At 30.3% G+C, this 132,122-nt stretch overlaps 1 protein-coding gene across 1 annotated transcript; it reads right to left on the bottom strand.

Moving 5' to 3' along the window:
* Nucleotides 1-13,335: 13,335 nt before the first annotated feature.
* LOC148273328 (uncharacterized) lies at nucleotides 13,336-79,119 on the bottom strand. The gene is made up of 4 exons (XM_088238883.1): nucleotides 78,749-79,119; nucleotides 40,099-40,423; nucleotides 14,512-14,625; nucleotides 13,336-13,966 (listed from the first exon to the last, which is right to left on the bottom strand). Exons 1-4 carry the CDS (start codon nucleotides 79,117-79,119, stop codon nucleotides 13,823-13,825), a joined length of 954 nt encoding a protein of 317 aa, XP_088095009.1. The 3' UTR covers nucleotides 13,336-13,822.
* Between the last annotated feature and the right edge of the window lie 53,003 nt (nucleotides 79,120-132,122).

Below are 132,122 nucleotides of genomic sequence, written 5' to 3'. Positions count from 1 at the left end.
TTTTTAACAATAAGTCCGCCAAAGTACTTATTCTTTGTATTTGAAGTTTTTAATAAATAAGGAGCTGAAACCTTTATCATGTGGATGATATTCATCCGGCTGAACCAATATTCTCTTTTCAAAAATGATTTCCCTCTCTGTTGCAACAAATTTAAATCTAAATAACTTCCTAGAGAAAAAATCTAGCACTAACAATACCAGTCTGCAAACATTTTGACGTGCTCAAACCATTTTTGAACTTTAAATTAAGTTAAACTGTACAATTATGACTCATTAAATTCAAATAATTCATTATTTTTTTATGTCCAAATGTTTGCAAATTTGAGTTTTTAAGATCTAAATTTATTGCAACAGAGAGGAAAAATATTTTTAGGAGGCAATATTAAAGTCTAGGCATTGATAGTCCTATGATCTGTCATTGACTGGTTCAAGTGGCCACTGCATTATGTGTAACATTCAATATTCTCCCTATGTTTAAACATTTTCAATTCCTCAACTCTTTCACCTGTTAACTTTTGTTAAGTAAAAGAGCTGAATTATTTATATAGATAAGATTCTTCTGGCTGAATTATTTGACCTACCAAACCAACAGGTATAAAAATCGCTTTCAAGGGTTGACTAATAGGTAAAATAATTAAGCCAGATCTCACCCACATCAATAAAGATTTGGAAACAGGTTAAATAGTTAAGAGAATGTGGATTTTTAAATACACGCAGAATGGTGATGATAAAATTAGAACAGATCATAAGCCCTGTAAATGCCTAGACTTCCATTTTCCCTTTTTTAAGGTATTCCTCATTCCTGTTGTAATTTGTTAATCTTAATAACTCCCAAGGGGGTGAAATCCGGTCTTTTGTCTGCATAATTTCAAAATTTGTGATAAAATTGGGTAAAATGGCCACTTAAACCGGCCAATGAAAGGTCACTAGCTTTGTAAATGTCGAGACTTCCATATTCCCTTCTCAAAAACAATTTTCAAGATTTAAATTTAAATCTTTGTATTTATAACATCGAAAATATTATAATTTAACAAGTGTCACTTTTTGCAATTCTGCATTTTCTCAAGTATTTTATTACGGTCAAGATGCATGACGTAATTCAACTCTTCAATTGATCAAACAAAATAATGAACAAAAAATACGTATTCTTTTCTTCAAAAACACTAAAGGGTAGCTTAAGATTCGAGAAAGAGAAAGACAGAGGCAAAAATGCAATTCATACTTTTAAGGGGTGAAGACGTGTTCTTAATTAAATAAAACATAATAAGTAAAAATACTCGATGAGACGAAGATTCTGAATAATAATTATTTTAGGGTACTTGTAATGGCTGGAGCCGTTATCTCAAAAGGAAGATGAACTTTTTAATTTGCCAAATTAATAAAGACAATTTAAACAGGGTGCATTTTGCTATTTTCATTTTAAAAGAGGGTGAAATGATATTAAAACAGACGTGCAATGTAAACATAATTAGAGAAATTTCGTTTAGCAACAAAAAAAAGAATGTCAGCCATAAAAATCAAGCAGGAATTTACTGTAAATAATATACCTACGTATTTAAAAATAAAAAAAACTTTCCTGTCAAATAAAGTAATGTGCGTGAAATAAAACCAGAATCCTGGACGAGTGTTTCCGACTCGATGGCTACTCTCAGGTAAAAATTCTAATAAAAAAATGGATTAGAGATAAACACACTTCATTCCTGGCAGGGTGGACGTAAAATATTGGTTCGAAAGGTGGTTCCAAACTAAAATACTTAATTGTTCCTGGACTGGCACCTGAAGCTGGAAGACTTATAGAATGCCATATCACTGTCTTTGCGTAGAGACCTCGCTTCCTCTTCAATCACACACCTTACCTTGTAGGATTTGGTTCCGCCATATCCTTCCCGTTTTCAACATATATCAACATTCGCAATGTATTTTTTTTAGTCTTTCTTTGGCTGTCCATTCGCTCCACGTGTCTAAAACAACACTGAACTTATTTCTGGATTTGCTCAATGCTCATGGCTTAAAATTTATTTATTTTATTTTGTATTTATTTATTCATATTTTTTGCTTACAAACTGTAATTAATAATGAAAATAATGTGACCTCACTGGGGTTTCCCGTGCCGAGGACACTTAACAATATACCTTTTTAAAATTATATTTGAGAATAAACAAAGAAGACTAACTTAAAAAAACGAAGATAATTAACAAATATTTAGACAGTTTTAAAAACAAGGTATTGTTGTACATCTAAATTATTTATATTACAAAACACACAATGAAAATAACAAAAACCTAACAGCAGTTGATTCAATATTGGTATGGGCGAATGAGACAATCCATTTTACTTCTACCTAGCTCCACTATCCATTTTTTATAGCCTTTTTAAACATTTTCTCGTTACTAATTGTCTTAATAGATAGTGGAAGTAGGTTATAGATTTTAATTGAATAATACTCAAAATCCCTTTGTCCGAAAGTGGTTTTAGTTTGTATTTGTTAAGTTGTCTATGTGTTCAGGATCTAGTGATTATATTATTTGTATGTGATGTATTGTGGAGGTTATGTCTTTCATTAGAGTAAGAGCAGTTTTTGAATCTATAAGTGAGTATTGTTTATTAAAAAGTTAGTTTTGATTAGAATATCTGTTAGACTAGTATCATGTTTATCATACTTACTGCACTAATTAAAAAAATATTTTAATGAAAATGGAAACGCTTTTCACAAATAGGAAATTGAAATGGAGAAATAATTAAAAATGATTAAAAATCTAAATATGTGATAGATTAGCTATGAGAATTTTAATTTTTCTTATTTACCTTCTAACTAGGTGAGACATAAAATAACTTGACCTTATAATATGTTTATTTAGCTCTAACTGGTTTTAAAAATATTATTTAAACATTAAAAAAATAAAGAGGTTCCTTATCCGTAGAGCAGTTTTATGCAAACCGCTTTTAAAATCGCGAAAGTCTTGAAAAATATTAAATCAAAAACCATATCAAATCGCATTATGAGGAAAAACTTTTATGAATATAAAATTAAGTCCATTCGGAGCGGACGGTAAAGTTTTGATAGAGTAAACTTTATCTAAGTGTCAGTTGGCGTCTGCATCTCGCAGGGTATGCTTGCGTACCCACCCTTCCCCGCAGCAGTATGCAAGGAATTGGGATTCAGCTGCATCAGAGTGCAATGATTTATTCAGCGCATCAAGTGTAGGATTGCCATTGCCATTTCCACCTTCTACCCCGTCTTGTTTTTTATTCTCTTGTTTGGAATTCGGCCTGCCGTCGGCCTTGTCGTTCGGTCTGCCGTCGGCAATTGTCGGCCTTGCGCTGTAATGGTCAGCGCGTTTGCCTACCATGCGAGAGGTCTCGGGTTCGATTCCCGACTTGGTTGATATAAAATATTTATTTAAAAGGGTGTTTCACACAATAATATTTCATAGTACCTGAGCTTGAAGCGTAAGACTGATCAGCTTACCTTTATGTAGCATAAAAAAATATCAAGATACGCTGCGATTGGTGTATGCACCATGAGGTGCGGAAAGGGAATGATGATGATGATTTATTTTTTTTATGTCATATGTTGGCAGTTAATAAAATATCGTATATTGTATCAATTAATAAAATATCGTATGTTAAAAATGTGTTTTTCATAGAACTTTTTCAGTGTACAATACAAAATTAAAAGACACAGACTACACAATCATCACTCTGTCAGATTTAAAATTGACACTAAAAATACATTATGTAACTTAGTAGACATTATAATAATAAATATGTACATCTCCCTTCCTCTTCTTATCCTCTCTTCATACATCCTTGTCATAATCCCGCCAAATTTACAATAAATTACCGTTCTTGAAAATAGAAAAAGAATTTTCTTTGATTATTAAAAAAAAATATGTGAAAATAACATTTTTATGTGTATAAACTTAAATGTATTTATATAATATGTATCATATTTTCTTTACTAACTTTGTACACTTTGTGGAAATCTGTTATAGGTTTTAAATTTATACAATAAATATATGTTTGTTTACTATAAATATGAATGTAGAACTGTTAGTTTCCCAAAGAAAAAATAAAATAAAATAATCCACTGGGAAATATAAGAGACGTGGCGAATAATTACCAAATGACCCTTTTATTTTATGAGAAAACATTTAAGTCTGTTATAGTTCTGCATGTTTTATCGATAATTAAACTTTAAAAATATACATGTTTCTTGGAAGAAATAAATATAAGGTGAATGAGATTGAACAGAATCGAATGAGGGTTAGTTGTTTAAACGTAAACTGTTTAATACCTTCGTTATTTTTTCTTTTTTCTCTGCTGCATTGGCATGTTTTTATACTTTTAAACTACTTTTTATTAATTATATTATATATGTAAATAAAATCAATATATTGCTGCTCTTACTATAATGTGTCATTAATTTTGAAGATGTTTTTTAAATTGACTTAAATTTATTGTCTTATATTTCACTTAAAGAATCTTCTTATCGTTTTTTTGAATCCCTTAAAATAAATATGTGTACATTTATGTTTTTCCTTTTTAAAAAAAAAATATTACTATTTTATTTTATTTTTACATCTGAACATGTTTTTCATTCTTTATTTCAATTCTTAATTTTTTATTACTCTTACAAATTTTCTTCATTTTAAATATTATTTTCATTTGTAAATACTCACTACAAACTACTAACTTTAAAATATCTTTTTTTCACTTAAATTTTAATTTTTAAACAAATTTCATTTATGTTTTTTTTTTCCTTCTCTTTTTTATACTTTCATAATTAACCTTACATATAATTGCTTTATAATATGGAAACTTCACTGGTCCATTAAAATTAAATCTAATTGTGTAAAATATTAAACTTTGTAACTGTACTGTATGTTTCCTAAATAAAAGAAAATAAAAAATAAAAAAAAATACCTATTATGAATGTTTATTTATATTAAAACACGAGAAATAATTTGTTACATTTTATACAAAATATGAACCTTAAGCTTTTATAGTACGGTTTATTTATGTATGTCTCTTCCTACTTACAAAATATCTCGTATATATATAAATAGTACGTACGCATTACTTTGCATAGTTAGTAATCTACTGATATTCTTGAAAAACATATTCCCTCTTCAATTATATCAACATGTCATTGACTTATAAATCACGCAGACATGGCTGTTTAGGGTTAACTCGAGTTAAATAGTTCTCTGCAAGACAACAGACCCATTCTCCGGATATAAGATAATATTTCTAAAGTTGAGATTTTCATAATAATCCAACCTTTATCCAAATCCTTATTGCATTGATAAACTATATTTCAATTCTCTGTTACATGCAGATAAGGTGATCTGACTTACGCTTCGGGTGCTAGTCCAAAGACATTAACATAAATAAAATCAAATGTCTAATTTGCCAGAAATCGAAACCTAACATGGTAACAAACGCACCAACTACTGCTCTACGGGACAGAATTATTTTCACTCGTTTTCCATTTTTAAGATTTTTATTTGAGAGTAGTCATCGATCCGAAAACGCTCGTACAGGATTCAAAACTGCTTTTTTTGTCCACGCAGACTCAGATATATTATTTGAATTTCATTAACTAACGTTTTATGACAAATTAACACAATGGCTTAATACACGTAAAGGAAAAAACCATGAACCTTATTTCTGTTTAAAATAAAATTTATTCAGAAATAATAGATTTTTGATCTAATCTATTAATGCCGTTAAAATTGAAAGCATTCGTTTCTACAGAAAGGCTTTAAATCTTAACTCAAACTGCAAGTGTTGTCACCTAAGGGATGTTGAAATTCTCCAATGGTACTGAGATTAATATATCACGGGGTGGGGGTAGCTGACAGGGTGACAGGTGTAGGGAGGGTGGGATCGAGGAGCTACTCCTAGGGGATAAAATATTGTCGTACGGACTAGACGGAAGGAATTTTTCTTTGAGGAATTTTTGCTTCTATGCCAGCAAAGTTATAAAAGGCATAGCTTTTTAATATAAAAATATAACTGTAATTATATTATATTAAATTCTTCGTAAAATACAAAGCTATTAAAAAAATAAGCCTTTTTCGTAGTGGTAACTTTGTTATTTTATTTATATATTTATGCTTTATAAAGTTTAATTTACATCCCCTTTAATATCAATATTTAAAAAAATGGGTTTGAAATATTTCAAGGCTTTTGATTTCATTTAATTATTTATTTTTTTACCATATACATACGGTTATTACCAATAATTTATCAAATAGCATATTACAACAGAGACAAAGAACATTATAGAGAAGGTTATATGGAAGTCTAGGCATCTACAGGGCTTAAGACCTGTTATTGACTGGTTTAAGTGGCCACTTTACACACTGTGTAACATTCACCATTCTGCTCATATTCGAACATCCATATTCCTTCAATTCTTTCATCTGTTAATGTTTGTGAAGATAAAGAGCTGAAACCTTTAATTATGCGAGTGAGATTTATCTAATTGAATTATTTCACCTACATACAAGGCAACGCCAAAAATTTTTTTTTTTTAATTTCTATACTTCTTCGTGGACCAGGTGGATTTATCAAAAATATTTCGAGTTTTCCAAATTTTTGTAGACAAGAACTGAATTCAACTCTACAAAAATTTGGACAAACTCAAAATATTGTTGAACTCAAATAGCATTGTTAGTAACTTCACGATGTATGTAGTGGTATTCTTTGTATTGACATTCTACACTATTTTAATACAACATTTTTACAAAAGTTTATTGGAAAATACCATAATTACATTCAGTAGGTACTATTTTCATTATAATTGAAATGGCAACATGAAGCGCCGCACCGAGTCCTTCTACTAATAAATAATGCCAAAAAGGATACGTCGAGCGCCATATGTCCCATGTCATATATCAACTAAATAATAATAAAGAAAAGTAAGCCTTAGGAAATCGCGTTCGAAAAAATATTTTTCAAATAGTCAATCTTAGAATAATATATGTAATTTGCAAGCTTACTCGAGAAGAAAAAACACCAAATGGGTTTTAAGAATTTAAATACTGTAAACAGATTTGTATGCAGAAAAAAGCTGATGTAATCTGCTAGTTTTTTCATTCCCCGGAGCAGGCTGGGCGCTGGATGCCGATATTTATATTTATTTTTGGAGATATATAGGTGGTAATTTATAATAAATAACATTAATTTAATTTACTTTCCCATAAACATAACCAACATAAAATATTAATACGGATGGTCAAATATAATAGTAAGCTGTGTATAATCGCTTATACGGACGATTGGCACCTGCTGCACGGATCTTTTTTGCCTAAGATGTAGCATTTTGACAGCTTAAACCCTACGTTTATCCTTATGTTTCCATTTAACATATTATGTGACGTCGATACATAAGCATTGATATCGGATTCCTTTGTGAAACGATTATTTCACCTCCACCGACAAAAAAAATATTTAAACGTAAGTAGAAAAGAATAAATAATGTGATATTTTTCATATTTATGATATTTTTGTTGGGCAGTTTCAACAAATAAAAAAATTGTATATTCTACGCAAGTGTAAGTAGTTTTACAGCTTTCTAAATGGTTGTACGTTGTTCATATCACGTGCGACGTGGGTGACATCTGTATGCAGCCCATAAAGTATACAGGATCGCGACAGGAATAAAATATTCTTAGGACGCTGAATGACGGTGGCGGAGAATCTATAGTTCGTGGATTACTGTCATATAAAAGCTCTTTAGAAGCTACATACGATTTTCCTCACCTGTGCACATGAAATATTTTATTTATTTTTATATTTTTTTATTTATTTATTTATTCATTAAAAATTAAACATTTTTGAACTTATTAAGGCTTTTTAGGCTATGCCCGTGTCAAACCACAATAAATAACAATAAAAATACATGGTAAAATCAATTCGATCAAATTATAATGACATAGAATCACAATTTAGAAAAAAGGTAAATGTAATAAATAATCAAATTCTAAAAAATACAATGCAAAAAAGATATTCAGAAATAATTTTTAAAATATAAATTATACAAATTAAGAATCACACATAATCAAATATACAAAATAGTGGTATCATTAAAATCAACAAAATAATAGTAAAATATAGTAGTATTAAAAAAATATATATAACACAAAATAAGAGCAAGATTTAAATCAACAGAAAAAGAATATATATATATATATATAAAAGCATAATTGAAATGATAATTGAGTTATGTTTTCTAGAAATTCACTCAATTATAGTAAGAAATATAAGGAATAGGAGCAATAAGTCATATGCCAAATAACAGTACGTACTTAATTAAATTATACATAATAAGAAAAACATAAAAATTATCAATATATATAAAAAGCAAATAAAAGTAAAAGAGTATGGAAGGAAAGCAGATTTGTACATTTTTGCTAATTTCGTACTTTAAAAAAAATTGACAACCTCATCCCAATATAAGTTGACGTAACACGTAATAAACGTATGTTGTGTGCAGTAAGCTAGGAACGAAAACCATTAATAAACGCGCATTAAAATTTAATTAATACATACATTCGCGTTAAGTCAGCTCGAAAAAATGTACGTAATGTTAAATTACGATTAATGTTATAATCATCATGTGTAAAACACTATAATTTTTACCACATAAAAGTTAAATATATTATAACACTAATGGTTTCTGGTATTTTGAATTACCCATCTACAGGTGTAAATATAAACTAAACTTATTTGAGTACCTGGGAAGTATGTTTACAAGGGATGGAATGACTGAGAAAGATATAGAAAGGCGAGTGAGTGCCGGGAGCAGAGTGAATAGTGCACTTAAATAACCCTTGGCAAATAAATGTTCGTCGCAAGAAGCAAAATTACCAGTTCACAATGGAGTCCTGGTCTCGACCTTGAAGTAAAGGAGCGAAGTATGGACTTGGAAAAACAGGGATTAAAGTAGGCTGAATGCTATCGAGATAAGCATTATCGTCAAAATCAAGAGAGGAGCTCTGCGTTGGTTTGGACATGTAGAGCGAATGGACAGCAAAAGAACGGCTAAAAATATTTGCAATGCAAATGTTGATGGATGTAGAAATAGAAAAATACCGAGAAAGACGTGGTATGACCAAATCCAACAAACACTTGAAGATGGACATGTTAAAAGTCAGAATAATTGCGCGTGCATGAGAAGATGTATGAATGTAGAGGGAGCGAGATTTGTATGGAAAGATAGGGTGATGTGGTAGTATATCCTCTCTGCCTGCCCTTACGTGAAAACAGCGTGATGGTTTGATTGTTTTTGTTTTTTGTTTATGTGGTAAAAATTACAAAGTGATTTATTTCAAATAAATTTCAATGTCTTTCCACAAAGTAAATGCTGAAACAATTAATATTACTATTTGTTATACTGATTCAAATATGGTGAATTGAACAGGAAAGTTATTAAAGAAAAAAAAGTAATTTTTAAAAATAAAAAAAAGCATTTTGAATGACACAATTTTTTGGCGCGTTTCTTAAATTTAAGGTTAAATTCTGCCTACAATTATCCTAAAAAAATGGTTAAAATATGTTGAAATCATTTTTAATAAAATCTTGATTTCTTTTATATTTTTTGAGAATAATATCTTACTTGTAAATATTAAATTACTAGAATATATTTTTAGCTAATTATAATGCCGTCGAATAGCTGATATGGACGAACAGTTAAGTAATTTGGAGTAGATTTTCTTTTACTATACGTAAACAAACATAAGCTGAAGATGTTAAATTTATTATAACGAAATCGTTTAAAAGGCCTCCCCGCCAAGATCCATGACTCTCTCAGCCCTAATCTCAGCTTGAGGCGATATAAAAGTTTACCAGATGCGAGCGGAATAGGGTGAATATTGGGGGTAGCGCTTAAAGTGGAGTTCACACAAATCAACAAAAAAAAAGAGTAGAGTTTATTAACATAATTGCTGAAAACAAGTACAGATGATCAAATTTCAACCCTCTTCAACCCTCACTCAATACCTCCAAGAAAAAATAATACTTGTCATAAATACTTAATTAAGTACCTCCATATCTATTAATGTTGTAGACATGATTAAAATTATTTGAAAAATGATTATATTTATTTCTAAATAATACGTTGGTAAAGGAGCATATAGTAGCTCCAAAACCCGTCGATAGTTAAATAAATAATTAATGTTTAAAAACAAAGTATTCTTTAAAATTGTAACCATATAAAACAGTAAAATTTTGTATACATCCCTAACTATTATAAAAAACTATTTAAGAAGGAATATTATATAAATGTAGTTGTTTAGATGGCTTGTGAGCAGGTTTTATTTAGTTTTATTTAATTTATTATTACATACAATTTTGCTGTCGTAATACATGTTTAATTTTACGTCCTGACTAGCTAAAAGTTTTCTGTGTTGAGACTTTTTTTATTGTGATACATTCTAATGTTGCATTAAGTTAATGTGATAAAAATAATTATAGGAATTAAAAATCAAATAAAAGAAGAGAAGAAAAATACATTGAAAAAATAAAACATACTCCACTAATCCTTTCAATGAATCACTTAACATTCTGTGAATCATTCTCCAATCTATATATTATGTTAAAACATCTACATCTTTTAAAATACCTCGTGGGTGATTTTTAAGAAATGAAAGCTTTTACATTTCTTTCTCACATAGGTTGTTTCAAGACCGTAGATTTTTCAGATTTTTTGACAAAAGTATTATTTAAATAAATTTATTAAAATATTTAGAGCGGAAGTGTTAATTCGATAAAATTAACTGAATTTCTTATCTAAATTCACTGTTTATCATAAGATATCTTACAATAAGTCAACAAATATGCACAAATCTTTGTAGATAAGTGTTGGATTCGATCCTTTTATGAGTAAAGCTAGGGTTTCCTAGGACAGCGGTGCCCGTATTTTAACGGCCGTAGTGAACGGTGATGCAGTGGACAGCCGTCGTAACGGTGACTAGAGTGTGGTTTCCTAGGAAAACGGTGTTATCAACACCATTTAACACCGTTTCCCTAGGGAACCACTCTCTAGTCGACGTTACGACGGCTGTCCACTGTATCACCGTTCACTACGGCCGTTAAAATACGGGCACCGCTCTCCTAGGAAACCCTAGCTTAAGGCGTTTAACAAAGATTTAGTCCGACTCAAAATACCGTTGACCGAAAAAAATGGGTCCTTATTTTTATTGATTAACATATATAAATATGTACGTGAAAGGAAAGGACATGAGTATTTTTTTTTTTTAATTAAAAATTTTAATACAGTAATTATTAGATTACAATAGTCATCATCATTCCCTTTCCGCACCTAATGATGCATAGGGCACTGTATTGGCACACCAATTGTAGCGTATCTTGATTATTTTTGTTACGTGAAGGTAAGATGAGCAGTCTAACGCTTCCAATACCAGTCAAGAGACTGAGACTGAAATATTCTAGTGTAAAAACAATATTTTAAATTGATATTTCATATTAACCATGTCGGGAATCGAACCCGAGACCTTTTGCATGGTAGGCAAACGCGCTGGCTACTACATCACGAGATTGACACAAAAGTACATTATGAAAAAAAAGTATTAATACGAGTATGTTACATTAATATTTATATACGTAGTAACATTTGAGGACAAGTCGTGCGTATTGAGTTTAATTTTTATTTGGTTTACATATTTTTATACATAGGATATACACACATATATGTATATATATATTGGATAATTTGTATTGATAGACACGTACATAGCAATTTGTAAAATAATGAAAATGTACATAAGGGTATTTGTGCTATTGTATAAACTCAAATTTTAGATCGTTGAATCCTAAAGATTCCCCTAGTCAGAACTAGTGTTGATACTTGGGGGTAGAATGTAATGAGACAGCGAAATGATGCTCCATGATCTTCTGTGATATTCTATGGGGGGACATGGGACTATTGCTGGTGGTGGATTGTGTCGATATTTGAACGCAAAGTGCACCATTTAAAGGATTTGGCCGGAAGTAATGGTGTTAAGGGTAAACAAAGGAAAGTATATAAAAATGACATTATTCGTCATGTTAAATATTTTATGGTTTTTTTTTTCAGTTCAACATTTTTTTTTTGTAAAAAATAATTTGTTTGTATTCAAGTTTTTTTTACCATGCACTTTTGTATGTAATAAAAATCAATGAAAAATGCTTTTTTTTTTAGATTTAAACGTATTTTTTAACTATAAGGCATACACAAATGACTAATAGATATTTAAAGAATATACAGCAAAAAATCATTGGATGTCGCTTATGAGGAAGTGCCAAATACTGTGAAAGTTGTGTGTTCAAAAGATATGTACAACTTCTGAAAATTATGAAGACGTAATCACAAACATAAGGCAGAATGGTGACTGTGTGTAAAGTAATAACTCAAACAAGACAATGATTTATCATAAGTCCTGCGAATGCCTATATTTCAACATTCTCCAATAATTCCTTCGTCTCGGTTTAGATATATATCCAATAGGATGGAAATAATAAAAAAGCTTGAAGAAATTAAATAATTAAATGCTATTCCTGTTATTGTCCTCTCGTGCGAACGTCGTGGTTTATGTAAATCTATATATTTTTAATCGTTAGTTTGCAAATTTTTATAATGAGAAAATTCAATGGTTTTTTAAAAAAAATATTGTTTACAGACTCAAACTAAGCCGTGTGCGTCTGCATCGTGTTATCAGCGCTATGTTTTTAAAGTTTCGTAATTTTGAAAGTACTCCGCCCGTGACGTCAAAAGTTATCTTCGGTGAGTTTTGCTGACTGCTGAGTTGGCTTTTCGGAAACCGAAAATGTATCTCAATATTCCGTCATTAGTTGATTTAAAAAAAACTTGTGATGTAGTTCAGAGTAACTGTTTTTATTAAAAGCATTTTTACTCATTTTTTCATGCATTTTCGAGAAACTTCGTCCTACAATGAAATGTTCCATTTCTTACCGAGTTTACGAAATCATTTTTTATATGATTTGTTGTAGCATTTAACTTTTTTATTCAAGTAATTTGTAAAAAAAACAAAAATAAAAATGTTTATGAACGTGATGTAGGCATTTAAAAATATGTACTAGTAGTCGATAATAATTACCATTTCGTCGATTAAAAAAACTATTAAATTTATTATAAAACTGACAATGTGTTTATTAAATTAATTTTATTACAACATAGATTAAAGCAGTGTATATTTCATTTTCTCCTTCAATATCCCCTATTTCCTACCTGCTGACAAGCTAAGGCTTAGCAGGCTATTCCTTTAAAAAATAAAAATAAAGAGGTTGGAAATAGAATATTGATTGTTTTTTGATTGATTAGTATTGTAAAAAGTACCAATCGAAGACTAGCCATATTGTCAAACATAGACATTTAATAATATGGCTAACCACGTTTTGGCGCTTTGTAAATTGGCGTTGATTTTAGATCCCGTTTTCATACCACACAAAAAATCCAGCGGGCCGATTGAAATAACATAGTGTTAAATTAATTTCATCTTATCATAATTTATTGAATGGCAGGTGAACGCATTAACCAGTACACCACGAGGCTGACAAATCTTTACTTGATTTTCTTATACATTTTTTTTACCTGCGAGTAGAAACTGAATAAATTAAACGAAAAAAGAAAACAACTATTCACCCACCCTAATTTCACTGGGCCAGGAAGATTGGGACGATATATGGGAAATGGGTATTAGGGTGCCCAAAATAATAATATTATTTCGTTTGTTTTATTAAAATGAATTGTTTTATTGAACCCAGTTGTATTTGCGTACGAATGGTATATATTTTAACTAGGACTGACCTCATAGCAGGCAAGTTGTGACGTGAGCTGCCTAACCGCTCCTCGTCCAAGAGCTTCTCTCTTCCGCTGTGCACTAAACAACCGGAGTTCCTTCCTTTCTTCATCTGTCAAAGCGTGGCAATATCGGACCTGAAACAAAATCGACATGGTAAATTTAATCATAATTATTTATTATTTTTTGTCAAACTGATGGCTCAAAAACCAAACATGGGGCCCGTATTATTGGAAAGTTAACAAAGTTATCTTCAATTGTCTATTAAGCAAAATCAAATCTTCTGTACAAAAATGTGTACATTTGTATGTTTTTTTTTCAATACATGTTCAATTACAGGTAAATGAAGAAAATATTTCAAATTTGTAAAAAATAATAATAAAAAAAAAACATTTTCATGCACAAAATTTTACTTTATAGATAATGGAAGATAACCCTGTTAACTTCAGAATGAAAGAATTGAAGGAATATGGATGTTCGAACATGGGCAGAATGGTGAATATTACACAGTGTGTAAAGTGGCCACTTAAACCAGCCAATGACAGGTCATAAGCCCTGTAAATGCCTAGACTTCCATATTCCCTTCTCAAAAATGTTTTCCCTCTCTGTTGAAATAAATTAAACTATTTAATCGTTTAGCATAAGTATTCAATTGTATTGTATTAAAATAATTTTAGCTTACCTCGTTGTCGTGGGGTGGAAGTTGTCTTAAGAGTTGTCGAACCCGATGTCTTTCTCCAGCAGAGTTCACGTAGGGTATCTTGTCTTCTGGTAGGGCTGAGAAATAAAGGTGAACCTGAAAATGATAAAAAACAAATTATTAAAAAAATAAACCAATTAGATTATAGTCGTAAAAGAAAATACAATATATAATGGAAATTTGTTTAAAAGTAATCTAGCTTTTAAGAATATAACATTTATTAATTCACTCTCAACCAAATAATGGAACTAGAGATTTGAATTTTAGCAAATAAGAATAAGCTTCATTGAAAAGAAAGAGTCTAGGTATTTTAGGAGGCTGATACCCATATGCTGAGACAAACCTTAAGGTGAGGAAAGTACATTCTATTGTCTTCACCTTCGGGTTATTCTCTGCATTTGAAATTAGAATGTAAAGTACATTCTATTGTCTTCACCTTCGGGTTATTCGCTGCATTTGAAATTAGAATGTTCTTTCCTCACCTTAAATTTTGCCTCTGCATACGAGTATGAATCTACGAATCTTGTCTATTTTGTAAACTAATAAAAAAGAGTATGTGACAAGTTAATTTTTAAAATTATTATTGAAAATATATTCCTGTTTTGTTTGACCGTTCATTTGATAAACATTGTTGCAGATAAATTAAAATATATCATGACATAAATATTGTGTACCTTCGTACGTTTAATGAAAAAGTACTAGACGGGCAGACATGTATGGAGGTCTGCCGTTGTCCCTTATTAAATTAGATAATAAAAAGTGGAGCCGTCTACCTCTTCAGACTCATTGATATCCTGGGCTCGTATTACAATGAAAAATCAACATGTATCTTCAATTTTATCCACAAAGCAGAAATAAATTTTCTGTCTGTAAAACCGAATAAGTATACATTTTTTTCTAAACATGTTCACTTATAGGTTATCGATAAAGGTACTTTAAATTTTTATTGAAATATACTTGTACGTAAATGTAGACTTATCTTTATACCGTCTCGATATGAAGATAGCATTTTAAATCACGGCTCAAATTATTCATGATGTCAAAATTAAAAATGTTATTAAAAAGGAGTTTGAAATTGCAAATACACATTGATTTGATTGAAAAATTAAACATCTTTTTTTTCTTGAATTTTAAGTTTGTTGAGTTATTTTGAATTATATCAACGAATTAAAAAGCAAAAAATGATATTATGTTACATAATGTTAATTAAATTAACCTAATGTGTAGAATGAAAACATTTCTCAAATCATAAATATATAGTTAACAGCTTACCCACCACATACCGCACACCGCATCTGAGGACATAAGTCTCCTTGGCGGTGCCCACATACACGGAAAATTTGCTCAAACGAGAAAAGCTGCCCGAAGGAGCTCTCTGAAATCTGGTAGCCTTAGCATCTTTGTGCTTAAAGAAAGTAATCCAGAAATACATAATATGTACTTCATTGGATTGAGAAGAGAAGGAAGTGAATTCTTCACTGACTGGGATTAAATTGATTGAACATGATCAATTCGCCGAAATGATTACAAAACTTTTTAAAAGCCTTGAAATTCTTTTTAGAAGCCACCAGATCTGTATATCCGACAGGACCTATAACAGGGCCATAGATAGTAGCGAGAAGCTCCATTCGGTAATCATAGAGAAGGGGAAAGAGACAAGACCACAGAAGATTGGTTAGGATATCCGCAGTAGCACGAAGGGGAGTCAACAGTATTAAAAATAAATATTTTTTTATTAAATTTACCATGACCTGATAAAAACTGCGTAGTCCAGTGATTGGGGATAACCCAAGAAGATTCTAAGCGCTGACGGATTGAAGGAAAAAAAAGAAAGGTAACCCTGCCTGAAGAGGAAGATTTCCATCGCGATTGCTAAGCATTAAGAAAAGCATTTAAAGTCTTTTTTAAATATTTGATTGAGACATTCGTTCAGTTGGAAGTAGACGGACGCCACCAATAACAGAGGAACGTCTTCTTTTTAGGTGGAAATTTGCAGATCGTCGCTGAACCTCCAGATCTAAAGGAAACAAGCCCGTTAGAACCGGGAGTGCATCCGTTGAGCATGTCCAATATGCTGTAGAAAGAGCCAGAGATAATAATATATAGTTACAATAATACTTCTTCGTAACGAGTGTTCGTTTTGGGTACTGTGTTGTCTAGGTACTACCCATGATATTTTTAACACTATTCTATAACACCACATTTTGAATGCTTTGATAACATATGTTAATAAACCACTATGATATTATGACGAAGAGAACTAAAGTCACGTCAGATTGAAAATTCAAATGTTAGGATTTAAAGGCATCAAAATAAAAGTTTGCATACGTGCTGTTGATATGAAATTGCATGAATGCATTAAGTAATAAATAACTCCCCGCTCAGCATTGCAATTGTTTTTTTAAAATCTGAACATTTTGTACTAAAACACCATTCGTGCAGTTATTTTAACACGAACTTCACTTGACTTATAAGTGCTTGGTAGGAATATTTGAAAATCACATTATCTGAACACAACGTATTAAAACTTTTGGGAAAACTTGTGCTTATTCTTATTTACTGGAAGGGTGTATTATTCATAAATTGTGGATTTGTGAATTAAAGAACTATTTGCATTTTATAAAATACGATGAATTTCCATAAATATTTATCACAAACAAATTAGAATTTGTTTTAATATTTACTTACGTAAGAAAGTTTTTTTTACAAAAAAAAAACGGACGAGCTTATTTTCGAGAAAACAAAATTTTATCCAAATAGTTAATTTTATATATCTCAACATTTAATACGGAAATTCCATAAAAATTATTTAAAAATTCATACAGTAGACACTATTTATGAAATAAATTCCATAATACAAATTTAAAAAGAAGAAAAAAAAATATTGACTGTGACACAACTTATGTCAACGTCAATGGTTTTTTAATGTTTGTTTTAAATTAAAAACGTCAGTCTTACGGGAAATTAGGTACAAAAAATGTTTTTTACGGGCGTTTCTTACGGTAAAGTTTCTTAAAAATGTCTGCAAAAAATAATAAAAAATATTTTAATAAAAACGAACTACTTTGAATGCACTAGTTCGTATAAATCAACCAATGATAAAAGAAATGTAAAAGGTTTCTGGTTTAAGGTAAGTCAACGGACAAATCGGTTGAACTGACCGGGAAGAAGCGGAAGAGAACTTAAGACGTAACACGCGGAGTTATTTCAGAAATACAAAACTTTAAAAAATCATAGCGCTCGTAACACAATACATAAAAAAAATAATTTTTTTTTGTCTTAGTTTAATACTCTTAGTTTATTGACAAATAAAAAATAAAATAATAATAATAAAAACCAAGTATTTCTGTTTGTTTTTTGTTAATAATATTAGAATATCTGACGTTTATTTTAGTAGAATAGGTTCCTTCGTGAGTTGGCGTTGGGTAAAGCCAGCGTATAAATCATGAAATATGTTAAGTAAATAACACGGGTTATAGAACGGGATTACTCCGCCCCTGGACGAAAACTGGGCACGCTATTATTCGCTTCATAACATACCGACACGCGATTTTTTCAGCATCCGTTGGCATTCGAACCCTGAATAGCGTGGAGTTTTCTCAAATATTAACACATTTATATATTACTTTATTTTATTTTTATTTATTATTAATTATCTATCTAGCCTTAAAGGCTTCTACATGACAATAACTAATAAACAACAATTTTAAATAAAAAGCATCAAATAACACCCCTTGTAAATAAAATAAATATTAAATACTTCGTATAAGTAGGTAGATTTATGGTGAATATTACACACTGCGTAAAGTGGTCACTGAAACCAGCCGTTCACAAATGCCAGTCTAGGGAGAGTGAAATATTGCAGTGCAAAACCACCTGACAAATAAATATTTTCTGGTGACACTTCCAGAAAATTGAACGCGCTAACCACTACACAACAAGGGGGACTTTTTTCCAGTAGATTTCTCTTTTCACGATTTTTACCGGAGAGAAGCCATCGTTTTTATATTTTATAACTAACATTGAAGTCCGAGAACGGATACAGCAGCCTCCTATAACGAGCATCTTGAGGATGCGGCGGTGGACCTGGCTTGGACACGTGCTGCACATGCCTCGGAAGAACCTAAGCCCAAGTTGCCTCTTCTTTAAACCTGCGGGCTCACGCCGTCCTGGAAAGCCGTCGATGACGATCTTTCGACTTGATTCGGCGGAATCAAGGGGCGCTGGACTGACGTGGGAAGATGCAAAAATGCTGGCTGGCGAAAGGGTCTCCTGGAGGCAACTGGTGATATCCACATACTCCACTTGTAGAGCGGATGTGGAAAAGAAGAAAAGAAGAAGAAGCCATCGTGTCGAGAACGCTTGTCCAGGATTAAGGTTTCAATTCATAAAAAAAAAACATTTCATCCGCCCGGACAAACACAGTATTATTTCTTCTCAAATGGTTTCTCTGTCACAGTTGAAATATATGAAATCGTTTTTTTTTGTCTAAAATAAGTACTCATTTTACGATGGTTTTTTTTTCAAATATGTCATATCTCGTGGTAGGTAATAATTATTAGATCTATAAAGATAATTAATGTAATGTAATGTAGTCGAAACATAAACGCAACGTAGTAAGTAAGCCATATATAAGGCTGTAATGTGCATGCATTTTCTAGCAAATGCGTGTAATGGCAGTAATTAGTTCTTAACACGTATTTTACATTTGATTTAATACCACATTAAACAAAAATATTACAAGATGAAGCTATGTGATATTACGACGCTAAATAATTCAAAATGCTATTCGGACAACCAACATTGTATGACATATTTTAAAACTTGTTGACTTTAACAAGGATATTAATTGTTAATTTTCTATTTAATAATGATAATACTAACGGCAGGTTTTATTAACTATACCTGCATATTCAATTTTTGTGGGTGCTACAAACAGTTGACTGTTCATAACGATTACTAACGGTTGTGTGATTTATAAACCACTTTTGTATACCGACGTCACTGGTTGTTAGCATTTTCATCAAATGTCGAATTCTAGTTGTTTTTTTGCGAAACCATGTTAAAAAGACAAGGGCTGCAAACTACAGTCAAGAAATATCGCATAATACGAGAATCGATAAATACGAAATGGATTTACAGAAAAATTAGTTATATTTTCAGAATCAATACGGATATTGTGTAAAAATGTTTTCATTCATAATAAAAATAAATGAATAAATAAAATACACCTTCACGAAAACGCGTCATGATTTATCGTAACACTCGTGACGTCAAGATTCATGTTCGTCTACAATATTTGCCATTTTTTCTTTCTTTTTGTACGGGTCGTTATTGTTCGTGGTTTTTGCGAAGGATTTTGACGTTGTGAATTATGTTTTCTTTGTACAACTGGGTACTTTACAGTATTTATAACCCTTTCTTCCAGACATAATACACAAAAAAATAGTTGTAAAATCACCAATATACGTAAAAAAACTTGGATGGAATAATATACGAAGGTTTCTCAAACAAGGTATGTACTAAAATGAAAAAAACGTCAAAATTTAACGCAAACCGTGACGTATAAGAAACGAGGCCAATGAATTTATTTTCCTCGAAAGTACTTCATAGACCCTTATATATTTATAATTGTTAAAAAAAGTGATATTTCCCTATTATGGAAAAAATGGCTGTATTATTTTTTAGTTTTCCTGGTTGTCAAATGATCAGATTTCGGGTTTGATTCCTGTCACGGTTGTCATAAAATATACATATATTTTTAAAAAGTATTTTTACTCTGAACTATTTCATAATCCCTGGACTGGCACCTGAACTGAAAACTGCTTATTTTACCTTCATGTTACAAAAATGATCAAGATACGTTGCAGTTAATATACTAATGCATGGCCTTATGCTGTGTATGAGAGCTCCTTCGGACAACTGTTCCGTGTATGTGGGCACCGCCAAGGAGACTTATGTCCTCAGATGCGGTGTGCGGCTTGTGGTGGGCAAGTTGTTGGAATAACGGAAACAAGAAGTGCCCTATGTACCATTCTCATTCCATAGTATCATTCATATGATGATGTTCATTATTTTGAAAGTGTTTTTGACCAATTACGTAGGTCTCATAAATATTAAAAATATTCAAACCGCAAGCACCTATTGTCACAATCCTTTTGCCAGAATGTTATTGGTTAAGAACACATAAAAAATAATAAAACAACTTTGGCCGAAATTGTGGTTGGAAGCCTTTGTCACACAGTCGCAATAATATGGGCCATACAAATTATGAATTATTAAGCCTTTATCGAGAACAAGTGGTACTCAGCGTTACCTTTTCTTTACATTATTAAAAAAAAATATATTTTTTATTTTTTATTATTATTATCATATTTTTTTTAAATGATTATTCTTTATTAAATATTGTCCTAGAAAGTAATCAGGTTAAATGCAAGTATAGCGACGGAGCTGGAAATAAAACATTATAATGCACCTAGCACTTGAGTAGTCCGAAATCGGGTAGTAACAATGAGGAACTTCAGCTTTACGGGAAATTAGGTACAATAAATGTTTTCTTGCACGCGGTTAATATTGAAGCATTAAATTGTAAAACAAAGTTTCTTGAAAATGTAAGAATTAAAAAAAAAAAAAAACGAACTACTTTGAACGACGTCACTGGTTCATATGAATCAACCAATGACAAGAGAATTATGAAAGATTTCCGTGTTACTTACCGTCAATGGACCAATGGGCAGAACTGGTCGAGAATAAGCGGAAGAGAACCTCTGACGTCACACGCGGAGTTATTTCAGAAATATAAAACTTAAAAGAATCAAAGCGCTGATAAAACGATGTATAAAAATTAAAAAAAATATTTTTTGGCTTAGTTTCAATACTCGTATAGTTATAAATAAATTTAAAAGAAACCACTAAACTTCATTGTTCGACCACCATTTAACTGATTGGTAATACTACGAACATTTTTAAAAAGCTAAAATTGATTAGTATACTAAATATTAATTAAAAATGGTACCGAACTTATTACGAATTTTTATAAATACAAGATTTTTTTCCAGATCATTGATGTTGACTCTTATCAAAATGTCAGCAATAAAACCAGACATTGGCCTTTTAGATTCAAGCGACATAATTAATCATAATGGCATTCTTGCGCTAAGATTGGATTTTACTTGAATATTTTTTAATATTTCATAATAAAGTACTATTTTTAAGCGAGTTCTTTTCAAAGGGAAATCTCAAATTTTAATCTCAACGCAAATATGCAACTTCTCGAAAGAAATTCGGAATTTTTAAGTTCATTGCTTGCCTTTGGGAGAGCCTAGATTAAGAATCCACTTAATTAAGAATATCACTGCCATTAAGTTTATTCTCACCGGTAAGAACTTATTATTTTATGAACCAAAACGTTTAATGTAGCAGTGGGCCCCAGATAAAGTATAATATAAACTTAACATTTACTTGGGGTCGCTTCCCTTCCATTAAGAAAAGATAATTATTGTAATTGTTACGAGACAAACTTTTCCGCTGCCAAATCGGAAAACCCAAAAAGAATTTCTTTAATAGAAGTGAAGTTCGTTAGTAAAAATAACTTAATTTTTAATTTTTGATGTAGCGATGCTGTAGAATAATTTAGAAACATCTTTCAATCGATTTATTTTTTTATTGTTACTTACTTCAAGAACTGAAATATTTCGGTAAATAATAAAAAGGCAAAAAAAATAATTTATTTACTAACAAATTTTCGGACAATGTCCAATTTAAACAAATCATACAACGAAAAACAATTATTTTTTTTATTTTTTTTATTATATTGAAAACATATTATACATAATTATATACAATATTCCCAAGGAGTTTTTAAAAAAAAAACTCATTTAGGGACATACAGATAATAATTTTTTTAGAGACGTTTTTAAATTTTAAACTATAATATTATTTACAAAAGCAAAAAAAATAAAATTATGATATACTACAAATTAAAAAGGGTATGAAAAATACTTGAAAATAACAAAATAAACAGAATACTAGGCATGGAAATAAATTCAAAATAATGTTTACATTATGCAATCTGGGAAAGAAAATTGAAAAAGTTTAAAAATTACATGTATGTATATATACATACTGAACTAGTACAAAATAAAATCATTTTTTTTAATTAACAAAATATGCGCACACCCAATACAGGTTAATTAGTAGTACAGTAACAAATAATAGAAGCAATTCAACAAAGAAAAGCAAAGACAAGTTAATACATTACACAGGCATTATGGAATCCAGGTTAATTCTACAAATATACAGTCAATTTATTGGGAATTTTTCTTCAGTCTATTTGTAAAAAAACTCAATTTACAATCAAAATAATTTAGATCTTGATTTTCATTTACAAATCTAATCATTCTCGGTAGAGGCGCATGGAAACCATAATTAGTCTTATGATGACCGAGGAACAGAATTTCATTATATCTGAGTCTACGTGAAGGAACATTAGGAGATATTTGTTGGAGAATAGTCGGGACATCAAATAAACTATTAAGTATTTTAAACACGCAAATTAAATCTGCATTAAATCGAAGTTGTGAAAGACTAGATATATTCAGGAAAAATTCCATGTCGGTATAGTTGTAGTGATCTCTTGTGATTCTTAGTTTGTACGGAATTTTTCTTATAAATTTATGCTGAACTGATTTGATGCTATTTATATGAGTAACATACGTAAATATTACGGAGGCGTATTCAAGAATGGGACGAACCAATGCGCAGTAGAGTGTTTTTAGAGTTTATATATTTTCAAAATTGGATGTAGCTAAAATAATAATATAATCCAAATCCTAACATAAAAATAGTTTTGAGCTATATTCGTCAAACATTAAAAGGATTTTCTTTTTACCAGGTACTGATATTGAATATATCATAAAATTTTATCGAAAATATTTCTTTCACTTTGTAAATTTACTGTCTGTTAAAAATTATACTAGAATTTACAAAAAAAAAACTACCCGCGTTATCTGACAGAACAGCCTGTTTCACACGTATCGTCCAAATCCACATGGAATAGTAAATAAGTGTGGATTGACATTTATTGTATTCTTTTGTATTTATTTAAAATTTATTCAGCGACTACTCTCGGGTAAAAATCCTACAGAAGGAATTCGAGTGAAGATTGGCCTCATGATTTACCTAATAGTAATTGCGTTTACATGGCATTAAATAAATACATATTGTGGACTTAATTTAAAAAAAATATATATGTAAATAATAAAAATAAATCCACCTTATGTTATTTTATCACGCTGTGTAGATTTTCGCTATGGTGTAAATGGGCCAATCACATGATATATCGCAGCAGGCTATTCAGCAGTCCAGTCTCCATGAATATTAGGACAGTTTAGAGTATTGTGGGCAAAAATATCTGGCGATTATAATATATGAGCGTCCTGTGGAGGGGAGCGACATATATTTTAAGATGATGACCCCACTCACGAGCAAAAGATCTTAAAAGATCCGTCAAAACTGTTATTTTAGAAACAGTTTAACGAAACAGATTAATTTGTAAAATAGCTATTATTTTTGTGAAACTGTTTCTGCGCTTTTAGGAGAATAAATTTAAAAAATATTTTTTTTAACATCTCTTTAATGTGTGCAAGTATTTTAAAATATTTAGGAGAAAATGAATTTTCAGTAGGGTTCATTTTGAATCAACATTTCCTTTCCGCACCTAATGGTGCATAATGATATTTCATATCAACCATGTCGGAACCCGAGACCTCTTGCATAGTAGGCAAACGCGCTGACCATTACATCACGAAGTTGATGAATTTAGAATAGTAAAATTAAAAATATAAAAAGCCAACTTTCTTAAAGTTCACGTTAGTTATTGCCAATGACTATTCTCCCTAATTCAAAGTTATTCAAGTTTGCAACAAGAAAAACGGTTTTAAAAAACTTAGTTTTTCTTTTGGCCAATTAATCTTCCCTATAATATGCTTTTTTCTTGAGCAATTTTCCCTCACGTTTTGTGCCTTAGTATCCGCCCGAGGGAGCCATTTAATTTTTTGCCTCGGTAACCGCGACGCTTAACGCACTTGGGCGCCCTAGCGATGGTTTTTAAAACTATTTGGACGTTTGCCGGATTCGTTATAGGATAGGTTTTACGCAGTCAGCTTACACTGCGGAATTATTAGCAATTAAAGAGCGGACGTAAAGGCTCGGGAAGCAACTCTCAAAAATACAGTTCCTGATTTTGATGACTTTCCCCTAAGTTTTGCCAAGAGAAAAATGAGAAGCAGAACTTTACAGCTCTAGAATGATCGCTATTTAACAGAACCGTTTTTTCTATCTATTTATCATGCTTTTGATTTCAAGAAACTGCAGCGTGCAAGATGCGAACTTGCACAAATCCTGACACATGGCGGATTCATGAGACGGGACATGGCAGATTCAAGATATTAAAAATTAAAACCCGCTCATGCGATAATTTTACTCTCCAAGATGTCTCCCATATGTTGATGGATTGCCCCTTTTTTATTTTACATAAAAATGCAACTGGAAGCACGACACAGAAGCTAAAATGAGGATTTACACGATGTTCATGTAGTAATTCGTCATTAAGACTTGTAAAGAGAGGTAACATTATATATCATAGATAAAGTAAAAGCAATAAAAGGTATCAATGATAGCAGAACATCAAATGCTGAAATATCTTTAAGTAACGAATGACAACAGTCCGCCTTTTTCTGACGAGTTTTCTGTGGTTTCTTTTTCACTAGAGCAAATGCGGAGCAGCTAAAATAGGCCACAGCCGAAATATCCCACCCGATCCTTCATCATCATAAGCTCGACAGCCCTGAGTGGGCCTTGGCTTAATCCGGTAGTCTCCTTAACTCTTGCCAGTCTGCTGTCCTTTATCTCCAGTTCCTCACTTCCAACGTTGTCGTATCCACACTGATGCCGTCCATCCATTACATTTCGGGTACAGAGATAGTTAGGTATTTTTTGGGGTAATCGTCGTCCATTCTTTGGTCAAAGGAGTCAAATGTACCTTGGACCAAGTATATATAACAATATACCATTTGCAACCAAAGCAGATAAAACTCTTAAGCAATTCAAACTATTTGTAAAAAAATGGCTACTTGATTTGGGTCCCGAGAACTGTCTTGAGATGATCACCCCACCAAAACAGTAAACTTGTTAATATATAATTCTTTTTGCTTTTCGTGTTTTGTATTTGTATCCACACAGTGTCTGTATGAATATATGTCATATACTCGTATATTTGGCATTTGTGCGGATGTTGGGCCACCGGGAGCTGACAGTAGCTTGTTACTTGACCTAATGTCTGCACAGTAATTAAGTGTGTGAGCCGTACTAATAATATAATGTTGTATTCTTTTTCTTTCTTTTTTAAATTTAACAAAAAATAAAAAATTCTCTCTTACTATTATATATGTATATTATGTATGTGTGGATTTAAATGTGAATATGTAATATTTTATATGTGTTTTAAATATATTTTTTAGACGCTATAAGTATAATATACTAAATCATGTAAATGAATGCCTCGACACGGGTTGTGCCCAGTGAGATATACTTATAAAAAAAAAGTTTTAGTAAAACGTGAAATAAAAAATAAATAAATTCTAATTATACGGCCAGCCCACATATTTTATAAACTAAGTAAAGTTTTTCATTAAAGTAAATTTAATAGAATATTGTTTTTTGAAGTAAACAAATAAATAACCATAACTTTGAAGTAAATATAAACCATGTTCATTTTTAACAAGATAAAAAATAATGCAACTAAAAAAACGCAGTAAAACTTGTTTTTTTTAAATTGATTTTATTGATCAATAATCATGTTCAAATGTACGGTATCGATGAAAAAAATATATATTGAAAATTCCCTCTCAATTTGTTAGATTTCGACATCAGAAATTAACCAAAAAGTTTTAAGTTCTTTGAAATTTACGCTAGATATCGTATTTACCTCCAGAAAAAATGGCTAGCGGAATGGGTTTTTAGTTTTTCTACAAATATTTAAACGATTTTTCATTTTAATTCACATGGTTCATACGTAAAAAAATCTGTAGAATTTTACACGACTTCCGTAGGTTGAAAAAATTTCCTAAAAATTGGCAGATCTATAAAAAAATTTAAGTAGGCGACGCGGCTGGTGAAAAGATGGGTTGAAACCGGATATTATTATTTATTTAATTTTTTCTTTTATAATTTTTGTATTTTAAAAATTTATACTAAAGATAATATTACTTGATTGGGGTATTTCATTGCCTATTACAGTGAGATAGCACATAGTAAAATTTTGTTGTAGGCAGTCTTAGTTAATTAATTAGTTGATTTACCACTATTTATTAATCGAATCAAAATATTTTTGATTTTTCTAGATAAAGTCATCAGTATTTTGCGATCTTTTTGCATCTCGCGGTGCGATAAATATATCTTCTCTTTGTCAAAAGTTAAAATAAAGTTTAAAAAAAAAACCGTTTCTTTAAAAAAAAACAGTTTTTAGAGAAACGTGGTTAAACTGTGCCCACTCACCAAGAAAACAAAAAAATCACGCCGTCAATGTTAAACTGATTCTTAAATAATAGTTTTTGCAGCGTCACAAGTAACTGCTTTCTTTGTGTGAAACTGTTCTAGCTGATAACAAATCTACCGATTTTATTTTTGAGGAAGTTGGCAACGCTGATCATGACTTCGACCTCGTGGTGTAATGGTCAGCACGTTTGCCTGCCATGTAAGTGGTCTCGAGTTCGATTCCGTACATGGCTGATATACATTTTTTATTAAAAGGGTGTTTTCACACATGAATATTTCATAGTCTCTGGACTGGTAGCTAAAGCATAAGACTGATTTTACTTTCATCTAACAAAAATACGCTGCAATTGGTGTACCAATGCAGTTCCCTGTGCATGAAGCAAGACATTTATTTTGCATTATTTTCATATTTCTACATACATTAAAATACGCTGGTGAAACAGCTGACAGATTCGGCAAAAAAAACAATCATTAGTCATGGTTCCCAATTTCAACGCGAGAGTAAAATTAATACTGATTTTTTACGGAAGCCTTTATTTATACTGAAAGTATTCAAAATGGTACTGTCACGAGCTTTGGGGGTGTTTTCGTCTGTAATGGACGCGGAATGAAAAATGTAATGTAAATATTTGAGCAGTTCACCTGGGATATGGAGGAGCAGACAGAATAAATTATGGCGGCTGTGGTTGGAATGACAACTACCCGCCCTCGTCCACGAAGGGGAAGCAGATATAACAGAATTGATAAAAGAAAGGAAATAAAATAAAAATTGCGTTGTACTAAAAGTCTGATAAAAATTAAGCGAATCGTTCATTTTGTTAATTTAATTTGGATTTCACAAATGGCTAAGACGCTTTTTTTTCTTTTAGTTCTGCAGAACAGTATTTATTCCTTTGAGTAATAATACGCCATCGGCTTATAGAGTCACCTACACGGACAAAGCCATTTTATCAACAACGAAATTAGCTACAGTTTACAGCAATGCAACGAGCCGTAGGAAGTCAGGGGCGAACTGTGTATATAAGCGATTATGCGCAGCTTACCATTATATTTGACTACGCAGAATAATGTTTTAGAGTAAGTTTTTTACAGAAAAACAAACAATTTTTTTTTATTTCTTATAAATCATTCTACAATATTTTGAGTTTGTCCAAATTTTTGTAGACAAGGACTGGATGTGGGTAAAATAATTCAATTAGATGAATCTCACCCACATAAATAAAGGTTTCAGCTCTTTAACTTCACAAACATCAACAGATAAAAGAATTGAAGGAATATAGATGTTCAAATATAGGCAGAATGGTGAATGTTACACAGTGTGTAAAGTGGCCACTTAAACCAGCCATTGACAGGTCATAAGCCCTGTAGATGCCTAGACTTCTATATTACCTTCTCTTAAATGTTCTTCATCTCAGTTGTAATTTGTTATTGTAAATCATTCAAGAAACCGGAAAGAACGAGAGATTAAGGAAGGGAAAGGAGATGTTTTTTCAGACGTGATTTAAACAGAGACACTGTAAAAACATCTTTGATGGCGGATGGGAGATGATTCCACAGTCGAGCCGCATGGACACTACATAAGTTGAAGAAGAAAGAAGAATTGTGGATGGGTACTAAAAGAGTACTTTGAGAATTAGAACAAAGAGGTAAACCATAAACTGACAAGCGTTTAAATTTTACGCGGAGGTATATAGGAGCGTTAGGATTATGAAGTACATTCAACAGAAGTGAGAGGGAGTGATAGTCTCTCTGCCGTCTAATTTTGAGCCATTTAAGTTGCTTACGATAATCAGAAATGTGGTCATATTTCCTATGACCATAAACACACCTTACGTACGTATTCTAAAGCCGTTCAAGTTTATCCAGTTGCTCAGAGCTTAAATCAAGAAACGGGTGTAGAAATTTTGCATGTCAATAAAAATGGTTTTCGTTTAGATAATTTAGAACGATTAGAAATTAGTAAAGCCATTAATCAAAAAAATTTAATAATAAATGATCAATTAAATTTAACTTCGAGTCCTCTTTTAAAACTATTCCCATTATGATTTATTTTACCTTCTTTCTCTCTCTTTCTTTCAACATTCTGTCTCTTATATAAATAGCAACGCGTGTAATTATAAGTTAGTTAAATTCCTGATGATGAGGTAGTAACCTCGAAACCGGTCGAAGTGTAAATAAAAAAAAAGTGGTTTATACAAATTTATAAACAAATAAGTGTAAAAAATATTTTGCCACTTAATTCATTAGTATGAGCTCGCCAGCATAGATATTCATCCATTAGTACTCCTAGATTTTTTATAGATTTCTTGTTTTGGATATGGTACCTCTGCAGGACTCTGAAGGCTTTCCATTTTTGAGGAGAAGGTTTCGATTTAAGTGTTGACTTTGTTTTGTCACGTTTCGCCATTAGTTGAATGATGTCACTGGAAACCAAGGAGTAGGTGGATATTTAAGTTTTACAGATCTTATGGGAGCATGAATGTCAACAGACCAGTGATCATTCTGTTAAGAGTTTCAACTTTTTGATCAATGGTCTCTAGATTATTCACTTTATAAATTATATTATTAATGCACAAGTCTATAGATTATTATTATAATTAGATTATTAATGATCTAGGTGCGCCGGATTTGGAGTTTTAATGTAGTGCCCTATTCACTGTTTCGAGTGCGGATGAAGGTATGATGATGAAATACTGTTATATTTTCGATGTTGTTGGCAATAAAAGTTCCAAATGGCCAAAATAAAGAACACCCATGGATCAATGCACTCACCTGTGCAAATGACAGAAGGGAGAAATTATTTATGACGTATTCATTTAACAGTGTAGGCAAATAATTTATATGAAAATTTTCCATTTCAAGAACATAAATGTTGTTTCTCGTTTTGCTTTATAAATTTGTGTGCAGTCAGTTTCCGATCGTAAATCTCCTATTGTGGCGCACAGCGGTAATGGACCCGTGACTGCACCTCGTTATGCAGTTGTTAAAATTGAAAAAATCTGCGTGCATTTCAATGCAGTTTTTTTTAATATCGTTTTAATTTTATGCGGTTGTATATACTTTGTAACGATTCTGTTAGGGTAGTTGACGCGGCCTGCTGTGGTGCAAAAGTTATCAAATAATGTTGTTATTTTCATTTATTTCAATTTTATTTAAGGTGTTAAATTTTTTTAATAAAATTTTATTAATATTTCAAACAGTTCAAGCCATAATTTTATTGAATAGGCTGCCGCACCAGCACACATTTTTTCAAGTATATAGTATTATTTTTTTGTAAATATGGCCGCATTGAATGTGCTTATTCCTGACGATTTTAAGAAAAGTGCTTCCAAAACATCCCTCCTTCACTAAATTGCTCTTGCAAAGGGAGGACACGCTGAAAAATCCCTCCACGTACTCCGTTCGCCAGGCGTTAACATACGGACAAAAGGCGGTGCGCTTTTCTTTCAATCCATTGTTCCCCTTTGCAGTCACTGCTGCACAATGCTTCTGTGATTCATGTACTCCTGTCAGTACTTTTGTTCTAGAGCTATTGTGTATGGAAGGATGGAGGATATGGAGCATAGTGCACCCTTCTGACGTGCGTACGGCACAACTTATCTGCTGGCTTTTGTGATTAAAAGGAAATACAGCAACTAACACTCAATCAAAGTCGTCGTCAAAATTGCTATCATTTACTATGATGTTCGCAAATAGCTTCGATAAACTTCGTATTTGCGTAACATTTAAAAAGAATTTCAACAATCCAGATTTTTTGATAAACAATAAATATTTGCGTTCTTATGGTTGACGCAAATATTTAATTTTGAGGGCCATTTTACACGAGTTGTAAATAACTCACTATTAGAAAACGGGAATCAAGTTGGGGTAGAGTAGGATTCGAACCACGGACCTTTGAGCCGTAAGTCCGAGACACTAGCCACGGGACCACAACCCAATTAATTGATTTAACACTCTAGAAACTTGATCAGAATAACAGACAACAAACATTTTTTTGCGTTATTTATTTCTCGTCATCATTATTTTTACAATTGGGAAATACTACGTTTTTTTACATTTTTAAAGTAATAAAGGCCTATGAAATACTGTGTAGGTAAAAAATATTTTGTGACTAATTAATAGTATGAAAAATATTTTTAAATGTGTAAATTAAAATTCCCGCAAAAATGGTCATTCCATTGGCCACGCTCCTAAAACGTCGTTTTATTAAATTTATTTTTTCCATTTAATTATGAAAACACTTTTTGAAAATATCCATATTGATTTTGAAAATACAATTAATTATTCGTAATCGTAATATTTCCCTATTTTCGTAAGTAAAATACAATTCTATACTCTCAAATTCCTTCATTTATCCTCTACCACTTCTTGACACTTTCCTTATTTTCTCTTCTCATTACTCCTTTGTTTTTATAGTATTTTTGGTCATTTTATTTAGTGACTAGAATAATATTTTTTTTTAATTAAAAAAATTGAAAATATTGCCGTTTTTATAATTTACCCAAATATTTCAATTTTGGTGGCCATTTTCAACGAGTTGTAAATAACTCACTATTAGAAAATGGAAATAAAGTTGGGGTAGAGTGGAGTTCGACCCTCGGTCCTCTGATCCGTGAGTCCGCAACACTAGCCACGTCCCGTGGTATGGTCCCCATAACCCGATTCTTACCCAATAATTGTTTAAATTTTTATTTTTTTTATACCGTTCAATGCTTTGAGTAGTTTGGTTTAGGTAAATACTTTCATTGGATGGATAGTTGTATGATGCATTTTCATTTTTTGTCTATGCATAAATACAATTAGAATATTAAAAACAAGAGGCACTGAATTATTCAAAGCGGTAATAAAGGTTTGTTTGAGAATGCATTAGTATACTAAATATCTAAATCGGGGGGTTAGTACTAGAAGTGCTTTTATCAAATAAGTTAATTGTTCAGGAGAGAAGATTGTTTGTTCCTGTGGCGTTTTTTTGTATAAATAACCTAAATCATCATTATCATCTTTCCGCGTTCGCTTCCTAGTTGAAGTATATATTGCCCACAAAGCATTCAGCTATTTCTGTCACCAACAGCTTCTGTGCATCCTCTCAAGTCAGGTTCACGTCCCGTAGTTCTGACATGGAATGTCGACGAACAATCAACAGTGAACGTCGAGGATATCGAGAACTTAATGCCTTGTAAAGTAGACAAACATTGTTAAGCATTTTATTTATTTATTTATTTATTAACGGACACTGTCCATGTATACAATTTATAAGGTTTAAATATAACAATAAAAGAATAGTTTAAAACATTTAAAAAAAAGAAAAAAGCATTGACAAACATAAGGGACATCGAGACAAGATCTGGACTATTTATTTAGTGCTCGTTTAAATCGTTGTAAACTTAAACCAAAAAAGTCCAGATCCTGTCTTGAGTTAACAATACGACAAAGGCGGGTCATTGGAGAATTTAGGCCATAGTTTGTTCTATGCTGATCGATGAACAGTACTTCATTGTTTCTCAATCTACGAGTCGGAATATTGAATTTTACTTGTCCCAGTAATGATGGAACATCGATTATACCATTTAGTATGCCGAACATATATATGGAGTCAATATTAGTTCTACGTTTTTGTAGACTAGAAATATTTAACATTGACTCTATTTCAGCAGAAGAATAATTATCTCAACATTTTATATCAACATACCTAATCAACATATACATTTTTTTTACTAGTAAGATTTTTGTGTTACAATAGCTAGGCCTAAGAGCCAGTTACAGTTTTCCCTTGGTGGTGCCCACATACACGGAAAAATTGCTCGTTGTCGAAATAGAAAAGCTGCCCGAAAGATCCCTCTGTAATTTGGTAGTCTTAGTCTTCCATCTTTCAGCGCATAGGCGCTGAAAGATGGAAAGAGGGTAATCCAGAGGTACAAAATATGCACTTCATTAGATTGAAATAAAGAGGTAAGTAAACTCATCACTGACTGGGATTAAATTGCTTGGACATGAACAATTCATCGAAATGATTAAAGCCTTGAAATTCTTTCTGGAAGCCACTAGATCCGTATATCCGACAGAACCTATAACCGGGCCACGGATAGTAACGAGAATCTCGATTCGGTAATCGTAGAGAAGGGAAAAGGGAAAAAGACCATAGGATGTGTTCAAAAGAGCCAGTTAGAACAAAAAATATTAATATGAAATCTATATTACGTTTCCGTCAAAATTAGTTGCTTTACATGACTTTTTTCACGCAATTCATTTCGTTTACTTTGACGCAAACGTATCAAATACATATTTAACTTAAACTTTATTTACTTAGATTTTTTATGCATTTGAATCTGAATAGGTTCCACCCAGCAGATTATATAATAAATTTATATAAAAATAAGATAAATTGGAAAAACATAACTTTAAATAAACACTACTTATTTTCTGGATATGAATATAAATGTTTATTTAAATCTGGTGTTGTTTGCATTCTGACATGAATGTACAACAAGAATAAACGAGTTAACCGATGCGTTAAATATTGTCTATGGTACATGTAAACCCGTGTCGTGCATTCCCAGTGCGATGTGTGTATGATCATGTAATACTTTGCTTTATTGTCTATGATATGAAAATCTACACGATAAAGGCGTCCGCGTGCTTCAGGTTGAAATAAACAATATTGAACACCTTATATAAACACTTAAATCAATTCGCACATAAATGTATGATTGTTTTGAAACAAAGGGTTGACCTATTTGATTTGCATTTATTTTGAACCAAAACTATCAAATGAACGTAGTTATGCAGAAAGCAGCCAGTCCACAATTTCGAAAAAAATAGATATAGAAATAATAAGTAGATGTAAAAATAAAGATATAAAAAATATATATAAAAATAGATAAGTTTTCGGGTACAGTAAGGTCAATTCTATGTTCTGCTAAAACAGCCAGACCATTTTCATACAGTTAAACTGTAATAATCACCTATTGAAAAAAGTTTCGATCACAAAAACGGCATTTCTCAATTTGCAAAAAACACCCACAGCACTAGAAAAAAAATGACGATACTTCAAAAATCATTGAAACTGGTTAAATACATACTAATATTCTTGTTTGTAATGTACAAAATAATGTATTCATTGTTTATCATTTGTCAAAATATAATAGCACGTTTATGAATTGAATAAATAATCAAATCTACACAACAGTTGGAATGTTTTTGACTTTTAAAATGATAAACAATTAATACATTACTTTTTTTATATTTCAAACAAATATATAGTTACGTATTTGAACAGTTTAAGAGGTAGTTTTATAGTACCGTAAGATTTTTCTAGAGCTAGGGGGTATTTTCTGCAAATTGAGAAATGCCGTTTTTGAGATCGACACTATTTTTAGAAGGTGATTATTACAGTTTTTTCTACGAAAGTGGCCCGGCTGTTTTTAGCAAAACCTAGAATTGACCTTACTGCACCCGATAACATCAATATTGCATTTTTTCAAAATTGTGAACTAGCTGCTTTCTGCATAACAACGTTCATTTGGTCTATGGGTTAGTAATAATTGCCTTACTTGGAAATCTCGATTTATTGTATTCAGCGCAGGCGAACCACTGATCGCGGATTGTGGTCGTAAAGTCGAACAGTCGTAAGTCAAAGAATATCTGTATTTTCGGAAAATCCCGTCCCAACCCTGATCACCACCCTGTCTATAATAATAAAAAAGAGGATCGTGAAAGTTGACTTAAATACTTGGGAGTTTACGCAACCGAGGATGGTGGAACGCACAAAGAGCTCGTAACTCGTAAAAAATGTCACACAGTAGATGCTCAAATAAATAATGAACGACTAACTGAAATTGAACATGTTAAATACTTAGGACTAACAATAGACAGACAATTGACATGGACTATTCATTTCATTAATTTAATTAGCAAAGGGGTGACTTTATCGAGTCTATTTTTTTAAATCAAAAACTTTGTTCCAATAAAGGAAAAAAAAATAATGTATGAAGCCTATGTAAAAACTAAAATATGTTATATGCAACTACTATGGGGAACAGGAAATCAAAATGACATAAACAGACTACAAAGACAGCAAAATAAAATATTAAAGTTAGTATATGACCTTCCCTATCTAACAGCAACTAAAGAACTTTTTGAACAAACTAAACAATAAAATGTAACTGAACTCTTTAAACTAGAATCTTTAAAATTTATTCATAAATTAGCCACTGGTGTTATTGTAGACGAAGAATTAAAACTTGAAAAAAACTGTAGTAAACATGAACACAATACGAGAATATCAGAAAAATATCATATACAATATTTTAAAACGAGAAAAGGACAATCGAGACTTATTTGGACTGAAATTATACAATAAACTACCAGACAAAACTAAACAAAAGACTCAGACAACCTTTACAAAAGATGTAAAAAATATCATTATTAACAGTAGAATGTGAATTTTAAAAGTGAAAATATTTTATTAAATGTATGTAACCCGTAAGGGTTTATCAATGAAATTTAAATAAATAAAAATAAAAAAAAAACCCCGCTGGGAATTGCTTGAGCAACTTTCAACATTACACGTGCTGTCTGGAACTCTAGTCTATACTCGGTAACAAAATGTTGATTTAACTCTTGGATAATGTTAGTACTCTCATATGGGTGCAAATCCTGGCATCTTACCAAAACATCAAACATTTGAGTTTTGAGAGTAAATGCTTGAGGAGAATATTAGTTATACGGTGGTTTGTTTTTATCAGTAATAATTATGTCTGAGAACGAACGCAGAAGCCTCTTATAACGAGCGTCTTGAGGGTGGGGCGGTAAAACTGGCTTGAACACGAGTGCGAATACTTTAGTAGAACTTTAACTCAAGTTGCTTTTTTTTAACGCCTTCAGCATCAACCCTGATGATGAAGTATAATCGACACACGGAAAAATAACCCAGAAAAACTCATTATGCGTCACTGTATTGATTAGCAAGCCGTTGCATTGGTACAGATAGGTAACATCAATAAACTATAAGTGTGTTAACTACTGTGAAACAAAAAATCTGGTTGGTCACGATCATTATTTATGAAACCTAAAATATATTTTATTTTATAAACATAAACGTCAAATCTGCCCTTTACAAAAATTTTTAATACTAACATATTTGGCTTAATCTATTATTTTTTTTAGATTTATAAAAAACATAAACCTAAAAATTACATATCATATTCATTAGAAAGTTTAAACAATTCAAGAAAAAATGAATAAAAAAAAAATATTTTAAAGTAATATAACGAGAAAATCATAAGTACTGTTTCATAAAGCTGGGCAAAGTGAACAAAAAATTGTATATATTCTGAAATGCATAAATAAATAAATATAATTACCATTCACCATCTTTAAAAAAGTTCAAAAGGTTTGTTATATAGGAACAATACCCTACACTAAATATATCAGATACGTGGGAATAACTATTGCCGAGTTCATGAAGTCGGTTTCATACGGCATTACAAGTATAAACTGTCCGTGAATTAATGCTACAAAACGGTGGCACCTGTCTAGTCATTCTTCCAGGCACCCTGAAATTGATGAGAGATAATAGTTCAGGGTAATCCCATATTGAATTTACTATTTTGAATAAATTTAAAAGGTCTGTAATTTTTCTTCTATCGTTAAGTTTTAACAAATTTAATGTTATTGGTAAAAAAAAAGTTTCAAGTTTAAAATTTATATCCCTTAAGGATTTTATTCGACTCTTTCAAGAGAATATATGCTTCAAATTTTGCATGTACCATGTTAAAATAAACGAATAAGCACCATGAATGGTATTTTGATTTGAAATTATACAGCATTATGCATAATTACTTAAAAACATAGGTACGTAAACATGATAAAATTATCCAGCAAACAACTAGTTAAATATATAAAACGATGAACGATAATTTTGTTAAAATACGTTATAAATTGCATAAACGTGTCTGCGTTGCGTCGCAGCTAAATTCAAGATAACTTGGAACTTTTCCATAAAAATATACTCGAACTTACAACTATTGGCAGTCGTAAAAGCTTTTAAGGTCCCCAGGGGCACGAATGTGGGTAATTTTTCACCGGAAACGACAGAATTTTCATGAAGTCTACATAATGTTTGAAAAATTGTAGAAATTGTTCTTGAAGCGAGCTTTAATGTTACATAAACTATACTTTGAAGCAGTAAATATTCGATGCATGATAGTATCTGCACATAAAACTATTACTAAATAAATAAAAGATGGTTCATCTTCAATTCGCTTTTAATATTTTTTTTACAGGGCAAAGAACAATTATTAACTCATAAAAAGGGAGGTTTAACCTTTAGCTCATTTACTGAACTCCTTCGATTCAATGTGTGTTAACCGAAGGTTATCAAAGGTTATCTTTAGATAACCTTAAGGTGTATATTTTTGTTTCAATGTATTCCATGTATTGCTATTTTCGAAGATTCCAATGGACAATTTCAATTCAATTAAAAATAATCTTTTGGAAAATAAGTTTTTTTTCTCATATTTTAAGGTTTACTTGAAAATTACATATAAATCGTGTTAATATTCAAAGTAGATGCCAAGATATCAATTAGTTAAGTGCAATTTGCGTTTCCTTACCGGAACGTGCAAAAAAAAAGTTTTTTTCCAATTCAATGTAAAAAAAAAAACAGAAAATTCCAATAAAAACACTAAAAGGTGCGACAAAAAAAATAAATAAATGAAAACAGCCATAAAAATAGTTACAAAAAAGATATGAAACCCGAATAAAATCAATTAGTTTTTTCGTGTAAAAAATTTCCCTGTCTAATTTTGCATGCAAACTTGCATCGGTTAATCAATTATATTGTCCATTTGATCATTTATATTGTTTGCCAATGTGTGCAAACAAAAAAGTTTTCACATAATTCATTAAAATGTGGGTGCTTACACGAGCAAACATTGTATGTTTACTTGGTTCCCGGACAGGTACTTACACACTCACATAGGTTTCATTTAAACGCACTGACATACCTTTATACGCATATCGATAAATTTGTTTTACTAAAGAGACAAAAACAATCTTTCGCTGAAAAAATCAACTAAATTCACTGAAAAACGCTCTCCCTGGAACCCTATTTCTGCTATCGTTTTGCACACATTCCCTATTGCCAGGAAAATTATTTTGTAAAAGAGCTGAAACCAGTGGAGGCTGAAGGGGTCATTTCAATATTTTCAAATTTCAATGGGGAGGTCATTTCTTGAACAAAATAGGTACATGTGTATTTCACAAAAATTTTCACACAATTTTTTTCGTAAAAATAGATTAATATACATATGTCTCCGTAGATTTTTCCAATTTGATACACAAACTAACAAAATATCTCACATAGCAAGTGCTCTTTATCTTGCGTGCATAATATCCACTAATTGCATTATATTATATACTTTCTTTAAAATGTATTTTAAGTAAATTATTTTAATTAGTGGCAAATTTTGGGGGGTCATTGACCCAATGGGCATTAGGAAAAGCTGGCACTGGCTGAAACTTTACTTGTTTGATTAAATTATGTATTTCACATACTAGGCAACGCCTGAAAATATATTGGAATTTTTAAACCTATTCCTGAAGTTTAAACACTTAGTTAAATTAGTTTTTTTTTGTAATTTTATGATTTTGGTACCAAATAGGTCTTAGTAAAAGGTCGGCTCTGGTATAAGGAATGAATGTTGCCTATCTATAGTAATTTTATGAGCGTGTAAAGGTACTTTTTCCCGTAAAAGACATTAATCAATATATGGGTAATGGCCATGTAAACGTGTTCAGATCCCCGGATGAGTAGTTTTAATGCTATTCATGAAGTATTGAGTATATTAGAATAAATGTTCGGATTATTATACCTGAGAATGATTGATTCATATAATCCGAACCAGCGGCTTCTCGTGAGGAATGCTGTAGTATCTAAATCTATCTCTAGTGATGGGAATAGCCAGGTTTAATGTAGAACTGATTATTTACATAAGTCAATTATTTGGATTTTATGGGACAATAAAAAAAAGGCGAACGGTGATTTTTAATTTTGTGTCATTACGCACCAACCAAAGAAAAATTTGACAAAAACGTAAGATATTTATTATTAGACAAATGTTTTAATAAAACAAAACACTTTATTGTATAAATTCAATTAATTCACAAATCGTAGCATTATTTTTATTTTTTTAAATAATAATCCTCTAAGCCTTTATTCTAGAGGTTTGTCAGCAGTAGGAAAATTGAGTATATAGAAGAAAGTTGTAAAAAATTCACCACAAAATACAGAGAAATGAAAAAAAAACATTTTTTTTGCCACGGCGCGCCTGTCCGCTATCCATTTGTTGAAACTATTTTATTTAGCGCTTTAAAAACTCCCATAAAATTGGCTTAGTGGATAAAAGAAAAAATGTATAAATATCTTTATTCATTCATTTTAATTATTCCCTTTCCGCTCCTGATGGTGCATAGGGATACATTTATAGCATTGGTACATTAAACTCAGCGTATCTTGATCATTTTTGTTACATGAAGGTAAGATAATCAGTCTTACGCTTCAGGTACCAGTCCAGGGGCTATGAAATATTCCAGTGTGAAAACACCCTTTTCAATAAATATTTCATATCAGCCATGTCGGGAATCGAACCCGAGACCTGTTGAATGGTAGGCTAACGCGCTGACCATTACACCTCGAGGCCGACGACTCATGATCAGCGATGCCAACTTCCTTAAAACTAAAACATACATCAATTAAGCCATTCAGTAAATTAAACATAAATATGGAGTCAATGTTATTTCTACGTTTTTTGTAGACTTGAGATTTTTAACATTGACTCCATTTCTCTGTAAGTGTAGTCTCCCCTCTCGAGGTCGATCATCCATGCTACTTTTCTTAGCAAACGACATATCATATTATGTTTGTACTTACCTGTGTTATTTTTGTAAATGTGTCCTGGAAGTATTTTGTACCAAATTAAGTAAATATAAAAAACACTGTTAAAATTTATTTACCTGTTCGGGTCTGAGGCCAGGCGGCACCCACGTGTACTCCTCCAGCGCGCACCCCGAGTCGTCGTCGGACTGCGAGTGCCGGTGCGGGTCCGGCGGCGGCCCGCCCTTGGCCAGTAGGAGCCGTTCGGCGTGCTCCAGCAGGCCGCGCAGCGCGCCCGCGGGCGGGGACGGTGCGGGGGCGGAGCTGTGCGGGGCGGGGCCGTGCGGGGCGACGCCGTGCGCGGTGACGGCGACGTGCGCGGGGGCGGAGGCGTGCGCGGGCGCCGGGGAGGCCGGCGCGGGCAAGTCCATCGCCGGGGAGCCCGTGCAATTCCGGCACACAGGCCTGCAAAAAAAAGAGAATATTTAAAATATATTTTAACGATTGCAATCATTTTGTTGGATTAATTTCTAGCAAAGGAATAAACCATCCTTTTTATTTTTTTTATTTTAAAATTTATTTATAAACCCTTACGGATTATTACATTCATTTTACAAAAAAATATATAAACATTTTTCATTCATACTCTGTTGTTCAAAATAATATTTTTTACATATTTTGAAAAGTTTATTGTATAATTTCAGTCCCTGGTTCATTAGTCTTGATTGTCCTTGTCTTGTTTTAGAAATTTGTATATGGTATTTGTCTGATATTCTCGTATTATGTCCATGTTGACTACAATTTTTTACAAGTTTTAGTTCTTCGTCTACAATTACGTTAGTGGCTAATTTATGGATGAATTTTAATGATTCTAGTTAAAAGAGTTCAGTTATATTTCAATTGCTTAGTTTGTTTAAAAAGTTCTCTAGTTGTGGTTAGATAGGGAAGGTCATATACTAACTTTAGTATTTTATTTTGTTGTCTTTGTAGTCTGTTTGTGTCATTTTGATATCCTGCTCCCCAATGTAGTTGCGTATAACATATTTTAGTTTTTACATAGGCTTCATACATTAGAATTTTTTCCGTTTTTGGAACAAAATTTTTGATTTTTAAAAAAAAACTCGATAATTTTGCCACTTTGCTAATTAAATTGTTGATATGAATTGTCCATGTCAATTGTATGTCTATTGTTAGTCCTAAGTATTTAACATGTTCAATTTCTAAAACAACCTTTTTAAAATATATATTTTTGTTACTAATTATAGTAACGTAGTTATACTGGTTCGCCTCTAGATGTCAGTACTATGCTACTCATGTGTCATGGGAGGGGGCGGAGCCAAGTGAAACTTGGCGACATAAAAAATCCTGAAGGCAAATCACTCAGATTCAGTATGCCCTAACGATAAGACGTGTTTTTTTATAATAAATTCTATCACTACAATCACATATTTTCTTTGGCTACTAGAAAAATTACAGTATTTTTTTGGCCATACTTTTTAGTCTGAAAATTCGACCAAAAATTTAGGCACGTCTCATGGTCCGATGCGTCTTATCGTCCAATTTTTTTTTTTAAAAATTGATAGATATATTTTGGGGACGCCGACGTGTCTTATTTTTTCGCTGGATTATTAGAAAAAAAGCGTTTTAAATTTTTGGTTGGGTTATTAGTTTAACAAAAAACGTGTAACGGACGGTATCGGTTTGCGCTTGTAATTCTCGACCCGATTACATGGGTACTATTTTATTGCTTCGTGAACAATAATCAAATATTGATTTTTCTTCCTGTGGGCGACACTATTAGCCAGTGGCGTATTATTACTCGGCCATTTTTAAATGTTTTAGATTTATTTATTTGTGACAAAATACATAGTTCTTAACTTTATATATTACATTTCATTACATGTTTTATTTGTACGAAATATTCCCAATTAGCAAAAGAGCGCTGGTATGATAGTATATTATGACACAATTGTTTTAATAAATAGTCGATAAAATAACATGACATATCACTCGTCACACGGGCTGTAAGAACTGTTTTATTTAGGTGTTTTTTAAGTACGTTTATGTTTTGTATATTTTTTAGTCATTAGAAAGTTAATTGTAGAAATTAATTGCTCTATACACAAAACTGTATATATTTATGTTAGCCCTAGGTTGTTCGCAAGTTAAATTATTTGACGCTCTTGTATTTATTTCATGTATATTGTGGTCAAAATTAATATTTGTCTTTTTTTTTCTTTTTTATAATAAATATCATCTTTACCTTTTCTGTGTAAATTAATTAATCTAAATTGAGCATTTTGTTAGTCTATATAAATCTGTGGTTCTAGTATATTTATCAAAATTAAATGTTACTTTAAGTGCTTTATTCATTGTTATTTTAATTGATTCTTGCAAATGTTAACTACAATGCGATCATATTATTAATCCATATACAAAGTGTAGAAGTATGAAAGTATTTTTTTTTTTTTTAATTTTATTTTCTTTTATTCAGGAAACATACAGTACAGTTACAAAGTTTAATATTTTACACAATTAGACTTAATTCTAATGGACCAGTGAAGTTTCTATACTATAAAGCAATTATATGTTAGGTTAATTATGAAAGTATAAAAAAGCGAAGGAAAAAGAAAAACATAAATGAAAGTTGTTTAAAAATTAAAATTTAAGTGAAAAAAAGATATTTTCAAGTTTGTAGTTTGTAGTGAGTATTTACAAATGGAAATTTAAAGAATTAAATTTAAGAATCAATTATTTAAAATGAATAAAATTTGTAAGAGTAATTAAAAATTAAGAATTAAAATAAAGAATGAAAAACATGCTCAGATGTAAAAATAAAATAAAATAGTAATAAGATTTTTTTTAAAAAAGGAACAACATAAATATACACATATTTATTTTAAGGGATTCAAAGAAACAATGAGAAGAATTTAAAAAACATCTTCAAAATTAATGACATATTATAGTAAGAGCAGCAATGTATTGATTTTATTTACATACATAATATAAGTAATTAAAATCATTAATTGTATATCATTAATTTTGTAGTATTAATTTCCAAAATTATTTTTTTTGTAATTCCTGGAAGTACAAAAAAAACTGTATGATTTAATAAAAATATATTTTTTTAAAAGGCTCAAACTTATTAGGAGGTTTCGTATGGTATATGTATATATTTAATATTATTATTAGGACCAACTTTTTCATTGTCTTCACTATAACAAGTCACAGTATACCAAAACTTGGGATAAAAACTCACATTATTTATTTTTAAAACTCCTCCCATTTCTTTGTAAACATTATTATTGCATGTTTAAATATGGAAAAAAAATGCATTTTTTGGTTACAATCGAATGCCAGAAAATAATTTTTAAAACCAATAATAGGGATTTTGCTACTATTGCTATTGAGTTGTAATTTTACGCAACGAGATTAATTGACTTTTCTGAGATTTACATATTTGATACAACGAAAAAACGGTAACAAAATAACATTTAAATTTTCTTAACTTTAATTGAATACTGATGATAACAAAATTAATTGATGTAATAAAATTTAATCGAACATAACTTATTAATCCAGAGTTTACGTAATGACGTAATATATGAATCTCAGTAAAGGAAAAACGAGTTTAAATACCCAGGGGAAGATTTCCTAAACCGTTAGCTATGGCACATTTCTCTTTATTAATCGTATGAAATTAACTCAGAGGAACTGGTTACTAGAAGCTCTCATTAATATTTTATTCATTTCATACCATAAGGTCTTAAATATATTAAGATAACATTACATAGCGAAATATTTTGATCATTTAAAATATTATTATTAATTTATTTCGTTTTAATATTAATTATTGTAATTGGTTGCGCGAGTGGTTGGTTGGATTGAGTGATTTGTGGATGAAGGTCCACTTATCCTACCCATCCTGTGATTTACCAACTTCCAATGTTTATTTATTCTCCTCGTCGCTATGACCATGAGGAGCTACGGTTGCTATGAAAACAATTTTCCATATTCATAGCAACCAACATCAACAATCTCGTTTTTTTCTCTACATAATATGTTCTGTCAACAACCGCATTAGTAATAGTTCTACACTATCTCCGAACCGCATGCGCGTTGTCGCGTTTGTCTAACATTCTTGAGGTTCTGGGTTCGATTCTTGGCAGGACGGACATTTAATATTAATTGTAAAGGTTTTTTAACATCAATATTTAATTTTTCCTGCAGTGGCCCTGAAGCGTAAGACCATAGAATTAAGAAAAGTCTAGAAACCGCATACGCACATCAAACAGACGTAGACTAAACTACTCATTAATGAGTAGGTTTACGTTATGACCCATTAGTCTCTTTGTAGACGTATCTCAGCACGCAACTCTTGATTTGAATTCAACTATGCCGTGCTGTATCCTTTTAAATTGTAGAAATACAGCTAGGATCTTAACAGGGTGGTATCACATTTCATGTGTAATTAGCAAACGAATGTTTAAGTAGCAATGAATTATTTTTCCATCTGTCAGATTGTCGAAGAAACAAAATGAAAATTTCATTGGTGTTGCCAGGGTAGTAATTTTTTTTACCCTACTTTGCTCATCTAATGCAAGAACTAATGAAAATTAGACCCCAGATTTAACAACGCCGGGGGAGACATTTGAACGACATTATCTTCAAAACATCAAATATTATTTAACATGATATAAAAATATCTTTTTCATGTAAAATAAAATTTGTTTTGTTTTTAAGTTCAAAGTTCATAAATTCAATAACTCTTATTAAATGACCCTTAACTTATCTACTCTGTGGTGTCAATTAATGTTTCCGAGTGCACAATAAAATTTTAGAGAAATTAGCAGGTTGCTTTTTTTTACCTTACATTTGTGGTATGATTATTTTTTTCCCATCAAGCAACATTACGCGGCGACATCACGAATGCGCGCGGCGAAGTAGGCCATAGTGGGGGGATTATTGAACACAGTCCGATGTATTGAAATATGATTTTACGCTCCTTCTGGACTATTCTTAATTCTATCTGTAAGACTTATATCTTACCTTCATGTAACAGATGATCGAGCTGTGCTGAATTTGGCTAACCCGCGCAGAGCCCGATGTACTACTGGGCCCGAAAAGGGAGATGATTTTTAACTTAAAAATTTAAATCAACTCCTTCATGTAGACTTTTTCTATTCGGATTGGCTTAAAATTTTAATTCTATGGCTTAAACAGTAATATAATTCATGCATTGATGAACACAGATTGTACAAAATAAACAGATTCAAATAAAATTTCAGACATGAAAACTTATAATTCGAATTTGCCGTAAAAATAAAAGCATTTACATTAAAAACAAGACCAATAATAACAAATATAATTGAGAACTAATAAATCAACTAAAAAAAGTAACGATAACAACTTAAGATCTCGTTTCGTTTTTAATTTAAGATTTCCGGTATATTTTAATATTGTGGTCTATACACTAAAAATATATATAAGATTTTATTTCATTCAAATACACCAGCACCAGAAACACCCTTTCCTGATTTTTTTTGGTTTGTGATATTTTAGGTTTATAAAACAAGGTCTTCAATTAGTATTACAATATCGAAACAACTAATTGAGGTGAGTATAGCGCTGGCAATAAAACTAAAATTGCTCCTACAAAAACAATTTCGATTGTGAAATAATGAAGTTATCAAATGTAGAAATCTATTTACCGACATAAAACTTTACGGCTTCTAAGGCCATTGGAAACTTCCCTGGCCGAACTTTGTGATCTAGAAAAACAGATTCTGATGGCTTCAGGCTACCAAGTTTTACTATTTGTAATGCGGAGTGTAAACAGATTACACGGCGAATTTCTGCTGTAATAACACGCCCGAGATATCAATAAAATCTCATTTGGTGCTAATGTCTAGGCGCTGAGATTAATACATGACTTTCTCCCGTTTTATTAAAAAAATATATTCTATCTTTTTTTATTAAATATAAATCAAATGTTTGAGTTTGCTGTTGACCATATCAATGTGTCATATATTTATTTTTAAACATTATCCTTATGTTTCTGATCCTATATAATAATTCTGGTAAAATACTCGTCTGTCTGTGTTGACTAATTGCTCGCCATAACTGAACACAAGACTTTTGGTCCAATAAAGTTGGGCCTTACGTCTCATAAAACGCGTAATAATCTGTTTAAAAGTTAATATTATTAATATTTTATTATTGTTATTTTAAGCCATAGAATTAAGAATAGTCCAGAAACTGCATACGCGCATTAAACAGAAGGCGACTTAACTACTCTTAAAATAGTAGTTTTACGTTTTGACCCATTAGTTTCTTTGTAGACGTCGCTCAGTACGCAACTGTCGATTTGAATTCAACTATGCCGTGTTGTGTCATTTTAAAGTGTAAAAATACTGCTGGGATCTTAAAGAAACGGAATGGGATCATATTTCACGTGCAATTAGCAAATACACGAGTAAGTAGCAAATGCATTACTTAAAAATTGAATTATTTTTAAATCTGTCAGATTGTCGAAGAAAACAAAATAGACATTTTGTTAGTATTGCCAGGGTAGAATTTTTTTTTACCCTACTTTGCATCTAATGAAAATTAGACTTCGGATTAAACAACTTTGTGGTGGACATTAGATCGACATAATCTTTAAAATATAAAATATTGTTAAAAATTTTATAAAAATATCCGTTTTACGTAAAATATACTTTTTTAAATATTTTAAGTTCAAAGTTCATTAATCCAATTACTCTTATTAAATGACCTTTTACTACTCTGTTGTGTCAATCAATGTTTCCGCGTGCACAATAAAATTTTAGAGACATTAACAAATTGCTTTTTTTCCACCTTACATTTGTGTTATGATTATATTTTTTCCCATTGTGCAACGTTTACATTCCTTAGCCAACAAATTTACTTGTGAAATAGACATTTTTAATACGACAATTATTAATTTTAAAACGTTCTTAAATGCACTGTTTGAAGCAAATTATTAATGTCGTAATAAAACTTTCTTTTTCATACAATTCTTTCTCTGTTTTTGATGTGTATTATTATTATTATCTTATCTCTTTCTGATATTAATTTATCAAATATTTTTGTGTACCGTATTTTATATTATTTTCACACATATACTTACTGTTAACTAATTTTCATTATTTGTTTTTAAGATTAATTTGTTAATAACATTTTTTTATACGTATATATGTGTATATATGTGTGTATATATATATTTAGAATTCTTAACAGGTTATTTACAATTTGTTTTTTAATTTTAACATTGTTCTTATATTCATATTTTTAATCTTTTTTTTTTTATGCAAAGTTTCGCTTTTTATTTTGCATTGCAGTTTGCTTTTTATTGTTTCTACATGTATATAAAATCTTTTTTTATTTCTTTTAATGTGTTGTGTATTTATAAAATTATTACTTTCTTTGTTTGTAGTTACCTGTATATTTATTTTTATACTTATAAATATATGAAAATGTATTTATTTTTTTGTTTGAATTCTTTACAAGTTACTTACAATTTGCTTTTTAATTCAATTACTTTTATTATATCCATATAAAATTATTTTTTCTTTTTACTATGTAAAGTTTCACTTTTTATTTTGCATGGCAGTATGCTTTTTATTGTTTCTAAATGTATTGTTTATCTTTTAAATTTTTACGCACTATGTTTGTACTTAACTGTATATTTTTTGTAAATGCCCCTTGGGCGTATTGTAAAATTAAATAAATAAATAAATAAAAATAAAAAATTACGCGGCGACTTAACGAATGTGCGCGGCAAAAGTGGGGCTAAGTGGAGGAATTTTTGGACGCAGTCCGATGTATTAAAAAATGATTCTAGGCTCCTTCTGGACTATTCTTAATTCTATGTTTAAAGCTTTAACTTTGTGGTCAAACATTTTATTAAATGTTATTAAATATTTGTATATTACCACTTACCGACTTTTCTATGTCTACCGGTTTTGAGACACCAATTAATTCATCTCCTCGCTCTTTCTTCAACTATTTCTCCCACAACATAAAATATTTTAATAACCTCATCAGTGCATGTAAGAGCCGCTTATTAAAATGCATGTCGTATTGGTTTTATATTTTTGTGCAATAACTATAGTGAAGGTAATTATTGGGGTTTGCATGTTAATTTAAATAGTGTCTTACAGAAGAGACGGGTACGTCTCAAAATCAGTAGACATAAAAAAACCGGAAAGTTGTTTTACACAAATGTATAATTATAATAAGTTATAATTACAATAAGTTACAATAAGCCTTTAATAAATAGTTCTTCTGGGACAAGTTGAATTTTAGTTGAAAAAAAAAATATGGAAAAATAAACATAGGACTTTGTATAATTGGTGCGCATAGTATTTATGTTTTTTATTATTTATTATACTATATTATTTATGTTTAAGTAACAAGTATTCTTGGCACAAATTTATACTTTATATTTGTATAGTAACGATTATTCATTTCTTACATTTGATTAGCTAGGCATTTATAATTAAGTAGTTCTTTTATTTTTTTGTAATTGTTATATTAGTATGGAAGTATTTATACTTCAAATATAAAAAATCTCCTTCTTAGAACAGGCTAAGCCATGTTAGATGGAGACTATCCCAAACAAAGAAATTCCGTTTTCATTTTCTATTCACTAGTTTTGTATAGATTCCCTGTTATTAAATATGTATACTTATTTTGTGCGATAAATTAAAAAAATAAAATAAAATAAATCTTACCCGCATTTATTATTATTATGGATAACTTATATAGCGCCATTTTCGTAACAAAATACCTCAAGGGCGCTTTACATAGTGATTCTTTTAAATTTGTAATTTAATTAAAATAATTTATTTTGTTGTCACATGCTACGGATTTATTCAAATGATTTAGAGAACAAGTGGGTTTTAAGTTTTTTCCAAAACATCACTTTTTATTTCACAACCTCGCACCTCTGCTGGGAGAGCAATCCATGCCATAGGGCCTGCGACCGCAAATGCGCGTTCACTAAATTTAGTGCGCTGTTTGCGTAGAGGTAAAATAACTTTTCCTCACGCCGTAGACGTAGCTGATCTAAGCGTTAGACGCCTGTCAGCTAGTTCATCTGGAATGCATAGTTCCCTTAGATATTCTGGAGCAGAGTTGCAGTGACTTATACATAAGCCAACAGAGTTTGTATTCGACCCTTTGTGGAAAACGTAGCCAGTGTAGTTCCCGAAGTTGTGGAGTGATATGACTGAACTTAGAGATTCCGAAAATAAGTCTCGCTGCGGCATTCAATACAGATTGTAGGCGAGTTATTTTGTTCATTGGTAGACCTGCATAGATAAAGGTTTCAGTTTTCTTATTTTACGAAAACCAACAGTTCGAAAAATTGAAGAAATAGGGATGTTTAAGCATAAGCCGAATCTTGTGTGTTTATTTGAATATCATAGAGAAAAAACATTAATGTTTTAATCATACTCTCCTAGCGAGATAGCAGTGAATGTAAATGTGGCTGCTTGTGATTTGTGATGTACATAATTAGCTCCACAAAAGGCGCCGAAACAAACGAAGAAAGACAAGAAGAAATATTGTTATAAGCATCTGACTTTATAACTAGTCATTACGCATAATAAAAAGCATAAACAGAACTGGATTCGTAAGTTTCGTTCTCATATTGAAACTGTTTTTAATTTAACGAGGGTTTCTAAATCATCGTTGAAAACAGTTTGACTATTAAAAAATAACAATTTGGATGCAAATACGCTTACGGTTGAGTGTACCAAGGATCAAAATAATATTTTAACGGACCATGTAAATGAGGAAACACTCGATTGATAAAGACGTAAAAATTGATGTCCGCGGTTCAATCAGTCACTTTAATTGATAGAAAAATAGAGCGTATTTATTGTGTTTGCAGATAGTTGGTAGAACTCCATTTTGAAATATAGTAAGCAATAATGAAACACTTTAATCGGATTTTATTCTACTTTATTGAAGAAAAAGAAACACGTTCTTTTTTTAAATATTAGTGACACGATATTAGAAATATTAGCGTTCTTATAAATTACCCGAATACAAAGAATTCAGAATAGTCCAGTAACCGCATACGAGCATCAAACAGAAGGCGACTAAACTACTCATAAATTAGTAGTTTTACGTTTTGACCCATTAGTTTATTTGTAGACGTCGCTCAGTACGCAACTACTGATTTCAATTTAACTATGTCGTGTTGAGTCCTTTTAAGTGTAGAAATGCTGCTAGGATCTTAAAGAAACAGGATGGGAGCACATTTCATGTGTAATTAGCAAATAAATGTGTAAGTAGAATTTTTTTCCATCCTTCAGATTGTCGAAGAAATCAAAATGGACATCTCATTAGTGTTGCCAGGGTAGTATTTTTTTTTACCCTACTTTTCTCATCTAATAAGAGAGCTAATGGAAATTGGACCTCGGGTTAAACAACTCTGTGGTGGACATTTGACCGACATTATCTTTAAAACAACAAATATTATTTAACATGATATAAAAATATCCGTTTTATGTTAAATAATATTTGTTTTTTATTTTAAGATCAAAGTTCATTAATTCAATTACTCTTATTAAATGACCCTTTACTTGTCTACTCTGTTGTATCAATAAATATTTCCGCGTGCACAATAAAATTTTAGAGAAATTAACAGATTGTTTTTTTTCCCATCAAGCAACATTATGCAGCAACATCACGAATGTGCGCGGCGAAAGTGGGGCAAAGTGGAGGAGTTTTTGTACACAGTCCGATGTATTCAAATATGATTTTACGCTCCTTCTGGACTATTCTTCATTCTATGTGTAAGACTTATATCTTACCTTCATGTAACAGATGATCGAGCTGTGCTGACTTGGCTAACCCGCTCAGAGCCCAATGTTCTACTGGGCCCGAAAAGGGAGATGATTTTAAAGTTAAAAATCGAAATCAACTCCTTCATGTCAACTTTTTCGATTTAAATTGGCTTAAACTCTTATTCTATGGCTTAAACAGTTTTTTTACCATACATTTGTGTTATGCTTATATTTTTACCCAACTGGCAACATTAAGCGGCGACTTCACGAATGTGCGCGGTGAAAATGGGGCAAAGTAAGGGGAATTTTTGGACACAGTCCGATGTATTCAAATATGATTCTACGCGCCTTCTGGACTATTTTTAATTTTATGCCCCAATATTTCAATTTTGCCGGCCATTTTTAACGAGTTGTAAATAACTCACCACTTGAAATTGGAAATTAAGGTGTTGTTGAAAACTCGTTGCAAATGGCCAAGAAAAAAATAAAATTGAAATATTTGGGTATATTATAAGAACGCCAATATTTTTTTTTATAAAAACAAAAATAAAAAAAAGTGGGGTTAGAGAGGGGTTCGAACCTCGGACCTCTGATTCGTAAGTCCGCAACACTAGCCACGAGACCACAACCCGATTCTTTTGTTTCGTTTTGTTAGGATATTATTAAAATAAATAAATATTTACAAAGTTTCCTTAAAGGTGCATAATAGTGTTAATAGTTTATTGGGGTATTTAACAAGTATTATTGAAGTTAGTTTAATAATGTCCCAACAAGACGAAACGCGTCACATATATTAAAAAAATATATATGTAGAATTAAATACAATCAAAGCGTTTTATTTTGGATACCTTATCAAATATTAATGAAAGCGCACAGATTAATTTTATATTATTTATTTATTTTAAGAAAACAACATTACAAATAAACCAAAATTACAGGCTAATATCGGCCTCGTGGTGTACCTAGTGGTCAGCGCGTTTGCCTACCATGCAAGAGGTCTCAGGTTCAATTCTCGACATGGTTGATATGAAATATTTATTTAAAAAGCTATTTTTACACTAGAATATTTCATAGTCCGTGGACTGGTACCTGAAGTGTAAGTCTGATCATCTCACCTTCATGTAACAAAAATGATCAAGATACACCGATTGGTGTACCAATGCAGTACCCTATGCACCATTAGGTGCGGAAAGGGAATGCTGATGATGATAGTTTTATATATATTACTAAATACAAAGCCAAAACAAACAACAAGAATGAAATAACACGTAAATATGAAAAGAAAAAAATATATACCCACGCACAGGCTATGCCTAGGTAAGATTTTTTTGTTTTAATAAATACAGTGATCTACGCAAAAAGAAATATACTAAAATGTTAACGAAAAACTCTAAATAAAATAAATAACTGTTTTCTAATGTACTTCTGATAAAAATGTACGCAGGTACTTGATTATTAATGATATATAAATAATTAATCATTATCAGAAATAATTATTTTTAAACTAGCAAAATACGCCTCATGAAATTTACATAGAACATTGATACACATTAAAATAAAGTATTAAAATAAAATTTGTCCTAACAATTAAAAGGCAATTCGAGGAAATGAATAGGAAAGCTATTAAAGAAATAACTTAAATTTTTGTTTTTAAAAAGACATAAAAACGTTTTTAATAAGACAAACAGCGTAGCGTTTTTTTAAATTCTGGGTTAAATGATGCCTTAAAAAAATATATTGTAAATATTTCAATTCAAATATTTTTAATTTATTTTTTTTTTGTTTTTAAGAAGAATGTTATCATAATTGTTGATATTTAATTTCAACAATACGTTTTTAGCTTAATTTTCATACGTATTCATATCGGCCGATCGACAGATATATAAAGTGGACTAAAATAATACATGTAATTTGTTTGCAAAAATTATAGAAATGAAGTCATTATGCATCATAAAACCTTTCACAATTAACATCTAAAGGTGGTTTTATGGAATGTACATATTATTTAATGAAGAATTCATTTAATACAAAACCGGTTGAAAGTTAAGTTAATTTAAATTTACGAGTATTTTAAAGACCCTTATTATGTTTTACGATCACGTTCCTTGATTGGCAAAGTGTCATATCATTATCACGGTACAATCTCGCACCAATAAATAAAATATTTAAATAATACTGTTAATTGTTTAGAAAATAAACTTACTAGTTTTAAATTTTTGATCTTAAAATAGTGCATATAAAAACATATTTTTATGTGTGGTCTAATAATAACACGATGTATTTATTGGCGGTCTCCGTGATGTTGTGGTCAAGACTCTTAATTCACACACGGAGGTTCCGGGTTCGATTCCCGGTGAGAGCATTAAAATTATATGTGATTTTTCTCAAACCGGGTGTTTTGTGATGTCATTCACCACTATAATTGGGCCTCCTGGCCTGTTGTGGTGCGAAAAAAATAATTGTAATATTATTTTTAAATTGTTTGACACATACCTAAGCGTAACGCTTAACTTTTGATCTTTGTTTTATCGCCTTGTGTAAAATTAATAATAATAATATTTAAATATCGATATTCAGCATTTTAAGAAAATATTATAATGTAATACACGATATTGAAAAAAATGTTTATCTATTATCTCTAATTGTCCAGTACAATGTACGAATGTACTATGTATATTTCCTAATGTTAGATTTTTTGTTGCATCTATCTATGTAGGTAAGCCCGTACCGAGATAGATGCAAGTTGTATGTGTATGGTGTGATATCGGTAAGGCATCGCATCCGAATTAAATAAAATTGAATTCCGTGACTTTGCCTTGTTTCTAAATGAGAGTCTGATTTTAACTCTGGATTATGATTTTGTTAAAGTTGACTTCATTTGTTTTTCCGAAATTCTGTGTATATATTTTACGCATACTAGCAACAAGAGTTTAGAAGGATTTTGGCTGGTTTGATATTCTTGTACAAATAAATATCTAACTGTATAGATGCCCATGATATTCTTGCTCAGATTAACCTTAATGTACCTCACCGTAACTTGCGTTCCAATGCTGTCTTTGCTGTGGGAAATTATAAAACCAACATCGCATTCTTTTCCCCTCTGCCGAAGATCCTCAGAACAGTGAACAAAGTCTTATTAAACGGTACTTTTGATGTGTTCCTACAGCAAAGGTAAGCATTCAAGAAGCAAGCGATGTTGTCACTCCTGACTTGCGATGACACACTAGCCATGCCCGCCTAGATTATGCCATAATTATACCTGTTTTAAAATTTTAGTCGATTTTAAAATTGTTTATATTAAAAGATATTATATATACTCAATAAAGCCAATCTGTTAAGGCTTCCATAAGCCTATTGAGTGGCTTAAAAAATAACAAGATTTAAGCCTATAGGCATTTGAAGATCAGATCCTTTTGCAAGAATTTTGTGTTTCGTAGTAATAAAACCATTAAGAAGAGTTCACACGAGAATAACATTATCCTGTTTCAGCTTATTAGAAAACAGTAAGATAATACAACAATTCTACCGTAGTTTAAACGCAAAACGCTGCGAAAATTGATACACGACATCGCGCACAGTGTTGCAGCTAAGCCATTGTCCTAAGAAAATAGCCTGCTCGTCAATCTCTAGTACAATGTCTTGGTTTGTTGTCCGGTCCTCCAAATTTCTGTTCACTCTGAGACAAGGCAGCGTTGTCCTATCACGTGTAAACTACTACTAAGTTGGTAGTGTAATAATTCATTTTTCATATTAAAAAGGTAATTTTTAATACGATTGCTCCAATTCAAATATACAGCGGGCAGGTATTTCCATACCAGAGGCGTGGGAGGAAGCTAACAATACCTGTATAATACAATAAAAATGAGTTATGAACGTCTTCTCATTAATTATGGTGCTTTGTGAACAGGCCACCAAACGATTGAACTTCAAAAACGATCGTTACAATAATTACTTTGTCTCTTTACATTAAATGTTATTCTGAGAAAGAAACAAATGGTCTAGTTCAATTAAAAGTCTTTTATTTTCACGACTGTTTTACATTATTTCATATTATTCAAATAAACGGTACTTTGTAGCTTTTACATAAAAGACTAAAATAAATTCTCTAAAATATGCATTGCGGTTACTTCTCATTTTTAAATCTCTTTTTTTTTTAAACTACTTGTCACGGGCACTACCGTGTGTCAAAGTTTTAAAAAAATAGTTAAATTTATACCTACATTTTCAGGTACGCGTATCACTTAAATACCTTATATGGACTACATCTGAGGTCCCATAAAGCGCGATGTATTTTATTTCGAGGTCCTGTTCTCTTCCCCTAATCCATTGTAAATTCCCACCCCATAGCTTACGCATGAGACAAATTAGTTGAATGCGCACTTTCAAATGAACTTTTTCTGCAGCCGCGTTTGAAAACACTTTACCCAATTTTATACTTCATCTAACATTAGTTAATTATATTAATGAAAATACTTATATGAGGGTACTACTTTAAAAAAAGTGAGATAATAATGGAAACTTATTAGGAATACAAATTTTAACAATAATTTTAACATTGTCAGTTAAAAATACGGCTTAATTTGTAAGACTTGACTTTTAAATTATCGGCTTTGTTGCAAACATGGCAACCTCTACTTGAGTATTGAAAAGTTGGTAGTGTATAAAATAAATTGTATTATTTTACTAATGTTTCTTGACTAGATCATTGCTATTTTATCACTGCCTACGTATAAAATATTTACTGATTATATTAAAAAAAATTGTTTAAAATAGTTGAAGTTAAGTATTGTATCACTTTTTTGTGATTTGCTCAAAATAAAGAAAGGTGGATTTTGCCGGGTTTGCAAGTAGTACCCTCATATAGTTTAATTCCAATTTTATTTATAATTTTTACCAGTGACCGGGTTTCGTCTTGACCGACATCGTCAGACTGGAGAATGACAGATCGTCGGTCATTGGTAAAAATTATAAATAAAAGTGGAATGAAATTATGTACATATTTTTATTATTTTTATTAAAATCGGGTTGTGGTACCATAGCTAGTATCTCTGACTTACGGCTCAAAGTTCTGTGGTTTGAATTCCACCTTATCCCAATTTAATTTCCACTATCTAATAGTGAGTTATTTACAACTCGTTTAAAAGGGTCCTCAAAATAAAATATTTGTGTATATCATACGAGTAAGAACGCAAATATTTATTTTTACTAAAAAATAAATAAATGCAGTCCAACCAAGAAATATTAGAAGAAAAACTCAATAAATTATTATTTGTTAGTTTATACAACGATTTTTCGAGTATGTTCAAATGCTTGTAGACAACCTGAATTCCGATAGCTGGAAACATAATATTTATTAAAAATAGCGAATTCTCAATTCTTCATAAACATATCAATTAGCATTTTTATTGGTTATTTAAAAACTCGAATATTTCCAAAAGGTCGAACTTAATTGTATACAATTCCGAATATATTTTTTTAGTTTGCCATCGCATAATTAATTCAACATTTTTTTTCAATTTGTCAGTTTGTTTCGATCTTATAAAAATGTTAGATGATAAATGCGAGCCCAAGGTGTGTAATTCAATATTCAAAATCACTCACTGCATACAATTATCCACCTGTGATACGTTTAAGATTCAATTAAACTACTATCTAGAATTTATCAACACCTCTTTTTGAAATATATCAGAAGAGCACGCTGTAAAGGTGTCCGTATAATCAGTAATTGGTGATTACACACGATAGGGCATTGCTTCGACCGCGAGTTCAAATGTTTCTACCGTTTTTTACTACCGGCATTAAAAAATGCCAAAAGTAAATTATACCCCTCGGTCCATCAGTCGTAATTAGTATCCCAAAAGCGGCGCGTTGCCTGAGGATGGACTAATTTGAATGAAATAATGTGGAAGAACTATAGTTTATGATATGGCGTTCTTACTTTCTCATACCGCGGGGGTGCACTGACATATTATGTAATAAGCAGATTTACATGCCAAGGCTCCTATTACCCAAATTATTAAACTTAAAAAGTGGTATTGAAATTTCTAAGAATAACGCCGTTTATGAAATATCAGTGGAAAATCAGTTAAGTATTAGTGCAAAATCATTAAATTTTAAAATATGTACCTTAGAGGATAAAACATGGGTCCACTTTTTACCGTTTTGAAGTTAAAAATGCAGAAATAATCGTTCAAAGTCAAGTCAACGTTCCTCATAAGAATGCATTTTTAAGTTAATATAAAAATTTAAAGTCCACTTTGTTTTAATGCAAAAAGCATCATTAATCCGAGATACGCAATTTGATATGTACTTTCATAAATATAAAAATCATCATTTTATACTTAATTTTTTTTTAGGTTGAAATAATCTCATTTAGTCCAAAAGTTATAATATTTTGGAAGTCACATAATTGAAAAATCGCATAAGTACAAAACTCTGAATAAACCAATCCTGACATATACCTCCGAAACCTGGGTTATGACAAAAAATATTGAATAAACTATTGCAGCTTTCAAAAGAAAAATTCTCAGAGTTACCTATGGCTCTGTGAGAGGAAACAAACATTGGCGTCATCACTAGAATAGAGAGCTTTACGACATCTGCAGAGCGCCCGAAGTAATCAACTCCATCAAGGTGGGATGCTTGAGGTGGGCTGACCATATAATTAGAATGGACGACGAAAACCTCATAAAACGCCTAATTCTCTCTATGGCACAAGGACGACGAAGACCAGGAAGGCTTATAACACGATGAATAGACTGTATCAGCGCAGATCTGACAATGTTGGAAGTAAGGAACTAGAGAGGAAGGGCAGCAGACTGGCAAGAGTGGAGGAGACTCCTGGATTCAGCCAAGGCTCACCCGGGGCTGTCGAGCTTATGATGATGATGATAATTACAAAATATTATGTCCTGAACATTTCAATCCATGTGATTCCCGTTTATCCATGAATGTAAGAAATAATATCTTCGTCCCCAAAATTTGCGTGAAATTGCGATGTTACGGGTATTTGAGCCGGATGCAATTTTTGAATAGGGGTGAATTGTGGTCCTGTGGCTAGTGTTGCGGTCTCACGGATCAGAGGTCCGAGGTTTGAATCCCTATTTTCTAATAGTATTACTACTAAACTGATAACTAAATTTATTCCTATTTTCTAATAATGAGTTATTTACAATTCATTGAAAATAGACCCAAAATCGTCATTTAAATATTTGTGAAAATCATAAAAACGCAAGTATTTATTTTCATTAAAAATACCAATAACAGCATAGTAAATAGTCTAGTTAGCCATATGTTTTTTTAAAACTAAAACATGAACTGTTAAAATTTAATTTCGAAAGGTAACAGTCCCATAGGTAGTGTCGCGGACTGCAGATCAGGTGGTTTAAAGTTCAAACCCCGCTCTATCATAATTTGATTTCCAATTTCTAACACGGCCATTAACGATTAAAAGAAAATGCCCTCAAAATTGCGTAATTTGGGTTAATCATAGGAACACATTTACTTTTTTTTAAAAACAAAAGTTAAGAAAATGATTTAACTTCTAGATATCATGACAATTGATCAAAGAATCAAATTCAATTTTGTTAATGAAAATAAAAACAAAATTACTAAAGGAATAGTTCCGAGATGTTTTCAAAATAAACTAAAAAAAATTGAGTTCTTTCATAACTATGCAACAAGAGGATCTAAAAATATAAAACTGGAAAAGAAATCAAAAGCAATGTCCCAGAACTGCCTTATGTACAAGGAAATACAATTATTTGAGGAAATGCCAGAAAGCATAAAAAATTAAATAAATGTAAATATATTTAAAATTAAATGTAAAAAGTATATACGTAAAATTTTTAGGTAATATATAGTGTAAATAGTGAATATAATTAATGAAAATGTACATATGAAACAGTGAATATGATAAATTAGGATATTAAGTGAATAATAGTGATAAATAATGTTATAATAAGTAAACATGTAAATATTGTGTTGTAAATATATATTAGACTTTGTTAAGCATAGAACTAAATAAAATAAATAATAATAAAAATAATTTTAAAAAAATGGTGGATTATTTGAAACGCATTTTCTTTTCATTCAATGCCCTATTGCCCCTTTTCTGTGGTGATACCTACTGTGAATTCAGTATTTAAACTTGGCCCAAAAGTTTTATCTGGGATGTAAAGTAATACAGACTTTAATTAAAATATAAATATAGAGCTATAAATCAAGAGTTTTGTAAAACGAGCATCAAGTTGAAAATTAATTAGTACAGGAAGTTCCAAAGTGAGGAGAATCAGGTTTGTATCTAAAATCAAATTTTGGTGGAACTTTATAGTAAAATATCAAGTTTGATATGAATAAAGTATGTACCCACTTAAATAAGATTTATTTTGCATACATTTTTGTACACGATTTTTTAAATTATTTTAAGTACATTAAATGATACACGTTCTTTTTTATATGACAATCTACTTTTATATATTTAGTTAATCTTAAAACAGTAACATTTCAAAAAAGACACTAGCTTTTGTGCTTGAAGAATACACTGTTATGGCTATTTAATGAATTTGAAGTTAATAATAAAAAATAGTATTACAAACATAAACATACATTTAAATACATGTACACACATATCAAGATACACATATATATGCATACGTACGCACATAAATACAATATTGCAATTTATAAATAAAACTAAATCGTAAATAAATCAGTTTTAACTCAATTTACGTGAGTAAAATAAACGAAATAAAGAGATAAAAATAATACAGTAATACAAAGTTAAATAGTAATGTTGTTTTTACTTGGGTTCAAAAACATTTTTAAATTAACTTTGAATTTATTTAGTGATATAATAGCCTCCATAGTTTTACATTCATTGGAAAGATTGTTATAACATTGTTTTTCCTTAAAAACATAACTATTTTAACCGCGACTTATGCGAAATTTAGGGATTTTGATGTTACAATGGCATCTGACTGACTTACTCGTCTTGAATTGGAATATTTTTTCTTTTTTGTAAATTTGTACCGTACAATTGATTTTGTTTAAATTAATCTAACACTTTGTATTTTTAAGCTACACACTGGTTTGAATATTTTTTAAGAATACAGAATATAATATTTAAAAAAATATAGAATTTTTGAAAAAGATGTTTTGATTGAATGTTTTTCAGCAAAAAATGTTCTACAATATACAAAAATGCACTTTTCCTATCTGGTCAAAAGAATAAAAGTCCGTTCTAAGAATACGAAAAAAAATATTTCACATGATTTTCAAAGTTGGTATGTGAGCATCCCTTCTGTTCAGGATACTGATATTCCTGAAAGCAATACGGAATTGTTTGAAAAAACAATGAAAATGAATAGGGTTGTATTCATATAAAAATATGTTTTTTTTTATTACAAGAATTGTTGAATCAAAATTATTATTTTTGAATTATTTATTTTTAATGATTTATTACTAACCCAACTCCAAAAAAACAAAATATTATAATATTTACAAAGTAAAACAAGTAATACAAAGTGACTTAATTTTGTGACTTAGATGTAAAACAGTACCTTACTATAATACTATGTATCAGCGAGATTGCGTCAAGTCTTATCAATACTCTGTTATTTGGAAAGATTATAAAAGAAAATTTTTTTTTTATTGCAGTTTGCTGCAGAAAGATCAATGTCGCATTTTTTATAATCGGCTTAGTTATGTTTAGTTGTAAAACTAATTGCTAATGCCTAACAAACTTTTAACCTCAAATATATCTCAACTATTTTACAGTCAACTTAAAAAGAGACATTTAAGTTTGCAAGTGAAAATTCTTGATGGAAGTTCATTGTAATTTATTATATAAATAAAAGACGAGTGATTTAATCCACAAATTTGTGTCGCTCACGAAAAATCATACTCACGAAGGATGGGACACTAAAAATAAAATAAAATACTTAAACTAATTAAAATAGCATTATATCATATCATTAGTTAACCAGAAAATTTTTTGAAAATGATCGTTGGATAAAAATAACTTTATTTAATTTACTTTCATATAACATTGAATTATCTATCTTTACCTCTGTTTTGTAAAAATACATTGAACTCTTTAATAAAGATACCAGTCTCGAAGATGTCGCGAAAGCGATAAAACCGATCACTGGATATTCCAAATTTGTGGATTAAAGTATAACTCTTCATTTAATTATATAAAAAATTAAGAAGAGAACTTTGACGTTTGCACGCTCATGATGTTCTGTAAATATTGACAGTTTAGTGTAGGAAATAAATGCAGTACTTTATTGTTGAGTCGCCGCAATAGTGACGTATCACCAGAAAACTTCACCATCGATCGACAATATCGACTTTATATTGAATATTGAATCAAATTATGAGTGTTCATTTTAAGTAGTTCGGAATACGATCAATTGAAATTGATCTACTATAATTTTGACGTTGAACTATAACGTATTAAGCTATTTAGTCATGAAAACCCGTTTCTATTTACCCCGTCTGACAGAAAAAAAATTAAAATCGAAAGAAAAAAGACTGCTACAACGCTATTGTAATCTGTCCAAAGTAACTTCTTATATTGTTTAAACTGTAGTAATTTTAGCATATTGCTTTTTTGCAGAATGCCCACGAAATGCGTCGTGTGGATTTGTACGACCGATGTGGAATCAGCCATACAATAAAATGATAGAAAAATGATGATAACGATGTTGAAGATTTGCTTCCCAATGGATAATTCAACATAACATCATTAAACCTTGTTGGATGTCAAGATACACATATTTGTACGTTAAGGATGTCAATTCTGAGAAGACGTCTTAATGACAGGATGTCTGAGGAAATAAAAGAAGAAAATGATGACTAATGTGAAGAGATCAAAGCCACAATGCCGACATAGTCATGATTTGATGATTAATGTTAGTTTAATAAAAAGATAAAATAACATAACAGAAATCACCTCAGTAGTCACCTGTATATATAAAACTACATTAAACATTGGTTGACATACCAAAATATCATATGCATAGAGAACTTCTTCCTTGAATTTTAAATATGTTAAATAAATATTAATTTTCAACAAATATTGATTTGAGAGGCGTTGAATTTCGTGAAACTATGGAGAAATATATTATTTAAAAATTTTGAACGAGAAATATTATTACGAAAGTTCAGTGGCTGACAAAAAATTTTTTAGTATACTATCAAACTAGGCTAATTTTTTTTAGTTAAAAAAAATATTTATCGTATTGAAATTACTCCGCGTGTGACGTCACAAGTTTGATTAGGTGACACATAGTTATCGGTGAATTGGCTTCCCGTAAATCGAAAATCTATCGCGAAAATCATCTAGTGGCTCGGTTTTATTAAAACCATTTCTATTATTTTTTTCATACATTTTTAAGAAACTTCACTGTACATTTGAATGCTCTAATTTTTAGCGCGCATAAGAAAACATTTATTTTTCATATCCAATTTCCTGTAGCACTGAACTTTCTCATTTACACCCTCAGAAGCGCACTGTCGTAAGTCTAAATGTGACTATATGGAGTAACGAATGCAGTTTAACCACATTTTTTCTCTTTCTTTTATTTTTATTTTTTTTAAAGCGAGATATGCAAGAAACATCAGTAATCGTTGAAATCAATTGAGTAAAACATCCAAAAGAACAATGCAGTCAATATGGTGAGCATTTTTCTCATATTTTTATAGAAAAATCATAACAGCAAATGAGCACAGACCGCCAAAAATATTACAAATTTGATTAAATATTAAGTTACGAACAATAACAAATTTTTAAATGTTTGTTTTTGCTCTTCTGCAAAATAGCGTATTTAGACATACCACAGTGTTTTTCTGAGTGTGCAAATGAATAAAATCTACAACCAATATTTAATTTGACAATTTCATAATGAGAATATTATGAAAAAAATTACATATATTTTTTATTAAGATTTAACCACAATACAATCATGACTAAATTGAACAGTAAACATTTAATGAAATCCTTAAAAGGGATCAATTCCAGTATTCATTAGTGTACAATCATCAGGACTTACGTAAAATATTGAATAAATAATTTTCAATTAGTTTTACATCTCTAGGGATTTACTTTTTAACAACTTGCCACACGAACTAAAAATAATCAGGGTGATAATAAAAACACATTCATATAAAAAAAATTGTTACAATATTTTATGTGAACTGCTATATTTTTCTTTTGATGAGCACCTCAAAAGCAATAACTTTATTTTACTTATGGCTATGTTTTACATATGTTATACTGTATATTTATCGTATAAAATGCTCGTTAACTCGTTGAAAATGGCCTCCACACTTTAAATCTTTGGGTAAATTATAACGACGCAAATGTTTTTTTGAAAAATATAATTATATTATCCTACACCAAGCAGTAGCTCACCTTTTTAAATGTACTTTTTGTTTAAAAGTGTACGATTGATGTAAAAAATCTGAACTTGTAAATAATGTATTAAATTAATATTACACCCTTACAGAATAACAGTGGCACAACTCCTAAAACTCATTTATAAGTCGAGCAGTTTTACACAAACCCGCGCCGAAAGTGAACTAATATTTTTTCATTCGCTAAAACAAAGGCAAAATTTAAAGTTCGCTCATTCTTGTTTGACATGTTTTTAGAAGTGCCAAAAAAATCACTGTGACACTATCAAAGGTTAAATTAATATTTTTAAGAATTATTCAGTTAATTGTGTAAAAACAAAATATATTTAAAAACATTTCAGAATACTTAACTTTAAAAAACTGCCATTTTGGAGTTGCTCAAGTGCAATATATATATATTTAAATATTATATGTCAAATACTTATCTTTAAAAAAACCGATCAAACGTTTTCGTGCCTGTTGGAAATAGGTGTAAAATATTTCATATTTATTTATGTACGAACATGAGTTGGTTGAATTACCTGTTATGAATGGCGTCAATATTTTTCGATTAAGAAAACGAATTGAAATTCGATTATCAGAATCTGTGCGTGATTTCATTCCAGTTACGGAATTCAGTTCAGATACTGAAGGAAATCGATACGTCATAGTTAATCACCTTGATTACTTGCAGTGATTTATAGGCAAGCCTCTTTAATTCATATTTCGGTGTAATGTGATCGCATCTGCACAGTCACATAAGTAGGGGAGAGGAGGGCGAAGTGGAATGAGAGGGTAAAGCGGAATATATTTTTTATATTACCTCATGCTCGCTAAGGTACCCTGATGTTTGTACTGGATGCAGTATTCTTCCCGCACTACTTAAGTTTAATCTAACTGAGCATATTTTGTTTCACGTTTATTTCTCATGAAAAGAAATCTTCGTTTATAGTCTGAAATATGAATTAAAAGTAAAAAATATACAATATGTAAATGCGATGCGTTGCAGTCTTGAAAAAATAATTTTTATTTTATTTATTTGTAAAAAAGACATCCTTATGGACTTTTTTTTGTTTTCTTTTTGATCGATCAGCGGGCAATAAGGAAAAATACGTTTAAACCTAAAATGGTTATCTGATTAAACAAACCGTCCCTTAAGTAATAACATCGAGTAAGTTATTTTTGGAACCTATGTATGACGAAAAAACTGCTTGTTTAATTGAAATGTTTTAAAATGAATCATTCATCCATAAACTATAATCTATTTAAAACTCTAATGTTTCTAAACTTATAAACTTGAGCTTTTTTACTGAAATTTCTTGGTGAAACTGCATTTTCAATTATAATAATAAAATTACGTAAAAAATTTTGTTCCACTTTTATTTATAAATTTTGACCATTGACTAATTTTGACCATTCTGACTTGGCATAAAGTTACACATAGGCAGATGGTAGAATAAGGATGGTATTCCCATTCTTAATTTACCACTATTTAAAAAAATATATATTCAGATAAACAAATATAAGTAAACAATATTACTAAAAAATATAATTTTTGTATACATTCTATACATACATTTACATTAAAATTTCTTATAACGTTAAAGAAAAAACAATTCTCATGTACATAATAGGGAGTTACGTATTACAATAATTTGAATATTTTATTTTTAATTATTAATATTTTTAAGATAACGTATAAATTGGAAAAAATGTGCTTTTAATCAGTGCTACACAACAAAAGAATTATAAATTTAATTTTCACTCCTTTCTTAAATATGCACTTTTAATTTTCTTTGTTCATTGAAATGAATCATCAATGAATTGATAAATAAAAAAATAGTTATTATATTGCCATTGTCTAACATAAAAAATAAAGATTAGACTGATTTTGTGATTTGTTGAGTATAGTTAGTAGTTATTAGTTTCAGTTAATTCTTAAATCTTTCGTATTTGTCTTCTATAGTTAATGAGTTAAAGTTCCTATTGCGTACAATGAAAAAAAATTAATTAAAAACCATTATATATAATAACATATTACAACAGAGATGTAGAACATTTAAGATAAGGTAATATAGAAGTCTAGGCATCTACAGGGCTTATGACCTGTCAATGGCTGGTTTATGTGGCCACTGTACACACTGTGTAACATTCACCATTCTGCCCATATTTAAACATCTATATTCCATCAATTCTTTCATCTGTTGATGTTTGTGAAATTAAGGAGCTGAAATCTTTAAACGTTAAACGTGTAAAGTGGTCACCTAAACCAGCCAATGACAAGTCATAAACCCTGTAGATGCCTAGACTTTTATATTATCTTCTTTAAAATTTTTTGCATCTCTGTTGTAATATGTTCATGTAAACAGCTTCTCAGGGAGGTGAATCCAGCCCTTGTGTACAAAAATTTGGACAAACTTAAAATATTGTTGACTTCTATTTATTTTGTTTGTGTGGATTTGAAGCAAACAATTCATTTCAATTAAGAATAGTCCAGAAGGAGCGTAGAATCATATTTGAATACACCGGACTGTGTCCAATAATTCCCCCACTATGCTCTACTATCGCCGCGCGCATTCGTGAGGTCGCGGCGTAATGTTGCTTGATGGGAAAATAAATTAAATCATAACACAAATATAAGGTAAAAAAAAGCAATCTGTTATTATAATTTTATTGTGAACGCGGAAATATTGATTGACACAACAGAGTAAATAAGTAAAGGGTCATTTAATAAGATTAATTGAATTAATGAACTTTAAACTTAAAATTTAAAATGTAAAACAAATTTTATTTTACATAAAACGGATATTTTTATATCACGTTAAATAATATTTCATGTTTTAAAGATAATGTCAGTTAAATGTCCACTAGAGAGTTGTTTAATCCGAGATCCAATTTTCATTAATTCTTTTATAAGATGAGCAGAGTAGGGTAAAAAAATTTACTACCCTGGTAACACTAACAAAATTTCCCTTTTGTTTCTTCGACAATCTGACAGATGAAAAAATAATTCAATTTTTAAGTAATCCTTTTGTTATATACACATTCATTTGCTAATTACACATGAAATGTGATTGCATCCTGTTTCTTAAAGATCCTAGCAATATTTCTACACTTGAAAAGGACACAACACGGCATAGTTGAATTCAAATCAGGAGTTGTGTACTGAGTGACGTCTACAAAGAAACTAATGGGTCAAAACGTAAACCTACTTATTTATAAGTAGTTGAGTCGCCTTTTGTTTGGTGTGCGTATGCGGTTTCTGGACTATTCTTAATTCTATGTCTAAAACCCTAATTTAAAAAAATAATTGAACAGTGGTAAAAGTCAACGGATTCTTAAAAAAAGCTTTTATAATTATTTTTTGTATCTTTTAGATGCTATTTCCATATGTATTCTACCACTATATCTAGGCGTAACTTTATGTGAAATTTATGAGTAAGGCCCTCAGCCTAATTTCTCTTTAATTCAATAAAATATACAGTTCAGTCAGTATTTCATCGCCGTCCAGTAAGAACTTTGAATTGTTACTTTAGGGACGAAATGCTTACGTGATTATTATGGAACAAATTAATGTACTGGATATCAGCTAAAAAGAAAAAGATGTTTGCTTAAAATTTATCGACAATAAAGAAAACAACACAGGCTAATTAACACATTTCAAAATACGCGACGTGCTCTTAAAATGCCGGTTTTAAATTGCGTTTCGTTACAACCCTCGCAAGTATTTGGAGCTGTCAAAACAAAAAAAACCTACCATGAATAATTTGAATACAAATCAAGATCCCATGAAGATCATAATTATTTCGTTTTGATTGAAAAACTACGTGACTGGCATCTTTGATTAATTGGTTTGAACTATCTCGAAGATTAATATCGCTTTAATAGTAATACATAAGTGTAATAGGATTTTTCTTCTGAATAATTTAGGTAACTTGCTAATAGGAAGCTCCAGTCGGATATCGATAGTTTATTATTTTAAATAACTCACCATAATAATTAAATACGATAAGCATATTTTATATAGCGCATTTTAATTTTATAATTGCGATAAACACAAATGTCAGTGAATATATTTATTGTTATTTTTTTGCAGAATATACCATATAGTTATCGTAGGTAGGTACTACTAAATTATGTATTGTTGAAACATGATGCATTTGGTGTATCAAGGCAGTGCCCTATGCATTATTGGGTGTGGAAAGGGAAATTAAATCACACACAGTCGAAAAATCATAACGACGGCATACCAGGACTGCGCAGCGATGGCTACTCTCAGGTAAACATCGAGTTACGATAGTCTGCCTCGCAGTGTGGTGGTCAGCGCTTTCATCTATCATGCTTAAGACTTCGGTCCCATTCCTAAAGCTCAATCATAATGGCCGCATTCAGCGGTTATAACCAACGCGATAAATGTTTTGGGTGAGCCGTGATTGATTCTTCTTATAGCGATTCCAATGGAACATCTATCGATAGGGCATAATTTTATTTTTAAATATTGCCACACTTCAACCTCATCATTCAAACTATTTCCGTTTTCCAAATTGCGATTTTTGGCGCCGTTCAATTTAAAAAAAAATGAATAATAGAAATTACTGCAAATAAATTTATTCAATAAAATTATAATTGCTTTTGTTCAACAATGTTTTGAGTATGTCCAAATGCTTGCAGACTGGATTTTCTCCCTAAGGAGTTGTTCATTTTTTAAATTGTTGCGAGAGAGAGCGAAAACTTTTTGTGAAGGAAATATGTGAGCCTAGGCATTTACAGAGCTTATGACCTGTCGTTGGATGGTCTAAGTGGCCACTTTACACACTGTTTAACGTTTATCATTCTGCCTATGTTTGAACATCTACATTTCCTCAACTCTTCTATTTGTTGACTTTTGTGAAGTAAAAGAGCTCAAACCTTTATTATGTGGGTGAGATTTATACGGCTGAACCAATTCACCTACTAGACAACGCCCTTATTCCCATATTCCCTTCTCAAAAATGTTTTCCCTCTCTGTTGCAACAAATTTAAATTGCTTTTATGTAATTTATCATGTTGAACATATTTTTTTCAATTCAATATGAAACAGAAATAAAATGAAACATTATTTATACGCGGATAAGCTTGCTGAAAATAGGCAATGTCATGTTTCCAGCGCGCCCTCTATAAATATTTCATATTCACAAATAGTAAAGTTTTTATTAAGCTTATTGCTTGCGTCAATAAAACTAGAATAAAAGAACCCTTGTTTCATTTGCATACTCTTTTTATGTTTGTGTGAAGTCATCATCAATTATTGTTATTAAAATGCATTGATAATGAATTGATATTGGTATTATCTATGTTTATTTTCCATTTAAACTTATTTTTGGTTTTAAATGACTACTTTATGTATTAGAAGACCGCCACCAAAAATTTCAAAAGCAGGTCGCTTTTATTGGTTAAAACATGTAATATAGTAATAATTATGAATGCTTTACATTAGAATGATTTCATGAACTACCTTGATATTTTCTGGATATCCATATAAAAGGATTCCGATCGTCATTTGAGCATTTATCCTTTACTTGGTGGCTATTAATTAAAACGATACGTCTTTAAAACTGATTAGTAAATTAATAAAATATTACGAGTTAACGGGTAGTGTAGTGAATACAGTTCTTTCCCGGTCATGAAATCAGGTTCGAATCCCGTCTTCTAAAAATTTCTCACGGAAAGCATCATGCACGTAAGATCATCATATTATGAACGATTTATTAATATGACGTTGTCGCAGTACGGTAAGAGTATCGTAGATGGATATTTATCGTTAGTACTGTATATTACTTAGTACAATTAGGTACTATCAAGCTATCTACCCCCGAGGGAAAACAGAGGAAAGAGATTGATACACGTGGGTATATTATAAGGATATTAATTTTATAACAGTGATATTTATTGTCTAGGGTCTTAGAGATTTAAAAGTATAGTATTTTAAAAACGAATACAAGATTGGAGTCGTAAAGTTTATAATCATGATAAGTTCATGGTCATTCCTCTTTTTGCACCCAGTGTTGCATAAAATATGGCGTTTGTAAACAAAATACACCATATTTTGATAATTTGTTAGATATCGTTGAGGTGATCTGTTCTTAGCTTCAATTGCAAGTCTTCTTAAAGCGGAAATATTTCATATCCATTATGGCAGTAATTGAACCCAAAACCTTAAAAATGGCAGGAAAATGCGCCAACCACTCACAACAAGGCGGACTGATCTTCACTCGATTTTATTTGTCCAGGTTTTTACCTGAGAGCAGCCATCGAGATGAAAAGACTCGTCCATGGTTCTGGTTCTATTGCACAGACAGAACTGCATTATTTACCCCCTTGAACTCAAACAAGTTAAAAATTCAAAATCTAATAATTCACTATCGCTTACAAATATTACCTGTCATACCTTGGGATACATTTGGCATCGGTAACATAGCTGCATTCAATATTAAAAGACTGAGCTGAATTTTTTTTTTGAACGATGCTGTAACGTCTTGTTACATTAAGGCAAAGATAAGAATTTAAATATATGCAGAGACAATTTTTTTTTTTTTTGTAATTTATAAAAAAATAATACAACTTAATCCTGTTATAGCAAGACACTACATATTATATAAATAAAACACGAGTGATACTTTAATCCACAAATTTGCAATATCCAGTGACCGGTTTCATCGCTTTCGCGACATCTTCGAGACTGGTATCTTTATTAAAAAGTTAAATGTATTTATACAGAACAGAGGTAAGGATACATAATTCAAAGTTATATGTAAGTAAATTAAATAAAGTTATTTTAATCTTAAGGATCATTATCAACAAATTTTCTATGGGTTAACCAATGACTGATTTATATAATAAATTAATAAATTACAATGAACTTCCATCAAGAATTTTCACTTACAAACTCAAATGTTTTAGACTACTTATTATAAAAATATGAGCATTATATCTCATCTTGTTTTCTCTGAATACTCGTCGAGTTTTGAAAAGGCTCTGGCCCTACTTGTATCAAACAGTAAATAAGTAAAGCTTTTGAATATTTGCACACGCGCATTTATCGATATATCGCGAGGCGGCAAACCGTCTTCTGGATTTAAAATATAATATTTAAAATAAATGAACGTTTCAATAAGCCGAGAAGAAGAATGGAAAGGTTGGAAGTGATTTAGAACTCGGTTGTAAATACAGACAGGAAGACAAATCTGTAGATCGTTAACCTTAACGACCTGTTACATTTACCTGAAGTAAACTGTAAACCCTCAGTTCCCTACGATACCTATTTTACAATCATTTAAAATTTATCACATTGTTACGCATCCATCATATAATAGTTATCTGTACTGACCTATGTATCACAAAATCGATAATATTGTTGCGAGTGAGATTCATCTTAGTAAATCATTTTACCTGCGTACTAGACAACGCTTGACAATATTTTAAATGTTATATACGTCTATTTTTAATTGAATCACTTCGTAACACTTCATTGTAAATTATTATGAAAATAAAACTTTGTTATCAGTGTTACACAATTAGATAGTAACCACTCATTTCATAATCACACCATAAAACTCCCGCACCAAGTAAATAACAAAGGCAGTAATATGAATAATTTAGAAATTACAGAAATTTAAATAATCACACATTTAACCACCCCTCGCCTTTATTGACTATGTTCCCTTTGCGACCACCCTCACCTCACTTAACACTCTGTTAACACTCTCTTAGCCGAGCGATGTCTTCCCACACATTAAATCTTAGACTTAATTATTGCAACTTCCACTTATGTGCTGAATTTTAAGAAATAAATTCGACTTAATATTCTGTCCATGTTTTCATATTTGTACTTTAGATAACCATCCATTCATATGCTTAGCCTTAGATAAGGGAAAAAAAAACCCCTGCTCTAAGTTTCACTGTTTAATTTGTTTATTTTTTATTTTATTATATTAGTTTTATATCACCCGTCGATGAGAGGAGTGCTCTCCCAAAACTATAGTTGTGTTCTTGTAAAAGAATAAAATTGTGTTACACTGAAAACAAAGTTTTATTTTCATAATAAGTTATCTACTTCGTTTGGGACCAGTTAATTTTTTTAAGACATTTCACCAATTAGAGAGTTATCAAGAGTATTGGTAAGTCTTTGAAGGGTGAAATCCAATTCTTGTCTACAAGCATTCGGACAACCTAGAAATATTGTTGATTAAACTAACTGGTCCAAGAAAAAGCACAAAATTTATAAATATTTTCAGGCGTTGCCCTTGGTGTTACCTAGTATGTAGGTAATATAATTAAGTCAGATAAATATCTTTAAATTTGTTGGAACAGAGAGGGATTTTTTTTTTGAGAATGCATATCTGGGCATTTACAGGGCTTATGACTTTTTTTTATTAAAAAAAAATAAATTATAATAAATTTCATAAAAGGTACATGTTTTAAAAAAATTCAATACATATCTACTTTTACACATCTAGTAAATGTTATCACTGTAACTCTCCAAGAAAGGGAGTAATTCTTGTCCTTAGAGAGTGACTTACACTGTTGTGGTTGTTGATTGTTTATTATAAAGTTTATATAATTTTAAATACGAGTACATGAGAAAAAAAAATATAGGACATATTAAGAAAAAACATAAAACAATAATACATTTATACTAATTAAAATTGAATATACTTTTTACACGTGTTCAAAACATTTCTGTAGATTTATTTATTGATATAATATTTTTAATAGTTTTTAGTTTATTAAGAAGATCATTATAATTTTTTACACCTTTGAAGACAAAGCTATTTTGACCATGACTTGTGTGGAATTTCAATATTATGCTGGTTTCTGAGTGACTTATTCATCTCAAATTCTTTTTTGTATATTTGTATAATATAATTTATTTCATAAAGAGTGTCTACTGTATGAACCTTAAATATTTTAAATAGACTTTCCGTTTTGAATGTTGAGAGTTTCTTTAGAATAACTTTAATAATTAATCTTTTTACTATTTTAAGAGGGTTTCATATATTGGTGTATAAACCACCCCACCCTACAATACCATATTGCATATTGTAACAAAGATTGTACAATTGAGTAATAAGCTATTTTTAAATTGTTGATTTTTAAAATATTTCTTGATCTAATAAAAATGTATTTACATTTTCTAATTCGTTTAACTAGTTCACTAATATGGTTTTTCTATTTTAAGTTTTGGTCTATGTATACACCGAGATATTTAATTTTATTTGTTGTATCAAGTACTGAACATGTAAGATCGCAGTTATTGTATAGTACCAGCATTGGCTGGTTTAAGTGGCCACTTCAACTCCCCAGGGAGAAAATCCAGTCATTTTTCAAGCATTTGGACATACTAAAAACATTTTTGAATTAACTACCCAGTAGAGAAAAAGTAAATAAATTATTTTCAAGCGTTGCCTAGTAAGTGAATTTGTTCAGCCAGAAAGAATCTTACCCATATGATAAAGGTTTTAGCTCTTTTACTTCACAAAAGTCAATAGACGGAAGAGTCGAGGAAATGTGGATGTTTAAACACAGGCAAAATGGTCAATGTTACACAGTGTGTAAAGTAGCCACTTAAACTAGCCAATGACAGATCATAAGCCCTGTAAATGCCTAGACTTCCATATTACCTTCTCAAAAATGTTTTCCCTCTGTGTTACATCAAATGAAGATCTGAATAACTCTTTAGAATCCAGCCTGTCTGCAAAAAGTTTGGGTATTTTCAAAACATTGTTGAATTAACTACCCGGTTAAGGATGAAGTACAAAAATTGGTAAATTGTTTTCTGGCGATGCCTTGTTGCCGAATTGGTTTAGCTGGATGAATCTCACCCACATGGTAAAGGTTGTAGCTCTTTTACTTCACAAAAGTCGAGTTGAGAAAAGGAGGATGTTTAAACAAAGACATAATGGTAAATTAATTAATCAATTAATTATGGATAACTTATATAGCGCCATTTTCGTAATAAAATGCCTCAAGGGCGCTTTACATGGTGATTCTATTGTTAAGTTAATTTAATTGAAGCTTTTAAATTTGTAATTTAATTAAAATAATTTATTTTGTTGTCACGTGCTACGGATTTATTCAAATGATTTAGAGAACAAGTGGGTTATAAGTTTTTTCCGAAACATCACTTCACTTTCACAGCCTCGCACCTCTGCTGGGAGAGCATTCCATGCCATAGGGCCTGCGACCGCAAATGCGCGTTCGCTAAATTTAGTGCGCTGTTTGCGTAGAGGTATAATAACTTTTCCTCTCGCCGAAGACTAAGCGTGAGACGCCTGTCAGCTAGTTCATCTGGAATGCATAGTTCCTTTAGATATTCCGGAGCCGAGTTGTGCAGTGACTTATACATAAGCCAACAGAGTTTGTATTCGACCCTCTGTGGAAAACGTAGCCAGTGTAGTTCCCGAAGTAGTGGAGTGATATGACTGAACTTAGAGATTCCGAAAATAAGTCTCGCTGCGGCATTCAATACAGATTGTAGGCGAGTTTCATAGTGTGTAAAGTAGCCACTAGTTTGTAAAAACTGACTCAAACAAGATTTCCAGCCGAAACATAAACCAAATTTTGGTTTCTATTCTAGTTTCGGCCGCAACCAAAGCTGAAACTTATTTCAATAAATTAAAAGTAACTTCAGAACTCCCAGAATGATGTGTTTTTATTGCAAAACCTCACGAGTTCATTAAAAAAATAGTTAAATAAAACACGCAATGAAATAAAACGTATAAATTTAAAGAGTGCGTTTGTTTATTTTTAGCGCACTTTGGTTCGTTGATATGTTATACACATAACTAAACAAGAAAAAAAACAATGAAAAAAAATATAAACCTAATTAATTTATTCAAAATTGTAAATTCAATATGGGATTGCCCTGAACTGTTATCTCTTATAAAATTTAGGGTGCCTGGAAGAATTACTAGACAGGTGCTACGATTTTGTAGCAACAATTCACGAACAATGTATTCTTGTAATGCCATATTAACTAATAACCTATTGTGTGGCTGTGATGTCACACTAGTCGACATAGGACACAAAACTTAATATATCTCTCTTACTTCTTTAAAGTATGAATTCGTATTTTTGGTAATCTTCAATCGGACATTTTCACACCCGATTTGGAAAGCTAAATTTATATAACTATGCTAAATGTTAATACAAAAAATATTTATCTTTGCTGCGCGAAGAATGAATGTTCGTTAATTCAGCAACTTATCTATACAGATACCTTATATAAGGAAGAGCATGAAAATAGAAGATAGATACGATGTTTTGCGGCTGGTGTTGTCTAAAACAAATTCAGTCTTCAATCGGTTGATGACAGTGATGGGGGACGTACGCGCGTTGTTACGTGGAGTATTAGTGATTTTTAATTTATTTTGGTATAACAGGGCTAAATTATACGATTTTTTTGCATAAAATGTGTAAAAGAATGACTAAACAGTATGTGTTCATGTTCTTTTTTTTTCAAATGTCTGAACTTTAGAATATTCCACCTTTTACTAGTGGTAACACGATGTTACATCACCGCGCGCAAAGGGATTATTTACCACAGTTTTTTAAGAGTTAAACAGACTCCATCAACTCGGCAATAGTTATTTCTTTACAATGTTTGAGTTTGTCCAAATGTTCGTAGACAAAAGACTGGATTTCACCCCCTCGGGAGTCATTAAGATTAACAAATTACAACTGGGATGGAGAATACCTAAAATAAGTGAATATGGAAGTCTAGGCATTAACAGGGCTTATGACCTGTCATTGGGTGGTTTAAGCGGCCACTTTACACACTGTGTAACATTAACCATTTTGCCTATGTTTGAACATCCATATTTCTTCAATTCTTCCATCTGTTGATTTTAGTGAAGTTAAAGAGCTGAAACCTTTATTGTTGCGAAGAGATTCATCTGATTGAATTATTTCACATACTAGGCAACGCCTGAAAACAATTTTGCAGTGTGCAGTGTGTAAAGTGGCCACTTAAACCAGCCAATGACAGGTTATAAGCCCTGTAAATGCCTAGACTTCCATATTCCCTTATTTAAGGTATTCTCCATCCCAGTTGTAATTTGTTAATAGTTATTTCCACTATATTTAGTGTAGGGTATTGTTACTATAAAACAAACCTTTATAATTGTTATTTGAAACAGAACTTTATGATTTTCATGTAATATTAGTTCTTTAAAAGATCTTATTATTTAATTTGATTTATACATATATATTTAAATTGTTGTAAACTTCTACTAAATGTGATATATAATTTTTAGGTTAAATTTTTATATCTAAATCTTAGGTAAAAAGTACTGTTTTTTTTTTTTTAATAATCAAACCAAATATTAATTTTTGTAAAATGCAATTTTGCCGTATATGTTAATAAAATTAAAATAATAAAAATATAACTTATATGTAATAATTTTTAATTTTTTTGTTCATTGTACGTAATAGGAACATTAACTTATTAACCATAGAAGAATTACTAAAACACAAATACGAAAGATTTTAGAACTAACCATACTAATAACTTCAACAAATCACTAAATCAGTTTATTTTTTATGTTAGACAATGGCAATATAATAACTAATTATTTGAATTAACAACAATCCAAATCTCTAATTGTGCTATTTTTTTTTATATATGACAAGTAATGTAAGTAATGGTGAGCATGTCATAGGTCACGCGGTCGAGTCACGAGCCATTAGAAGTACCTGAGTTCAGTCGAACGTAACCCGACACATCCTGACCGCAGGCAAAGAATATTATGGTAGTAGATCTGAATGCTGGTAGAGGCAAATAGGAGTAAGTAACGTGTTTTGCGCCCTCATATGGATAGGTCCATTGGGCACTTGGCACGTAGATTTCAGCCCATTCTCATCCCTTACTCCCTGGTCTCCACACTGGCTGTCATGGTACGGCATTAATTAAAGAATAATTTTCTCCGCAGACATATATCTGAAGATACAAAAGAAATTCGGAATCTAGAGGCGGATATTTGTAATAAAGAATTCCAGCTAATACTAAACCGTGAACTCGTTTAAACCATATCTAATTTTTTAATACGATTCTTGTATCATTGCTATTCCGAACAGGGTCGTATTTAGGCTTTTATTACTATTGAATATAAAAAATGATTTAAATTTTGTTCAAAAGTATAATAAGTACCTATGTCCAAATATTTTGAGACAAAACTGGATTTCACTCACCAAAGAGTTTTCAAGATTGAAATTTATTGCGATAGACAGCGAGGGAAATCATTTTTACGACATTACGATGTGTCATTTATTGGTTTAAGTCGCTATGTTTCATATTTTGTAACGTTCACCGTTCTGCTTATGTTTAAACATCCATATTTCCTCAAATTTTCTATCTGTTGATTTTCGTCAAGTAAAATAGTTAAAACATTTATTGACGTTGGTGAGATTCATCTGGCTGAATAATTCACCTCCTAGGCAACGCTAAAAATATTTAAGAAGGGAAAATGAGGTTCTAGGATTTACAAGATTTATGATCCGTCTTTGGATGGTTTCAGTGGCCACTTTACACACTGTGTAACATTCAAAATTATATTTATACAAATTCCTCAAATTTTCCCATAAAAAATCTTAAGTCAACAGGAAGAGTTGAAGAAATGTTGATGTTTAAAGATAGCCAGTCTAGCTCCAGCATAACAAAATGTAATTAAAAAAATAAATAAAACAATATTCACAACATCATAAACATATTCATATCATATCAGAATAGAAAGAACAAGCAAAGATCAATGTTTTGTTTCCATGAATAAATTAAATCTTTGAAAAATTACTGAGGAATTTTAAATTCAAAACCCTCACCGTTAGGAAAATCCAGACCTGAATCTTTCTCTTCAAAATTTATTTTGACTTTAACAAAGTCTTAACTATAAACTTGACAAGTTGTGTACTTAAAGTTCTTCAACATAATGAGACGTTTTTGAATCGGCACCTTCAATTTAAAATAAAAAAAGTGTATTTGTACTTTTTAAATTATTGGAATAGTGCACACATATGCATATTCTTATGTACGTGTGGTGTAATAATAACATGAAATATATATGATTTACAAATTATTTAACATAGATAAAATTATTTTAATTATAAATGTTATTTCCAATTTCATATTTTTTTACTCTCTTATATAAAATTGAGTAATATGACTGCGCTTTTTTTCTAAATGAGAGTCTGACCTTTATATTTTCTCTAATATAATGATGAAATTAAAGTTGACTCTTTTTTTCTAGTATATTGTTTTCATAACACAAATAATGTTAAATTATTTATTTATATGCTACAAAAGCAATAAAACCAGTCATTAATTATTTCAAATTCAGAAATTTAAGTATTGGCCGTCATTTGTTTAGATTATAAATTATATACTTTATTAAACATAACTGGATTCAATCTGACTCTGTCTTAGACATGACGCTTAAGTTTTTCTTTTTTAGACATGGCTAGAATTATATTAAGTACGTAAAACTTTATACTGAAATGATAAAGACTTGTAGCTGTAATAAATTAAATATCTCGCGTCATATAATATATAATTTGGTGGCATTTCCATAATGGGATAAAGCGACAACATCGAATAAAGCCATTAGCATCGGCTTCTGTTGATTTTTTATATGGACCACCCAGCAAACATTAGGCAATGTAAATTAGAGATTTAATTATCATGCCATCAAAATTTCTTACATGTATAAACATTCTTCGTAACGGGCAGACATCTTGTAGAAGACGATTGTCGATGGTTTTAATGTACTTCAGTTTATGGTTGTGTCCTCAGACGAGGGAATATTTTGTCATATGATGGCCTAAGGCTTACAATTACCTTCTACCTACCAAATATCTCTGGATAAAAATCTCAGGATTAATTGACGTGTGTAAATTACGATTTTTCGAGTTTAAATTCTTCAGTTCGTAAAACCTAAACCCCATTTTTTAGTACGTAGTTCTACCAATAAATTGATTATTTAAGGTAATAAATATCATTTTAAATTACTAAATGTTCATCGAGTGTCACAAGTTGTAATGAGCATCATAGGCTAAAAAGGATTAAAAGATTTAATTTGAAATTTATCTGTCAAATCCAAATTCCATGTTTTGGAGTGAAGAATTATGACTCATTGAGTATCTACTAAGCGTATTTTCCCTTTACTGTGGGTTTGAGTAAATAAAATAATGACAACGTCAATCAATATTTATTATTTAACATGTTAAAAAGTCAAGCAAACAAATTAAGGAAACTTCGTGGTTATAGTATTTTAAATATAACAGTAAATAATGAACACTTTCTTACATATTTTTTAATCATTAAAAAAATATTCATGCATGGGGAGTCACAATAACATTATTGAAAAATCTATTCAAACGTAACTCTTTAGTTTTCTTAAAAAAGTATTTTTTTGTTAAGAAAGGAAAAAAGTTTATTGGAAGAAATCACCTACAATATACCTACACACTAATTCTTCTTCCTAGTCGGTCTCTCATGACTCATGAGGATTGTGACCACCATGTCGTGCTCGTAGTTCTTTACTTGTCTCGGCATCCCGCACTTCTGAAAGCTGTCACAAAGGAAATGCCCGTTGCAGTTTTTATCTGGTTCGACCAGCGCACGGAAGACATACCTCGTTCTCCTATCACAACAAGCTTCTCCAAGTAATCTTCCTCTATGCGTCCGAGGTGAACAACATATCGATGAATTCTAATAAAGCATGTGGTAGAGAGTCTGTCCGTCAGCTTTAATTCCTGAAGAATGAAGGCACTGGTGCATCTGGCTTTCCAGGGTATTCTCAGCGTACGCCTCATATTAAAAATGTAAATATTGGAATTCTGACCAATCTTTATATTATTGATTTCAACATGCCTCTGTCTTTTCCTATCTTTTACAAACTTGCCACCAGCCATTCCAGTTCTTCTTCTGATTCCAGGCTGGCAACTGCCATTGTCCGTTATCCAAGAACCGAGGTAATTAAATTCATGGACAATTCATGGATTCAGGTCGGTTAAAGTACTTATTTAATTTGAGATATGCCGATAATGCTACACTCATTGCTACATCGGAAATTTAAATGGCTAAACTGCTATCTAAAATTGAGAAATAAAACAAAAAATGGGTCTGGTGATTAACAAAACGTAACCAAAATACTTATGGTAGATCGTAATCACCAAATCATCAGGACAAATACACAGAAATAAACCTCCCAAAAAAAAAAACGAGCTTTATAGTGGGTATTTCTAACATATTGTGACTCAAGTGACATTACCTTTTTTTTGGATTGGGTGGTTTGTTTAATTTTTATTGAAATGAAAATTTTAAAAAAGTTGCTTGTCCGTTTGTCGTCATAATATTAATTATTTTTATTATTTCTACCTCAAATTGAGTTCTGATAACTCCTGAAAATGTCAACAATATTTTGAGTGTATATTCCCTCCCTAGAGAGTTATAAATATCGAAATTTATTGCAAAATACATTTTTTAGAACTGAATATGGAAGTCTAGGCAAGGTGAATGTTACACAGATTAAAAAATATCCACTTTATTTATTTAATTTTTATTTTATTTTATTTTTGCACCACAACAGGCCTTTAACCAGCCAATTACAGTTAATGTGCCATATAAATGCCTGGAAATGTAATGCATTATATTTAATTTAAAAATACTAAAAAATGTATGAAAATTATCGATCCGATTTTTTTATCTACGAGTTGGATAGTTAGGAGACGCCCGAATGAACATTTATATAAAAATAAATAAAAGTACCGCTGACACAACAAAGCGCATATTAATCTTTTCGGGATGACATGATAGATTATGTTAGTAGCTTTTTACAATGAAGAGCGGAGGCGTAAATAATTTTTATTAATCCGATACGGTAGTCATCACCACAAATATAATTATTACAGGTGGGTTATTTCCTGTGAAGAATGCCGGTATAACATATATATACATTTTACAGGTGCATATTGGAATATTTACATTAAAAATTAACGTACCTAACGAGTCGACAAAAATAAATAAGTATTTTATAAATTGAAATTGGTACATACAAAAAAATAAAAAAAATTGTCAAAATAAAAAAATAAAAAAATTAAATGAAGTAAGATGCATGTTTTAAATAAAATGAAAAAATGCATGTAAAATAAAACGATTGAATAAAAATAAAAGTTATCCAGAGATACACAAAATGCATATATATGTAGGCAGGTATCTCTTACACCAGTCAGAGATGACGAAAGAAAACGACGTTATGCTTTGATGTGTATGTCGAACAAAATAAAAAAAATGGTTTTGAAGCTCAAAAGTAACTGCGATAATTGAATTAAACTGATTCTACTGAACTATTTAGTAATGCTTTGTATTTATTAAAATAGCTATAAAAAAAAATCCTTTCCTAATACATACATGTATTTATATATATTTAATGTTATTTATTCATACTCATTTTGATGATGACAATCTTGCTATTTTATGTCTAATAAGGGCCATGGAAGGGTGCTACTGCTTTTAAAGTAGTTGTTGTTCATATTATTATTTTTTTAGCGGGGAATTCAGGCATCATAAATACATATATATGAAAGGGAGAAGACATTGCATAGTGCTAAATAATTGATTTTAAAAATAAAAATCCCTGCACTACTTTCGTTTCTTATTTCAATCTACATTTATATTTAATGAAAAAAATCAAAACAGGTTAGATTTAGGTAAAAATTTACCGTCATTTTAGGTAACCTAGTATCCACAAAAAGTTTTATTTTTCACGTTATTAATCCGTGAGCGTGAAACGCCGAACAATTTAGTCAAAATAATTAGCTTCATAGAAAACGATAAACGTTTTTAATCATTTCAGTATTTTTTGCAACAAATTTAGATCTAGCTATCTCCCAAGGGAGGAAATCCGGCGTGTCTGCGAACATTTGGACATACCCAAAGCATTGTTGAATTTTTCGTAAGATGTATTTTATATTCTTTATTCTTTAAAGACTTATTTATGAAAAATTAATTGGTATTTTTATAATTCAATATCTATGTTTTAATATTAAATACGAAAGACTATGGTTTTCTAAATAAAATAAAATAAGAAAAACAGATTTATATTCGATTTTTATCAATTTTTCTTCAAAATTTTCTGCATTTTTTCATGTACCGGAGATTTATATTCGAATTAACACACCCGATTTAATCAATGTGAATACATCGTTATCGAACTCGCCAGATCTTTAACTCATCGATTCACTACTAATTGTTATTTATTAATGTAATTCATTCACGCTTCCGTTAGCCATGTAAATTTGAAAAAAAGACTTCGTTAAGGATCAAATTTCGCAAGAAGATTATTAACACCCGATAAAACACACGTTTAAAAAGCACAGCGTGAGTTTATTATTAAATTAATGGAAAATTTTGATACTCGGTCAATTATTTTCTCGTTTAAAGGTTAAAAATGTCACTTCAAAGGTTAAACGCATAAAAATATTTTTACGTTTCTATTTCTTTGAACTAAAATGTAATACGTTGGTGTTTAATTTGCCCCATTTTAAAAGACTAGTGTTCTTTTCATTCACCATCATATCATTTTAAATGACTTTGAAACCTCTGCAAGAAAATGCAGGGAAGATCTGTGCAGACGGAAACTCGGCTACGGATAATGCCAACCGAAAGCACAAACACCGCGCACAGTTTGAACGTCCCTACGTGAAAAGCTCCGAGCAGACTGAGAGTAGGGGTGACTAGTGCAAAAATAATCAGCAGAGGCGGGGCTTTCTGGGGGGAGATGACACATGCTGGGATTGTAGGGAGGAGCAAGATGATCTTCATCTGCTACGGTGCCCACAAATATCGATGACTTGTGAAGAGGATGACTTGAGGACGGCAAACGACAAAGCGATATCCGTCGCTGCCTAATGAAGTAGCAAAATCTAAGGTCTGGACCCGTTAAGTAAGTAAGTAAACAGGTTTTTTTTTATTAAGGCTGTTGTCGGGAAAAACGAACGCAAAATTCGGAAATCATACAATTTTGCCATTTTAAAACGAATGTTTTTTTTAATCTGGCAATAATAAATAAACAAAAAAACATAAATTAGACAAAAAAAATATGTTTTACAGGTATTTCTGTTAAAAAATATTCTTTAAAATTTTATGTAACTAAAATATAATTACTTTAAGATCGGCAGATTACGCCAATTCAAATTTAGACTAAACTTAGGTATCTGGGATCTCAATGGAGACTAAGTATTGAACAAAAAATTGTTATATACTTGCCATATACTCATTTATAATAAATAAAATAAAATAGAATAAGATAAACATGTACCTCAAAAAATCCGCTGGAGGCTACTTCATCAAATCAAAAGAGAGAGTCCACAGAGTAAATTAATTAAAATGGTCGTATTTATGAAAACTAGACCGAAAGTAATACGGTCATGTTAAACATGTATATACTTAGGTCTAGATCTGGAGTCCGCAACCTTTTTAGCTACGGGTCAAAATCGACTGAAATTTAAGTTTCGAAACACGTTTCGCTTCAGTGCAACTTTCATTTAAAACAATATTTTAATAAATTATATATTTTACTGAGAAAATAATATTACAATTTGTTTTTAAAGTAAAGATTTAAATGGCTTTCCTATACTGAATTTGTGACACCAATTACGTCACGTCAATTTGTACCGGGTCACCTTTAGACAAGTAATGTATCTGAATTATAATTGGTGCTCTCCCAGCAGAGGTGCGAGGCTGTGAAAGTGAAGTGATGTTTCGGAAAAAAACTTAAAACCCACTTGTATTCCAAATCATTTGAATAAATCCGTAGCACGTGACAACAAAATAAATTATTTTAATTAAATTACAAATTTAAAAGCTTCAAATTAATTAACTTAACAATAGAATCACCATGTAAAGCGCCCTTGAGGTATTTTATTACGAAAATGGCGCTGTATAAGTTATCCATAATTAATTAATTAATTAAGCTGCTCCTGTTGTTAAATACAAACATTATATTTAATAAAATATAGTCTCACATTTGTAAGTTTAACCAAACTTGGACAAAATAACCTAAGCCTCCTGGAAACAGTCGTTCTAGTTATAACAACACTAACTTAATCTCGTTTCGTGGTTTTTTCACACCAAAAATGTGATCCGTAAGTAAATCTTTATCTGTACACGATGTTGCATAGGGCAATGCATTGTAAAATTAAATGCAAGGCATCTTGGTCATCTGTTACAGGAAAACAAGGTGATTAGTCTTGCAATTAAGGTGCTAATTCAAAGACAATAAAATACTTCCGTGTAAATCCACCTTTAAAAACAAATATTTTATGCTGACCTTTCTGGGGATTGAATTTGGACCTCGAGCAAATGCACCAACCATTTGACTACGAGCCGAATATTTTTCCCCAAGAAACTTCAGACAAAAATTACTTTTTCACAGTGAAAACCGTAGAACTAATTATTATGGGTTTCACACCCCCTTGCCGAAAATTCTTAGGTCAACCAACAAATATCTCTGTCTTAATTTATTTGAAAACAGTTTTCTTCTTTTATGCAATCACCAAAACCAAACCAAATTTAACTATAACCATATCTTTCCCATTTCCATTTCCACCTAGTCCAATCCATCTCTTCCTTGATGTTATATGAATAGGGAAATATCACATAATACGAATACCGATAAAAACATATGAAATGGATTTAGAATTATTAATTGTATTTTCAAAATCAATATGGATTTCGTAGAGACATGTTTTCAAGCATAAATTGAAAAAAGAACTTCAAGAAAAATACGCCGACGTCGCTAGAAAAACGCAACATGTTTGGCCTTGACAGTTGTGACTTCAATATAAGTTACAATGTTCTAAATGAATTTGAATGGACATGAACAAATGAATATGAATCGTGACGTATTACAGGCGTGGCCAATGGAATTACCGGTTCTGCGGCAATTCAAAATTCAAAATTTTAAAATATGTTTAATGCTTCTAATAATTAGCAAAACATTTTTTTTATCGGACAGTATTTTAAAGACCTTTATTACATTAAAAATGTAAAAAAAACCTGATAATTTCCTATTATCTTATATTCTTGTACTTTTACTTTGTATGATATTGCCCATTTTTTCGTATCATGTGTAAAATCCTCCCTAAAATATCCACTTGGTGTATTTATGTAAATAAATGCAAAATACTGAATCCATAAAGACAATTTACATAATGTACGAAACGTAAGTACTTGACCTAAAACAATAGGTAACATCTTAATTCCAAAATTAAAAACAACTACAGAAACACATAATTATACTTAAAGATGAATATTTTTCTTTTATGGAATGAACAATGAAAATAAAAAGTTCAGCCAGGAACATAACATATCTAAGAAAGAAGTAGAAAATTGTAGCACTCATTAAAAAAATACCGTGTATTTTGTTGTAATTTATATTTTATAATGAAAATATTTACTAATCAAAAATAAAACAAACATTTTATTGTAAGGCGTCACTCCCCTTTATGTACGCAAGATTTTTTCTTTTACGTAATGGGAAGCGTTAGTATAAATCATCATCATCATTACCTTTCCGCACCTAATAGTACATAGAGCACTGCATTGGTACACCAATCGCAGCGAATCCTGATATTTCTTTGTTACATGAAGGTAAAATGATCAGTTTTACTTTTCATCATCATACAATATAATGTGAAAATAATTTTAAATAAATATTTCATTTCAACCGTGTCAGGAATCGAACCCGAGACCTCTTGCGTGGTAGGCAAACGCGCTGACTATTACACCACGAGGCTGACCAAAATAAAATATGGGTATTAATATTGTATAAAAAATGTATTTAGTTTATATAATGATATAATATTACAAATTTCTATTTTTTTCTGAATAAATTTTAAAAAGTATTAATTAAATAACCAAATGCGTCACATGGTGACTCGCGTATCGTAGGTTGCCGACGTCTCGTCTAGACTATGTGGATGAAACAAAACATGTTTCAGGGCGAACCTACATCATACAGTGGAATCAATAAGTATCCGGCATTCAATCAAATATATACGAAGTAACTTTCTACTGTCAAAGAACATTCTGAGTCAGATAAAGTAAACATTGACTTACAAGTTAGTCCAATGATTGCGTTGGCGTTAGACCACGATCTTCATTATATCGAGGTAAAAAGCTAAGTTGCTGACGCACCACTACAGCAGAAAATAAAATATAAACACCACTTTTCTCAGAATTTTAAGCTGCTTCGTATGAGCCAACTAAAACTTTGGCGTTCACATAAAAAAAACTAAATTCATAATAATTCTTCTAAGTTCATACATTCAGTGGGTTTATTAACCACAAAATTTGACTTACTTTTAGAAAAAATTACGTTAACATTTAGATTTAAGTCCAAGACACAAATTATAAGCCTCAAATTAAAATCGACATGCGTCCAGCTCGAAGTGTTTCTCCGAACTGACAAATTATTAAATATTGAACTTTACCTTTCTGGCTCCGAAATTTTTTAATCAAGTTCCTGCAGCCATAAAAAAGTCCACAATTGCCAATGTATTTAAGAAAAATGTTTGCAATTGGTTGCTGCACATTGATAAGGACGAGGTTGTCAATTTTTTTTATGTTTGAGATTAGCAATCAGCAAAAATTGACAAATCTGCTTTCCTTCCATACTTTTACTTTTATATATTTTGATATTTTTTTAATTATGTACTTTTGTATTATTTAATTTAGCACTCAATCTTATTTGGCATATTATTTATTACTCCTATTTCTTACTACAGTGTAAAGTGAGTTTATAGAAAACAAATCTCAATTATCATTTCAATTATGTTTTTATATACATATTCTTTTTTTATAGATTTCAATGATACTATTATTTTGTTTTTTTTTCAATACTACTACATTTTACTATTATATTTTTATTTTGTTGATTTCAATGATACTGTTATTTTCTGTATTTGATTATGTATGAATCTAAATTTGTATAATTTATAATTTACATTTCAATATTTATGTATGATTATCTTTTTAAAGTTGTTTTCTTTGGAATTTTATTATTCATTACTTATACCTTTTTTTTCTGGATTTTTATTATATTGCATCACATGTCATTATACTATAATCTCTTCAATTTTGCTATGTATTTTTATTGTTATTTATTAGATCTTAACACGGGCATAGCCTACAAAATCTTAATAAGTTCACTTAAATTTTAATGCGTGTAGTTTTGAATGAATAAATAAATAAAATTATTTCATGATGCTGCCGCTGGCTGTGTGTCAAAACTCCAATATGAATTTATATCGAGACAGGCAAATCTAACGTTTGGAAATATTCTTAAAGTTTGATTGAATTAAGTAAAAATTTAATTAATTTGAAAAGATTTTAATGCATTTGTATTTTTAAACTTATTTTATGGGGGATTATGAATGGATTATTTAGTAAAATATCGGTAACAGGCACACGGAGCATGACAATAATAATATTTTTGTGTGATTTTACGTAAGTTTTTGCTTTTATTTCTCATGAGGTATTGAAAATTTCAATCTGAAATTTTAAAATGTACCTTCGATACTTACCTAACTATTCGTATTTTTTCTTATAATACTTCAGTTGGGATGATGCAAAGTGATATTTTTTATATCTTACTCTTAAAATCTTATTTTGTTATTTACTCTATAAAACCCAAATAATTTAATATCCCACCTGTCTTAGCCACATTGATTTGGAATAAATTCAAAACAGGTCATAAGCCCTGTAAATGTATCGAATATTGCTAAAACGTTCCCGTCTGTGATCGTATTTGTTGATCTTAAAAAAAGGATGCTCATTTTAGATTTTTAAAAGTCTTTAGACTCTCCTGTAAAATTGACTTAATGGTGCATCATTGTATAATAACCTTTTTACTGTATGTACGGGGAAAAGAACATTATTACTATATTTCATGAAATAATATAACATCATTTGAATAAAACAAAGCATTTAAATTCAGTAATTTTTTACAAAAAAAAAAATATAATTAAATACATTTATAATTATTTTCTGTGTAGCAGTGGTTAAAAACACTGTTTGTTTTATTTTTTTTGTATTTTATATGTTATTCTAAAAATATTTACTAATCAAAAATAAAATAAACAAATAATAGTAAAACGTAACAATATTTTTTTGATTTTTCTTTAACAACACGTATTAAGTTTATATGAAAATTGTATTAAGTTGTAATATTGTATACTTATATTTTAATCTGAATAAAGTGAACTACAATATAATCGTTTTATGTTAGATTAAAAATTTAAGACAACAATTAAGCTGTGTTCTAATTTATCCTTAATTCGATGTCAAAACATCATTGATCTGGAAAAGGGAACCTGATACGCTTGAAAACTGGTTAACAAGGATGCCCTCTTGAAAAAAGGAATTTGGGATGAGTTTTGAACAATTATCTTGTAAATAGCTTACGCCGGAATATTATCATCTCTTTGGCGGTTATAGCAAACTGATATGTATTGGCAATATATAATAATAAGTTTTAATTGTTGCTTTTGAAAAATAATTACTATTAGATAAAATACATTTGGACAAACAGAAAATATTGTTGATAACACAAACTGATCCAATTCTCAACAATGTTCCGAGTATGTCGAAATTTTTGTAGACAAGGACTGGATTCAACTCCCTAGGAAGCTGTTAATATAAACATAATACAACGGAGATGAAGAGCATTTTAAAGAAGGGAATATAAAAGTTAAGGCATCTATAGAGCTTATGACCTGTCATTGGTTGATTTTAGTGGCCGCTTTACATACAGTATAACATACACCATTCTGCCTATATTTAAACATTTATATTCCTTCAATTCTTTTGAACGTTTTCAGGCGTTGCCTAGTATGTAGGTGAAATAATTTAATCATTTGTATCTTACCCGCAATAATAAAGATTTTAGCTTTTTAACTTCACAAACGTCAACATGTGGAAGAATCGAAGGAATAAAGATGTTCAAATATAGGCAGAATAGTGAATGAATGTTATACAGCAGGGGCGAACCGTGTATAGAAGCGATTATGCACAGCTTACCATTATATTTGATCGACCATAATAATGTTTTATTGTAACTTTATTTGCTGAAAAACACATAAATAATTCACATTAATTTTAAATCATTTCCACCGTTTGTATTTTTATCTTAATAAAAATATAAATTTTAATAAAGCGCGCCCAGCGCCTGCGGTGAGCCAAGAAACTAGCCGATTATTCCAGCTTATTTTTCCATACAAATTTTGAATGCATTTACTATATTTTGAATGTGTTAACCCCAGTGCGGGTTTTTTGTCCTAAATTAAACTTGCAGATTACACAAACTATTTGAAGATTCTTGATTTGGAAAACAGCATTTCAATCATTTTTTATTAAAGACTATTTTTCTTTGAGATGGTACTTTTGACATAAGACCATAATTACTTTCATACGTCATATTGCAAGACATATAGTGCTCCACGCGGCCGTTTTTAGCACTAATAATTACTAGAACAATGCGCCCAGTTAACATTTCAATTAAATACCTAATATCGACTCAATTCATAGTGGTATTTTTTATTTATTTTTTGATGAATGACATATTGAAGTAATGGAAAATATATCTATAAAATATAATATATCACGAAGTTACATCGCTTGAGTTGATTTCATGGATGAGAGTTGTTGTAACACACAGAACCACAAAAAAATATCAATTTATAGTATATATTACTTACATTATATTATGTGCCTTCTATGTAGGTACAAATATATGATTTTTTTTATAGCCTGTAAAGAAAATCACTATTCGCCACTGTTATACAATGTGTATAAACTAGCCAATGACAGAGTATAAGCCCTGTAAATGCCTAGACTTCTATATTTCCTTCTCTAAAATGCTCTTTACCTCTGTTGTATTATGTTAATGATACAATTTGTATTGGAAATCTAATTCTACTTCTAAAATTAAGAGCGATGAATCTCACCCACCTTCAATAAAGGATTAAGCTCTTTAAAGATAATAAATACTCATCATAACATTAGTTTTGCCATAAACAAATGAAAAAAACAGTATATTCGATAGTGCAGACTATGAACAATTGATTTTTTGGTAGCACGCGTGGTGATCGTTTTATAATTAAATTAATATTTTTACAAGGCTTCGAGCAAACGCGATAATTTCATACCGGTTGGTTAAATTTGAGATCACTTACCGCAAATAAAAAAACAAGATGGAATAAGTTCAATACTGTATTTTATGAAATATTGCCTCAATGAAGGTGATTTCAAGAGCGACCAATTTATCATTCGCGTATTAAAGGGTTTTAAGAACATGATTTTCATACTAAATAAATAAATTCTTTCATCTCAGTTGAGATATAATATCTATTAAAATTAGATTCTAGTGTTACTCGTATTGAATCTCAGTGAGAATTATGATATAAATATTATTCTTTATTCTCCCGATAATAAAATACAGTAAATATTATTCTTTTTCCAGTGGAAAGCTCTCTTGAATAAGCTTTTGTTCATTTGTTCAACACTTCGTGCCACTTTAAAATGGACCAAACCCTTGACTCCTACCAAATAAATAAAGAAGGCGACTTTAGCACGTAGCTAAATCTAAGTCTCGGGTAAAATAAATATTATGAAGACGAAAAATTCCAAGGTATAAAAATAGTGACAGAATTAAGGCGGGAATGAATTTCTGGAGAAATTTGTTTAAAGTGGAAAGCTTTTAAGGCACCGCAATAACAGCAAGTGAAAACTCTTGTCATAAGTACACTCAGTTATTTATGGTTTTACGTACGTAATTTGTTAAACCTTATATTGCTAAATAGACAATATAACATAAGTATAGGCACTACGGGAATTGGTTTATTTATATATATTTTATTTTATGTCTAAAATTTTATTTTGTATAACATCGGCGCGGTGGTCCTGTGGTTAAATGTCTAAAACTTTGCATGACACACGGAGTGTTTCGGGTTCGATTTCTGCTGAGATCAGTAAAATTGCATGTAATACTATAAGATTTTAATGCTACTTTTTAGACCAATTAGTTGAATCAACAATATTTTTAGTATAAAGAAATGTTAAAAGATAAAACTGGATTTCAATTTTCAAGGGAGTAAAATGCAGAATTGCCTAGAAACATTGGGACATACTTAAAATACTGTTGATTTTGAATATTGGTTTTTAATTTTACATCTCTATGACTAACGTAAAGAAGTTCACTTCTATACTGCCATGTATTATTATATAATTTTTTTGCATTAAATTTTTCGAAATGAATAAATTTTTATTATTTATATTTTTTTATTATTATTTTGTATATTGTTTTGATTATTTTGTAAATTGTTTAATATCCAAAAAAGTGTTTTTGATTTATATATAGAAGTGTCCCCACTTAACGCAGGATTTTCTAACAAGTCGGGACATAAAAAAAATATTATTGTGCTCTATGATAAAATTGTGTATTTCGTGCATTTAATAAATAAATACCCAGGAAGTTTAAAAAAAAGGCTCTTAATAAGCACCGTTGCCCAAAAATTGCGTCTAGAATGACGTATAAAATTTTCACGTCATCGCAACGACTTACTGTTTTCGCGGAGTTTCTGTGACGGACAAACAAACAAATACACGGCATATGTTTTCAGATTTATAATAAAGATGTTATGTGTATGGTAGGTAATGTAATTCTATTATTCGTCCAAACTCAACAATGGAGTCCCATGGAGTAGGAACTTGTGTCCACAAAATGTAAATTAATGAATAATTTGAAAATAAACAGATAATTTTGATACAAAGTAAATACCATAATGAATAATTTGATAAATATACGTAGATTTCCTTTTCGATACTTGTAAATCTGGCCACGTTTCTGTGGTCGATAAATTTACTTGTTGAGCAAATAAACGCAATATCGGTACTTTGATCAACACACCGCGATACAGTTTTCAAGGAACATGGAGTGATTACATCGAACCACGCGAGGAATATTAATATACAAAATTGTAACCGTCTGGGAACTGATAGAGGTTTTAGCCGAAGGGAGTTTGTATGAAATTACACGAAGAAACTTTTAAAAAAAAAACACAGAAATTAATGAAAATTTTGATCACATCTGACATGTTAAATTGTGTGATATGTTAAAATGTCTTTTAGATCTTTACCGGCATTATTTCCAGATACTCACACCAGATAGTGCATAGGGCACTGAAAGAGAATATCAAATTTAGCTAGTCTCAATGAAGTGTTTTCAAAACGAGGGTTTTCCAATTATTGTTGCCCTAGAATTCCTTTAATTATATCATACATATGAGGGTACTATTTGCAAACCCGGCAAAATCTATCGTTCTTTATTTTGAGCAAATCACAAAAAACTTGTACAATACTTAACATCAACTTTTTTGCAAACTTCAACTTTTTATTATAATCAGTAAATATTTTATACGTAAGCAGTGATGACATAAACATGATTATGTCAAAAAACATTTAAAAATAATAAATTCAATTTTATACATTCCAACTTTACAAAACTCAAGTAGAGGCTGCAATATAAAACTCAAGTAGAGGCTGCAAAAACTTCATTGATAGAGACGAGGTTGTCAATTTTTTTAAAGTTCGAGATTAGCAAAAATTTACAAATCTGCTTTCCTTCCATACTTTTTACTTTTATTTGCTTTTTATATATGTTGATAATTTTTATGTTTTTTTTTCATTATGTATTTTTGTTTGATTTAATTTAGTAGTTTGGCATATGATTAATTGCTCCTATTCCTAATATTTCTTACTATAGTATTGAGTGAGTTTCTAGAATACATATCTCAATTATCATTTCAAAAGCAGACAGAACCGAAGGGCATGTATGACAAGATGTATGAATGTGGAAGAGGCTAGGATTGTATGCCAGGATAGACTTGTGTGGCGGTCCATTCTCTCTGCCTACCCCTACGGGGAAATGGCGTGATGGTAGTAGTAGTAGTAATTATGCTTTTATGTAAATATTCTTTTTCTGTTGATTTAAATGATACTCTTATTTTGTTTTTTTTAATACTACTTTATTTTACTATTATTTTGTTGATTTTATTGATACCACTATTTTGTATATTTAATTATCTGTGATTCTTAATTTGTATAATTTTATATTATAAAAATTATTTCTGATTATCTATACATTTACCTTTTTTTCTAGATTGTTATTCTATGTCATAAAAATTTGATCTATTTAATTTTACTACGTATTTTTATTGTTATTTATTGTGGATTGACACGGGCATAGCCTAAAAAGCCTTAATAAGTTCATAAATATTTAATTTTGTAATTTTGAATGAATAAATAAATATTTGCAACAAGCCCGATAATTTAAAAGTCAAGTTCTTACAAATACAGCCGTATTTTTAACTGACAATGTTAAAACTATTGGAAAAATTGTATTCTGAATAAGTATCAATTAATATCTTACTTTTTTTAGATTTTGAATTTTGCCGGGTTCGCAAGTAGTACCCTCATATATGTATACAAGAAAACAGGTTATGTCGGTAAAATGCATCATTCTTAGTGATTTCTAGTAATCCGGCATGTTCAGTAATCCGGCAGTGTTCTTATCCGATATCTGCCGGATTACTGAGAGACCAATGTAATAACTTTTTATTTTATAATACGAGACATATAAGAACGCAAATTTTAATAAAAATATTTTTAAATTTATTTTATTTAAAAAACAACAGAAATTATACAAATGAGTTTAGAGAGTAGAGATCCAGTTACATTTTTTTACAAATAACAGAAGACCGATTTTTAAAATATAATTGAGCGATTTGAAATTCCTTTATGTACTTCTTCTCAAATCAGTTGTTTGAAAAATACAAGGTAGCCTTTAAGTCATGTCATATCCGAAACCACGATGATCAGTATTGGCAAGAACACATATTGGCATATTATAAAAAATTTTTAGAACGAAGAAAATATTTATTTAAAATATAAAATATAAAAAAAAACAAATGGTTTCTTACTTCTGCAGGGGAGAAGCAAGAGGGGCGCGGCCGTGTGGTTGACGGTGTATCAGACTCCCCCTTATCCCCTCTTCGTTTCAACCCTGCAGAAGTAAGCAACCATTTCTTTTTTTTTCTATATTTTATTTTTTTAGATTTTAGTCGTTCTAAAAATTTATTTTAATTTGCCAATATGTCTCCTTGCTCATACAAATCATCGTGGTTTCGGATGTGACAGGCTTTAAAGAACACCTGTATATTGCAACAGCTAACGACAGGTAAAAAATCATGGGTTCTTTATTCATATATTATAAGGTTTCCTTATCTCTGTTGAATAATATATTAATCTTAATAAATTCCCTAGAAGTTTAAATCTAACTCATTTACAAAAAAAACATATCGATGAAAATGATGAAGAACATCTTAAGTAAGTAATTATTATATTATTTATGTTCAAAGCATTAACTTAGTGGTCAAAATTTTTAATAAATCGTCGCTTTAGTTCGTTTTTGTCCAACATACCATTTTTACTGAAATTGAGTTAAGTGTGCAGATGTTCTGAAAAAGCCTCTATTTATAAAATTTAAATCATATAAAACATTGTTCAAGGTGTTTTTTAATGAATTTGTCTTCAGTCCTGCTCATTATTTATGCCTATTTCGTAAAAAAATAAATTAAAGGTCAATTTCTGGAGATTTGTGTTTTGGTTTGTAAGACAAAAAAAACTAAAGCGACGAAATGTTACCGACGTTTTATTTCTACCGGTTTTGAGACGTACCCGTCTATATATATATAAGCCGGTAAAATTAAATACTAATATTTAATAAAATAAATTCAATTGTTTTTTGCGGCCTCTCAAAAGCTTATCTCAAAATTCTGTTTAACTAGTTTGCAATCTTGTACAACGATCCTAGATGGGTAATAAAATTGTTGAAACAATATCATTTGATTTAATTTGACCATTGAAATTCGTGTGGCGTTTTCCATGGACATGAATTTTATAGCAAGATCTGTGAGAGGAATATTAAAACGATTTTTTATGCTACAGCAACGAAAATTATGATAAAATAGAGAGAAAGTACATATAAATACATGCACAGTGATATTGGAAGGTAGATTTCGCATTCAAGTCAAGATTATTGTAACCCCAGATTAATAACGCGCTACCGCTATAGAGCCGCCCAGACGAACAATAATAAATCTAGGATTATCACTCATGAAGTTGGTTTAAAACAAAACTATGGGCCCAAGATCTAAGATCGAGCGTTGCAAGCACAGAGACAAAACAGTACGTTACACGTCTATTGCTAAACCAAAAATCAAACAAAAATTGCAACGCTTTTGTTCAATGCATCATAGCGAAATAGCAATTACAGATGGGCGTTTTGGTTGTTTACAAGCGGAAGCAGGTAACTGTCACAGTTTCACAAATCAAACTGTTATGTAAAAACGTTTTAAAATAACTGCTTGAATCAGCAATTAAAAATCTGGTACTCCTTGCTGCTAAAACAGTTTTACAAAAATAAATTAAACTGTGTTCGTAAAGAAAAAATAGTCAGGATATATGAAATTGTTTAAAGCAGTATGAGCAAAACCGTGGCCACTAAATGCATAAAGCAACTGTTTGGTTTTTTTCGTGCGTTATTACTCTGAGATTATAACCGAAAGATATTAAATTTGTTCATAATAATATGATTAAATTCGTTAAATTTATCTTTATTAACTCATTTAAACTTTTTGTTTTATTATTATTTCATACCAAAATATATAAATAACTTATTTAAAAAAAATAAAATTTAAAGGCTTTTTATTTATTTTAAATCTTCAAGAAACTCATTGTAAAGTTTTAACCCCTTGTACATTGAGTTTTGAAACTCTGTTTTTTTCCACATTGGAATTATTACGGTTTTTTTCTCTAGTTTTGTATGTTTTGCAAGTCATTGATGTAATGACACTAGCTAAATAAAAACATTGTATAGAGCTCGTTCCTAAATAATTATTTTTCCAAAACTCGTTCGGGATAATGTATGAAATATTTATTCGATTGGTTATTTGAAATCTTGGAGTACAAAATAAAACTGCTTTGGCGGACTTAATGCTTAAAACAATATCTTCCTGCAAGTCTAAAAAAAGATTAGTTGAAAGAAGAGTTGGTCAAAATTTGTATTAAAAAAAAGATAAAAAATGCACATATTAAAAATAGCAAATTAACTTAAAATAAAAACTGTTTTTCAGTGTGCAGATAAAGCTTGGAGATATAAACTTAATAAGGATACATTATGGTATACACATGAAATAAAAAGGAATGTGGAATAAGGGAATGAGTTTGAAAGGAGATAGAAAACGGATCCAGGAAACAAAAATAATTAAAAAAATAAAAATAAAGGGAGATAATAATTCAAAGCATAAATAAAAATACGTTATCTGAATAAATAGGAAATGTTATAATACTAGCAACTCGTAATAATAGTAAATTGTCATAATTATAATTTTTAATTACATTGTTAGCAAACTGTATTTTTTTAAAAATTAAGGCATCTAACCAGTTTTTTTAGCTTTAATATAAAGATGTTCTAAATGAATACACGATGCCAATATCAACATAAGTTTTTCAGTTCAGAGACCTCAAATATCAATAAGATGGATGAACCGGACCGTTTATAATAAATGTCGAAAAAAGTGTGATGAAAAAACTAATTTACTATGCAAAAGGCATGATTATTGATTTTAACATACCGGCGTAATAAGCTTATTAATTCTTGAGTTCTATAATTTGTACAGTAATAATTTCTTTACGTGAAATGATAGGTTATATTATTACATCGCTACTACGAGTACGTACGTGCATAGCACAAAAGTCATGTACATTTTATTTTTATTTATTTTTTTCACCGTTTTAACAATATGTAGAGGTTCATTGTATTAGGTTGAGACTTTCTAGGAATTTTCCGTGTTTAGGTAAGACCGTTTTTGTTACATTAATTTTTTCATGAAATGACGCTAAAAACGCAACTTAATAACTGATTAATAATACAGCTTAAACTAAGGACCTTAAAAAATTTAATTCGGAACATTACCTACTATGTGTTATTAATTTTACATATAAACTAGACTTTTCTATGTCTACCAAATTCGAGAGGCACCCATCTCTTCGTCCGAAAGCTAATTACACCAAAAAAAATTTTTTTGTGTTTGCATATAATCAATGATAAATATGTAATGTCTTTTTTAATGGGTGCGAAAGTTTTCACGGTCACTGTTATCAATATGTTTCTTTTTTGGGTGATACCGTGTGTGTTGGATTTGTTCCGACGTTTCGGCTACCATTGCCGGAGCCATCTTCAGTTTATCAGGATAAACTGAAAATGGCTCCTGCAATGGTAGCCGAAACGTCGAAACAACACACACGATATCACCCAAAATAGAAACATATCGTCTTTTTTAATGTTGAATTGGTGTATTTTTAATATTTTTGTTAATACTCTGTAAGCCAAATAAATAAATTAACAAATAAACTAACATTTGTTGAAATATTGATCACAAAGTTAATGTTTTAAATGTTAATAAAATTATAATAAATTTTAACTAACATTTATTATTGGTTTTTGATCATCAGAAAAAACAATAAATCCATACTCACAATAAATACAAAAATTTCCGAATAAAGCAAACTTTATATTTCAGAAACTTATTTTTTTAAAATTCCTAACATGAATGTCTTAATGCGTCTATAATTGTGTAGTTTACCTTAACTTCATGAAAACAAATAAAAATTCAAGAATCTACTTATGCGTGTAAAATGTATGTGGATATTAAATCAACTCCAATAAATATAACGAATGCATTTTTTTCTGATTTTAATGTAGGCTGTTTTAAGTTGAAAAAATATCAACAATTTATTACGCGTGATGAAATGATAAAAATTTAGTACACTGAATTAATTTTATGGAAATTATAATATTTGTTTTGCATACTTAAAACAATTATTATACCCGTTAATTTTTTGAACATTGAATTTTTGAATTGAATTTAAGCCCTCATGTTTAAAATAAATGCAGACTTTTAACCATTTCAGACGTTAATTAATTACTATTGACACAAAAAAAATATTGTGCATTTTATATGTATGTACCTACCCAGTAATGACGTTTAATTTTTAAAAATATTTCTTTCTAATATTTTTCACAGCTCTTGAGCTCCAAAATATCTCACTGAGAATTTAATTTACCTTTTTAATCATGGTTTTTCACTTCGCTCTTCTCAGGAGAAAACAGGTTTCATTCCTCGACATATCACATTATTTATCAGCTATTTTTTTCTGTTCAAGGTGCTAGACTTTGGAATAAGCTATTATTTATATAAAAAATGCACCTTACATCTAGCCACCGCCAAGAAACGCCTGAAACATCACTTTATATCCTTAGAATCCAGAACTCTCTGTATTTTTTTTCTTAAAAATATATTTTTTGATACTCTTGGTCACTCTTGGTACTCCTTGATTCCACTTCCTTTTTCCTTTCAAACTCATTATCTAATTCCAAGTTCCTCATCCTTTGATATGTATAACACAATGTACATTTACACAAAAGTTAATATGTTCAAGCTTTATCTCCTTATTACAAAAATTGCCTAATTATTTAGGTTTTTTTTCAAGTATGAATATTTTGATATTTATTTCCGTTTCTTGGTAAAAAAAATTAAACAACTCTTCACTTGACGAGTCAGTTTTTTAGTTGGCCGAAAAATATTGCTTTTAGCAATAAGTTTGCCAGAGACTGATTTAAAATTTAAAATCAGTATATATTTTAAAAAAATGTACCTTAGTTCTTTAATTTAGTTTCTTGCTATTTAATTAATAACTAATAGACAAAATTTATGAAAAATCTTACAATATATGTGTATTCAATCAACTGAGTTTAATTTATGCAACATATGGGTAGATACGTGAGCAAGTAAATCTTGAATTTCGTGGATAGTTGAATAAACAGTACACTATACACACTCTGTTTGATCATATGAATTTCAACCAACAATGATAATTGCGCGCTTTACCCTAATTTCGAGGAAATGTTCTAACTACTCGAGCGTATCTCATCTAAATTTCTGGGGAAAACAAATCTTACATATTATGTTTTTATTAAATGAAAATGTCATTTCAGTTTCAGCTGGTTAAAAAAGTGGACTTATGTGCGGCCTGTACATTCACAATCGTACGTATGAAAGTGAACGAAGGTATGAACTTATACACGTTTGGACGTTTTCTTGCGTACAGAGTTTGCCGTGTATCAGAAGCGAACCACGCCTCTAATTACCCCGGGGTACACGGCGGACTACAGAATACAGAACCTGTCCTCTCGGCAGTAGAAATGTACTAAACGACATACAAGGACCCGGGAAAGTTGTGTGGAACTTCGTACATAATTTGTGCCAACAACAGACCACATTTTGCAATTATTCTAAAGGAGATGTACGAGAAATAAGTAAAATGAGATAGTTTTGACCTGTAACCGATTTGATTTTGGCTGAGTTTCTGTCGGCTGATAGCAAACCTGTGTCATTACCTTTTAGGAAGTTTATATTATTCAGCACTTAATTTTATTAGAAGTTAAAAAAAAAAAGAAATGAACACAAGAAACAAATTCAGACATTCCAATCAATCACAAGAATAAAACCACGATTTTTATTATGCCAAATGCCTTAGGAAGGGTTCAAAATGTTCGTTAAGTTTCGAAAACGCTTTGGGCACATGTTTTATGACATGAAATTGGGTTGCTTAACTCATGTTGTTTTATTCGAAATAACATCTCCCCCTTATTTAAGTATTATGTGAGCCTTCTGGGCTTGAAGTCAATGACCAACAGCATAGCATAAACCCGCCATGTTGTTAAAAAATCGAATTTAATGTCGGGACAATAAAATAACGACGAGTGAATAAAGGTATCTTTTTATAACTCATCAATAATGATCGATTTTATTGACTTTTCATTCCGTATGTCGAAACACACACAATTGAAATAAAACAAATAGATCGGAAAATAAGCATGACTTTTAGTTGAAAGTTCTCTTTATAGTATAATTTTAATGGCCTAGGTGTATAAAGTAATTTATGTAACATAGACAATGATTAGAAAGAACCTATTATAAAATAATCAAATTGAAAGTCGACTGTTATCATAACCATTCTATTATTTTAGACTTTTATTGGTGCATGTGGGCAATGTGTAGTGCATGGAGGCAATTATCTGAAAAATATATTGCCCATAAGGGCCAGTTGCCACACAAAAACTAAAAAAAAAAAGAAATATTGGTGTACTTATAATTTACCCAAATATTTCAATTTTGGTGACCATTTTCAACGTTCTCACTGTTAGAAAATGGAAATCAAGTTGGGGTAAAGTGGGGTTCAAACCTCGGACTTCTGATCCATGAGACCGCAACACTAGCCACAGGACCACTACTTGTTAATTTTTAAATAATAATTGTTGTGTCCACAATGCTTTGAGTATTTCCAAATGTTTGAAGAGAGGCTGGATTTCTTCTCTAGGGAGTTATGAATTTCTAAATTTGTTGCAACAGAAAAGGAAAGCATTTTTGAGAAGGGGATATGGACTTACAGAGCTTCTTCACAAAAGTTAACACATGGAAGAGTTGAGAAAATGTGGATGTTTAAACAAAGAAAGAATGGTAAATTTTACACAGTGTGTAAAATGATCATCCAAACCATACAATTACAGGTCATAAGCCCTGTAAATGCCTAGACTTCCATAATCGGTTCTCAAAAAGGTTTTTATTCTTTATTGCAACAAATTTACATCTAATTGTTGCGTTCTTACAAATAAAAAAGGACGAAAATTTATATAATACTTTGCTTACAGAAATAATATTTAACCGTTTATGACTTGACACATGTATGATTAAGTAATGAATACATCTTCTTCTTCTTCAGCCTTGTTCTCTCTACTACTAGAAAAAGGCCTCTTCAAACGTCTCCATTCGTTCCTATCACCCGTATAAATTATTTTATTAGTTTTTATTTTTTATTTTACTTTATTTTTTCTAGGAAATGCATAAGAAGTGAGAGTACGGAGTTTGAAATAGAAAATTAGAGGGAGAATTTTAGAAAAAAGGGGTAATTTGGTGGTAAGTTAGAGTTCTGAGGGAAAGTAAAGTTCGCTGTGTTTCCATATGTAGGAATACAAAAGTACGTATTTTATTTATGTTTTCAATTTGCTATTACAATTGGCTTAGGTAGTAAGTCAATGAATATAATATAAAACAAAAATGATAAAACTAAGATATAGATCATTTAAAAAAAGGAACTATGGAAGTATGAGGCATTTACATGACGTTAATAAACTCTTATTGGCTGGTTTAAATGGACACTTTATACACGGTGTAACATTAACCATTTTTAGATTTAAAGGGCTTATGTATAATATAAAATTACTTGTGAAAAAATGTCTTTAATGTAATTTTAAAAGATATTGTATCTTCAAATGAAACTAATGTTTTTATGTATATGTTGTTATGTATTATTTATTTTAACATTGATAGCAAGCACCATAAGGAAACGCTGTTTCAAAAGATTTACAAGATTATAAACACTAGAGCAAGTAATAGTATTTTAAGGGTTTTATAGAAGGGTATAGAAGGATTTTAAACATTCCATGCAATTTATAGACCCTTTAGGGATAAGTATCTGAAAACATTAATTTTTAATGAGAAAAAAAATCATTAATTACGTTAACCTTGACAAAGAAGCTTGTTTGCTTTGAAACCGGCTGATGAAATTTTTTTTTTAAATTAGTGATTAAAAACATCGTTGTTGCTGAGTAAATGAATAACCACAAAGTCAGTGCTTCAAATATAAAATTCATGGTAGTATTTTTTTTTAGAAATGATGAAATGACTATGGTTTGGTAATGCACCGGGTTTTTATTTTACACATATACATAGGTTACAATAAAATAAAGTGCACAAGTTTGACATCTAAGCACTAGATTATATAAAACGAACTTTATTTTACAAAATAGTAATGCAAATAAATATTAAACTACAAAACATAGATATCTTTGAAGAACGATAAAATAAAAATCATATCATAACGTAGTTACAATACAGAATGAGTAGTGTTACAATAATAGTTGATAAAAATATTGCATAAATCTGAAATTATAAAATATCTTAAAAGATAAAAAAAAAATTGATACTGAATAACAGTTAAATACAGAATCATTAATAAAATGTTTAATGCATAATAAGAACGTAGTTAAAATATTGATTCTTCACTGAAATGTTTTATAAGTCACCAATGTTTGATTTTGTCTATATGCTTGCAGACTGGCTGGATTTCCTTCCCAGGGAGTTGCTCATATTTAAATTTGTTTCAACAGAGAGGGAAAACATTTTTGAGAAGGGGACGAGAGAATCAGCTAGTCTGCAAGCATTTGGACATACTCAAACATTGTTGAATTAACTACCTGGTAAAAGAAGAAGCATAAAAATTAGAAAATTGTTTTCAGGCGTTGCCGAGTAGGTGATTTGGTTCAGCCAGATGTATCTCACCCACATAATAAAGGTTTCAGCTCCTTTACTTCACAAAAGTCGACAGATGGAAAAGTTGAGGAAATGTGGATGTTTAAACATAGGCAGAATGGTGAGTGTTACACAGTGTGTAAAGTGGCCACTTAGACCAGCCAATGACAGGTCATAAGTCCTGTAAATGCCTAGACTCCCGAATTCTCTTCTTAAAAATGTTCACCTCTCTTTTGCAACAAATTTGAATGTTTTATAAGAAATTGTTTATAAGCTGAAAATTTCATTAGAAATAATTTTTTTTTATATTTTTTTTTTTTATTTAAAAAAAAAAGAAATATTTGCGTTCTTATGATTTACCCAAATATTTCATTTTGAGGGCCATTTTCAACGAGTTGTAAATAACTCACTATTAGGAAATGGAATCAAGTTGGGGTATAGTGGGATTCGAACCACAGACCTTTGGTCCGTGAGTCCGAGACATTAGCCACAGGACCACAACCCGACCATTAGAAATATGTTACCTCAATCGGAATGTTTATGTCAGTACACAAGCAATTGTGTACTGACATAAACAATAGAGTAAATTTTTGATTGGATCTCAGTGGAAAATTCAGTTGATCAGTCTTTGTATCTACAGCCATTGTATTTTTCAATTACCAGCCGAGAGGTTATATGTACGTTATTCCAGCGGTTCTATTGTCTTCCTTTCGTTATGTCCTGCATTTCACAGCTTCATACGTCCGCATTCCCGAAGCTAGCTTGCCATATATGGCAGAGGACATCGAAGATCGGTGGCTGTATCGAGTGATGGGCCAGGACAAAGCTTCCGCGGTTGGCTCTAGTCACGATTTGTATGACGTATTATTTGTAGAGCCTTCCACTTGATTTTATCACCGGAATACAACTACCATAGCATCGATCAATTAATAACAGCTTGCCCACTACGTACCGCACACCGCATCTGAGAACTTAAGATACAAATAGGTATTTGAACATAGTTTTTCTGCCACTCTCTGGCAGATGCCTCCTTAATACTGCACGATATTACCACGCAGAAGGCATCTGGGAGGATCATTACCGCGCTTCTTCTACAGGTAAAATCACTAAAATGTTTTTCCCAACATTGGCTGATGCAGCAAACTTCCGTCATCATCACCAAAGTACTTTCGAAACGACCCAAATTTTTACCGGACACGGAGCTATGAGAAGTTATCCATATAGGTTTAAATTAAGGAATGATGGCTATTGTCCATGCGATGATATTTCTTCACAGAGTATCTAACATCTGATATATTAGTGCCCATTTTTCAGTATGCAACGCCATAATCTTGAAGCAGAATGCAGGAAAGATGGAATATCCTTAACAGATATCCACACTGTAGTTAAAAGTAGTTATCACGCGCCATTGTTCTTGAACTTTGCAATAATGGAGATTGGCCTCATAAAGGTAATAAACTAAAATCAGTGATCGAACATCCCATTTCCAAGACAAACAAAAACGATTTTTTCCGAGTACCTTAGCCTTGTACATGACACGTAAGGCTACTAAATACAGGGGTCCAAATATATATAAGAAATAAAAAAAAAAATACTGCACGATAGAAAACTGCATAAAACTTGGGACTTTTAAAGAGTTTTTGGATGGTCCCAGCTCCCATATTAATAAATTTATTAAAAAAAGGAACGATAGGGACATGTCAATGGCAAAAAAAATAATACCATATATTCTTTTACAGAATATTTTATTTTTTCTCAATAACGTTATAACTGTCCATTATTTATTATAGGAGCAAAAATTCATTAACATTTTCTTGTATACCCACAAACAGGCCATGCTTTCGTGGGATTTTTTGTTTACTATTTTTACTATTAATATGTATTTCACTGCTATGTAATTATGCTTTATTTTTTGAATACTCTGTTTTACCACTTGTGTTTATTGTAAAAAAATAAAAATATATATATATAAATATACTGTGCGAAATAATATTGCCCCATTGTCATTTATCCAGAGAAAAAATACAGGAATATGTTTGTTTGAAGAAAAGTCGGATAACATAACATGCTTAGTACCAAACGAGAAAAGCTGCCCGAAAAAACTCTCTGTAATATTTTATATTTAAACATAAAAAAGATAATCAATATGTGCTAAATATTTGTACTTCATTAATTTGAAAAAAATAAAGGAAGTGAATTATTCACTGATTGGATTAAATTGGCTGGTTATCAAAAATTCAACAATATTTTCAGTTTCTGACCGACTTTTATCAATACGGAGTTTTTAAAATTAACGCATCATAACCGACACATAGACATCAAATCAAGATCATCTTTTACTACTAAAAATTTAAATTATGTTTATTAAACCAAGCTAAAAATTATTCCAAGAAATATAGGTTTCAGCTTTTGAACTTTAAAATAAATTAATAGTGAAATAATTCCCCTAGCATATCTTAAATCCATTTTAAATATCCAGAGTCTTCGTGTTGGTTTTGCACATACTAAAAAAATTTACTTAATACTTAATAGACTAGTTACTTTAACAAAACATATATATTTATGGAACCGCAATTTCAATAAAATTTAGCCCATGGTTTTCACTGTAAGTTTGCCACATTGGATGGAATGCTTTTGCCGGGTATCGTCGTTCTTTTTCATGACCATATTACAGTTACACAAATAGTAGTAAATTTCAGACGAAAACCAAAAGATGGAATAGTATAAAAATACTGAAGTTCAAAAATAGGCAGAAGGGTTAATATTACACAGTGTAGAGTGTAAAGTGGTTACATAAATCAGTTAATGACAGGGTATAACCCCTCTAAATGCCCCGACTTCGATATTCTCTTTGTAAAGGTGTTACAGTTTGCAGTAGTTCATTAAAGATGTTGGGATTCGCCCTGCGTACTACTAGGGTTTTTCGTAATACATGAGTACTGATAATTATTTGCAACTTGTTGGTGCGAAGTAGACTTGAGAGTGGCTCGATGATTTGGAGACCGCGTGAGTTGAAGTAATCTTTTATGATGGAGAGAATTCAGAAGAAATTTCTTCGGTTTCTGGACATGAGAGAGTGTGAATATTATCCTTGGCTTTATCCCGCTGAGTTTCTCCAGGGTATGCTTGGTTACAGCAGTTTAAAGACCAAAAAGGGTGTGTATCTAACTACGCAATTTTTCGATTGTTGCGCGATACAGTCTACAACACAGAAACTATGTGGAGCATTAGCTTTTATGTTCCGGATTATTACCTTAGAAAGCTTCAACGTAGATTATTCCACATTCAAATTTACAGACCAACCTGGTAATGGATATGCCTGTTGGAAGAACTACCTTCATGTTTAATAATAATGCTTTAGATATCGATATTTTTAACGTCTCTAAGTGAGTTTTTTCTCTCATTTTTTAAACATATTCGCGAGATAATATGTATAATTAAAAACGAGTTATTTTTAACAACAACAACAACAAACCAACACGCTGTTTCTCTGTAGGAGTAGGCAGAGAGGATAGAACGCCATATCACTTTGTCTTCGCATACAGATCTCGCTTCCTCTACATTCATACATCTTCTCATGCACGCACGCCGATTATTATTACTTTCGACATGTCCATCTTCAAGTATTTAATGGACTTGATCGTGCCATGTCTTTCTCGTTTTATGCATTTATCAACATTCGCATCATATGTAGATCCCTTAAGCCGTTCTTTTGCTGTCCATTTGCTTTGCGTTATTTTTTTACCTATTTTTACTGACTTATTTATTATTATTTATTTATTTGACGGACTTATGCAGTCCATTCTTACAATGGTAAATACAATTTCTTATAATAAATACAGGCACTAACAAAATAAAATACAACTAAATTAAATTAAACTTTGGACAAAAAAATGAAAATTACTACCTCAAGACAACCTACCTACCTTACCTACCTCGAACTTATGTTTTTTTTTAAATGTACAGATACAAAGATAAATGAAATTGTTTAGAAAATTAGTTTGTGGTTTATTTAAAAATAGGTTTAAAAAACATAAATTAAAAAAGAATTGAAGTTACCTGCAATTTAGGTTTATTAAACACAATTAAATGCAGTGGTTTCACAAATAAAACAAAGAATCTGGATAATGGTGGAGACAGAGTAGGACGGGTGACGTGTTGCGTGCCTTTGTATATGTCCATTGGGTACTGCGCGCATGGACAACAAAATATTCTCGTTCCTCACTCTCTGGTCTCAACACCTTTTCTAAAATGTTTCTGTTGTAATATGTTGAAATAAATTGTGCTTTTTTTATTTGGTAATCGTAACAAGATAATAAAAAGCTCACCGTTATATTTCAAAGCAAACTACACTTTTCTTTCTTCAAGTCTTCTTTCCGGTCCGTTTACAAAGGACGTTTTTGCTTTTACGGACCAAGCGAGTTCGTTAACGGAGACATCTTTGTCGATATTACATAAAATAAACACTGGCAGATTCCAATTATTTGGAAATGCGGGTAAACTGGAAGGAACGAGTTTGAAACAAAAACTAGGCAAAGGTGTTATTCCGGTTATATGAAGAAAATATATAGATATTTTCAAAATTTATCCATAATAAAGTCTAAATATTACAACCGAGATGAAGAACACTTGAGAGAAGGTAATATAGAAGTCTAGGCATCTACAGGGCTTATGACCCGTCAATGGTTGGTTTAAGTGGCCAATTTATACACTGTGTAACATTCACCATTCTGCCCATATTTAAACATCTATATTCCTTTATTTTTTTCATCTTTTGATGTCTGTGAAGTTAAAGAGCTGAAACCTTTATTTATGCGGTCAAGATTCATCTAATTGAATTATTTCACCTACATACTACGCAACGCCTGAAAATATGATTTTTTTAATTTCTGTAATTTTCAGGCGTTGCCTAGTATGTAGGTGAAATAATTCAATTAGATGAATCTCGCCCGCATAAATAAAGGTTTCAGCTCTTTAACTTCACAAACATCGACAGATGAAAGAATTGAAGGAATATAGATGTTCAAATATGGGCAGAATGGTGAATGTTACACAGTGTGTAAAGTAGTTACTTAAACCAGCCATTGACAGGTAATAAGCCCTGTAGATGCCTAGACTTCTATATTACTTTCTCTTAAATGTTCTTCATCTCTGTTGTAATATGTTAATATAAACAGCTCCCCAGGGAGTTGAATCCAGTTCTTGTCTACAAGGGTTTGTACAAGCTCAAAATATTGTTGATACATAATAAAATGTTAGTTGCATATCGCGACCGCGGCCATACTTCCCGTTCAAATAAAATAAACAGCTACAAAAAACCTCTATACATCTAGGAAACATTTACTGAATTCACCTAACACAACACGCACTCAAACAACGAAAGGAAAAAAAGGAGGAAGTTCAGTGCTACGGGAAATTGTATATAAAAACGGTTTTCTTATGCGTGGTAAAAATTTAAGCATTTAATTAAATGGCGAATTTCTTGATAATGTATTAAAAAAAATCAAAAAAATAGCTGCCTTGAAGGAAGACACTAGTTCTTCACCCATTGTATTCTTATTGTATTCTTATGTATTCTTCATCCATTTGGACGAACATATACTTATGATTTATCCAAATATTATTGTTTTCACGGAATTTTTAGTAAGTCGTAAGAAACCGCGTTACAAAATGGGAAACAAGTAGTGGAAGAGCGGCGTTCGAACTTTCCATCTCTGATCCGAAGTCAGTGACACTACCACGGCAAAACAACCATAATAATAATAATGTTATAAAAAAACAATCTAAGCAGAATGCATAAAATATAGAAATATAAAATATGTAAAAACAACAATGCCAAAATAACAAACTACGTTACTAACAATTTGGTATTTTTTTAAAAAAAACAAGCAAAAACGAAAAGAAAATCTGTACAGTTGTCATGATGCCGTATTTTATTGAGAATGATAATATTTTTTAATTCGTCTAAATTTGAATCTGGAAGTCCAATAAATTAGAACACGTAGTTGTACTACATCAACAAATACAAATATATATTTAAAACACCCTTAAGTACAATTCGAAATTACCCAGTGTTCATGCTTCAATCAAACTAATCAAATAAAAAATTAAAAAAATTACTCGCGTCATAAAAAAGAATCATAAAGGATTATTTTTCTGCAAATTAACAGCTGCAAATATTTTTATTATATCATTTAGCTGTCAAAAGCTATAAAGGATACATTTTATAATTTTTTCCGAATAAAATATGTCGATTTGGTTACATATGTCTGCATAAAATAAATATAAATAACGTTTCGTCGGGTCTAATAAGAAACCAATAAATATATTGGATTTGATTATGAATAATTTAGCAATGATATATTTTTAACCCTTGTCTATGGCTCCAATAAACAACGCAGGATTTGAATATTTTTTATTACAAATCTTTGTTTATTTGATGCCATAAACGCAGTATAATATTGATTGATTTATTTCATTATTAACATTTAACTAGATCTTTGAAGATAAAAAAAATGAAAAAGTGAAACCTTTGCAGCTGGTAAATTTGTTAATGTAATGTAGATATAAAAAAATTTAACATTAAAATTTAATACAAATATTGATATATATATGTGTATAATATAAATATTTGTGTACAGTCTAGTGACAAAAAAGTATATTGCATTTATATAAAATAAAACAAAACTAATTAAAGATATAGATAAAATATCTAATCTATTTTAGTGATTACCTACATCTAGAAAGACTAACACCGACAAGTCCAGATCCTGTGTCTAGCTCACAATACTAAATAAGCCGTGGTTTCTGTGCTAGTATCTTTAAACAGTCACCTTAAAATGTGTTTTTAAATTGAGAATCACTAATGATAACTATTATCACTTTACCAAAATGGATCTTTTTCGTTATCTATCGAGCCTTTCAAAACGACTATTTAATTAAGATTTAATCAGCGTCTTTAGAATACTTTTGTTTAAAATAGTTTATTTGATGTCCCGGCTATTTACATCCTTTAAAGTTCCTTTACGTGGATTGCAAAATAACGAAATTCTGTTTATCGCTCATCATAAGACAAATTATAGTTTCCAGGCGCCTTCACACAGAATGATCCGACTTGTTTACGAAAAAAGGATCTGCATTACTTTCGTTGTAAACTGAAAAATTTCACTAATCTATTGAAAAAAAAAAAATAATATTCAATGAATTATTGACGTCTTTAATCGAACTATATCCTATAGTGTTTGTTCATTTATTTATTTGTACAGAAAAAGTCCGTTTATTGATCGCCAAATATCTGGATCGTTATCAGGAATTTAAAATAAAAAAAAATCCAGACAAAACTAAACAAAATACTCCGACAAACTTTTCAAAACACGTAAAAAATATTATTATCAACAACAAAATATGAATGAATGAAAAAAATACATACATTATTTTTGTAAAATGAATGCAACAATCCAAAATTTTCAAATAAATAAAATAAAATAAACGCGATAAAAATAAATAAAAAAGGGTAAATGAGTTTCTTCGTCAAAGCAATTAACTTTGCTGGACATATTTAAGTAAGTTATAAATGTGATTCCAATTTTCCGTATTATTTCAAAACGTTTCCAGAATTGAATGGTTAATCAAATTATCCGGATAATATCGGGTTTTCATTATTCCGGAAACTCATAATTCACTGTCCCTCATTTTTTGGGTAATTTGAGATTTACTGTATTTGCCTTTTTTATTTATTTATTATCTATATAAACCCAAAGGGCTTTTACATGACTGCTACAAAATTAACATTCAAAAGTTTTATGATATTACAAGTTCGCCTTTGAATTCAATGATTTGATTTTAAAAGTTCATACAAAAAATACATTCGTTTACCGATTTGTTTTTTGAAAAACAAAAATTATTTTTATCGCATTGCTCAACTAATTACTTAATCTTTTTTAGAATTTTATAACTTAATTAAGTATTTTGTTAAAGCATATTTTTACATAACATTGTATCACATGCATAACTTATTTTGTTATGATTTATTTTGTTTCTTTTAATTAAGCGCTTCAATATTTTTTTTCTTATAAATTTTTACTGTTAGAAATGTTATGGTTTTTTGCTTTTTGGTTTATGTTGTATTTTGGTAATTATTATTTTTACTTGTTTTCTTTTAAAAATATTTATGAATATTTGTTTCATTTATATACCCTTATATATTCTTATAGACCTACTTTGTAAAAGGCCAGAATAGGCGTATTATAATAAATAATTAATAATTTCTCTTTATTTATTTTTATTTATTCATATTTTTTCCATTATAAACAATGATTAACAATAAAAACAATGTGACCTCACTGGGGTTACACGTGCCAAGGATACTTAACGATGTATTTAAAAAAAAAACATTTGAGATTAAACAAAGAAGACTTAATAAACAGAGATAATTAATAAAATGTTTCGACAGTTTTCAACACTACGTATGTATGTTTATAATCGATTTATGTACATATTTTTATTTATATGACAAAACGCACAATAAAATTTCAAAAACATAACATAAGCCATACGTTTGTCGAGCAGTTGATTCAATGTTGGTTTGGGCAAATGAGACAATCCATTTTACTTCTACCTAGCTCCACTATCCATAATATGTATTTTTAATGAATTTTGTTTATAACTTTGTTAAATGAAATAAAATTGGAATATCCTCGCTCAGATTTTTCATTATACAGATGACATTTTATAATTTATCTCAATAAAACGTCATTTTATTATTAATTTGTCTTGTAGTATCGCGTTTCAAATTTTCTCTCACGACAAAGGCAGTACTCGGTCAAATATAAATTCCCTACAATTATTATCCGATTTTCTTATATGTTATCACACTAGGGGTCCTGTAAGACTCTTAGCGGGTCTAAGTAAACATTTTCTAAACGCAATCAAGATGGAACCACAGTGGTCTCTTCGTCGTGTTAGTAATAAATTATTTCTTTTTGAAACTGACAGCCGACAACACTTGGATTGTTACACCAGGATGAAATATGACATTGGTAGTGACATATCATTACGATATTTATTTCGGAGGTTTTATCCCCCAACTTATATCACGTTTTGAAGATAAATATCGCTGATTTAATCTCCTGTGTCCAAGCGGATGAAGAAAACAGTTTTTTTATGAGAGCAGCCCGCTTAGCTTTTATTTAAGAAACTAGTGTGCTGGTAGGTTATGAAAAATTCATCACAATATCGGACGCATAAATTTTATTTTTTCAACTGGCGAGAATCGAACCCTTGACGCCAGTTTTAAAGGCACTTGTCTGAGTATGAAACAGAACCAGAACCCTGACGAATATTTTCGACTCGATGGTTGCTCTCAGGTAAAAATTTTGAAAAAAAATCGAATGGAGATACTTTTTTTTTTATTAATTAAAATAAATATTTGCGTTTTTATGATACCCAAATATTTAATTTTGAGGGCCATTTTCAACAATTTGTAAATAACTCGCTATTAAAAAATGGAATCGAGTTAGGGTAGAGTGAGATTTGCATCACGAACCTTTGGTCCTTGAGTTTGAGACACTAGCCACAGGACCACAACCCGATTCCATTTTTCTTCACCTCGTTGTGTATTTGTTGATGCTTGATGCGCTCGTCTCTATTTTTAAGATCCTGTGTTCGATTTCTGGTTTATTGAAAGTAAAATACAGATTTGAAAAATTTCATATAATGCAATACTTCCCTAGAATTTTTCCAATATTGGTTTTATTCTACACTCAAAACTGTATTTTTCATCCACCTGGCCCCGTATTACAATGACTAGTTGACCTTTTGCTCCGTTATGGAAAAAAATGTCTCTTAGTTGAGAATGTATTTGATGTTACTAATTATTGTCCGTACATATTTGAATATTATAATTTAATAGAATAGTATTTTCAACCATTTCGAAGTAATTAGTTAATTAAAATGACTCCTAGGGATCAATTTTTTTTTCTTTCTTTAAATATGTTTTTTGCTATACAACATACATTCATTTTTTTATTATGACTTTAAATATGTTTCTTACTATGTATTCTGTTTTTATGTTTTCACCTTGTTTTTATAATTTATTTTTTTTGCTACGTTTTTTTTAAATATGTTTTTACTACATTTTTACTATGTTTTTACTACAATTTTACTATGTTTTTACTACAATTTTACTATGTTTTTACTACAATTTTACTTTGTTTTTACTACATTTTTTACCATGTTTTTACTACATTTTTTACTTTGTTTTTCACTTTGTCCTGTATCTTTATAACTGTTTCTATAAATTGATTACTGTTTTTATATTTTTTTGACTGTTTTAGAACGGGGTAAATAGCCCTAGTTAGACAGTCAAAGCAACTTTACATAAATTATAATTTTGTGTATGTAATATAATGATAATAAATAAATAAATAAATAAATTAAGTTAAGAACTGACATCCGTTTGGTAGTGTAAAATTACCACTTATTTACAAACCTTGATATTGTAATCATGATAGATATTATTGTGGTTTGACTAAATGCGGATTTTTCGTTTTTTTTTTTAAATATGTGGTATTGTTAATATAAAAACTTTTAATATTGTGATTTCCTGAATGAACAAATTCAAACCGCTGTTTTTTTTCATATACAAGTTTTTAAAAAAAAAACAAGAAAAATAAAAAACCGTTTTTAAACTTTGAATAACAAACTTCAAAAAGAAAATAAATCTTTATTCAGCGATCAAAGAACAGAGTTATTTTCGATTGTCTGTAAAAAAAAATTGAATTTTCTATTATAAATAAAATAAATAAGACACTCCGTGCCTGTGGGCCAGTGGATTGGCTATATCCATTGAAAAGGCTATATATATTAAATGTATCTACCTATTGTATAAACATTTTTGTTTACTATGTATATGTATTTTATATTGGATTAAATAAATAAAAAAATAACTAAATTTGCAAAATTTAAAATTCAGATACAATTTTTACAAACATATTAAATTGAATGACACTGGTTACTTTGGTTAAAATTTCCAAACAAATGTCCATATTTTGGTACAGAAAATTCGATTTTACTTTTCAAACAATTTAAGATAATTCCATTATAATTCTACTGTAATCGTAGTTTTAGGCATATCACTAATGACAGGTTATTTAATTAAAAAAGATTTTGAAATATTTGTTTTAAATATCGCTGAAAATTAAAACAAATTAAAATTAGTTCGTATTTTATGCAAGCATATCAAATACAGCATATATTAGTTTTCAGAGTGTTTTTATTACTCATGCATACCCATAATTATTGTGGTTAATTGTGAAATGAACTGAATTTTAATTTTATATGTCTACAAAAAAACTATACGTCGAATGAGTTAATTTTGCTAACAAATTTAAATATGAGTATTGACGTTTTTTCGCAGATGTTGAAATTATTGATCTTAAATCAAACCGAATTTGATTTATCGCAAAACCTGACCTCCTTTGATATATCAAAATTAATTGTATTACTATTTTTAAAAATTACGTATACATACATACCTTGCACATACATATATAATATGTACGTAAATGGGAACGCATTTGTGTAAACGGGATGAACAATGTCGAATAACTTACCTGTAACAAAAGAAAAATTCATATTTTATATATAATTCGAAATTTTATTTATTAATTTGAAAAAAAAATACGGTTCACATATTGACGAACTTAAATTACATTTTCAGACTGCGCCATAAGTGCGCATGATATAAGCTTTAAAAGTTATCACACAAAAAAAAGCTCGTTAATTAAAATATGGAAGTTCAGCTCCCCCAGAAAATTATATTTTTAAAATGTATTTATACGCGCGGTAAAAATAAGAGCATTAAATTGTAAAGCAAAGTTTCCATGTATCAAAAAAATAATAAAAATTGTTTTAATAAAAACAAACTACTTTGCATGATATCACTAGTTTTTCCAAGTTAACCGATAAGAGAGTTGTGATAAATTTCCCGTTTACGGTAAGTCTATCGAAGAATCATCAGAACTCACCTAGAAGAAGGAAAATAGAATTTGAGACGTCGCACAGTGTTTCGTTTCATACAAGCTAGAAACTAAAAATTCTGAATGTACTTTTAACTCACGTATGCGATTCACTTAATCCTAAAAAGAGTTTTTTTTTACTAAATATGTAATAATAATTCGTTTTATAAAAAATATGTCACATTTTGTTATTATAAACGAAATAAATTTTCTGAAAATTGATATCTGCATCCAATAATGTATTTAATGATCATAAATAATTGAAATTATTACTTTAATTCTATTGACTGATAAATCGGTCAACCTATAAAATAAATCATTGAAAATTATATTAGATACTTAGGCATAAAATAAAGATTTCACCCGAGAGAACTAATCTGCCTTCACTTGTTTTGTCAGAATAACCATTTTACAGCTGATTTTATTATGTTAAACACGAAAACTCAAAGGGTTTAAATAAATTTAAAAGTTTGACATTGTAAGGAACACAGAAGTGAGGCAACGGACACAGCAACCCTTGGTATCTACTGTCATCCAGCGAAGGCGTTTTGGCTGGCAAGGCCATATACTACGTATGCCTTCCGAGAGCTTTAACCATGCTTGTCTATGTTACAAGGCATCAGGTTCTCGGCGTCCTGGTCGTCCACTGTTAACAATTTGTCGACAGTTTGCGTCAGAGTTGCGGTATGTGGACTTGACTTGGGAGGATGTACGGGAGGTTGATCGATTGGCCGGAGGCAGATTATGGAATCCATATGCTCCACATAGGGAGCGGATATGGTATGATGATGATAAAACTTGAAGGTCTTTAAATAAAACATTTTTTTAAGTGATTTTCAAATAGATGTATTTTGAGAAATATAAAAAGAGCGTCATAAGGGGAAAGTGCAATCAGAATACAAAATAAAATCAACATACGAGAGAAAAGAAAGTACAAAATTCAGCAAAGTAATTATAACTTAATTTTAATATTTATATAATTCAATGAAAAAGTAAATGGCATGCTAATAAAAAACACATTAATAGGAATAACTTAGGCATTAACAAGAAAGTACAAATAGTATACAATGAACAGAGTTCAAAGAAAATAAAATATGCAAAAATTGACAAAAGAATATTATTTCCTTTAAATGGATATTAGTAAATTTTAGAGTCAAAACATTATAAAATATAAATTAATATGAATAATTAAGGTTAAGTTAAAAGTACAAACAGCATGTAATTAACTGTTTTACAAGAAAATAAAATGCATAAAATTTGACAAAATAATATTATCGCCTAAATAAAATTGGTATTAGTGAATTTCAAAAAAACATTATAAAATACACAGATTAACAACGAACAATTTACGTTTGGTCAAAAAGTACAAATAGCATTAAATCAACAAATTTCCAAGACAATAAAGCAGTACACAAAAATCGATAAAATAATTATTACTTTTACTAAAACTTCTACAATTCAATAATATATGCACATTAAATGAGTAATTTTTTATGTCAAAAACTAGTACCTCAAAGAAGAAGTTACATAAAAATAAATAATCGGAGTAAGTATTAACATAATAGTAAATAAATAAATAAAATAAACCCAAAAGAGTCTAAAGAAAAACTGAGATCGTATCTGAGTCATATTCAGATGAGTCTTCGGAATAATTAGGATGCAAGTTTTGTGTCCTTATCTCTGAAGAGAAAGAAACAATTAAATTTAGCACTTCAGAAGGAAGTGAGCCAATTTTTTTTTTCGGAACCTCTCTAAAACGATTTATTAAAGGATCCGATGTTATTAATAACATGGTCAATAAATCTCTGTTTGTGGATGATCGATCGCATTTTCGGGTATGTAGTTGCCTGAATCGTCGACAATCTTTATTACGCGCCTCTTGAGCTTCTTCAGAGAGCTGACCTATCGGTACAATACAAGATCGAATAACATCAACTGAATGATGTAATATTTTATGAACAGTTGGTGGCATTGTGTACCACCCATAAAGGTTAAGATATTGCTCTTTGGTCACACGCACAAAATGTTCAAATTTTTCTAAATTTATATTATGTCCTGAAGCTAATGTACATAAAATTACGTGAAATCTATTAATCAACCCTGCATCTATACCCGTTATTTCTGCGCTCTTTTCGTGCTGTTGGAAAAACCGCCTTGCCGTATTACCGTCATTTGAGTTGCCAAACCCAGGCTTTGGCTTATCTACAATTAATCCCATTTCAGCTTTAAAAAGTTCCTGTAATTTTTTTTTTCTGTTGTTTAAAATGATTTTATTTTCTTCTCCTTTGACTTGCCAGCATTTGAGTTGAATTCGATAAGCAATATGCAAAAAGCATTCAAAATTTTTTATCCAAGCATGTAATGTAGATAAGCCAAAGGAATAAAATTCTTGTCGAGAAATTCTATTAATACTAATAGAGTTCATTTCACTGGGTTTGGCGCCACAAATATAACAGGACATGGTTGACTTATTTTCAGCCAAAACGTTGCAAATTTTGCCATCTACCATTGTTAAAAGCATTTTGAATTTTATGGACAACACTACACCTCCAATATTAACATTAACATTTTCAAGTTTTTCAATTGCATCTTGAAGTTTTTCGATTTCAGACTTAGTAAGAATATCAGTTTCTTTGGCGAAAATAAATTTAATAGGACGACAATAAGAGGTTGAGGAAGGGCTTAAATTTTGCCAAATTACTATATTAGGGTCATCATTAAGCCTAAGTTGTATTGGAACGAATGACATAATAAATAAGAATTCATCTGTTGCATGCTCTGTGTGAAATTTCTGTTTATAATTACTGTCCCGAGCTTCCATCTCCACCCCACTTGCATATAAGAGTCAGTACAGAACCTGAAGGAACTCTTTCTTTTAAGACTTCTGATTGTACATTTAGCAATCGTTCCACCGTATGATTTAAAATTGCTTGTAGCTGGATTTCTGCACTAGTTTCCGTTATTTAAACAAATTCCTCGCTCGGGCAACATGTTTCTTTTGCTTTTCTTAAACTATAAAATGCCGGATATATGTTGTGGCCGGCTTTTATGGCATTTTTACGCATAACTTTGTAGGAATGCGAAGATAATTTACAGTCAACGTATAAACTTAGCGCTTCCTCAATTGTCAATGCCCGTTGTTTGTTTACTTGTTGACGTTCCCTACGTATTTTTGCTACTTCATTGGGAGTAGCTTCCAAAATTTCCTTTAGGAGATCGGCAACTGTGCGTTTTCCTGATGCTCGAATAGATACCTGCGTGGCAAACGAAAGTTCTTCAGATGTCTTCGTACTCACTAAATCACGCACTTTTGTCCTTTTGCACTGATCACTGCATGCCCCAAAATCCTTTGCGGGCCTTCCAGTAGACGTAGATGGTTCATTCATGTCTACTGAAGGACTTTGTCGAAAGTTTTCACATATCAAAATATTTTCACTACCGTTAAGCCACTCAAATTTTTTTTTTAACAAATCTATCTAGTTTACAGCCAGATTCGGTCCATTTTCTGTTTATATTTAAACAAATAAGCTTAATTTGATTTTTTAACAGTTTTTCACCACTTGCACCAAGTTCACTGACTTCAAATTTACTAACAATATTATTTAACATTCCTTGAAGCCTTTCTTTCTTTGTCAAACTCTTCCACATCACGTACAATTCTTGCCTGGAAATCTCGTATCTGGTACATGTAAAATAACAAAATAAGATAGATGCAACTTCGTGCGGTAAAATATCGAAACTGTAATGAATTAACAATAAATTGGTCTATTGAAAAATAAAAAAAATATTTTGCTACTTTGATATACTCTCCGAGATAAATTCTCGAGAAGTTAGAAATTGATATTTTTTTAACTACTAAAAAATACATAAGTTAAATTATTATTTTTTTAAATACCTAAATGAAATACATTAAAATATTAGAAAAAAAAACATACAACATACCTTCCAAAATAGCTTCCATTTTTTTTTAAATCGAAATAAAACACTTTAAACTTGATAAACAACCTTTACACGTCGGACGCCAAAATGCAAATAAATGTAATTAGGCTTTCAAAAACCAATTATCCGACTTTCATATTCTGGTATGAATCACCCTAAGCATTAATCACCCCAATTAGGCTTACAATCGTCACACTAACTATCTGGTAATGCCCCCATGACGTCATCGTTTAAGAATTCAAAAGTGACTTTTTATCTTCTAGCTTGTATGGGTCAAAACACTGTGCGTCGCTTCACATGCGAAGTAATGACAAAAATACAAAACATTTAAAAATCATACAAATTAAAGAAAAATATTTTTTGCTTAATTTAATGGTTTATTAACAAATTTAAAACACTTCTGAACTTTTTCATTACGTGTTATATAAAAACCAACCAATACATGCATAAAAAAAATATTATTGAAATAGTACAAAGCTATAAAGGTAAAACAAAAAATAGGATTCAAATTCAGACTTAATTAAAATAATTTTTAAAAAAGCATTAGTTACATAAAAACAAAAAGTTTTTTTTATGATTTACTAAATGTATTAATTTCGGGGATCATTTTGAGGAGGTGTTAATAACTCACTATTAGAAAATGGGATTTTAGTTGGGGTCGAGCGGAGTTCGAGCCTCAGACCTCTGATACGTGAGTCCGCAACACTCGCCACGGGACCACAACCGGATTCATCCGACCACAAAATTATGCGCAGTTACAAACCTAAACCAATACAAATAATAATAGTAATAAAATGAAACGAATAGATAATAACGCAATAATCATTAAAATAATTTTTAAAAAGCCCTTCAGGTACCCCAGCGTCAAGTTATTTGAGGAATTTGAGATCTTAGATATAAGGCAATTATATATTTTTAGAATAATAATTTTGTGAAAGTAAATTATTCTATCAAATCCCAAAAGGAATACTCCCGCACTACCAGAAGTCAAACTAGAGGATGGATCATGGGGTCTATCACAAACTTTGAATTCGGGAAAATAAATTTCAGGTTTCTGGGCCCCAAAATATTCAATATGTTACCCAAAGATTGCAGACCCGGATTCAATTTAACAAATTAAAAAAAAAATGGTTTCTGGGTTTAGGTCGAGAAAAATCGGAAAATTTACTCAAAATACATTCCAAATAAATTAATATTGTATAACTGTATAGTAAATTAACTAGTGGGTAGTAATGCCATGGTTCATTTTTGCATAAAAATGTCTGCCTTAAAACAGGTTGTACCTAGTAAGGCAGACTAGACATGATCCAAAGAAATCTATTACCTAAGTGTGTATGTAGTAGATAAAGTAATTGTTATTTTAGTGAATAAACTTTGATTATTATTAATACACAATAATTAAAAAAAAAATAATTAAAGTATTTTACTTTTGTATTTGCCATGGTTTGATTGATGTGTTTTAAATAAATAGTAACAGGAAAACACTAGAAAAAATATTTACTTATGTGGAAAATTACAACAGTTAAAATTTAATCAAGTGGGTAAATTCATTTTTTATAATTATGTTTGTATATTGTCTTTGCGTATTAGCAATTTAAAAACTATTTATAAAATAAATAAAAATATAGATGACAGCCTCGTGTCAAATGGTCAGCGTATTTGCCTGCCATACAAGAGGTCTCGCGTTCAATACCTGGCATATTTGTCATTGAATATTTATTTTAAAAGGTTATTTACACAATAATATAATTATATATTCCTTCATCATCTAACAAAATGTAACACAAATGATGAAGAAAACTTCATTTGGTCTACTTAATGTGCACCACAAGGTGCAAAAAGGAAATAATGATGAGGACGATAAAAAAAATTGTAATGTAAATAAATAATGAAAGTATACAAAGGTTAAAAACATTTTTCAATTGTTTTTCTTCTTCTTGGAACGTTTGGTTTGATCAAGAAAATAATGTCCAATTGCATGGTGAATTTTTTTTTTGGATATTTTATATACATATATATGAACCGGGTTGAGGTCTCGTGGTAGTATTGTGAACTCACAAACCAAAGGTCAGAGGTTGTAGTCCTAGTCTACTACAACTCATTGCCATTTTCCAGCACAAGTTATTTACGACTTTTAGGAAAAGGTCTGAAAATTTAAGTATTTTAGTAAATAATGCGAACTCAAGTTTTTTTCTTCTTTCTTTAAAAAAAAATATATGTCTGTAAATAAATATATGAATGACTGCAACGCGTTGTAAATTATAATAAATTAACATATCAATTTGATTAGCTACGCAATGAAATAACTGAAACACTTTAATTCAGAATAGAATAGAGTTTGATCTCATCAAAGTCATGGGAACAATTAGGTGAACGAAAAAATTCACATGATCTTTTAAAAAGACCGAGTGTTTTATTTTGAAAGGTTTCATAATAATTATCGAACTATGTAGGTGGAAAAGACAATCTAACCGTTATATTGGACTACATACTATTTTATACTTAATTTGATTAGATTACACACTAACGGAAAACGATGTGTTGAATTGATTTAATTAAAACTGTTAAATTACAATGATAAATGAGTATCTTTAATGCATCAAAATTAAATGAATTGGTTTTGATTGGAAGCAATTAAAGTAAGAATCACTGTTTTTTGGTGCTTTTTTATAAACAGTTATGTATATGGCTCACGACTCAACATCACACAATACTTTATCCCACTTTTAGTCATGATGCAAAATTGCGTTACGTGAAAATGTTTTGCAAAAAAGATCGAAAATTCAAAATATTTTTCCTATTTAAAATTTAAAATAGTATTTGAGTTAAACATGTGTTGAAAAAGTAAGCAATCTTTAAGATTAACATATTACAACAGAGATGACGAACATTTTAGAAGTATATGCATCAACAGGGCTTCTGACCTGTCATTGGCTGGTTTAAGTGGACGGCCACTTTACACACTGTGAGACATTCACTATTTTGCCAATATTTGAGCATCTATATTCCTTCAGTTCTTTCATCTGTTGACGTTTTTGAAGTTCAAGAGGTGAAACCTTTTTTAAGAGGTGAAAAAGTGCGGTTGTTTAACTTATGCGGTATGTTGAATTTTTAAGATCCCTACTTACGAGAAAGCGATGAATAAAACTAACCCAACAATTGATATTTGTCTCACAAATATATAAATATATCTGAAACGAAGTTTTATTCATTCGTGCAATTTTTTTTATGTGTCAACTAATTGCTAGTCCCACCTTAACACCGGACTTTTAGTCCCAAGGAGTTGGGACTTATGTCTTAAATAATGTATAATAAACTTATGTATGTAAATAAATAAATATGTGATTTATTTAGAGTTTTTTTTACAAAGAATCATGTTAACTAAGTGTCGATAAACCACTTTTCTACCAATTTTTTATCAGGTGCTTCAGCATAAGATTGCAGCATTAAGATTCAGCATTAAGATATTTCAATATAAGATTGATTTTTAACTTAGAAAGGTGGAGAAATTGGATACAAATACGAAAAGTAAAAGGTAATAAAAAAAATACATATTCGTATAAATAAAAACTAAATTTAAAAACAGGGTAAATCTATGCTAATGGAAAATTATAGGCCACAAGTTAATGCAGCCTATAATTCTCTTTTAGGTACGATAGCAAATTAAATAAATTCTAAATAAATCAGTTCAAAAATATTGTATCAAATTTACAATTCCAATTAGCCAGGACAAAAATAAAGGCCGGATAATTTTTCTGCAATGTCTTTAGTCATAGGTTAAAAGAGAATACAATAATATTATAATAAGCTGGGCTTTGCCTTCAAAGAACATTTAAATTCTATTTTTGATTTCAGGATAAATGATTTATTGAACTCTTTCGCAAAATATTCTTGAAAGAAAACCATAAATCATTATATAGGAAACGTTTTGCAAAGTATTAATTAAGCTAATGTATTCAACCTTAAGCTTTGTTAAATTTAAATTCTACACAATTTTTTAAACGATAAATTTGCTATTTGCATTGATTCATCTGATAAAAGAAAACAATCTTGAGATTGTTTTCAAAGGTTAAATTGTTGTTGAAGATAATTTTTCGATGAAAGTTATTGCAACTATATATACACATTACAACGGAAACGTTTGTCAAATGAAGTGTAAAATGGAATGAAGTTTTAATGATCCATCTTGTAATATAATGCCGTAAAAATGAATAAAAATACAAAATTAGAAAAAGGTAAGACATATTTTTTCATAGACAATTCAGCAGACATAGAGAATATTTAAAAAGAAACTCTAGGAATTTACAAGGCTTTTTGTTCACATGTAGAATTCATCATTCTACCAGTGTAAAACACCCGTACTTCTTCAATTCGTACTTCTGTTTATTTTTGTAAAGTTAAAAAACTAAGACCTTTTAATGTGGGTGAGATTACCAAATATTTAATTTACTAAAAAACGCCTAATAATTAAATTTTCATACTTTATTTTTGACTTATTACTTTAGTGTGTGAAATAGAATCAGAATAGTTAACGATTGCTTTTGAATCGATGGCTGCTTTAAGGTAAAACCCTGAATAAGGAAATCGAGTGGTGATTGGTCCGTCTCGTAGTGTAGTAGTTGGAATGTTGGCTTACCATGCTTGAGGTCCCGGGATCGATTTTCGGTAAGGTAAACAATTTTTTTAAATTAACTTTAATTTATTGTCTTTTATTTCTTTTATAGTTGCTTCTCATGGGTTCTTTTTTAAATTTCTTAAAATATTTATAAATATATATTTACCTTATTAATGTTTTTTTGCATTCGAGTATGTTTTTTAATTATTTTTACTTCCTTAAATTCTTACTTTAATTTTTTACTTTTTAACTACTTTTACTTCCTTTTTCTCATTTCAATATTATTTTTACTTATGTAAATACTGACAAAATACTTTAAACAAAACTTTTTTACGTCAATTTAATTGTTTAACTACTCTCAGTTATACTTTTTTCCCTAAAAACATTATTGTACTCAAAAAAATAAAAATCGTTAATTGGTAACCCAAGTATGTTATAAAATATGAAAATTTCAGTGGTCTACTTGAGTTAAGTCTTATAAAACTAAATATTTGTAATAAACGAAAAAAAAAATATTCCTTCACTAATTGTTCATGTTCTTGGATTGGCAACTGAATTATTCGGCTGATCATCTTACCTTTATGAAATAAATTATCGATATAAGCTGCATTTATTGTACCAACGCAGTGCCTTATGCACCATCAGATGCTGACAGGGGTATAATAATGATGAACTGGTTCAGATTTGACAAAACAACGAAAGAAATTTTATGAAAAGTATTAGGTGTTAATATAGTTGCGTGCGTTTTTTCTCAAATGTAATAATAGGCACCAATACATAGTAAAGAAGAATGGAAAAAGAAATACGTCATTTGAAAGAAAATTTTGAACTCTAGAAAACGCTATTACGCGCCATGTAAATAAAACAAATAGATTTTTTTATTTGATTACAAGCTTACAAGGGATATTTGCACAGTGTACGGTGAAGACGCTGAGAATTATTGATTAATTCAGTTTAAAATAATGAAGGAAAACATGTGGTTTATTTATTTATAAACGGCCGTAGCCAATTTGTACTAATTATGTAACTGTATGTATGTTATTTTTAAAAAGTAATGAAATATTAGATATATTGTAAATTTATAAATCTTAAATACATATTATGATGTACACATTACCACATTACCACATTTTGTATGTTGTATACGTTAATTTTAATAAATTTAATTTGATATTTTTAAGGAAAATATTTTTTTGTTGGGTTGTCTTGTCCTCTTCATTTGAAAAAAATGCAAATTATGTTAAAACCTGATATAATATATTTGTTAAGTTATTCCTGATTACAAAAACGTGTAAACTCTGTTTGAAAATCCGTGCAGCCATTTTAAGGTATGAATCTACTACACACTACATCACACGATGTGACCTTTTGAACAATGGGCCGTTTTTTGTGGCTGAAAGTTAGACTGTCAATTAGTTCAGTCAGCGGTTGCGATGGAAACCGCAGTAGAAGTGAAATATGGTCTACAAAAAAAAACATAAGTCATTTATTTTGAGACGTGTGAAACGGCATCTTAATTGAATTTCTTTCTTACTGTGCAACTTTCTGATTTGATGAGTTCTGCTGATGAAACGGGCGGCCATTAAATAGATACCTAATGTATTTTAAACGATAATTGAAAAAAAAACATTATTTAACTACAACTGTTATTCTTATTCTTAAAGTGGGGGGGTCAGTGCTATACAAGCTTTTGACATCACTGCAACGTAAAAAGATTAATTGTGGTGGGTTTCCATGAATTGTTTTTGCCCTCCAAGTCCAGGTTTTGAACCTGATTATTTGAAACAATACGTATCAGGATATTTTTGATACATTTATTGACTATTTTTTTTTACATAATCATCATCCGTGGTGAGCCGTGGCACAAGCTTCTTTACGTTTTCTTTGCGGAATTCTCCCACCAGCTCTTTTTACCACATTAAAACCTCATTTTGCAGCTGTTCGTCAATTAAAAATTTCATTTCACCTATGTGTGCTTTCAGAGAGGTGAAAAAATTATAACCTGATGATGTTTTCAGCATTCACCCTACTTTTAGCCTTGTTATTTGTTTATAATTTACTTAATAATCAGATCAATCGTACCACTTTGTTGGTTAAATCAATTTCAATAAAAAAAATTGTATTAGACATAGGTACTATGTTACTGAGCAATTATAATTGCGAAAGCAACTCAGTATTCTTTATTGGGAAGAGCAATCAAAAGTTTATTGAAATTTGAGAAAATGTGCGATCTTGACTTATTTAAAGACTCAGCTCTTCGCTATAAAAGGAAGCTGGGTCTCGTTGATAGCAATAATATTTAGCGGCTTTTTTTGAAAAAAAAAAAGATAATAACAAAGACACAAAATACTAAATCTACTATACCTGTAAAACAAACGCCACATTTTACGTGTTTTAGTATCATATTTCAGTTTATTACCGTTTGCCCTGTTTCCAGCACTTACTCTTTTTTCATATCTTTCTCTGTATTTCGATTCCTATTAAACATACCGACATAGACATATACTCGCGTGTGCAATATTTGATTCATGAAAAAAATGAAGTTCATTTTTTACTGCTAAGGATTTAATTGATAGAACATGATCAATTCGCTGAAATGATTACAAAACTTTTACTTTCACTACTAATGTATTAATAAAACAGAAATATTACAGCGCAGCTTGTGAACTGAATTGTATTGTATTGTATTTTATCCTCTCTGCCTTCATCTACGGAAAAATAGCGTGATGGTAATAGTAACAGTAATTTGAATGGAAATGAAAAAATATTGTAACGATTTTTTTTTGTTTTAAAGTTTGGGTCTTTACCGTGCGTTGAGTATTTCCGCAGTAATATTTTGGCTCATTCATATTTTTCCATGATTTTCAATTCCGCGAAAAAGTGCTTTTATTTTATTTCCTTTAATTAACAGGATTTATTTCAGTACATGAAAAAATAAATTCATGTTGAAAAAGATTTTTTTTGAATCTGCATTTCATGATATTAATATTATTAGTATTAAATATATTAATTTAAAAGCAATGGTGAAACATTCCCTACATAACAATAAGTTTGAAAAGTATGCGAGTTTTTTTTAGAACATTGTTATATAGAGCAGAGATCTTTAAATTTCTATTGTTCTTTTGACAGTAAATTATTAATTAAAGTTGTTGTTTTCATACACAATAAAAGAAACTGAAACAAAGGAATTTCAAATTGAATATAAAAGTTTACCTTCAGCGATGTCGGCGTCGGAAAAATGATCTTGTATTTTAATTTCTCTGACGGGTTCAAAAGGTTAAAAATAGATCATGTTTTCATAATGACCTTTTGAAAAATGAAACTAATTAGGTATTATAGATTTTTAAAACGTGGCAGAGAAAATTAAATGCATCAACTATTTTTTTATAAATATGCACCTAATTTTGCCGCCTGGAATATAAGTAAGGAGTACATAATTAGGAAAAATAATAGACTGTAGAAAAATTATATAAATTCCTTTACCATGTGCCATCAAAAATAAACGACAGTAAAAAAATATGCTGTACAGTACTTTAGTATTATCCTAGTTAGTAAGATGAAACGGAAATTACAAATAATTGCCATAGTAAAAAGAGTAAGAAGACTTATTTACATATTTGTTAGATAAAAAAACATTATATATGCAAAAAATAAATAAACTGTTTACTACGCAATCATACGGTCTATTCTGCAGTGTGGAATCATCGACTGGGGAGGAGCTTACTCGACAAATTTACTTCCACTTTTTGCTGCCCAAAAAACCATTGCAAAAATTATATTTAAAAACCTAGAAATAATCCTTAAAATTTAACTTTTAAAGAACCTGTTATTGATGACATCTAAAAAAAACACCTAATTTAAAAAATTTTAAAGAAAAAAACCTACTCATTAAAAAAATATCGAAACTCTAGATTTCCAAATTTTTTAACTGTACACAAATGCAATACAACTGCAGCTTTTAATTATGATTCGTATTTTGGAAAAAAAATCTTTGATAATCTTCTAAAATTTTTAAAATCCATAGCAATTATAAAAAAATAAATAAATCTAAATAAAAAAAACACACGAGACACACCCTATCCTGAACTTCATACGGTAGAAAATTGTGAATCTTTTAAAATATAATATCTTATTTTAAGGAATCTGATTTAGAAAGTAAAAACGAAATATAATCCATATATAAATAAATATACTATTTTACATATAAAAAATAATTAAATGTAAAAAAAAACTACCTCTCTAAACACGAGTATTTAATCTATTAGAGAGGAAGAAACGTCATTATTAATTATTATGTATTCGTAAACCATTTGTTATTTAGACAAATTTTGTCAACTATTTTTTTCAATGAATAAAAAATAAAAAAAGGGTTTAAATTCAACTATATGAAATACAATTTTATTTTTGACAATTTATTTATTATTTCACAATTTTATTTTATTTTAACCATTAAAAATAATATATCTGTGGTTTACATACATAATTATACTCATAAAAAATATATATTAATTGCATTTACACAGGGCCGGCAAAATAGAAACAGCCGAGTCCCAGAAACTTTTATATAAAATTTAAGTTTTGAATCTCACTCGGTTTTTTTTTCTACGCCAGCGCTATGACAGCGAATTTACATATTAATTGTATTTAAAAAAACAGTCACGAAATCTTTAAAAGAGTATACTATTTCGACATGAATTTGTAGTGCCCTTTTCTTAGATTATTTTCCATCTAACACGGCTTAGTAATAATAATAACTATGGATAACTTATATAGCGCCATTTTCGTAATATAATACCTCAAGGGCGCTTAATTCGTAATAATATGGACATTTCTAGAATGATAACTATGAATTGTTTCTACATGAAAAAAGGGCCGTAATTAAAAATATAAGAATAACGAATTAACTAACCAAATAAAAATCGAATGCCTAATTTCAACACTTATTTTTTAAAAGTAAATACTTACAGTAAAAATTTATAACAACAAATAAAATAACAAATATTTGAAAAACAGACAATTGCCCTTACAATATATTGTAAGAAATGCTGTTTTATTTACAAATTCGATACATGAGTTCACTTTGCGTTAATATATTTTCATAGGTTCCGTGAACAAGCAACATTAAAAATAATATCCTTGAACGGAATGTGAACTTGCATATTGAAGTAACGGTTTAAGCTACTTGGGTAGCTTCTTGACCGATTCATTATCTTGTTAAAAATAAAAGTTGCCGGCTTTTTATACTTTTAGTCATAAATAAAATTTACTTGTATCAAGTAGGCATAGAAAAAACATGTTTTTGAATCAATGCCATTTAAGAATAAGTAAATATTATAATTGCATGTATTTTTTTATTTTTTTTAATGTAACAATATATCGTATTAACGATAAAAAAGGCTAAATTACACGCGCCATTAATAAAATCTTATGCATTTGTGCATTTTTTTTTGCATTTTTTTTTTGCACCACAAAAGGCCAGAAGGCCCAATTTCAGTGTTGAATTACATCACAGAACACCCAGGCTTGAGAAAAATCATATGTAAATTTTTGTGTTCTCTCCGGGAATCGAACCCGGAACCTTCCGTGTGTGAGTCAAGCATTTTGACCACTACACCACGGAGGCCGCCAAACTAACACTTTGTATCCCAGAGCCGTGTAAACACGTGATTATATAACCACGCGTTGTGTCCCGGTCCCGTGTTTTCACGTTGTTTTCCAACAGTCTAAATAAGTGCATTTTATTGACATCTCGTGATTTTTATTAATACTTTTTTGCTGCTGGTAAACCACGTGAAAACACGGGACCGGGACACAACGCATGGTTATTATAATCACGTGTTTAACACGGATCCGGGATACAAAGCACAAAAAAAAGGAGCGAGGCCCTGAAAATGTGCGAACATTGCAATGCGTAATGTGGCTCTCTATAAAGGCAAATGTTGTCAAAACCATCATAAAAAATTATTTACTTTATTATTTAAAATAAATCATGGAAGTTTCAATTGATTTAACCTAGTATTTTCATAATTATGACACTCTTAAGAAACCCTTCACAAAGCATGAAATTTCACAAAATGGACCGGGCACAGGGTAAATTTTATTTATATCACTACAGAGATGGGTAGAATTTTTGTTTCAAGATTATGGATATTCGAGCGTTTACAGGGCGTATGACCTGTCATAGGTTGGGTTCAAGTGGCCACTTTATGTAGATACTCTACAACATTCCCCATTCCGCTTATTAGCGAATATCCATATCGGTGACATTTTTGGTTTTTTTTGTAAATATGTCATGAAACAAGGAAAGCTTTCGCTAGCGCGTTTGGAGCGCCATCTATGTATTTGATATTGAGGTTAAGTATTAAAGCAAATTACTTTCGCGCTAGCGAAAGCTTTCTTGTTTCATGACATATATACAAAAAAACCAAAAATGTCACCGATATGGATATTCGCTAATAAGCGGAATGGGGAATGTTGTAGAGTATCTACATAAAAGTGGCCACTTGAACCCAACCTATGACAGGTCATAAGCCCTGTAAACGCTCGAATATCCATAATCTTGAAACAAAAATTCTACCCATCTCTGTAGTGATATAAATAAAAATATACCTACTCCCCCTTGGGATAAAACCCAGAATTGTGTGTGTATAAATATGTAAATATATATACACTTACCAAAAATAATATTGGGTAAATTTTATGTGTATTCGGCCGGTATTCAAAGTGTTAGGAAGTTATTATATATTTTAATAACATTCATGCTTTTTGTAAATATTTCTAGATGAAATCCCATAGTTAATGATTACCAGTCCTGAAAATGCCTACCTTAGCGAAAGCACTCGTTGTTCAAATTAAATAAAGTAAAGCTTAACCAAGAAGTTTTTTTTTATTACTTTACCAAAATCTGAATTATTTTTGTTTGGATGGCCTGTTTGAGCATACATATTTCTTAATGCTTTTGTGTTTTAAATGGGGTGAAAGAGCTGAAACCTTTATTGTTGTAAAGAGGTTAATCTGATATAATTATTTCGCATACTAAGCAACGCCTGAAAACAATTTTTCAATTTTGAAACCTTTCATTAACTAGTTGGTTTAATTGCAAAATTTGAAGTTGGTTCAAATGTTTGTAGACAAAATACTGGATTTGACCTCTTAAGGAGTTGTTAAGATTATCAAAATTCAACAGGGATAATCAATATTTTCCAATGTTCGAATACATATATTTATATCTTAATTTCGGTTATAGTAGCGCATCGATTATTTTGTCTTTTACCGTCAATATGTTGTTATTTCTGCTCAAATTACTAGCAAAATTTGAAGCAACATATGTTGTGATTGCCTAAACTAGCTAATTTTAACTTTTATGTATCTTATGAAATAACTTATATTTACATATAAGTTATTAATTCTGAAGATGCCCATTAGAGGGTGAAAGCACTAACTGGTCAAAATAAATAAGTGGAAGTATACCAAGTATTTTTAAATTAATAAATTATATGTTAATATATGTTATTACATCGTAACAATGGAATTCCAAGAATTGTCAATAAATAATTTTAATGAAATAATTTATGTATGTTTTAATAATAAAAATACATGTATTTTAAAGAATCCGCATTGACTTTTTGGAAAAATATGATTAAATTTATGAAATAAATGTACGTTGTTATGACAAAAATTTATTTTTGAGAACTTTTAAATAGTTTCATACAGCACGGATTTTCCATCTACAGGTATAGTTATTAATTTTAGATGGAAATTGTAAATAAAACAATCTTTGTTTTAGAAAACTATGAGTATATGATGAAGTAATCCAAATTAATTCAAGTGGATTAATTTGAAAGTGTTTTTATTTAATAAATTTAATAAACGTATTTGTTAATCCGAATAACGCTCTTAAGGTGGGCTGCAATCAATATCTGCAAACATCTGATCACATTTAAAATGTTTTAAAACAATAAAGTGAATTGTTGCTGTTTTAGTATTTGAATAGTTATAAAGATAAATAAAGCCATGGATTTTATGGGCTTCTCATATTAATTATTTTTTCTTCTTATATTTTACTATGCAAATAATCCTAGACATTGTCTCCCACGTTGTCAATAAAAAAAACAATAAACTTAAAACGTTGGTGTTGAATAATAACATAAATAAAAAAAGGATTTACGTAATGAAGCCACGATTATCATTTTCCGATGAGATTTTTATAGCCCTGTTAAAATTATCAAGGCCTGTATTTTAAATCATAAAATAATAAAAACTATCATGCAAAATTTATTGGTTTCTGCCCACGAAAACGGTAGGTAAGCTACTATTATTTGTATTGAACAATATTTTGTGGGAGGAACACATTAATAATATGTCAGTTTCGTAATTTATTTCGATCTAATTTCCCGTGAAACTATGCCGGCCCTGACAAAGAAAGACATTTAAACAGCCCACGGCGACCATGCTGCTTAGCGTCAACAAGGTAGTATATTTTAAGTGGTGTCGTCAGTTGTTGATAAAAACGAATTTATAATTGGTCTATCAGGCATCAAACTGACGTGAAAATAGGTTAAATGCGGGTTTGTTTCATGGTTAAAGTCACAGATACATACAATATTTTTATAAATACCCAGTATATATGTTGAAATTACCAGAAAAAATTAATTATAAATAAAAAAAAAAACTAAAAAAATGTGTAAATTACCAGAAAAATTAATTAAAAATAAAAAAAACAAAAAGTGCGCATGCCGTAGATAGGATATTCTTACTGAATGGTGAAAATAAAATGAAAAAACACCAAATAATTAACAAAAAAATTCGCATATATTGAGTGTAACAAAAATGTGCATTAGAATGGGCCGATAATATTTTTTTCCGAATTTTGAAATAAAAGGGGTCTAAAAAGTTGCTTTTTGGAGTACTTGGAATGCAGAAAATCAAAAAAAAATCGATACTACTTTTGGCCCTCAACCAGAGCTTTAAGTTTTCGAAAAAGTCATAAAACATTTAAGTCATTTTCACAAAACTCACAGACATAAGGCAAATATAAATTAATCATAAACATAATATAAATGAACAATGTTTTTTTTTATTTTTTTATATGGGAGTTGCTTTATTATTTACCTTGCTTATAATATACAAGGTTTATATTTCAAAAGTGGATTTTTCTGCAATTAAATTTCTTTAAATTGATCTAAACTGTTGGGATCAGGTGGGATATACTAATGTGGGCCAATCAGGAACTTCTCAGCATTTGCTTATGTGGAGAGGAAACCACTCAAAACTCTTCAGGAGAAGCGGCCTGTTGGCAGTAGTCAACAGGCCTTCCGTTCCACTAGAGGAGTGTTCGGCATTTTCTTCCCTACTTTGGTTTATTTTACCAATAGCCTGCACTATATTGATCATGTATAATACTACCTCTCGTGTGAGTTCTTTATTACCTATCACCGATGGGATGTCAGATAGATCTTCACCCAAGCTTCTGCATCGCGCCTCCAGCTGTTGTCTTTGAAAGCTGAAAAGGGGGCAATGCATCAACAGGTGAGGGACATCTTGAGGAGTTTCATCGTCGCATGGGCAGCTGTCGATTTCGGAGAGCTTGAAGCGATGCAGGTAGCTCATAAACCCACCGTGACCCGTAAGCATCTGGGTGAGCTCGTAGCCAGCATTCTGCATTCTCCTGAAATCATAGGCATGAAAAATGGTAGGGAAAAACATTTTAGTTATACTTCCGGTAGGTTCACTTAAATAACGATCGTTCCAGACTTGAAGGGTTCTGCTTCTTATTTTCCTTTTGGCAAAAA

Source organism: Micrasema longulum, unplaced genomic scaffold (genome assembly GCF_059751315.1).
Source record: "Micrasema longulum isolate JH-2025_06_02 unplaced genomic scaffold, ASM5975131v1 h1tg001986l, whole genome shotgun sequence".
NCBI classification, from domain to species: domain Eukaryota; kingdom Metazoa; phylum Arthropoda; class Insecta; order Trichoptera; family Brachycentridae; genus Micrasema; species Micrasema longulum.
This window is presented reverse-complemented; position numbering and strand designations above follow the sequence as displayed.

Excerpts from the sequence above, each read along its gene's own strand:
- LOC148273328 (XM_088238883.1), bottom strand. The coding sequence starts at position 79,119 with ATGGCTGGTGGCAAGTTTGTAAAAGATAGGAAAAGACAGAGGCATGTT. Across the intron at positions 14,626-40,098 it reads CTGGCCTCAGACCCGAACAG|GTTCACCTTTATTTCTCAGC; the intron begins GTAAATAAATTT and ends TATCATTTTCAG. Across the intron at positions 13,967-14,511 it reads TTCCACCCCACGACAACGAG|GTCCGATATTGCCACGCTTT; the intron begins GTAAGCTAAAAT and ends ATTTTGTTTCAG.